Source organism: Phyllostomus hastatus, unplaced genomic scaffold (genome assembly GCF_019186645.2).
Source record: "Phyllostomus hastatus isolate PE091 unplaced genomic scaffold, TTU_PhHast_1.1 phas_contig_159, whole genome shotgun sequence".
NCBI lineage: Eukaryota > Metazoa > Chordata > Mammalia > Chiroptera > Phyllostomidae > Phyllostomus > Phyllostomus hastatus.
In genome coordinates this window covers 3,107,841-3,224,403 of record NW_025333640.1, presented here as the reverse complement: position 1 = coordinate 3,224,403, position 116,563 = coordinate 3,107,841, and the positions used below count along the sequence as shown (strand labels likewise).

At 54.5% G+C, this 116,563-nt stretch overlaps 5 protein-coding genes across 7 annotated transcripts in view; 4 read left to right on the top strand and 1 right to left on the bottom strand.

Moving 5' to 3' along the window:
• The window catches only part of TLE5 (TLE family member 5, transcriptional modulator), an 8,963-nt gene extending 4,220 nt beyond the window's left edge, over positions 1–4,743 (bottom strand). Inside the window, exons 1-3 of the mRNA XM_045830907.1 lie at positions 4,181–4,743; positions 2,985–3,082; positions 540–603 (exon numbers count right to left, since the gene is read on the bottom strand). Coding sequence (XP_045686863.1) covers positions 540–603; positions 2,985–3,082; positions 4,181–4,207 — 189 coding nt within the window. The 5' untranslated portion in view covers positions 4,208–4,743. The remainder of the gene's footprint in view (positions 1–539; positions 604–2,984; positions 3,083–4,180) is intronic.
• Positions 4,744–21,422: 16,679 nt separating this feature from the next.
• GNA11 (G protein subunit alpha 11) lies at positions 21,423–44,756 on the top strand. Its single transcript, XM_045831215.1, has 7 exons — positions 21,423–21,801; positions 35,292–35,476; positions 37,524–37,678; positions 38,307–38,435; positions 40,321–40,450; positions 40,559–40,712; positions 42,038–44,756. The coding sequence occupies exons 1-7, from the start codon at positions 21,666–21,668 to the stop codon at positions 42,226–42,228; spliced, it is 1,080 nt and encodes a 359-aa protein (XP_045687171.1). The 5' UTR covers positions 21,423–21,665; the 3' UTR covers positions 42,229–44,756.
• Positions 44,757–51,613: 6,857 nt separating this feature from the next.
• Positions 51,614–72,142, top strand: GNA15 (G protein subunit alpha 15). 2 transcript variants are annotated; one of them, XM_045831233.1, is made up of 7 exons: positions 51,614–52,168; positions 59,392–59,576; positions 63,369–63,523; positions 64,167–64,295; positions 66,602–66,731; positions 67,884–68,032; positions 71,242–71,460. In XM_045831233.1, the coding sequence occupies exons 1-7, from the start codon at positions 52,024–52,026 to the stop codon at positions 71,324–71,326; spliced, it is 978 nt and encodes a 325-aa protein (XP_045687189.1). In that variant the 5' UTR covers positions 51,614–52,023; the 3' UTR covers positions 71,327–71,460. The 2 variants fall into 2 exon arrangements, with proteins under 2 accessions (XP_045687189.1, XP_045687188.1); XM_045831232.1 differs by having other exon boundaries at positions 51,617–52,168; positions 67,879–68,032; positions 71,242–72,142.
• Positions 72,143–77,022: 4,880 nt separating this feature from the next.
• Positions 77,023–80,366, top strand: S1PR4 (sphingosine-1-phosphate receptor 4). Its single transcript, XM_045831020.1, has one exon. It carries the CDS (start codon positions 78,824–78,826, stop codon positions 79,976–79,978), a length of 1,155 nt encoding a protein of 384 aa, XP_045686976.1. The 5' UTR covers positions 77,023–78,823; the 3' UTR covers positions 79,979–80,366.
• A 4,551-nt stretch (positions 80,367–84,917) lies between these two features.
• On the top strand, positions 84,918–104,173 carry NCLN (nicalin). 2 transcript variants are annotated; one of them, XM_045831019.1, is made up of 15 exons: positions 84,918–85,300; positions 90,885–91,075; positions 91,933–92,077; positions 93,666–93,760; positions 95,188–95,268; positions 97,091–97,194; positions 97,989–98,077; positions 98,194–98,333; positions 98,787–98,965; positions 100,730–100,817; positions 100,915–100,953; positions 101,037–101,197; positions 102,147–102,200; positions 102,323–102,401; positions 102,562–104,173. In XM_045831019.1, the coding sequence occupies exons 1-15, from the start codon at positions 85,117–85,119 to the stop codon at positions 102,619–102,621; spliced, it is 1,689 nt and encodes a 562-aa protein (XP_045686975.1). In that variant the 5' UTR covers positions 84,918–85,116; the 3' UTR covers positions 102,622–104,173. The 2 variants fall into 2 exon arrangements, with proteins under 2 accessions (XP_045686975.1, XP_045686974.1); XM_045831018.1 differs by having other exon boundaries at positions 84,919–85,300; positions 101,034–101,197.
• Positions 104,174–116,563: the final 12,390 nt, after the last annotated feature.

Below are 116,563 nucleotides of genomic sequence, written 5' to 3'. Positions count from 1 at the left end.
GCAAGAATTTTTGATGCAGAAATTGCCACCTGGTGGGTATGAAACAGCAAGTGATTCTGGCAGTGTGGATGGGCAGGGTCTCAAATGTCAGTCCGAAGAATGCCTTGTTACCCCTCCCTCCCACCAACCTCAAAGGTGTCAGCCTCCCGGAAGGTGGTGTGTATGTGTGGGCGCGCGCGCGCGCGTGTGGAAAGTCTAGGAGTCCTCTTCCCAAAGCTTGGGAGAGGAGGGGTTAAGCACTAGGATGCCTGGATCTTGGGGGCGGGGATCCGGCTGCTCCCCCACGTCAGTTCCTGGCTTCCACAGCCACTGCCTCTTCTGCTGGCTGCCAAGGACAACCAGGGGACCTGGCAGGCCCAGACTGCAACCCGGTGGTTTGGCACCTCCACCACCGCCTGGGCCAGCAGCCAGGCCAGCAAGGTGGACCCTGAATCCCCACACTTCCCAGAGGAGGCGGCTCGGGTTTGGGCAGGAGCTGCTGGTGGTGGAGGAGAGGCTGGGGCCCCCACATTCCCGCCCACTCGCCTCGGCTTGCTCACCATCACATAATGACGCTGCATCTCCGACTTCTCGCTGGCCAGTTTGTCACATTCGAGCTTCAGGCTGAAGAAGAACATGGGAAGAGGGGGTGGGGGCTGGGCTGAGCCCCAAACTTTGACAGGGGACAAACACTCTGTGAGGATGGGGCTGGGGGTAGCCTCAAGTACCCTAACTGTAAAATGGGCATTAGGAAATCAGCTTTACAGATCCAGTGGTGGAGAAAACAATGATAATAATAAAAAATAACAAGTCAGAGCAAACGCTGTGACTCTAGGTCAGCCAGAGTCAAACAACCTTTTACCCATCCCCAAACCTGAAGGAGATCAGGAGGTCAGTACCGTGAACATCACTCATCGTACAGATGATGCAGTAGATGCCCAGAGAGCTTGAGTAACTGGCTCAAGGTCACACAGCCAGGAAGTTGGCTTCAGAGCCACACTCTCAACCACTGGGAAAAACTCTCCAACAAGGGGCAGGGACAAATAGAAACTGTGAAGGAGCCCAGGAGAGGGCCAGGGGCTGGCTGGCAGTGCTCTGGGTTGAACTCATCAAGAAATCTCCAATAGGACCCAGCCACTCTTAGGGGCCTTGATTTTACTAGGGGTTAAAGTTCCACTGTTGGTTAATAAGAAATGGTGACATCCCTGGCCTCTCTCAGGCTTCCCAGCAAGGAGGAGCTGTGGGCATTTCTCAAAGCCCCTCTATTAGGGCGTCAGGTAGAGAGATTGATGTAAAGTTAATCTTGCTAGACTGGGTTCAAAGTTCAGCCCCACAACTTGGATGCTGTGTGACTCTGGGCGGACCCTTCTACCTCTCTGGGCCTCAGTCTCTGTACCTCTTGAAGTATCAACTTCCCTGGGTGGGGTGATGAGGATGAAATGGATTAAGACTAGAAATGTTCTTAGAACAATGCCTGGCACCGAGTAAGCATCCACTGAATACTTGTTGATCTCCATCACCCCAGGAACCTGGTGTGTCACTCTGCCAGACTGACCGTAACTGTCCACCCCAGTCCAGAGACCAGCCACAGCTGGGGTTGTTGTGGCCCCTTTGTTTTCTCCAATTTTTAAAAAGTGATCATTTGTTGCCAACATTTAAAAACAAGCAGACAATTTCATCCCAAATTCTGGGTTTCTGGCCCCTCGTGAGGGCCTAGCAGGTCCGAGAGCCAACATGGTAGGATCCCTCACAAACAGTGTGAAGGCCAGGCCTAGGGAATGGTGTCCCCAAAGCTCAGGGAGGGGTCTGGCTTATGGAAGGACACGTGGCACCATGGCAGCACTGTGACCCCCGGGTCTCAGAGACTGGCAGTCCTGGTGCTCACTGTGAGGTGGGCATGGACCAGAGGGGTGGCGGGAGGACCCCCTGCAGGGGCTCAGAAAGGCCAGACCTGCCGGGCAAAGACCCTGAAACGTCTGTGCCATGGGACCAAGACAAAGCTCCTGGGCGTGTGCCCTTCTGCCCTTCGACCAGCACTGTCTCAGTGTCCTCATCTTTGAAGTCGGCACAGTAATAGAACAGCAAGGAAGATTAAACACAAGGATGTGTATTCAGTAGTTAACACTTGGGGAGCATGGGAAGTACCCCAAGAGGGTGGATGTTAAAAAAAAAAGAAAGAAATATATGTATCACCACTCCCCACTTCTTTTCGGAGAAAACCCAGGATCCTTTCTCGAGGGTAAATCGAAGTCCAGAGGGGGCCCAAGACCTCGCTGAAATCAGTGGCTGGGGACCCCTTCTGGTTCCTAGACAAACCTCTCCTCTGCCGCACATAGGTGGAAAATTTGCATTCTGGTGGAGAATTTGCATTCTTCGAACCAGACACTGGGTGCGAATGTCAGTTCTGCCACTTTCTAGCTGTGCTTCCCCTAGAAATCCCTAAGCTTTCCGTGCTTGGTTTCTCTCCGTGTAAGGTGCAAACAGTAATAGCTCCTTCCCCTCAAGTCCTAGCACGTGGCAAATGTTAGAGATTAAATTCTGGGGGGAGAATAAAAATCTCTTGGATGCCAGGAACCCTTTCCCCCTAAACCGGGCAGAGAGATAACAGGTTGCATAATTTTTTTTGGGGGGGTGGTTTCATTACTTTTTCTTTTGGGAGGTGGGAGTCCACACCAATTCCAGTTGTTGGGAGGTTTTCAGTTCAGTGGGGATTGGGGTCGGGGTGGGAGAAGGGTTCTGAAGCCATACAGCTGAGTGTGAGTAAATCATTTAATTTTGTGCTTCTGTTTTCTCATCTGTGAAATGGGCTGCTCTGAAGACTAAATGAGTTTAATACTGGTCAAGTGCCCAGGACAGCGCCTGCCATACAATATGACACTCTACACTTATATTTTTTCAAGTATTTGTATACAGCAGGGCCCACAATCTCCGCTCCGGGCCTCCTTCTTGCCATCTGCGTTGGGGGCTTCACCTGTTCCCGGGCAGGGACCCGAGCTCCGGCTCACCTGTGGTACTGCGCCTGCAGAAGCTGAAACTCGTCTTTGATGCGGTCGCAGGAGTCGGAGGTGGTGAATTTGAGTTGCTGGGGTAAGTGCGACGAGCCCTGTGGGTAGGGGACGGCCCGGGTCAGGGCCAGGCGGGTCGGGCGGCCGCTCACTTCCCTCCCGGGCGCCCCAAGGCAGCAGCAGGCGCAGCTGCAGCGCCGCACCCCCGCCCCCAGCTCTGCCCCACTTCCCCGGCCGGTGTTTACTGCCCCTGGCGCGCCGCGTCCCCGCCTTCGCTTCCTGCCCCCGCCTCTCCCGGGGAAGCCGCCGGGGTGGGTGCGCCCCGGAGCGTCTATGTCCCTCGCCACCCCCAGGCTGTGGAGGTGCTCTTCAACGCCCGCCCTTGGTGGGGGGCAGGGTGCGCCCTCTACTGCTGCTCCAAAGCGCCGGGAGGGGGGTGCACATCCGAGAGCCCCAACTGCCTCCGGAAGGGGGGAGAACGCGTAGTAGGGAATTCCCCCTCCCCAAGACGGGGAGAGAGGCCTCCCCGCAAAGTCCCATTCGGGGAGGGCCCTCTCTCAGCACCCGAAATTCAACTGGGGGCCCCCACCCCAGATTCTCTGCACCCTTCCTCCACGCCGCACTCTTCCGGGAGGGGTGCGTCTCGAATCTCCTCCCGCTCCCAGGCCCCGAATGCAGGCCCAGTGTTAGAGGTGCCTAGTGGGGCTACCAGTGCGCTGGAGGCCAAGGCCGCCCAGGCCCTTCTTGGCTCAGCGGGGGGGCGGGCCGCAGGGCTTAGGGGCTGGGGTGGGGTCCGGAAGGAGAGCTGGAGAGGACCCCGCCTGGGAGCTGGGGGGACTCCGGGCCGGGAAGCTGGGAGGGGGATAAGGAGCTACAGTGGGGGAGAAAGTCTGGGGAGCTGGGGGTGGGGTAGAGTATCGCTGGGCCCGGACCTGGAGGGGACCCGGCCATGGAGTTGGGGGGAGTCGCTGAGCAAGGAGCTGGGGGAGGGAAGGCGCAGGGCTCGGATCTAGAGGGGGATGGTACGGCGGGGAACTGGGGGGCGCAGGGCCGGGACCTGGAGGGGGTGTGCCAAGGGAGGACCTGGGGGGCCCACAGGGCCGGGAGAGGGGAGAGGGGGGATGGACCGCCGGGAGCTGGGGGGTGCGCAGGGCCCGAATCTGGGGGGAGGGCGCCAGGCCACGGGCCCCGCTTACCGAATGCCTGCTTTGTGGAAACATCATGTCAGTCGCTGTGGGGGGGCGCGGGCTGCGCCCCGGCTGTGCGCCCCGGCTCCGGCGCCTCGGGGCGCCGGGCGGCCGCGCCTTTGTCCCGGCGCCGATCAGTAGCTCCCGGGGCCGCCGCCGCAGCCTCCTGCGCCCGGCCTCGACCGCTTCCTGCGCCCCCTCCCCGTGCGCCCGGCCCCGGCGCGCCCCGGGCCCCGCTTCCTGCGCGCCCGGCGCCCCTCCCGCCGCCCGCCTCCTCGCACGCCGGGCCGCGGCTCCTATTGTCTAATGGCGGCGACGTCGGCAGTGGCCGCGGCCTCGGCTGCGCGGAGGCTCCGACTCCACCTGCTGCTGCCGCCCGGGCCCCGTGCGCGCCGCCGAGGGGGGGGCGCGCGCCCGGGGAGGCCTGTGGATCCCCACCCAGCCCGCCTCTCGGGCCGCCAGTGCGGTGACCTTGGGCCTGGCTCAGCCTCGGCCCCCAGCCCCCTGCACTGCGCTGTCGCCCCTCCGGGCTAGGTGGCCCTGGCAGCCGCCTCGGCCTCGGTTTCTCTGTCAAAAAAGAGGCCCAGTGGCCCCCATCGAAACCACCCGCGCTGTCGGGGAGATCTGGACGCGTGCCAGAGACATGCTCTGTAACCTTGGCTTCCTGGCTGTTCTCTCTGAACCTCATTTTCCTCTATTGTAGAAAGGCAGGAGTCATACCTGCAACACACATGTATTGAGCACCTACTGTGTGCCAAGCCCTGCTCCAGGACGTGGGGTGGGGGTGGGGGGCGTGTAAAGTTCCAACCCTGGTGGAGATGACAGATGAGACAAATATTTGAGCCCAAACCTCGGCAGGTCAGATGGTGGTAGCAGCTATGGAGAAAATAAACCAGGGGTGAGGGCCAAGAGGGTGCAATTTTAAACCTGGGCAAGTCAGTGATGGCTTTCTTTCCTAAAAAAAAAAAAAAAGGACCTGAAGGTGACAGAGGCAGCCAATAGGGGTATCCGGTATGGTGGCTTATTCAAGGAGACAGTAACAGCAAGTGCAAAGGCCCAAAGACAGCCCTGTTTTTGGTGCAGGGGACCCTGGCAGGAAATGAGAGCAGGAAGGCAGGGCTAGCAGCTTCCAGCATCGGAACAAGGGGCCTTCCCCCAGAATGGCCTACACTTGGGTTCATGATTTGCTGTTCCGGTCTGGAAATTCCTAATTATTTTGAACAAGGGGCTTTGAAGTTTCATTTTGCATTGACCCTGCAAATTCTGTAGGTGGTGATGCATTATTGATACAGGGCCTTGTGGGCCACAGGAAGGACTTGAGATTTTACTCTGGGGGGAGTGGGATCCACAGAAGGCTGTGGGCAGATGAGGGGTGGGGCCTGGCTTGGGTTTTGATAGAATGTCTCTCCCTGCCATGTGGAAATTGGGCCTCAAAGAAGTGGTTGAAATGATGCATGTTACAGCCCTAGCAAGTGTTTGATGCAGTCTTTTAATTCTCATATCATCTTCAACTATGCAGCTTGCCCTCTACAAATGAATAACTTTTTTGATCCTTGGGTTTTCTCATCTGTAAAATGGAAAGTTAGGACCTCATCACTTTTCCTGGGCAGATGAGGGCCTAAGATGAGGGTGAAATGAATAAGCAAAATGTAAAGCCTGTGCCCCCCAACCAAAAAAAATCCTTCAAGATAAATAATACTTTAATGCAATACTTTTAAAAATAAAAATTGATGCCAAAAAATGACAGTGACGGAAGGACTCTAGACTTGAGGTGGTGAGCACACAGTGAAATATACAAAGGTTGGATTATAATGTACAACCTGCAATTTATGTAATATTAACCAGTGTTACTCCAATAAATGTAATAAAAATAGATAAAAATGCATGATGAGCAAAATGTCAACCTATTTTAAAAAGACAGGATCCAGCCCTTGCTGGGGTGGCTCTGTGAACCAAAGGGTTGGTAGTTCGATTCCCAGTCAGGGCACATGCCTGGGTTGAAGGCCAGGTCCCCAGAAAGGAGTGTGCAAGAGCAACCACACACTGATGTTTCTCGCCCTTTCTCCTTTTCCCTCTCTCTAAAAATAAATGAGTAAATAAAATATTAAAAAAAAAACAAACCCACAGGATCCAGCCCTGGCCGTTGTGGCTCAGTTAGTTGGAGCGTCCTCCTGTAACCGAAAGGTTGCGGGTTCAATTTCCAGTCTGGGCATGCACAGGAAGCAGCCAGTTGATGTTTCGCTTTCTCCTTTCCTCTCTCTCTCTAAAGCAAACGTTTGGAAAGTTCTTCAGTGTTCCCCTCGGGTTCTGGAGACATAGACCCCACAAATCATATGAGAGTCCCTGACTGGGACAAGCTACAGAATTTTGGGGGCCCAGGGAAAAATGAAAATATATGGCCCCTTGTTCAAAGTGATTAGGAGTTTGGAGATGCACGGTCCTTCGCTGGAGAGGACAGTCCTGTCTGAGTGCCTGAGCTACCTGCCCACGAAGCTGGCCGTGCCCCCAGCGCACACTCCTGCACACGTCGTGGGGACCAGATGCCCGTTCTCCTGGGAGGCCGCCTGCACCTGACCCTCACCTGGGCAGGCCCTTCCCAGTATGACGGCGCTCTGCAACCAGACACTCCCATTTTAACAGGCTCCAGAGCTGGTCGCAGACACTCCCAGCCCAGTGGGGTCAGGACTGGGCCACAGGAAGGGGCTCGGGGCTTTGCCTTTGAAGGAGAGTAATTATAAAAAAGTCATTTTCAGAAAAAAGGGCCTTTAGGCACATAGCAAAGCCCAGAAATGTGACCCAAACTATGAATAATAATAAACTAAGCCACCTGCACGTGTTTTTACTACCACACCAGTCTCTGCCTTAAGCACATTAAGTCTAGGTACCGCCATTATGACATTTGAACGAAGGGGAAATGAAGGCACTGAGAGGTTAAGTGACTGCCCAAATCACACAGCCAGGAGGTGGCAGAGCCAGGATGTGAACCCAGGTACTTAGCCTCTTGACTCTGGGTTACTGCCCTTCCAGATGGGGCATGAAGCAGGGCATGGTGGGATACTGGCTGGGGAGGGCCAGGGCCAGAGCCGCGTGGACCTGCCTTCTGCACTGAGGAGATGGGACTTGACCTGGAGGGCACTGCAGAGCCGTGGGGGGTTTCAGAGCAGGGATTGTCCTCACTGTTGACATTCTGGCCCCGATTGTTCTCTGTGGGGGACTCTGGGCACAGTGGGGTGTTGAGCATCATCCCTGGTCTTACCACTCTCCCAGGAGCACCTCCCTGTCCAGGAGCAGAAAGGTATGTAGACATTGCCCATGGGGGTGGCAGTGGGGGGCAAAGTCATCCCCAGCTAAGGAGCCCTGGCCTAGAGAAATGGAGAGAGATCGCCAGTGCTGAGGGATAGAAGGTTTTGCTGGTAGTGGGAATGGGGGAAGGCAAGGAAAGAGGCCACTAGATGGGGGGGGGGCTCCCAAACCGAGGTTCAGGAGAGGGGCAGGCTGGGCTGGAGCTCTTTGGAGGTAGAAAGAACAGCACACAGCAGGGGAAGAAAAGGCAGGGTGGGACGCTGCAACCAAGAGGGGACAGTTTTGATAATGCAACTAATTTGGGGAGAATCAGGGCTTTCGAAGATCCTACTGTCTGGGCAACTACCATTCCACCCCCCTTAGTCCCTACTCAGCCACAGCCCCTTGGGTCCGCAGCCTGGTCTTTTCTCTCCCTGGGGTTCTCAGGACCACATCTGGGACCAGATTGGAGCGGGGATCTGTCTCACGTCACCAACCATCTGAGACGAGCCTGGCTGCCTGCTTACAAATGAGTGCTGGGCCCCATGGCCTCCCGGGCAGAGCCAGGCGCTAGCTGGCAAGTGATGGATGGGGCTGCGTGGCCATTAATCACAGGCAGGGGAAGGAACAGGTGGCCACCATTAGGGCACGGGGACTCCCTCTGCTAGGTCTGGCGGAGCTGGGGCCTCAGCTGTCCAGCTCTGCACTCAGGCCATGGCCTGCCGTAACCTGGCGGGGTGACCTGGGGCCATGTGATTTTACTGCTCTTGGTCTCCCCCACACACAAAGGAGCTATTATTCACCTACTCTCTCAGCACATATCTATTGTACCTACTGTGTGTCAAGCAGGATTCTAAGTGGAGGCTGACAGCAGTGACCAGGGTGAACCAAAATTCCTCCCCTTGCAGAGCTGACAGGCTTCCAAAACTTGACTCAGATCCCATCCCTCCTCTGCCCACAGCCCTCCAGGGCTCCCGCTCTCCTTGTGGCAAAAGGCCAGGTCTTCCCTTTGGCCCAAGTGACCCCAGACAACCTACCCCTCACCCTGCCCCCTCCCTGCCCTCACCTCCTCTCTCTCTCCCCCTTGTCACTCTGCTCCAGCCTCACAGGCCTCCTTCCTGTTCCTCTAACACGCCAGGCCTATCCTGCCTCAGGGCCTTTGCACAGGCCGTGCTCTTTGCTTTGCAGGATCCTCCTCTAGATATCACCACACTTCCTCCAGGTTTCAGCTCAGATATCAGTTCCTCAGACAGGATGTTGTGCACCTCCTTAAAATTTCCTGACACCACTCACTAGCCCTTCTATATTTTTAAAAAAGATTTTATTTATTTTTAGAGAGGGAGAGAGAAAGAGAGGGAGAGAAACATACGACATGTGAGAGAGACATCCATTAGTTATCTCTCACATACCCCCAACTGGGGGCCTGGCCTGCAACCCAGGCGTGTGCCCTGACTGGCAATCGATCCAGCAACCTTTAGGTTTGCAGGCCAGCAATCAATCCACTAATCGGCACCAGCCAGGGCCTTTCTATATTTTTCTTAATAATAATGGCTCTGCCTTTATATTTCCGTTTATATGCTTATTGCCCCCACAAGACCTGAGTGTCAGCAAGGCTTGGATTTAGTCTTTTTCATTCCCCGCATGACACTTGCCACCCAGTAGGTGCTCAGTGAATCTCAGCTGATATGAAACGTATCTCTGTCAGGACTGGGCTGCCCAGTCAAAGCAGAATGCAGCTGCGTGAGCTTAGGCTGCCATAACCAAACACCACAGACCTGGTGGCTTCTAAATAATAAACATTTATTTCCCACAGTCCTGGAGGCTGGGAAGCCCAAGATCAAGGGGCTAGCTATTCTCTTTCTGGTGAGAACTCTCTTCCTGGCCTGCACACGGCCCCCTTCTTGCTGTCCTCCTGTGGCCTCTCTTGGGTGAACACTGTGGAGAGATCTCTCTCTTCCCCTGTTTTTAGAAGCACCAGTGCTGTCCGATCAGGGCCCCACCCTGACAACCTCATTTAACCTTACCTCCTGAAAGCCCCATCTCCGGATGCAATCGTATTAGGGGTTGGGGCTTCAACACAGACATTGGGGGTGGGGTACAAAATTCAGTCCCTAGCACAGCTCTACCGAGATCTGCTCTTCCAGCCTCATGCAGCCCAGTCCCTGGGACTGACTAGTGCCGTCCGTTCTGCCTGGAGCGTGTGCCTTGGAGCCTCAGGAAGGAAGGATGGGCTCCCGCTCCACCTGATGCAAGCGTAGCTGGGGAGGCAGGCATTTATCTGCCACTCTAATGTGGTTTCCCAACCAGGGGTGGTTCTGCCCCCAGGAGACACTTCACAGTATCTGGGAACATCTGTGCTTGTCACACTGAGGCAGTGCTCCTGACGTCCAGTGGGTGGGGGCCGGTGATGCTGCTTGACACCCCACAGTGCCCAGGACGGTCCACCACAGGGAGTGACCTGACCCCGATGTCGCCATTGCAAGGAGGGAGGGACCTTGGTGCCTTAATAAGAGCCAAGTGACAAATTAGAAGAGGGTGGAGAGTTCCTTCCCAGGAGAGTTTGTGACAATGAACCTGACCTTTGCTGGAGGCCCGAGGTTTGTCCTGTAAGGGTTCCCCTAAAATGAATGATGTGGAGGTTACCTAGTTGACAGCTGACTTGGTTGGAGAAGCCTGCGCGTGCCAAAGCCCAGAGGAAGGGACCAAGCTGCTGAGACTGGGAGTCACGGGGGACGCTGGAGGGGAGTGGGAAGGGGAGAGGAGAGAGGAGATGGGGAGCGTGATGGGGCGGACCAGCAGGGCCTTGGACTCTGCATTCATTCAGAGGGTGCTGGGGAGCCACGGAAGGTCTGTCAGTACCAGAGGAGGACAATGTGATCTTATTTGGCTTCCGAAGCCTCCCTCTGGCTGCTTCTGGGAGAGCAAGAGGCAGGGCGGCCTTGTGATTTTCATGGGTCCCTTCCTCTGCAAAAAATATTAAGATATTTTACCATAGCGTTGGTACACAGACAGGTATTATCTAGGCTAGATGTATGATGATATACTTGTGATTATTATCATCACTGTTTTCTCCTGATTTTAAAGGAAATTAAAACATGTTACAAGCCCCTAAAAGCACGATGGGGCCTCGGCAATGTGCCCAGTGGGCACCTGAGTCCTGGTGGGAAAAACCTCAGGGAACAGAGAGGAAAACGGGCAGGTGGAGATGGGAGGGAGGCCAGATGGGGGTGGGGGCCGGGCAGGGCGGGAAGGGGCTGGATACAAGCCAGATTCAGCAGGGTGGCGGTTAGCATTGGCCGGCTGACCAAACGGAGGGGTGGCAGGGATGGCGCGTAGAGCCATCGTGAGAGGGAGCTGGCCAGAGAGACCCTGTCTGGGTGGTTTGCTAGTTCCATGTTGGACAAACTGAGTTTGAAAACCTTGTGAAAGGCCCACAGAAATATCAAGGAGGGGAAAAGGAGATACGTTGGACTTCACAGAAATTAAGAACACGAGTGAAGGACATCATGAAAATGAAACTACAACTCCAAATGGGAGCAAATAGTGGCAAATCTTGTATCTGAGCAGGGTGCATTTTCTGGAATATATAAAGACTTCTACACCTTGCCCTGGCTGATGTGGCTCAGTGGATCGAGTGCCGGCCTGCAAACCAAAGGGTCGCCGGTTCGATTCCCAGTCAGGGCACATGCCTGGGTTGTGGGCCTGGTCTCTGGTTGGGGGTATGGGAGAGGCAGCCACACATTGATGTTTCTCTCCCTCTCTTTCTCCCTCCCTTCCCCTCTGTCTAAAAATAAATAAAATCTTTAAAAAATGAATTAAAAAAAAAGACTCCTACACCTCAACAACAATAAACCACCCAAGACAAGAATGGGCAAAGGACTTGGATAGACAGTTTTCCAAAAATGCACACATAAGGCCAAGAAGCACATCAAAAGATGCTCAACGTCACTAATTACTAGGGAGGTGCAAATCAAAGCCACAATGAAATGCAACCTCACATGCGCGAGGATGGTTAATATTAGAAAATGGAAAATACCATTTTTCCTGGAGAAATCGGAGCCCTCGTGCACGGCTGGTGGGACCGGAGAGTGAGGCCGTGCTGCGGGAAATGGAATGGCAGCTCTCCGAAACGTTGAGCGTGGAATTACCATACGACCCAGCAATTCCACTCTGAGGTGTATACTGCAAAGAATTAAAAGCAGGAACTCAAACGTATTTGTATGCCAATGTTGGTGGTGGTGTTATTCACAACAGCTGAAAGTGGAAACAAGTGTGTATCAACGGATGGTAGTTAACTACAATTTACTGTCTTAACCATTTCTCGGTGCACAGCTCAGTGGCATTCAGCACACTCACACTGTTGTACAGCCATCCCCACCATCGGTCTCCATGACCTTCTCACCTTCCCACACTGACTTGCTGTCCCCATTAAACACTAACTCCCCTCCCCCAGCCCCTAGCTCCCACCCTCTACTTCCTGTCTCTCTGGATTTAACTCTTCTAGGGACCTCCTGTGAGTGGAGTCACACAGTGTCTGTGACCAGCTCATTTCATTCATTCAGAACTCCAAAGAAGAAGCCCCGTTCCCACCCCTCTCCCCAGCTCCCGGCAATCACAAATCCACTTTCTGTCTGGATGTGCCTGTCCTGGACATGTCACATACATGGAATCACACACTGTGTTGCCTTTTGCGTCTGTCACTGAGCATCACATGTCCAAAGTTTGTTCATGTTGCAGTGAGTGCCAGTGCTTCACTCCTTTTCCTCGCCGCATAATATTCCATTTTAGATATTTATCCATATCACATTTTATTTATCCTTAAGCTGATGGATATTTGGATTGTTTCCACATTTTGCCTATATGAATGAAGCTGCTATGAATATTTATGTACAAGTTTTCCTGTGAACATAGGTTTTCATTTCTCTTGAGTGGACACCTAGGAGTGAAATGGCTAGGTCAGGTGAAAACTGAATGTTTCACCTTTTGAGGAACCTCCAGCCTGTTTTCCGCAGCGGCTGCACCATTTTTCATTCCTACCAGCGGTGCCTGCAGGTTCCACTTTCTCCACATCCTCTCCGATGCTCGTTATTAGCCCCTCAAACCTGGAACCCAGGTAAACATCTCCCTTGTCTCCCCCGAGTCCAGCCCTGCAGTGGAGAGAGCAGCTCCCTCGTTCCCACAGCCCTCAGGTGTTTTTTCTACAGCTCATGAAATCCAGGAAAGATAAATGAACAAACAGCAATAATGACGAGGCTGATGGCAGGGGCCTCGTATGTGCCGGGAGCTGTTTTTCTTCATGTATTCTTTCATTTACTAGTAACCCATTGTGCAGATAAGCTCAATAGAGGCTCAGAGAGAATGTGGCCTGGCTGGAGGCTCCCCAGTCTAGAAGGGGCTGGGCACCCAAGTCTTTGTCCCTTCCTCCCAGGGTCAAGCTTGACGACGAACATGGTTTGTTTTTGTATTTCTTCTTCTCCCTGGAGCTTCTGGCTGCACCTTTGGGAACCTGGCATTGGCAGGGCCAGGAGCTGCTGTTGGGGTGTTTAAAGGCCATTAAGAGGTGTTCCCAGCATTTCCTTGGCACTGTGAAATAATTAGGCATAGTGATTAGGGGGCCACCTTCAGCAGGCATGTCACTGGGAGTACCTGGGGACATTTGGGGACTGCAGGGATTGGGAGGTGTGGCTGCCCACCTGGCTTGCCTTCCAGAGGCCCTTGCTGCCTCTCCTGAGACATCCAAGGGCCAAGTGCCTGCAGCAGCTTTGCATCTGGTGGGCCATGTGGCTCTGCACTCGTGTCTGTAGGTCTCTGGGCCTCTGCTGGGTGGGCTTAGTGCCCCTGTAAGCAGAGAAAGAGACCAGAGCTCTCTCTACTATGTGAGGGCACAACAAGAAGGCAACCATCTGCAGGCCAGGAAGACAGCCCTTATCAGGCACCGACCCTGATGGCACCTTGGTCTTAGACTTGCAGTCTCCCCAGCTGTGAGAAAATAAATCTCAGTTGTTTAAGCCACCCAGTGTATGGCATTTAGTTACAGCAGCTTGAGCAGACTAAAACAAGGAATTATGTAATTTAATTCCCTGAATGGCCCCAGGAGGAAGTTGCTATCACCAAGGAGACCCAGGGGCCCAGAGAGGGCAAGACACTCCCCTAAGATCACACAGCCAGGAATTGACAGACGTGAGATTCAGACTCAAGTCTGGCTAGTTCCCAGCCCTGCACATATCTCCCCAATCTTCCCCAGGCCCTCTCCCCTGCAAACCACTCCGGGGAGGCAGTTTGGGTTCATGGTTAATGGAGAGATGTGGGTTCGAATTCTTGCTCTGGCATACTGCTCACTGAGTGACAGCGACCAGGGAGCATCCTCTGTTTGAGCCCATTTCCTCATCTGCAAATGGGAGTCCTAACAGTTCCAGAAAGTTGTGAGGGTAGGGAAAAATCAGGCATGATGGTCATTTAGCTGGGGTTTATTTTGATTTTTTTTTTAATTCTGAGAATATGTTTATTAAAGCTGAGGACAGTGAAACAAGGAAGGGCCTAGGACAGAAGAAGCAACAGGAGAGCCCAGGCGGGGCTGCTGGGATGCCAGAGAAAAGGGGCTGTGGAGACAGCTGAGGGGTTAGCCCTGGGTGAGCTGCTGCTGCCCATCACTCCCCTGGTTGCAAGTCTCATGGGGACCCTTGTGTTTAGGAGATGCACATCCGTGGGGGACGGAGAGTGGGAAGGGAAAGTCATGTGGGTGTGCCCCTTAGCTGGGGTTTAGCATGGAGTAAGAAAACTTGGGCAGCTGTCGTCTCTGACCTCAGTTTTTCTTCTATAACATGAGCAGAGCCCTGGCTGATGTGGCTCAGTGGGTTGCATGCCAGCCTGCAAACCAAAGGGTTGCCAGTTGGATTTCCAGTGGGGGCGCACAGCTGGGTGTCAGGCAAGGTCTCCAGTAGGGGGTGTGCCAGAGGAAACCACACAGTGATGTTTCTCTCCCTCTCTTTCTCCTTCCCTTCCCCTTTCTAGAAAAACAAAATAAATATAATCTTTAAAAAATAAAATGAATATAAAGTTGGTATCTACTTGTTTAAAGTGCTTGAGTCAAAGACTGGAGTGGATGGGAGTAAAGAGCTCAGAACAGGGTCTGAAGTTAGTAAGCATTGGATATATACATTAGTTTTTAAAATGTTCACAAAAACAAACATGCCCACCAACCCAGAGACACACACACCAGCCCTCCAACCCCCTGTTTTCTCTACAAACTGAGCTATCCAGCCTGGTCATGGAGGGGCACACCTGGCTATTTGCATTTAAATGTAGAGTAATTGAAATGAAAAAAATTTTATTCGTTGTTCTGGCACACACAGCGGAAGGGCTGTGACCACAAGCAGCTGGCATGTTGACAGCCCCAAGCTACAATAGTGCCGACTTCGTAGAAAGTGCTGGCGGGCAGCGCTGCGTGGAGACCCTCCCCTAGGTCAGGCGGTGCAGGCAGCGTGGTCCCCGGCCCACGGGCGCGGTTCCACAACTGTCCACACGGGGGCAGCATGTCCCAGGATCCTGCGACTTGGGCACAAGCTGAGCTAAGGGCACTACGTCCCTCAGCTTGCACGTCCTTGGGAAGCACCCACCGTGGGCCAGGCTCTGTGCTGGATACTGCACAGCACCCCAGACAGTCTAGTTCAGGGTCCCCCACTCTGCACTTGGACATCGGGGTGGGGTCACTTTTTGTGGGGCCACATTCTGGGTACTGTGGGGTGTTGAGCAGCATCCCTGGCACCCACTCACTCGGTTCCAAGAGCACCCCAAGTATGACAATCAGAAATGTCACCAACATTACTGTTTTTGGTAGGGCATAATCACCTTCAGGTGAGAATCACCGTTCACAGCTGCCTCACTGGAAAAATAAACTATAATGATAATTGTTATTATTATAGCAAAAAACAACACTCAGACTGTTTACTGTGCACTAAACATTGTTTTAAGCATTTGGCATGAATTAAAACCTCTGAGGTAGGTAAATGTTGCACAGTATCTGTTTTACAAAAATGGAAATGGAGGAAGGTTGAATCACTGCTTCAAGGTCACAGGTCAATGTCATGGCGTTGGGACTTGAACCCAGAAATTGTGGGATCAGAGTCTGGGTTATTATCGACTAGCCCACTTCTCACCATTCCCACAGTGTCCACTGTGGTCCAGCCCCCATCATCTACTGTGTAGACCAGCACGGTTGGTCCCCTTGGCCCTGGTCTTGGAGCTGGAATCCTCGGCCCCTAACACAGCCTGTCCTCCCAGAAGCAGCCATCAGGGGGCGCTTGCGAGCCCCAAAGTTAGGTCTCTGCCTATTGCACTACTGCCAGAACTCCCATCTCACTTAAGGTAAGAGCCCAACAAGGCCCTGCACCACCTGCCTCCCCTTTCCCCAACCCCCTTCCTGTTCCCTCCATGCCCTCACCTCCTTCTCTCCCCCTCAGTCACTGTGCTCCAGTCATATGTGTTCCTCCAACATGCCGGGTCCTGTCCTGCCCCATGAACTTTGCATGAGTTGTCTCCTCTGCTTGGATTGCTCTTCTTGCAGATATACTGATGCCTTGCTCAGAGAGGGACAACTGTTTCCTGAAAGTCACACAGCTTGAGGGAGGGGCAAGTGTGTGTGGGATAAGAAAGACCCAGACAGTCTACTAGCTGCTCAAAATGAGACTGCCCTGAGCATCTGTGTGCAAATCTTTGTGTGGATGTGTGTTTTCACTTATGTAGGGGAAATATCTAGGAATGAAATGGCTAGATCTGATGTAGGTATGTGCTTAACCTTTTGAAAACCTGCCATGCCATTTTGCTTTCCCATCAGCTGGGGATAAGGGTTCTAGTTGCCTCTATTTTTTAATAAAAGATTTTTATTTATTTATTTTAGAGAGAAAAGAAGGGAAGGAGAAAGAGAGGGAGAGAAACACCAGTGTGTGGTTGTCTCTCACATGCCCACTACTGGGGCTCACAACCCAGGTGTGTGCCCTGACCAAGAATTGAACCAGCAACCCTTTGGTTTGCAGGCTGGCACTCAATCCACTGAGCCACACCAGCCAGGACTAATTGCCCCTATTTTTATTGGCACTTAGAAAGGTCAGATTATTTTATGTTAGTCATTCTGGTCTAACTGTAACTTACTGTATTTTTTAATTGATTTTTCCTAAGTGCTTCTTGGACATCTGTATGCCAAGTTTTGGTAAAGAGTAAGAGCTAATCTAATGGAGCTGTGCCAAAAACATTCATGAGCACCTACTGTGGTTCAGGCCAAGAGTTGGGTGCTAAGAACAAAACCATGACCCAGACCCCCTAAGTCTTCTTGGCTCATACTATCTTTGAGAAACTAAAATTAAGTGGAAACAGCCCTGGCTGGTGTGGTTCAGTGGATTGAGTGCCGGCTTGCGAACCAGAGGGTGGCTAGTTTGATTCCCAGTCAGGGTTCATGACTGGGTTGTAGGCCAGGTCCCCAGTAGGGGGCATATGAAAGGCAACTACACATTGATGTTTCTCTCCTTCTCTTCTTCTCTTCTCCTCTCTCTAACATAAATAAAATCTCAAAAAATATAAAAGGAGACAAACAAATATCTTCTCTGCCTGCAGTTTGGTGACAGTGCTGGGTGGGGGCATAAGGCAGGATCTGGGTGTGAGCCACCTTTCCAGTTCTTCTGAAGCTGTGTCCACTAGGTAGTGCCAATTTTCTTTACAGGGGGAGGTAGTGAGCGCTGTTTTCAGCCATGAGGGGTGTAGAAGGGTAAGGACTTGAGTTCTGTGGAATCTGCCACCCGACTCCAGAGCTGGCATTTTGACCCTAGATGCCCCTCTGCCTTGCCCGCCTCCTGCCCTGGGCCCCACTCACCTTTGCTCTCAGCTCTGTGCCAGGAAAACGGCTCTGTGCCCTGGCTCCTGGGCCCCCTCATAAAATCAAACTCCTCAAGGCATGGAGTCCAACGTCCTTGGGGAGGAGACGAGGAGGCCCAGTGAGCCAGGAGGGCAGGCCCCTCCAGCCATCAAGGTGTGGCAGTGGTGGGTGGACTTTGTTGTCTGGGCCTGTGGATATGGGGAAGGCAGAGTCAGCGTTTAGCACTGGCTGGGCCCCGGGGCTAGTTCACCATCTCCCTGTGGGACTCGGTTCCCCATCTTCTTCACTGGGGGTCTTCCCAGCACCCGCCCAGCTCTGGGCTCATTGCTGGCACTTAGTGGATGGATGAGAACGGAAGACGCCCCGTGGTGGTCTGCTCCCTGCTACTCCCCACTCTTCCCCCCTTGATGCCAGGGCAGAGCTGCTGCCGGGAGGGGGTGTGACAGATGACATTTAATGAATAAATACTCAGAGGAATAAATGAACTCACCAATTCTTCTCCCATCTGATTTGTTTTTCTGCCCTTAACTGCAGGCCCCACACTGCCTGCCCCTGTTTAGTGTCCTTTTTAACATTTAAGCATTTATTAAGCACCTATTATATGCTTTACAAGTACCACCTCTTGGAACATTTATTATTTTTTTACAGCTTTATTAAGGTTTCAATGACACATCAAACTGCACATGTTTAAAATGTACAACTTGATGAGGTTGGTCATATGCCCCCCCACCCCCCGAGCAACCGTGGGCAGAATCACAGTGGTGAACTGACATTTCCATCATCCCCAAAAGTTCCCTTTAGCCCCCCCTGCCCCTACTCCATCCGCAGGCAGTCAGCAATCCACTTTTAGTCACACTGGACTTCCATAGCTGACATTTTCCAGAATTTTATATGAGTGGAATCAGACAGGACATCCTCTTTGTGACTGGCTTCTCTCACTCAGCATAAAGCACATATGATCCCTTCGTGTTGGCACAGGGCAGGAGGGCTTTTCCTGTTCACGGCTGAATAATATTCCAGTGCCTGGGTTGACCAGTTCGTTTGTTCCACTCACCCGTTGGTGGACATTTATTTCGGTCGTTCCCAGTTTGGAGATGTTATCTATAAAGCTGCTGTGAACATTTGAGTACAGGTCTTGTGTGGATATGTGCTTTTATTTCTCTTGGGTGCATTTATATTAGAGATCAATTTCTGTGTGACAAATCATCCCTAAACATGGTGCCTTAAAACAAGAAAAACTTCGTTATCTTACACAGTTTCTCAGGGTCAGGAATCTGGCTGTGACTCAGCTGGATGGGCCTGGATTGGGTTCTCTCATGAGACTGCAGGCTAGCAGAGACTGTGTGGCCAGAGTGGCCTCATCGGAAGGTCCGATCTGTGGCTGGAGGAGCCGCTTCCAAAATGGCTCCCTCACATGGCTGTTGGTGGGAGGCCTCAATTCTGCCAGGCATGACTCTGCAGGAGGGTGGCCTCATCTTCTGTAAAGACTGGTACAAGAGGAAGCCAGAAGGAGCCCAAGACGTACACCAAAAACATTTCATAATTGAGTCGCATCTCTGAAGTCACATCTGCCATATCCTATCTGTTAGAAGTGTAACAGTAAATTCAACCTCCCGCCTGAACAGGAGAATTGCACAAGGCCATGAGTGCCAGGCCGGGGTGGGGCTCGCTGGGCCCACCCTGGAGGTTATCAGTCACTGTCCCCTAGTATTTAAATATGTATTTAAGCAAACATTTCTACTGTACACTTCACAAGAATTGTCTCCTTGGCTATTTACAACAGCTCTCTTAAGAAGAAAAGAAAAAGAAAGAAAAAAGAAAACCACAAGTAATATTATGCTTACCTTACAGATGGGGAAACAAGCCTAGGGAAGTTAAGTCACTGGCCTACTGCCCACAACAGAGTAAACAGCAAAAATAAGATTCAATCTTGAGCTTTGTAAGTTCTGTATGAGGCAGAGGCTGACAGCAGCAAAGAGCAAGAGCAGAAAAGGGAAGAAGGGAAGAAAGTGCAATTATTATTATATTCTACTCCAGAGAAAAGAGAAGCACCCAGGAGAGCTGGGTTCCTTCCTCAATTTCACAAACTTTCATCAAGCACCTGATCTATGCCAGGTGGTGTTTCAGGCCCTGGGAATGCCACAGAGAACGAGATGAATCAAGTTTCCTCGACACGTGGAACTCACACATGGGTGACTAATTTCACTCATCAATATCCAGTCTAGCATCCAGCATGCAGACGTACTGCTAGAGGAAAGGAGAGGCTGGAGTCTCTGTGCTGGACATGGGGGCCCTGTGGTGACCCTGATGCACGTGGTTACTGCCTACGTGGAGCTCACAGTCTCGTGGTGGATATGGATAGCAGACCATGTTAGCAAACAGTAAGCGACTCAACCATTCTTTCCTTCAATATTTATTGAGCACCTATTGTGTACCCAGCTGGGTTCTAGATATAACAGTGATCAAGCCAGACACAGATATGCTATATTATGGAGGAGAGGATAAATGAGTAAAGAGATAAATAAAAAGGATTATTTGGCGCCATGAAAGGGCTGGGTGGTCAAATACCACAGGGCGGTGACTGGGGTAGGGGTGGTGTTAGGGAACCCTGCCTAACCTCCACCCCTGGACAGCATTCTTCTTGTTTCCCTGGTTGTAAGTTCTTTGTTCAAATGGAACTTGTGTCTGTTTGCAAAAGGCAACTGGCTGAGGTGGAGGTGGAAGCCCTCAAGACAAGAATTTTGAAGAGCTAATCTTCCCACCCTCCCAATCAACTAATAAATGGAGACTTTGACCCTCCTCTCACTCCTTATCTGAAGACAAGAGAGTACACCGTGTCAAGGTGCAGCTTCGAAGGTGTATGATGGGATCTGGGCAGTGCCAGGTGGGGAGGGGAGGTGGGGGATCCAGGCAGGTCTGGGCTGGGAGAGGTGCCATAGTCAGGGACCTGCTTGTCTGTGAAATGGGTTCCCAGTACCATGAACACTTTGGGCTTTTATTCTTTTTTCATTGTTCAGAACACATTGATTGAGCACCTTCTGTGCGTTTGGGCCTCATTCTAGGTCTCTTCCTGTAAAAGGTCAGAGAGTAAATATCTTAGGACTGTTGCCACACCACAACTCAAGTCTGCTAGAACAGGGTGAAAGCAGCCAGAATTCTATATGTAAATGAAGGGATGTGGTTGCATCCCAAAAATATCAACAGGATAGTAGGGTTGGTTTAAGGGGCATAAAGCAATGCTTGGTATACCGTAGGCACTTCATTAATGCTTGTTTGCTGCCTGGAATGTAGCAGGAACTGCACTAATGCCTAGTTTACAGTAGGCACTCCATAATGTTTTTGCCCTCCCTGGTATATAGCAGGAATTGCATTAATGCTTTTGCCCTCTCTGGTATATAGCAGGCATTACATTAATGCTTGTTCATGCCTAGTTAGATAACAGGTGCTGCACTCACGTCTGGCCCATACCTGGTATATAGCAGGTGCTACATTAATGCCTGGTCTGTGCCTGGTAGATAGCAGGTGCTGCATTAGTGCTTGATCCATGTGTGCTATACAGTAGTCATTCCATTAAAGCTTGCTGCACACGTGGCATATAGCGGGTGCTAAGTAAAGGGGGCCCCCCCCCAGGCACAGTATACAAGAAGTGTTCCATTAATACTTGCTCCAAGAATGGATGAGTGGAAGGTTCTTTCCCGTTAGATAATACCAAGGCTCTTTCCAGGAGACCACGAAGGCTGGAACCCCAATGTCTCGCGTGGGGCTGGGGTCTCCCAGCCCTGTGACCGCATTGGCGGGGTCCAAGCCTCCAGCTCTCCAGCACAGCGGGGCCGACCCGGGCCGAGTTGAGCCGAGCGCCACACAGCCAGCCTGCTGAGTCCGCCACATTCCCACAATCCCGGGCGGCCCTGCCTGGCTCCGGGCTGAGCGTCCCCCTTCCCAGGTTTGCGCAACCAAACTGCGGGCGCGCCCGCCTCGCCCCGCCCCACCCCGCCCACCCTGGCCGTTAGTCCCGCCCTCGCGGCGGGCGCGCTGGCCGCCGCCGCCTCCCATTGGTTTTGCCGCCCGCCCGTCGGCTCTGTGTCCTGGAGTGTTAGGTTGTACCGCGCTGTCGCTCGGTCGCGGCGGCTGCGGTTGGCGGCGGCGGTAGTGGCGGTGGCGCGGACGCGGGGTGGCTAGGCTGGAGTGCGCGGCCGAGCGGGACCGGCGTTCTCAAGCAGCCGAGTGGACCCGCCGGCCCGGGGGCTATCGCTGAGGGCCAGGCGGGCGTGGACAGGGCGGCTCCAGGCAAGGGCCGGGCCGGGGGGCAGCAGCGGGGGCGGCCGGCGGGCGGCCGGGGCCGGGACGATGACTCTGGAGTCCATGATGGCGTGTTGCCTCAGCGATGAGGTGAAGGAGTCCAAGCGGATCAACGCCGAGATCGAGAAGCAGCTGAGGCGGGATAAGCGCGACGCTCGGCGCGAGCTCAAGCTGCTGCTGCTCGGTGAGTTAGTCCGGGCCTGCTGGGGTCCGCAGCCGACGGTTCTCGTGCTATCGGGCGGGGCCGACACTGTCGGTGCTGTCCACGCCAGAGACAGGGGCCTGGGGGTCAGTCCCTGTCGGTGCTGTCCACGCCTGGGGTCTGGGGCCTTGGGGTCAGCCCCTGCCTCTGCTGTGTATAGATCCCCAGTTTGCGGGGTCTATCCCTGCCTGCACTGCCCACTGTGGGGCCAGCCCCTGCCCGTACTGTGCACACGAGGTCTCAGGTTTCTTCAGAGCCAGTCGTTGTCACTATTATCCTTGTCGAGATTATGGAACCCTGTGGGTAAGCCCCTACCTCTGCTGTTCACATCCGTATCCTGGATCCTCAGGTTCAGCCTGTGCCGTCCATGGGAGATCCCTGATCCTTACTGGGTCAGCCCTACCTCTGTTCATGTCGGGCCCCCAGAACCCTGGAGGGTCTGCCCTCTGCCCCTTCTCACGAGATGAGCCCCCACCCTGCATAGGGCTGGCCCTCCCACTGTTTCTACCGAACTGAATATTCCCCCTCGTTTCCCCCAGCATCTGTTCAGGCCCAGACCTTTGGGTTGTAATCCGCAGACGCGCCCCTCACCTCCCAGGATCCCATCTCTGCTCTTCCCACCAGGTGGAGCCCTGTTCCCTACACGCAGGGCCTATCCCCCCCCGCCCCCCCATTCCCTCAAGCTCTCTGTGTCTCCTTAGCTCCCCGTCTCCCCCCCCCCCCCAGCTCCCTGATCCTCCCTTTCTCACTGCGGGGGAAAGAACTTTTTCCCTCCTGAAAAGGGAACACACTTTTGGGGAAAGACAGACTTTCTTCTCTTCTGGACGTTTCTGTTTTAGCTGGAGGTTGGGAGCAGGTGGGGTCCTAAGTCTTTGCAGGTTTTCAGAACTGGCCAACTCATCAACCTTCCCCAAGTCTTTTCGTTTGCCTTTGTGGGAGCTGATTCTCCTGGGTCCTCCTCCTCCTCCTTCCGGGAAGATTCCTGTTGGAGTTCCTAACCCCTCAGGGCACACCTGTTGCAGGGAGTGAGTTGGCCTAGCTGTCAGCAAAGTGTTGTCACCCCAAATAAGGGCTGTTGAAGGACTTACCTATGCTGTCAAAGGCAAGAAGGTCATTTACAAAACAGAAACCTGGGCCCTGCCCTTTATGAGTCCTGTTTCATTTTCATTCCTGGACTGTGGGGAAAGTTGGAAATGCTGGCAAGCTGCTGGGAGGTAGCTTTGATGGGCCTGGAGCAGGAGGTCGGGGAGTGTTTAGAGGCCTTGCGGAGCTCCTGATAGTGGATAGTGGCATTGGGAGGCAGCAAGTCTTGACTGAAATGCATTGCTTCTCCCACCTGCAGGATCCTCCTTTTGGTGAAATACTTCCCCTATTTTATTTTCCAAGTATATGTATTTTGATTTACCTAAAGACTATGAAAAGGCCATCTTTACAGAAGAGACAGGTAGAGAGTAATCTTAAAGTTTGGAGGAAACGTGCAGTGGTATTCGAGTGGCACTTAGAAGGACCTTGTGGTAGATGGCTTTTGCATTGGGCAGTAGAGTTTATCGTGGAAGGGCGTTGGAAATTACCACCAGCCGGCCTCCATCAGGGGCTGTGTGAGCCTCCAGGCACCCCCGCAGTCTGTCCATAGCATGTCTAGGCTTCAAGACTGATGTGAGGGTCAGGGCCACAAGTCAGCAGCCTGTACTTCTGTAGCCTTGGTGTGCCTCCGCATTCTCCCTGGGCCCAGAAGCCCCCCAGGAACCTGGCAGCTGATCTAGAAGCAACCAGTGTCTGCCTGAGGGCATGGAGAGTCAGCCACAGGGGCACCTGTGTCTGCATTTCCACTCTTCCTCTCCTGTGCAACTCTGGGGGCCCCTAGCTCACTGCTGCCTGCACAGTGGGGGCTCGGGCATCTGTCTCTTGAGGTTACATTCGAGGCATGGGGAGCAGATAAGACAGGGAGGGTGATGTGAGCTCACAGGTCCATGGTGAAGGGTTCTGACATGAGGATAGCTGTCAGTGCTGGGCGGAAGTCCAGGGGACGTGTGGGGATGGGGGCTGACCCTGAGGTGCTCCTTACCAGTGATCCTGCAGGCTTTGGGCCTGGGACTTTGGGAACCCTGGTGACCTTTATGTGTCCTGTCCTGAGTATATCAGGCAGCCTGTCCTGCCAGACTGAGGACACCTTTCTGGGAAGACTTTGATGACCAGAGGATGGGGTAGGGTGTGAGGATGCAAGGGAGGGCATCCTTACTGAGTACCCTCTGCCTGGTGCCAACCTGCTTATGGGACTCATTTCAGCCTCTCCCCTCCAGCAAGCCAGCCACTGGCCAAGGACTGTCCCCATTTTGCAGGGAGAAAATTGAGGGGCAGACCGAGCTTTCCAGCTGCAGTCTAGGCTGAAGGGGGCTTGTTTCTGTGAGGTTCTGGTGGTGTCTGCCTTGGCACCTGGGCTTGAAACCAGGGGGAGCAAGTCATCATCACTGGAGGAGCCCTTGCCTACTTCACCACGTCGGTCTGATGTCTCCCTGGGCCTGTGTGCACATGACCGGTGGGGTACTCAGCCTGGTGGGAGTTTTTAAGATTTTATTTATTTATTTTTAGAGAGGGGAAAGGAAGGAGAAAAAGAGAGAGAGAAATATCACTGTATGGTTGCCTCTCACATGGCCCCCACTGGGCCCTGGCCTAACAACCCAGGCATGTGCCCTCACTGGGATTCGAACCTGCGATGCTTTGGTTCGAAGCCCACGCTCAATCCACTGAGCTATGCCAGCCAGGTGATGGGAGTTTTAATGTCCCATCCCGGTGGCGAGGGTGACCAGCCTGTGGAGCTCTTGGAGCTATACTCTGGCCCCACAGACTGGGGGAACTTACAGGCTCTGTCTCCAGTGCCTCCCCCATGGTTTCTTTTTAAGATGGATGTTCATCACCTCAGAAAGGCATCTCTTTTCCATACAGCAGGGTCTCCCCCTCAGCACTGGGGACTTTGGGGCCAGATCAGCCTCCGTGGGGCACTGTGGGGAGTTGAGCAGTATCCCTGGCTCTACCCACCCCATGGGGGTGATGCCAGGTCTTCAGTGTCACAGCTCCGGTGTTTCTGGCTGTGCCCTTATTAACGCTGTGTCTGTGGTTGGGAGTGGGATGGCCAGTATGTCTGTGCTGCAGTCCCCACAGCGTGCATCACTCTCCCGTCCTGTGAACCAGAGCCCCAAGGCCCAGTTGGGAGCTCTGGGGCGGGGGTCCCAGGCAGGCGAGGCACTCTGCCTCTGGCATGGCCCTTTGCCATGGCTTTCTGCCTTTGGTAGAAACCACCAAGAGGGATCCCTTGTCTGTTCCTCCAGGCAGGTTTCCCATTTGAAACTCAGGGCCTTCCATGGGAGCCCGTTCTAGAGGCACAGAGGCCCAGCGTCCTGACCAGGCTGAGCCCAGTGGCTCCAGGGATTTCTAAATAAAGCAGGGCGGTCAGTTCCGCAGGCTTCCTGTCAGCCAGCTCTGGGCCCCACAGGGCGGTGAAAAGGCCTGGAATCTGGCCTGGGGTGTGGTGGCTCCGGAGGGAAGGGCGCGCCTCCCAGTGCTTTGAGGTGCAGAGTGGAGTGTGGCCCCCAGCTTCTGGCAGAGTGCCTTGGCCACATCCCCTGCAGACTGAGAGCAGAGAGCACCCTTGGGTGGCCTCTCGTTCGCCCCGATTCCCCTGGGGCTGTGAAAGGACCTCAACTCACCCCAGGAGTCTTCATGTACTTTAAATTAAATTCAATTAAATATTTGTGGCTGAAAAGGTCTGCTTTCCCTGGTGCAGTCCCTGGAAGTGCCTCAGGAGCCCAGACTGCCCTGGGGCCCAGCTCTCTGTTTTCCTGTGAGGCCCAGGAGGATGCCCAGTGCCTGACAAGGCTCTGGCCCCTTCCCTTGGGCCTGCAGGGCCAAGCCACTGGGACAGCTCCCCACAAAGGACAGTTAGTGTTGCAGGCGCTCAGAGCGTGGCCTCATCAGGTGTGTCACCGAGCTCTGGGGCCAAGGCTGGCGCTGCACTTCATCTGCACAGACACCCGTGCTTCCGGGCCTGGTTCTGTGTGTGCTGAGCTGTGCCGGTCACTGCGGTGAGACTGGAGGAAGTGCTCGGCCTCAGACATTTAACCACAGAAGGTTTCACTTTCTGCTTCTTATGGTGGAGCTCTCCTAGGTGCAGCCCCACACACCACTGCAGTCATCACTGCCTGTGGCCCTGGACATTCGGAGTGGCTCGAGGGAGACCACATATAGCTTAGATGAGGACCCCTGGCAGAGGGGTGCATTTCTCTCTTCTCAATCCAGGCCCTGGGCTAGGTGCGTCTGGTCCCGACCTGTGAGCCATGCAGGGTGGACAGAGCTGGATAGTAGTGGGGGGCAACGGTCCTATTTCTGGTCCCCCAAAGGGTGTTCCTTTTCTAGCTAGCAGCTGTGCCCTGTTCAGTGGGGACTGTTAGCCTAGGTAGCCCTGCGGCCTGGTGTTTGTGAGTGGTGGATGGGATTTGTTGGTGGAACTCAGGATGCTCACAGAACCAGGACCCCAGACCTCAGCTGATTGGCTTGTGGACAGTTGTTCATAGTCCCTGTGCCCTAGGCCTGTGGTCTCCCTGTGCCTCTCAGCCTTAGGGCCCTGGCCAGCTGTGGGCATGTCACCCTGCCCGGGCAATGCCTCCTCTTTCGATACCCCTTACCCCTGCCCCACCTCCAGGTCCTCACCACCCCACCACCATGTGTCACAGAGCCTCTCGGGCTTCAGAAATGTGTTCTGAGTGACTGATTTGTGATTGAATTCATTCCCCCCAGGCGGGCGGAATGGGAGTCACCTAGCACCCCCTGATGCCCCAACTTGCCTGCACGTGAGGCTCCCTGCTCAGGCAGCCCCATTACCACCTGCCTGTGGTCCTGTGCTCTGCCAGGTAGGCGCACAGGGATCCCGGGGCACAGCTCATATGTGCCTGTCTCTGAGGTCCCCCGAAGGGGACTCAGCTCAACCACCCCGAGACCTTCTCCATGGACCCCAGCCAGGGTGGGCAGCAGGGGAAGTGCTTGCTCCAGGGTGAGACCATGGTCACTCAGCCGTGTTTCCCAGGCTGGGCTCCTCATCTGTTGGATGGGAATGGTGCCCCTGCCTCTATGGTGGTATGAAATGGCATGCAGTGAAAGCTTTGCATAAGTTCCTTTTAATTTTTTTTTTTAGATTTTATTTATTTATTTTTAGAGAGAGGAAGGGGGGAGAGAAAATCAATGCGTGGCTGCCTCTCACGAGCCCCTCACCAGGGACCTTGCCTGCAGCCCAGGCGTGTGCCCAGACTGGGAATCAAACCGGTGACCCCTTGATTCACAGGCTGGCACCCAGTCCACTGAGACACACCAGCCAGGGTACAGAAGTTCCTTTTAAAAAGCTGCAGGAACTGGTGGTGGCTCAGTGGGTTGGGTGTTGTCCTGCAAACCAAAGGGTCACCAGTTCGATTCCAGTCAGGGCACAGGCCTAGGTTGCGGGCCAGGCTCCCAGTTGGGGGTGTGCAAGAGGCACCCGATTGATGTTTCTCTCGCACATGGATATTTTTCTTCCTCTCTCTCTCTCCCTTCCTTCCCTTCTCTCTAAACAAACAAACAAACAAACAAACAAATAAAATCTTAAAAAAATAAAGCTGCAGGAGTAGCCCTGGGAGGTGCGTGTCTATGCCAGGACTGAGGTGGGAAGTGCTAGAAGGTGCCGGAATGCGGTTTCTGTCCACATGTGACTCCTGAGTCTTGGTTTTCTCTTATATGAACTGACAGCAGTTTAGGATTATTTCAAGGATAAGGTGCTCTGGTGATGGGTTTTAAGCTGGGGAGCATTGTTGTTTTATTCACACTGTCCACACTGGCCAGCAGGTCCCTTGGCCAGTCCCAAGACAGGGAGCAGGCTTCCCTGACTTGCAGCGGGGTCCCCAGAGCTTGGCCGGCAGGGTTGGCCACCTTGGGACCTTTCCCGATCCCCAGCGCCTAGGTGGTGCTGTGGGAGGTGGGTGCACAATAAGCACCTTTCACGGTGCGGCTCCAGCTGAAACGGGCAGAAGCTCCCTGTCCTGTTATGATGTCTGTCTGCTCGTGGACCTTGATGGGGGGCGTAGAGCTGGAGGGACAGGAGTTGGCAGGTCAGACTCCACTGGGAGACCCCCGGGGGGTGGGAGTACAACCTGGGGGTGGGTCCTGTGTTTCTGCCCCATAATTCCTCTCATCTGAGTCGATGGTGATGGCAGCAGGCTGGGCTGGGCATCAGGGTCCATCCCCACCTCTGTCTCCTGGCCCTGGGCCCTGCCCACCCACCTGCAGCTGGGCTAAAAGCTGGGTGCAGAGTGGGTGGGACTGGTGGCTTGTGCTGTTCCCAGTCAGGGCCCAATCGATGTTTCTCCCCCTTCCTCCCTTCCCCTCTCTCTAAAAATAAATAAAGTCTTTCTTAAAAAAACACAGCATTTGGGGATAAAAATGGGGGCTCAGAAGACACCCACTGAATTGGTGGGCAGAGCCAGCGCCACCTTTGGGCTATTGCACAGTGGCCTCAGCTATAGCAGGTGGAGTGTCCTGACTGAGGAGTGTCGCACCTTGGAGGCCCCTGGGCAGGAGAGGTCAGCCCCCCACCCCCCACTCTGCCCTGGGTGGAGATAAGGCGTGATGAGTCCATAGGTTCGTATTTCTGTCCTACTTCCTGTCTCTTATCAGTGTAGGTGGCCGCTGGGGTGTTCTCTCTCTGGTGGCCCTGTGGCTGCTGGCCAAGGAGCACTTCCCCCAGTGCGCTTACGTCTTCTCACTTCCCTGCGGCAGCGGTTGTGGAACGGGAGAGATGGGAGTCCTGGGGGTGCGGGGAGACACTGTGGTTGTGAAGCCAGAAGAACCTAGTCTTTTGAGGTCCTATAGTTCTGGCTCTGTGACCTCAGCAAAGCCGCTTAACGTCTCTGTGCCTTGGTTCCCTCACCTGTCCAGCGGGAGGCGGGGTGATAGTTGCACCTCAGAGTGAACGAAGGAATGGATGAGTGGGGCTGAAAGGCGCCTGTAGCAGCTCTCCCCAGCAGCATGAGGGTTTTGTATTTTCTGCATCTCCCTGCATGAGGCCGGCACCCCTTTCTGGTCTCGGATCTGTTGACACAGCTCAAGTGAGGTCCGTGCTGCAGTCCCAGGCTGTGCTTGCAGGAGCCCAGTGCCTGGCAGTGCTGTGGCCTGGGCCTTCCTGTGGCCCCGGGGGTTCCTGGTTTCACCACCCACACCCCAGAGTGGTGGGCAGCCTGGTGACTGCCCCAAACTCCAGTTTCTGACAACGACATTCAGCGTTTACTGCCAGACCAAGGCCGTCTACTCACGGGGTGCGGACATGATGGCCGTGCACCTGAGTCTGTCAGTGGCATCCTTCCTGCGCTCCAGGTTGCAGCTGGCACTGGGCCGAACCCCCTTTGTCTCCCACATTTGGGAGCATTCGCCAGGGCTTGGAGCTCAGACTCACTTCCTTTAATCCAGTCCGAGATCTCTACCAGTTAGTGAAGGTGGGTCGGCGGCCCCCTCGCTGCACAGAGGGGCTTGTTTTCCTCCTCCTTCTCCAGTCGGTCTCAGTGGGGGCAGCACTCGCACTGCCCTCCTGGTGGCGGCAGGACTGGGTGAACTAGGGGGTGTCCTGCTGGCCTCAGCCCTGAGCTGTCCCCCAGCCCACTAGGCCCCATGGACGGGCAAGCAGGCGCTGTCGCCACCTTCCAGGAGCTCAGCTGGGTGGGGGGGAGACCTTCGACCCCTGAGCTGTACCCCTAGGCCTGCCCCAACGCCTGTTCTCAGAGTAACCAGAGGTCAAGTCCAGCCTGCCTTAGCTCAGAGGACCTGGGGGCCTGTGGGAGTGCATGACGAAGCCAGCACTGTGGATTGGGTCAGACTTAATCGGGGGACACTTTGTGCAGGCCCTTCGGTGACCTGTGCTAGGGGCTGGGGCAGGAGGCTGCAGGCAGACCCTTAGTTTTGGGGAGCTTGCCCCCAGTGTGCTGAAAATGAGAATTGCAGACCTCACAGACACAGAGTAAATGGCCGGGGTGGCCTTTGGAAAGAACGGCTGAGGTGTCGGGGTGCTGGACGTTTCTTGGAAACCATGAATTTGCGCTTCCAGTGCCAGGAGCTCTGTAGGGTTGGAGGGGAATGGCGCATGGGGGTGGTTTGTATTTAACAGGGGTGGGAGCGCTGGCACCCAGCTGCAGGTGCCCACAGACGTCCTCGCAAAATGCTAAGCTTGTCGTGTTACCAAGAAACCTTGGGGAGGCAGGGCTGGGGGTCCCATGGACATGAATTTGAGGTCTGACTGTAGCCAGGACCTGCTTGGCTTCCTTATGGGGAGGTGGCGATAGTGTCACTTCCCCGCAGTATCGCCACCTGAGCAGGCACCTGGACCCACAACCACTGTCAGGGCCCTGAGCATTGCCAGCACAGGAGGGACGCTTATGTCCCCCTCCCTATCCTGTTGCCCCTTCCAAGCACCCACCTACTCACCCTCCCTCTCTATAGCTGTCTCATCTCAGAAGTGCTCTGTAAACTGGACCGGAAGGCATATAGCCTCCTGGGGTTGAGTTGTTTCCCTCTTGGCACAATTCTGTGGCACATCAGCCATCGGGTGTGTCAACGGGGCTTCGTTGTCATCGCTGAGTAGTGTCCATGGTGTGGGTGGGCTACAGTTTGTGACTGTCTGCCCGATGAAGGACGTGGGGCCAATGCCACTTTTTGACCACTATAAATAAAGCTGCCTGGAATGCCACCTGTGGGTCCAGACAGCTGCCCTGTGCATGGTTGGGGCTCAGTGGGTGCTGTGGACCAGCAAGCATACTTGGGCAGAATGAGACCCATCTTGGGCGTCTTGCAGATTTTTGCTTGAGGAGGGGGCTTGCTTTTCTCAAAGTGGGGACAGCTGTGGAAGGGTGTGTGTGACAAGATCTCCTAGGAGGCGCAGGACCGAGTGCTGGGCAGGATATGTTGGAGGCAGGAGGGCACAGCTAGCTGACCAGGGCCCTGGAGAGTCTGCAGTGGACTGGGAGGGTGGCCATGGGGTCCAGGCAGGCTTCACACCCAGAGACTTCTCTGGGTAGGTGGACGTTGGTCAGGTGCATGGAGGATCCCGGGGCCAGAGATTCTGTCATGGGTGACACGTACTGACAAGATGTAGCAGTGGCTGAGTTGACCAGGAGACAGAGCAGCCAGCTCAAAACGAAGCCAGATCATCTGAAACAGGTAACGTGGGCCAGCATTGTGTGGCCCAGAGCCTGTCTCTCCCTTCCCCCTTGCCACAGTGGTGGCTGAGCACCTCTCTGGCCAGCCGGGCTTGTCCTGTTCCAGGGCAGAGGACCCTGCTGGCTCCTGCTGCCCATGCCACTGCTCCTGGCTTGGAGGTTCACGCTTGGAGCTGGCCCTGGCGTCTCCTCACTCCATCTCTGTTGGCCCAGAACACGGGTGACGCGTGGCGCCCTCTCCAGCAGACCTCCCCCTCTGTGGCTGCCACCTCCACGCCCTCCTTTCTCTGACCTTCCTCAAAAAGTGATGGCTGCCCATTCCACATCCCAGGCCACATCGCCCCTGGGGTGTCCCCCTGCCCAGCTTTACTGCCTCAGCTTTACTGAGACACCATTGACGTGGGGCATGTAGTAAGTTTAAGGCATATAACACGACGATTTGATGCAGATATGTATTGCAAAATGACTGTCACAGTTAGATGAATTAACACCTGCACCGCCCTGTGTGCTTGAGCTTTTTTTGTGCCCTTTGCCTCCTCTGGAGGTTGGTCATGGCTGCTGTTGTTGCAGTGTGGGGGGACTTGCAGACTGATGGCTGAGGGTTTGGAGGGACCTCCGTGACCTTGGCCACTTGTCTCCTGACCCCTGGCATCTCCAGGGGCTGGCAGCTTCTCATCAATCATGAGGTGGTGTTCAGGACCCCTTGACAGACAGGCCCCTGCACTTCCCGCCCTGTCCTGGGGCCCAAGCAGTGTCTCATACTGGTTGACGTGGGCTGCACGCATGTGTGCATGTATGTGTATGTGTGTAGATGTGTGTGCACACATGTGATGCACACCCCTCAGTGTGCCTGCACTGCCTCTGGAGAGCTCCATGGGGGGCTCTCATGATCACTTTTGTCCCCACTTTAAAACGCTGACACGAGCCCATGCCTTCCTCGTTCGGGCAGCAGTCGTGTGTCCAGCCTCCTTACTTGTCCCCACGGCGCCCTCACGTGAAAGCCGAGGCTGCCTTTCCTTCTCTGTAGTTGGGGCAGCGGCAACACTGGGGCCTTGGGGACCGAGGGTGTGACATGCCCAGCCTGGCCTCATCTGGGTGTGTGGCTTTCATTCTTGTACCTGTTCGCTGTGGCCAGTGAGAGACCCTTCCAGAAAGACCAGCAGGGCGGTTACCTTTGTGTAATAGCGTTTTGTTAGCATGGGGCTGAGCCTGTCCCTAACCCTGACCCTATGGAACATTGGGTGGTATCTGGGGCATCTGTGGTGGTCATGACAGGGGTGCTCCTGGCATCGAGTGGGTAGGGGCCAGGGATGCTGCTCAACACCGCACAGTGCCGGGGGTGACCCCCTGCCCCCAGGATGACTGTCAGCAGTGCCGGGGGCAGAGGCCCTGGTCAGGAGGAAAATACACACCAAGTGACCCTGCTAGTGCACCGCCCACCCCTCCCTGCAGCGCAGTCCCTCTGGGGAGACCTGGGGTCACGTGTGCGGACCCGCTGCCCTCTGCTGCCCCTGGAGCTCGGTGGGTTTGGAGCAGGTGGGTGTTTGGCGTCTCGTACATTTTGGTGGAGGAGATTGTCTGAGGTAGGATGGTGTGGAGGTAATTACCACTTGATGACAGAACCAAAGCCGTATTTATTTATTGCAGAAAGGGCCTGAGGTAGTTGATAAAGTAGCAGAAAGTGGCAGTTACGGCCAAGGTCCCTGCTTTGTGCTGTGTATCATTTGTGACTTGGGTCTCCCTAGTGAGCTCAGGCACCTGTGGTCAGTCACTCAGACGCTGGCCGGGGGGGCCCTGGCTGCAGGGTGGTGTGGTCACTGTGGGGCCCATGGGGTTGGCCTCTTCTCCAGGAATTTCTACTCAGAGGTTGGTGACAGACCCCTGCAGAGAGACTGCCCACACAGGCGGCGGCGGTGGTTCCCAGTGTCCAGGGCCAGGAGCTGCCTGCCTGGGGCAGAGGTTGTGAGCAGATGGCACCATGGACAGAGGTACAGCTCTGGCAGCTGCATGGAGGTGGGCAGACACAGGGTGACTCACAGAGGGTGCTGAAGATGAGCCTGGTGGGGTGGGTCCTGGCAAGTTTAGGGTGTTCTGAATCCCTAAAAGGGGGTAAGGGGCTCAGTCTGTGAGAGGGGACCTTTGTTGTGTTATTGAGTACGGTCTGAGACATTCTTGGAATTGAAAGGTTTTCTCTTGCTCTGTAATCAGATCACCCCAGAACTTAGTAGTTGAAGAGCCCGAGGGCAGGAATCTGCATGGCCCTGCCCGGGAGTCTCTCCTGAGGCTGCGGTCAGGCTGCTGGCTCTGGCCGTCATCTGAAAGCTCCCAGGCCTGGAGGAGCCCCTTCCACCATGGTTTCCTCACGTGGCTGTTGGTGGGAGGCCTCAGCTCCTCAGAGATTTGTGGACACATCAGAACCACTGCAGTCGCTGTCCCTGGGAGTGGGGGTGCACGAAAGTGGGGTGACCAGGGTGGTGAGAAGCGGAAGCAGAGAGGGCCCGGGCTGAACTGGTGCTGGAGTGGGGCTGGAGGGCTCGGAGGTGTGCGGGTCTCCCGGTCGAACGGCCTGCACTTGGGGGAGGGCCTCCTCTCCAGGTAGGGGCGGACGCAGCTGGCCCGGGGGCCCTTTTTGTGTGGCTTCCCTGACTTGGGTCTTGTGAGGCGGCAGAACCTCAGTGTGCCCCTCTCTGAGGTGGGGGGGCGGGCAGAGTGCTCACCCTAGAAGAGCTTGGTAGGCTGGCCCCTTGTGCTTTTTGAGGAAGAGATGAGACACAAAGGGGTTCGGTGAGGTGCCGATCAGCACGGTGGAACAGAGATAAGAGAGCGGATGTGGTGGTGGGAGGGCAGTGGGTGACACCCTCTGGGTGGACATGGGACACAGTGCTGTGGTCGCACTGGATAGAGCCATGGGGCACCTTGGGATGTCTTCATGCTGGGTTGCATTACAGGTTTGGGGCTAATGAGAAAGGAGCTTCTGGGAACCTTGGGGCGATGACCCTGTGCCCTGCGACTTGATTTGGCCCTCACTGCCGCTGCCTTGGATGCAGATACCAAACTCCTACCCTAAAGGAGACTGTTCTGCAGTTGGGGGTGCGGTGGGGGTGTCGACAGACATTGTCAGATTAGACTGGGATCCAGGGTAGGCTTGGGAAGGGGCTGAGTGAACACCGAGGGAGACGTGGCTGGTCTTCCTGACTAGGTAAGGAGATGGCGGCATCTGGTGGAGGGACATGTAACTTCTGGGGGCCTTCACGCCCTCATCTGCAGCCCTGTTAGTTCCGACCTGTGCTGAGCCGGACCCAGTGTGGTGGCTGCTCGCCTCCCGTCACTGTGGCCCAGCGGGCACTGCAGGGGACAGACCTGCCTTCGTGTGCCCAGGTGCTAGACGTCCTCCTTTCTCATTCCCTTTTTATTTTAAAGATCCTGTTTACCCTAAGATTGCGTTTTGCTGTGTATAATGTACACTTTTTTGTACATATTTTTGAGGGAAAAATAAGGATGTGTATTATGCATGTTACACATGGGGAATACCTGAAATACCTTCTATCTGTTCTTGTGTCTTGTAATTATTTGTTACATAAAATTTTTTGTATCCTAATATGTTCAAAAATAAGTGCTAAAATTCCTTTATAATACCAAAAAAAGTATTTAAATAAAAATAAATAAATAATTGAATTAAAAATAAATGAAGACTTTTTTCCTGAAAGTTTGGGCCAAAAACGTGGGGGCACATTAAACTCGGCAAAATACGGTATTTGCTTTTAGAGAAAGGGGAAGTGGGGGAGGAGAGGGAGAGAAACATCGATGTGCGATGTGCAAGAGAAACAGCTACCAGCTGCATGCCTCTTGCACGCCCCCAGCTGGAGACCTGGCTCGCAGCCCGGCATGTGCCCTGACTGGGCATCAAACTGGTGACCTTTCGCTTTGTGGGGTGATGCCCAGTCCTCTGAGCCACACCGGTCAGGACTGTCTTCCCTTTCTCTGATCCTTAGCGTCCTCTTGTGTAGGATGGTACAGGTGGGAGGATGACTGAGGTGGATCTCAGGGAGGTGCCTCAAAGAGTGGTCGCCTGTTGGTCAGGTGTGTCCTGTGTCCCATCTGAAGGCCAAGGCCCCTGCGGCCAGGAGCACGTGTCCCAGAGGCTCGTCTCCTGGACCACTGGGTGGAGACGTGGTGGGGACATGGCGAGCTTGCGAGCTGTCAGCATGTTGTCCACTGTGCTTTCTCACTGGGCCGTGTTGCATGTTGCAGGCACGGGCGAGAGTGGGAAGAGCACGTTCATCAAGCAGATGCGCATCATCCATGGGGCAGGCTACTCCGAGGAGGACAAGCGGGGCTTCACCAAACTGGTCTACCAGAACATCTTCACTGCCATGCAGGCCATGATCCGGGCCATGGAGACTCTGAAGATCCTGTACAAGTACGAGCAGAATAAGGTGAGGCTCTAGGCTGTTGGGAGGCACCACCTGGGCAGCACACGGGCTGCAGGAAGCGGTGGGGAAGTGCTGGGCCTGCACTTCCTGGTGGAACCCCAGCCTTCCCTACCAGGTAGTAGCGCCCCCATTCTGTGGGCTGGAAGCCGTTCAGTGGGTTAGTTGCCTTGGGGTGGGCTGTGTGAACTCCTGATTCCTGGCCCCTCAGACCCCTGTCCTACCAGGTGCTTTACACACCATATCTGACCCTCCTGGTGACCCCATGGAGGTGGCACTTCCCTTTTTTTTGTCTTAAAGATTTTTAAAATTTATTTTTAGACAGAGAGGAAGGGAGGGGCTAAAAGAGGGAGAGAAACATCAGTGTGTGGTTGCCTCTCATGCGCCCCCTACAGGGGACCTGGCCTGCAACCCAGGCATGTGCCCTGACTGAGAATCGAACCTGTGACCCTTTGGTTTGCAGGCCCACACTCAATCCACTGAGCCACACCAGCAGGGGCTTTTTTTTTTTTAAGTAACAGCTCTGTTGAGATGGAATTTACATACCATACAAGTTACCTTTTAAAGTGCACAACTTGTTTTTAACATAGCCACAGAGAGTCATGCACCATCACCTTTATTCAATTCCAGAACATTTCCATCTCCCCAAAAAGAAACCCTGTTCTCATCAGCAGTCACTTCCCATCTTCCTCCGCAGCCCCTGGCCACCATGACCCCACTTCCCATCTCTGTGGATGTGCCCATTCTGGACATTTCATGGAATTTGAATCACACCATGTGGCCTTTTGTGCCTGGCCCCTCTTACGAGCATCATGTATCCGAGGTCCACCCACATTGTGACGAGGGTCAGAGCTTCGCTCCTTTTCAGGACTGAGTGATGTTCCATTGTGTGGATGGACCACATTCGCCCATCAGTAGACATTTGGTTGTCCCCACTTTTTGGCCTTTGTGAATTCTAGTGCTATGACATTTGTAAACAGGTTGTTGTTTATCCCATGTCCATTGTCCATGTTCTCCATGTCCATTAATTTTAGAGAGGGAGGAGTGGGGAGAGAGTGTGAGAGAAACATTGACGTGAGGAAGAAACATTGATCGGTTGCCTCTTGTACGTGCCCCCACCAGGGACTGCACCTGCAACCCAGGCATGTGCCCTGACCTGGAATCGAACCCTCGACCTTAGAGGGTGATGCTCTAATCAGCTGAGCCACACTGGCCACAGTCGTGAACAAGTTTTTCTTTGCACACCTTTCCTCATTTGTCTTAGGCGTGTACCCAGTGACGGTTTGCTCTCCCCAGGGGCTGTTCCAGCATCTGGTAGTCATAGCTCTCGCTGGTGACCTCCCTCAGCTTTACTTTTGTAGATCTGTTTTGGGGGCTTCTCACACACCCAGCAGTTTTCCCTGGGTGAATGCATGGCCCGGAGTCCATATCTGTTCAAAGGAGGCTTAAGTCAGTCCATTTACTTTTAGGTCTGAGAAGGTCAGTCAGGTTTCTGATGTGTCTCTATGGGTGTGTTCTTACCTTTACCCCAATCACAGGTTTTCAGGGACCCCCACCAGTCCTGCCACCCTGGCTGTGAGGTCACGTGTATGGGGCCACTTTGAGCCTGTGGCCCGCTGGGTCTTGGTTGGCATGATCTCTTCCGGCTGAGGCTCATCAGAGTTGGTTCTCATTTGGACCACAGATGACCCTCAGCATCTAGGACAGAATGGGGCAGACTGCAGCCTGTTTCTGTAAATGCAGCCTTACTGGCACACACCTCCCTCACCTGCAGAAGCCCCCTCCAACACATGGGGACGTGGGGGCTGGGCAGCCCCTGTTCCGAGATGCCTCAGTCTCAATCTCGGGTTTGCTTGAGGACCTACCCCTGAAGGACAGCTGTGGCCATCATTCTTGTTTCTTTCTCTCTCGTGTTCATGCAAAACTGGAGTTGGTGGCTCCAGCTCTGGTCAGTTGGGTGCTTAGTGTCCAGCCATGTCCTGGAACGAGGGGTGCTCCCTGTGTGTCCAGGCCCGTGGAGAGCCCATGGCCTTTCTCTCTCCTGCCCTCGTAGGCCAATGCGCTCCTGATCCGGGAAGTGGACGTGGAAAAGGTGACGACCTTTGAGCACCGGTACGTCAACGCCATCAAGACCCTGTGGAACGACCCCGGCATCCAGGAGTGCTATGACCGGCGGCGGGAGTACCAGCTCTCCGACTCTGCCAAGTAGTGAGTGGGGTGCTGCCCGCCTGCCCTGCGGGAGAGTGGGCTGAAGGTCACATGGGTCCTGGTCGGGGGTCTGGGAAAGAGAAAGGACTGTGGGGAAACTGCGGCAACCTGGAAGAAAGGCGGACTCGGTCAATGACCCTGAGAATGCTGACTGATTAGCGTGATGGGTGGGCTAGACTAACAGAAGACTTTCATGGTGGGGAGACTGGGTGTGTGCTGGGTGTTCCTGTTGAGTCTCTACAACTTTTCTATGGATCTAAGACAACCCTAAAATAGTAAGTTCGTTTCTGGAAAGTCACCCCTCTAGCACAGCAGCCTCTCTTGGAAACCCTGGCGCTGGTCCCCTTTCTCCCAGAGCAGCTGTCCTGGGGCAGCCGTAATTGGAGAGGGCCTCCCTGGTCGGCATCATTTCTGTCCCATGAGACCCAGCAAATGACCTCCTCCATACTGTCCGGATCAGGGTTGGGGGGGCCTTGTCCCATCTTGTCCTGAATATTCCAGGCTGCTTCCGCCCCTGCTGGAGAGACTCTCGCAGGCCCCTCCCGGCTGCTTTGAGGGCCGGTGGTGGCTGGGATGTCCCCTCCTCTCATGGCCTGGCCTGAGCAGCCCTGTCCCTGTTCTCCTGCAGCTACCTGACGGACGTGGACCGCATCGCCACCTCAGGCTACCTGCCCACCCAGCAGGACGTGCTTCGGGTCCGTGTGCCCACCACTGGCATCATCGAATACCCTTTCGACTTGGAGAACATCATCTTCAGGTGCCCATGTCCTGGCTTCCCGAGGGCAGTGGTGTCCTGGAGAGCCCTGGGGCTGCTCTGAGGGCTCTTTGTTCCCAGACTCTGAGCCCCATGGTGGGCAGCAAAACATGCATTGGACCTGGTCTTCGCCCCCAGGGAGCTTCTGATCCAGAATGGGAGATGAGGTCTATAAATAAGTAACTGTCCCCAAGTGCCAGAGTGAGCCAGGCCCCAGTGGCTGTTGGAGGCTGGCCAGAGGCGACCTGCGGGAGATGGCCTTCTGGTGGGGTCTTCAGGACGGGCTGTGCATGAGGGAGGGTGCTGAGCAGTGCGCAGGAGTGGGAAGTGGTCTGGAGTTCCTACCAGCACAGGGGTGCTGTGGGGAGTTGAGGGGTCCTGAAGGCCTCTTGTCCAGCTGTATGTCATCCAGCTGTGCCCTTGTCCAGCTATGCACTGGTCTGGTTGTGTGATCACGAAAGACAGGCCAGGGCCCTGGCACCGACCTCATGGCCCGGCCCCAGTCGGCGCTCTGATGTCCTCGAAGGATGGCCTGAGTGCTCCAGTGTACTAGAGGAGCCTGGTCCCAAGGGGGCTACCTCTTGTGGGCCTGGCCCCTGGGGGCCTGGGTTTCAGCTCAGCTCTACCGGGGAGGCTCATGCGCCGGAGAGGCTATAGCCCCAACACCATTGTCCCCGATGGCATTCCCAGACTGGCTGCAGCTGCCAGTGTGTGCTTGGCATCCAAGCACAGGGCTCTTGGTCTGTCACCACTCTCTCTCCTTTCACAGTCACCCTGGCACGTCTGCCCTCCACCTGTGCTTGCTGGAGTCTCCTCTCAGAAATCCCTGCCAGGTGGACTCGCCTCTGTCGGCCTTGGAGGGCCGCCTGTGCTTCAGCCCTGTCTTCCACTTGGGGTGTGGGGGGGATAGTTGTGGGGATCTCCACCTTCTCCAGCTCAGGTTGGGGGGCTTGAGGGCTGTTCTCCTTACAGCCTTTGTCTTCCTTTTTAAAAATAGTCTCTTTGCTCGTTATTGGAAACCCAGGGAACTCACCAGCAGGAAGGAGAAAGCCCTTGTAACACACTGACTCTCAGACGCCATCCTGAGTGCCCCCCCCCCGCCCCCCGCACCTACCCTTTTGTTTCTGGACCCATTGTTTCTTGCTTGCTTCTCACGTTGGACAGGGAACTCCGCAGCCTGCTCTGTTCACCCGGTGACGGGACGCCCAGCTCCGCTCTGTGCAGCCCGCTCTGCGCAGCTGTTCATTTCCTAGCAGTGACTGACGCGTGTCCGTCAGCGAATGCCCCTTGGTCTCTCTGGGTGTCCCTGTTGGGGAGGTCGAGACTGGGGCTAGTGTTTTACAGAGGATGCTGCGTGGTGACCAAGGAGGGGAGGGGTTTCCTCACGAAGGGGGATGTGGGGTTGGAGGGTGGGCACATCGCAGGTCCCACTGGCTCCACGCCTCACACCCAGCACACGTGCCTGTCCTCGCACTTTAGACCAGGGCCTCCTGTCAGGACAAGAATCCATGGCTCTTGGAGCCAGGTGTCAGGCCTGTGCTGTTTTCTCCTCATTCCCACAAATACGGGGGCCTCTGCTGGCTCCCACAGATAACAGGGGTCCTCATGGCTCTCACATTTATTGGGGATGCTCGGCTCTCACAGGTATTAGGGGGCTGTTGGAAATCAGACTGGTATTGAGGGGCCCTTGAGGCTCTGACGTGTATTGGAAGACCCTCAGGGCTCCAATGGGTACTGGGGAGCCCCTGTGGCTCTGGCAGGTGTCGGGGGCCCTCAAGGCTCCACCAGACACGGCCGTGCTGGCGAGAGGGGCCTGCTGGCAGAAGTGGCAGTAGTTCCGTCTGCAGAGCCCAGCACTGAGTCCCTGCGGCACTCCCGTCCCCTGCAGGATGGTGGATGTGGGGGGACAGAGGTCCGAGCGGAGAAAGTGGATCCACTGCTTTGAGAATGTGACGTCCATCATGTTCCTCGTGGCCCTCAGTGAATACGACCAAGTCCTGGTGGAGTCGGACAACGAGGTGAGGCACCCCTCCTGGTGCTCGGCCTGTGGGGAGAGGGAGGCCGTGGGCAGAGGGGAGGGCTCCCCCACACCGGGCCTTGTCAATCCTGGAGCCTTCCCTCTGTAGAACCGCATGGAGGAGAGCAAAGCCCTGTTCCGGACCATCATCACCTACCCCTGGTTCCAGAACTCGTCGGTCATCCTCTTCCTCAACAAGAAGGACCTGCTGGAGGACAAGATCCTGTACTCCCACCTGGTGGACTACTTCCCCGAGTTTGATGGTGAGCGCCAGGCTGTCCTCGCCTCTCTGGGCCTGGGGCTTCCTGCGTGGCCCCCGCAGAACAGGAGGCATTCTGGAGACCCAGGCCCACTGGGTCTATTGGGCAGGCAATCTGGGTGCCTCCAGAGCACCCCCTTTGCCCCTTCAGGCCTTGATGTCCTCATCTGACAGCCAGGAGGGCGGTTCCCTCGGGCCAGTGCGTGGTTGGGGCCGGCCAGGACTTCCCGGGCCTGGAGCTGTGTTCTCACGGTGTCGTCCAGGGCTCTCCCAACACCTGATGGGCAGAAAGGCCTTGTGTCCCCAGGGAGCACTGACTGCGGGAGGGGCACCCCACAGTCAGGGCATAGCAATAGGAGGGATGTGCTAGGGTTCACGGTTCCCAGTCCCCCATCCAGGGGCCTGGCCCTGGTTGCCCATGCTGAGCGAGTTATTCTTGTGGACTCAGTGGCCTGGCCATGGGGAGGAGCGTGGTGCTGGGAATGAAGAGTGACCCAGGACCACCGTCCCAGCACCTCCCTGGATCAGCTGAGCTAGTAGTGGAGGGCAGACAACTCGTGTGGACCATCCTACCTGCCTTTCGGCACCATGCTTGGTCATGCATGAGCTGTAGCTGTTCATGCCCCAGCGTGCTCAGCCACTCCCTCCTCCCAGGACAGGTGGTGCTGCCTATGCTGGGAGCCTCATAACCTGGGCTACTGGCTCCTGCCCTGTAGACCTGAGTGAGGCCTGGCAGTGGTTAGGGTGCTGGGCTCTGAGCTCAGCCCTCTGAGCCCCTTGGGTGGGGCGGCACAGACAGGGAGTCCCTCTGGTTGGGGGTTTGCTGGGAGGGAACAGTGAGGATCATGGGACCAGCATTTCAGGGTGAGTGCAGACCGTGGACTAGGCAGGAGGGACATCACAGGCAGGGAGGGGCCTCTGGGCAAGGATGTGGACATCTGGGGGGACAGCCAGCACGGCCGTGAGAGGTAGTGGCTGGGGTGGCAGCTGTTTGTGTGTGCACATGGGTGTGTGTTTGTGCATATAGGTCTGGGCATGTGTGCACGTGCCGGTCCACCTTTGGATGTGGGGGTGTGTGTGGTGCGGTGTGAATGGGATGGAATGAAGTGAGGCTGGGAAGGAAGGTTGGCCCCAGTTTGGAGCAGTGGTGGGACCGGCTTTGGGGGCCAAGGGCCGGTGCAGACCCCTACACACGCCTGCACACACAGCTGCCTCCTTGAAGCCACATCTTGGCCCAGGAGCCCACGGCGTACGCTGCCCCGTGTGGCTGGCATGCCAGTGCCTGTCCCCTGCACGGCAGGCCTGACTTACCCGCCTCACCTCCCTTAGGGCCGCAGCGGGACGCACAGGCCGCCCGGGAGTTCATCCTGAAGATGTTCGTGGACCTGAACCCTGACAGTGACAAGATCATCTACTCGCACTTCACTTGTGCCACCGACACGGAGAACATCCGCTTTGTCTTTGCGGCCGTCAAGGACACCATCCTGCAGCTCAACCTGAAGGAGTACAACCTGGTGTGACCCTGGGGGGCCCCCGGGACAGGCCCTCCTGTGTGACGGCGTGACCGCGGCTCTGCGCGCGGAGGAGTTGTTTTTTTGTTTTTTTTTTTTCATATTTTTAACAAATGGTTTTTATTTCACAGTTATCAGGGGATGTACCTCTTTCTTTCTATATACTCCGTGCACCTTCTCACCTTTGTCAGCAGCACAGGCTGCCTTTTTCTGGCCTTGACTGTGGCTCGCCTTTTTTCTAGAAAAAAGTAGAAAAAAGAAAAAAAAATGAGACAAGCAGAGATGAGACACGCGAGCGCCCTGCCTCCCGCGCCTCCAGGCCTCCCTCAGTTTCCCCCACCCCAACCAGGGCCACACCTTTGGGCCACCGTGGGACAGAGCCGCCCGTGGCCCTGGTCCCTTGGCGTGGAGATGTGGAGACTGTGACTGACTGTTCTTTCTTCCTTTTTTTAAGTTATTGCCATCCTCACAACTTTGCTGTGTTCTTGCTCACTGGACTCCAAGAAGTGGGGGTGGGTGGCACCCCCGTTGCCCACCCTGGGAAGTGCCTAATCATTTTTTTAAGGGAAAACAAAAAGTGTACGGGCTCCTCTGCGGTGAAGGAGACGTCGGCCGACCCTGTCTCAGCCTCAGGTGGCTGCCTGGTCCCCACCACCCTCTGAGAGCCCTGGGGCTTCGGAGGGGTGCTGGGCGGTGTCTCCAGGGCCATCTGGTCTGCTTGAAGCTCCCCCTGGCCTGGTCCCTGTGCACCCGACGGCCACGTGCTCACCACCCAGGCTGGGGACCGCCCTCGGGAGTCCGCAGGGCCTGGGCTGGGAGGGGGCGCCCTCGGACGGGCCTCCCTCTCGCTCTCATTCCATGTTGTAGTCAGTTTGGAAACAGTGATGACAGTGGGCTGGGGACTTTTTCAGAATATTCTCAGGTCTGTCCCCACAAGGCAGAGAGAAGTTGAGGGAGAGTCCTGTGGTGGTTCCCAGGCACGGTGGCCTTCGTCACACACACTTGCTGACCCCTACTCCCTGAGCCGCTGGGAATCAAGTAGGCAGCGGGGGCACTTTGCCCAGAACTGTCGAGGGTTGCCTAGGAGCCAGCAGCTGGCACCTTGGCCCCTGGGCGGCCTCCAGGCCGTGGCCACTCACTGAGCCAGAGCCACAGGCTGCCTGGCCTGGTGGCCCCTCCCAGAGGAGCTTGGAGGGAGGACACAAGCAAAGGGCTGGTCTTTTGTGGGGTGGAGGTGGCATTTCACACGATGTAGACTGAACACTACAGTGTTTGCTTTTTGCACACATGGGAGGGGAATGAACCGCCAGCCACGTGGGCCCTACTCATGCGCCTGCACCGGACGGTAGCGGGCTGCGTGGCCTCGCCATTTGGCACCATTAACAAACACAAAGGAAACAATGCAAAAATGCAGCCCTCCTAGACAGCCAGTTGCTTTCCCTCTCCCGGTCCCACCAGCAGGACAAAGCCAGGAGGGCCTCGGGGCAGTGGGGAGGGGAAGGCAGGCAGCAGTGGGGGCGGCTGCATTCCTGGTGATGAGCCCCATCCAGGGGCAGAATGGCCCCGCCATTCCAGCTTCTCAGTCAGTTTTCCAAGAAGGGTCCTTTTTGTGCCATGTATCTATTTGAGGGGGTTGAACATAATCCCCCATTCTCACCCTCAGTCGGGGGAAGCAGGTGGTGCTGTTGGCAGTGGGCCTCTCAAAGGTCCAGATCACAGAAGGGGACCTGGATTGGGCTTGATGGGTGGTGTGAGCATGTCAGGGAGCACCCAAAGAACCAACTCCTCTTAGAGAGGGGGTAGTGTGCCAAGCCTCCCACAGCCCAAGGCTGGCTGGAGCGCCAGACCACCCCCACCTGGGTCTTCTGGAACCCCGTGGGCCCCACCCCACCCCAGGAGCTGAGGGCAGGGCTGCCCTCTGTCCCAGGGGAATCCAAGACCAGTTCTGTGCCAGTGTCAGTGCCATCCAGGACAGGAGGACTTGGTCCCTCTCTGGTCCCGTGCCAGGTTGGATGATGTCTTTGATTTTTTATCCTGATGAACTGATGCTCTCTCTCGTGCCAACCTCCCTGCACCTCCCACTGTGTCAGGTCACAGTACAGCTAATGCCCCCCCACCTCCCCGCACCCAACTCCCTGAGAGAGATGTCCTAGTGCCAATGCCCCCTAGTGGCAGTGCGGGAACTTGCGGCCAGTGGGGTGAACACTGTCTGGTTATACTTGTATATTACAATCCTGATTTCAGACGATTTAAACCTTAACCTATTTAAAAAAAAGAATATTATATAAAAATGCTGTTTTTAAACTTTTGTCATTTGAAATGCATGTATTGTCGCGCGTGCTGGGGGATGGGCACAGTTAGCTCCATGCCAGCCTGTGGCAGACAAAGGCTGGCCCGTCCAGACTGCGGGACAGCAGGCTCTGCTCAGTGTGTTGGGGCCCTGACCCCTTAATCCAGAGATAACTGATGGAAATTGACTTTTCATATCTTTCTCCTGAAATGAATTGTTTTAAATTGGAATAAATCTCGTTCCTAAATGCTGCGGCCCCTCTGGCTTATTTCCTGTTGCTGGCCACAGGCATAGATGGGGGGCAGCGGAGGGGCCCTGAAGGTCCCCAGGATGTCGCCTGGTCCCCTGTGGGTAACCTGGATCCTGGCGCCTTCCGGCGGGAGTCTGAGCTCACCGGAGCCATAGCTGCAGCTGCCTCAGGGAGGCCTTCCACCCTGGGCTGGGACTGGGGCACCAGGGGCCCTGCTCTGAGGTCCTCTTACTTTGCTCTTCAAGTTCACTCGCCTTAAGGGCTGGAGCATCCTGTGAGAGAGGCACCTCCTTTGTGGGGGGCAGGGACCAACACGCCACTCACAGTCAGAGATACTGGGAAGACCAAGCCGCCCACCTTTCTGTAAACTGAAGATGGATGGCAGGCTGTCTGCTGTCTTTTTTTAGTTTTTTTTTTTTCCTAAAGGTTTTAATCATGATAAATAGACATAACATAAAACTGACCATCAACCATCTTGAAGTGCACGGTTCAGTGGCATTAGATTCACAGTGTGGTGCTGCCGTCCCCACCATCTAGTCCGTCTCCAGAACTTCCTGGTCTTCCCAAACTGGAACTCTGTCCCCATTAAACACTAATCCCCGGGCACCCCCATCTGCTTTCTGTCTATGAATCTGATGTCCTCTAGAGACCTCGTGTGATTGGAATTATATGGTATTTGTCCTTCTGGGTCTAACTGATTTCATTCAGCATACTGTCCTCCAGGTTCATCCGTGCTGTAGCAGGTGACAGAATGTCCTTCCTTTTTAAGGCTGAACAGTATTCCCTTGTCTGGCCGGACTACCGTCCATTCATCCGTCGGTGGCACTTGGGTTGTTTCCCCCTTTTGGCCATATGGATAATGCTGCTGTGAACAGGGGCGTACAAATCTGAGTTTCTGCTTTTACTTCTATTGGGTAAATGCTCAGAAGTGGGATTTCTGGGTCGTAGGGAAACTGGGACTTGGAGGAGCCGCTGTCCTTTTTTCACGGCAGCTGCCCCACTTCACATCCCCACCAGCTGTGTGCAAGAACTCCAGCTTTTCCCCACCCTCCTCCTCCATCAACAGCACACCCTTGAAGGCTCCCTGTGTGCCAGGCACCGTCCTAGGTGCTGCAGGTACAGCGGGGGTCGGGGGGAGCAGTATTTGTCACCATGACTTCATCGATGGAGAAAAAGCAGAGCAGGGAAGTGGGATGAGCAACAGTGGCCACTTCAGACAGGTTGTCAGGAAAGGCCTTTCCGAGAAGGCAGCACATGAGCAGGACCCTGCAAGACACGCAGGGAAGGAGCCGTGCTGTGACCTGAGGGAAGAGCTTTCCAAGCAGAGGAAGCAGCCCGTGCAACGGCCACGGGGCAGGCCTGTGCCTGGCATGTTGAAGGAACAGCAGAGAGCTGACTCAGGTGCTTACGGGTGCCCCTGTGGCTGGCACAGAGGAAAGGAGAAGAGGGAGGAGGTGAGGACAGGGAGGGGACAGGGGCAGGTCCTGCAGGAACTTGTGAGTGACAGGACTTGGGGTTTTCTTCTGAGTGAGGTAGGTGCCCTGGAGGGCTGTAGGCAGAAGAAGGAAGGACAGGACCCAAGTTGGGTCCTCGCAGGAGCTAGCCCTTTGGTGCCTGCTGTGGGGAGGATGGACAGGAAGTGGGATGCAGGGCCTGACTTGGGTGCTCACAGGGTGCCCTCTGGTGGCTGACATGGGAAGGACAGACTGGGGGGCAAGGATGGGAGCCTGGGACCAGGTTGGAGGGGGACTGAGCTGTTGCAGGTGGGAGTTGATGGGAGCTGGGCTAAGTGAAGCCTCAGGAGATAAGCTGGACTTGGGAGGTCGGTTTGGGAAGGGATCCTGGTTGAGGCTGCCGGTGCATGTGGACGTCACCTAGACTTCATGCCCTCTGTGCCCAGTGGGGGCCGGTTCCACTTACCTGCTGGCTCTATCCAGCATCCACGCAGAGGAGGTCCTGTCGTCGCCCCGGTTCCACACGGGAAACCAAGGCAGGGAGAAGTCAGCCCCTTGCCCTGACGGCAGGCCAGTGCTCCCCTGGTCTCAGCACCAGCTGCAGCCTGTCCTGGTTGAAAAGGCAAAAAGGAAACATGTAGTCCTCGTTACAGAATCAGGAGTGTTTCAAAACCGAAAGCCTTTAGAGCCAGGGTCCTACTTTCAGGAAGCTGCCCGGCCGGCCAGAGACAGGCACTCAGCGCCCATGCCGTGGCTGTGTGGCCGCGGTGCCGTGAGCAAGGACGTCTCAGTGCCTGTCCGAGGCCCCAATCTCTCTTCTTTCCTACGCACACCTGGGGCGGGGAGGGCTGGGCGGTGACTTGTCTCATCCAGATAAACAGCTCATCAGTCAATAAAACAAGGGGTGTAGACTTTCGTGCCCCAGCCTTGGGCCACCCTTACTTGGGGGGGGGGCATGGCCTTGAGTGAGGCCAAGGGCAGGGTCCAGGGAGGGAAGCAGCTGTGACCCTCAGTGGCAAATAATCCCATCAGCTGAGGGGTGGGAGACACTTTGAAAAAACTGTAAATATCCTATTCTTCGTTAAACAAAAGGGACACTTTTAAGAACAGAGAAGCTGCAAGGACTGCATCTTTTCTGAATAAAGGAGAATCTTTGTGTTGGAATAAATTTAGCTCTATGAAATCTCCCCAGAGCTAGTGGGGGTGTAAATCAGTGTGTGCACTTTGGCAAAAAATAGCTAATATCTGGGAAATACCTTATAACCCAGCAGTTCCACAACTGAGTATTTTTCTCACAGAAAGTCACATATGGTCACCAAAAGGCACAGGCCAGATGCTCACAGCTGCTCTGCTCACTCCAGCCACAAAGTGCCATTCCCCCAAGCCCCTCAGCAGCAGGATGGAGGTCTAGTCCAGCAGGGCCCCTGCATCGCACATCTGAAAGTTGCAAAGAGAGTAGATCTTAAAACCTCATCACAAGAAAAAAATTGTAGCTGTGTGGCTATGGATGCTAACTACACTTATTCTGGTGTTCATTTCACAGTACATATAAATACTGAATCATTGTATTGTACACTTGAAACTAGTATGTATCCATTATATCTGATTTTTAAAAATAAATAAACAATATTGATGAGAATAAGGAAACAGATGAATATGTGACTTATATCTGGGTTTAGCAATTAAGTAGAAAATACTGATAAGGTAATGAGAATCCATAAACTACAGCCACGTGCACCTGTGGGGATTTACTGAGCAGCTCTAACAGGAGATCGACAGAACCAGACATGCCAGAAGTCATCTTGTGCAGTTCCATTTACAAGTTCAAAAGTGGCAGGAATTAAATGTGAATTTTAGGGTTACTTAATTTGGTCGTATATGTATAAAGAAAAGCAAGGAAGTAAAGAGGCGTTATATAAGGGAACCAGCTCACCAAGAGGACATAGTGATCTGCAATGTGTACACACAGAATATATGAAGCAAAATACAATAGAACTGAAAGGAGAAATAGGCAAATCCGTCATTGTTTTCCAACACTCCTCCCTGCAGTAAATAGAATGAGCAGATAGAATATGAGCAAGAATATGGAAGATCTGAGCAAAACCATCAAATGCACCAATACAGATTTTTGGCAAAATGCAATGGAGAAGGGACAGTCTCTTCAATAAAGGGTGCTGGGACAATGGATATCTACGAGCAAAAAGGAGGGAAGGAAGGTAGAAAGAAAGAAAGAAACTCAACTATATAAAAATTTAATTCGAAATGGATCACAGATCTAAATGTAAAATACAAAACAACAGAAATCCTAGAAGAAAACATCGTAGTGGCCTTGGGTTTGGCAAAGAGTTCTTACAGATAGCACCAAAAGTATAACCCAAAAAGGAAAAAAAAATGATAAATTGAACATCATCAAAATGAAAAACTTTTGCTCCACAGTGAACATGGTTGAGAGGATGAAAAGCCAAACCACAGAGTGGGAGAGAATATTTGCAAACCACACACCCAGTAAAGGACTTGTGTCTGGGATATATAAAGAATTCTCAAAAAACAGTAAGAGAAAAACAACCTACTGAAAGAAACGGTAAAGTTTGAATAGACAGTCTGCCAAAGAAGATGTGGATGGTGCGTGAGCACATGAAAAGATCTTCAACATCATCAGTCGCTTGGGGAGATGCAGATCAAATTCACAATTGGCTGAAATAAAATAAAAATACAAACAACACCAGATGCTGGTGAGGATGCAGGAAACCGGAACTCTCAGACATCACTGGTGGGGATGCAAAGTGGTACAGTCACTTTCAGAAAGTGTCCAGCCGCTTCTTACTGGGTTAGACTTACAGGTATGCTAGGACCCAACATTCCCACTCGTAGGAATTTATGCAAGAGAAGCGAATGCTGCTCGTTCATACGAGACCTGCACATGTGTGTTCACAGCGGCAGCGGTCACGACGGTCCCAAACGGGAGGCAGCCAAACGTCATTTTGAGGGTGAACGGTGACGCACACACAGAGCGGGAAAACTACTCTGCAGTCGGAACGGACGGGTCCCCATACGCCCACTGCACAGCCAAGTTCCAAATGCTCAGTGACGGGAGCCAGTCTCAAGGGCCGCATCATGTATGATCCCATTTATACGGCATTCTCAAAAAGGTTTTTTAAATCCTCACCCAATGAGATGCGTATCAACTCTAGAGAGAAAGAGAGGGAGGGAGGGAGAGAGAGAAGCATAGGTTGGTCGCCTCCATCAGCTGCCTCCCACATGCGCTCAACCGGGGACTGAATCTACCAGCCTTTGGTGTAGGGGACGATGCTTCAGTCAGCTGAGCCACCTGACCAGAGCTCAAAAAGGTTTTTAGAATTGTGGCGACAAAGAGCAGACAGACAGTCCCGGGCTGGGTCGGGGCGAGAGTCGGACAGTACCAAGGACGGAGTTTACCCGGGGGAGGGCATTGTGCTCTATCAACTCTCACTGAAAACCTTCATGACTCTACACGTGTTAAAACTCATAGAACCAAACACCAAAGAAAGCAGAGACAACACCATGTACGTCTGAAAAATAAAAAATGAAATAAATGTTGCTGCCAAAAAGCACCCCCCAGACCTAAAAATGCTGTAGAAGTCAGAGAGGTGGTGACCATGGGGCAGAGGGTGGGGGAGGGGCAGGAGGCGGCTCCTGTTGGAAAAGGTGTCTGGGGACCTCCATGGGGTTGACGATGACTTAGTCCTGGCCTGGCTGAGGGCTGCGTGGCTGCTGGGTTCCCAAGGACTAGCTAGGTTATACATGCACATGTTATGCACTTTCTCTGTGTGGGTTTCATATGTGCACACAAGCTCCCTTGGTACTCCCAATGAACTAACAGGTGACAAATGTCCCCACAGGTGCCTGGCATGTGGAAAGGAACCAGTCTGCCTTTTTGCCTTTTTGGGGAACTGGAAGGGAGATTTGCTTTGAAACTGGAGAAATTCACAGATGCCGGGTCCTGTTGGGGGTCAAGGGAGCCTTGTCTTCTAAGGAGGTCAAGTGGGAAGCACCGAAGGTGTTAGACCAGGGTCTGACCACTGGTCCTGTAGCGACATGCTGGGACCTGGGTGAACCTTGGAATGGGCAGCAGGGAGATGCCCGGAGAGGGTGGCCCCCGAGTTCCTGGGCCTCTCTGCACTTCCGTCCGCCCTCCGGCCTGTGACTCAGCCTGGCCTCCTGGTTTTGCCAAGCTGGTTGTTTCTGTTCTGAGCTGTCCTCCCGGCGCTGCGCAGCCCAGACTGATTTCTGCTTTTCTTCGCCTGCCTGGCAGTGGGAAGTCACCCTGAGCTCCTCTGGGCCTGGATGGCTGGGGGTGGGTGGGTGCTAGGGCAGCGCCTGCCTGCCCCAGTGACCTGACTGGGGTTGGGGGGCCTTATCACACTTCCCATCCGCCATTCATTATGATTCAACAACAAAGAACACTGCCCCTTCCCCGGTGGCTGGGCTTCACCGAGGGGTGACGGTTGCTGCTGTGTGACCCCAGGCACGTACTCACCCTTTCTGAGCCTTGATAGTACCATCTGTGAGGATTCCAGAGGCCCCTGAATTATGTATATCTCTTTGGGAGAGCAGTGTTCCAGAACTTTCTAGAGCTTTCAAGAACCTCTCAAAGGGGATTCTGCACCCAGAAATGGCAACTTGCAATCCCTCCTATGGCTGCGAGAGTCAGGAAGCAGCTATATGTTCCCCTCCACATGCTTGTACTACTTTGAGGGTCCTGAGGGCTAAGGGGGTCCAGGGCAGGGGGCCTTGACCAGCCAGTTTAACTCACAAGTTCTCCTACGCCCAGGCTGCCAGTTCAATGTCTCCTCCTGGTGCCAAATGCCATCTGGTCAGTGTGACTTGCCTTGACTCCTGCGTGAAGCTGCAACCCCACCCCCCAACACCTCCCAGCCCCTCCTCCACTCCACTTTTTGCTCAGAACGCATTGCCATCCAACAGGCTCAGATATTTTTAAAACTACCTTTCCTGACTTGTCCTGACTGGAATGTTAGGCAGAGGGGTCAGGGATTTCGTCTTTCTGCAGCGCCTAGGATGCCTGGCACATAGTAGGTGCTCAGTCAGTGTTTGCTGGAAGAATAAATGGCCATCCTATAGCTGCCTGGTTATAATGGGTCTAGACCCAGGGGCAGCATGGGTCTGTGCCTCAGTTTACTCATCTGTACATGGGAGGAGATAGATAACAGTAACTCTGAGGGGATGGGCACGTGAAACGAGCCCGCACAGGCAAGGACTTCAGACAGTAGGTGCCACCCCGCCTTCCTTGTGGGTGTTCTGAAGATCGCTCCTAATTGGCTCCGAACAGGCTCTCAGGGGTGGGCCTGGTGACAGGGGCGGGGTCAGGGGCCCTCGCAGGATGGAGTCCACCCCTTCTTCAGAATGAGGAAGGAGGGCCCAGTCAGCCGCCGGGACCCAGACGGTGCGGGGGCCCTTCCTTGAGGTGCCCCACCCTCCCCAGGGGCACCCACCTCTCCTTGCTGCCCCAGTCAACCTGTTGGGCCGGGCCGGGCAGGTCTGGAGATGGGCGGGGAGCCCTGAGCCTCTGCACCCCTTCTCCTGCTCCTCCTGCTTTTCCCCCAACGCCTAGTGCCTGGCGCTCAGGCCTCTCTGAGCTGGGCTGCCTGGGTGCCAGAGGCCAGGAAGTTGGGGGTTCCAGGGGGTGACCCCCAAGAAGAGGGCGGCCCCTTCACGCTTGGCTGCCGGGAGCCCTCCCTGGAGCCCACGGGGTGGGGGTGCCCTCCCCAGAGGGCCGGGGCCATGCTGCCTTGCGCCTTCTGAGGCCCCGAGTCATGGCCCGGTCGCTGACCTGGCGCTGTTGCCCTTGGTGCCTGACGGAGGATGAGAAGACAGCCGCCCGGATTGACCAGGAGATCAACAAGATCCTCCTGGAACAGAAGAGGCGGGACCGAGGCGAGCTGAAACTGCTGCTTCTGGGTGAGTCCGGGGCCTGGTGGGGTGGCGGAAGGAAGAAGGCTGGAGGGGAGGGTCCTTGCCCCAACTGGGGCCACAGAACCTGGGAACCCACTTGCCGGATGAGAAGACTGAGGTGCCAAGAGGCCCAGTTCTTCGTCCAGACACAGGCCCAGCCACCCTGCAGAGCATCTGCAGGAATGGAGGTGGCCTGGTGGGGTGGCCCGGTGGGGCGGCTCCAGCCTGGCAGGCCCAGCACACCCTACCGGCTCTGTGTCGGATCTGTGTCGTGGGAGGGTAACCATGAACTCAGGTCTGTCTGTGCCTGCCCAGGCCAGGAAGGCCTAGCCTGTCCCTCCATGTCCACAGGGCCCCCCAGTTCCTCTCTCTCTACCACACCAGCTAGCCAGGCGAGGGTGTGGGGCTTCACCTGGGTTCTGGAGGTTTGTTAGTGTGAGTTTTGTGGGCAGAGTGTTGCCATCTGGTTCTGATGGACTGATTGGTTCATTCATACATTCAAAATGTATTGAGCAACTCCTGGGGACACAGCGGTGAAGGAGATGGAAGTTGTCCCTGCCTCCAGGGACCCCATCTCCTGGTGAGGGAGACAGACGTTAAGCCCGTAAACTGAAACGATTTCCGGCAGCTAGAAGATCGAGGGGGAAAATGAACGCAGGTGAGGAAGTCGGGGTGACTCAAAGGGCAGCAGACTGTGACCTCTGAAACTTCAAGTCCTGCCACCCACATGCGTTCACCCCCCCTAAGCGCTGTGCCCGTGTGTGGCCCCAGAGCTGTGGGCCTTGGAGGGGCTCCCAGGACCCCCTGAGCTCCGGGTGGGTGCTGGGCAGGCCTCGGGTGTCCTGAAGTCACACCTGCCGGAGAGAGGCCCAGGTCAGAGAGGCTGGCCATCTGTCTGTACAGTTGCCTCTCTCTTTCCTTGCTCAGGGGGAAGTGTCGGGGAGTGGAAAGAGAGTGGGAGCACTGGACCCCGAAATTGCACCCTAATTGAGGGACCCTCCAACTTCTAACATTGCTCCCTCTTGCTGAACTAGCGAAAAGAGTGCCCCTACCCCTTTATTTCTCCAAGAAGATCTGGCGTAAAATTCAAACTCTGGCCCGTGGTTCTGGCGTAAAATTCAAACTCTGGCCCGTTTGGCTTCTCGGACCCCATCTCCGCCTGCTGGCCATAGCATTTCGGCAGCAGCTGCCTGGTTTCTTCGCTCTCTGTTGAGTATTTTACGTTTTCCTTAAACATTTGGTAAAATCATGAATGAGCCTGCAAAATTTTTAATTAAGAATTTAATTGCTTTACTATCTATGTCTATATTTTATTTCTTTAATAGATAGGGTATTATATTAATAATATATGTGATATATTAACATATTATTTACTATTTTTAAGAGATTTTATTTATTTATTTTTAGAGAGGGAAGGGAGGGAGAAAGAGAGAGAGAGAGAGAGAGAGAAACACCAATGTCTGGTTGCTGGGGGCCGTGGCCTGCAACCCAGGCATGTGCCCTGACTGGGAGTCGAACCTGCAATGCCTGGTTCGCCGCCCACACTCAATCCACTGAGCTATGCCAGCCAGGGCTTATTTACTATTTTTAATCAGTGGGGCTATTTAAGCTATCTGTTCATGAGTGAGCTTTGGTTATGGGTGTCTTTCAAACAATTTGTCCATTTCTTCCAAATCATTAAATTTATGGGCATACCATTTTTCAAACATTCTCTCAACATCCTTTCCGTGTGTGTAGGGTCCGTAGCTATGTCTCTCTTTAATTATGTCTCCAGTCCTTTTCCTTCGACAGTCAGACTAGGGGTTATCAATGTTAGTGATCTTTCCATGCACATTTCGAGTTCATTTACCTGGACCTGAGGGCCTTTGCACTTGGTGATCTCACTGCCAAGAGCTCTCAGGGTCACGGCTGGCACTGTTGCTCAGGGGAGGTCTCAGCTGGACTGTCACCTGCTCAGAGACGTTTTCTCTGAACCCCACGGCTGCACAGAGAGCCCCTGGTTCTCCGTCCTCTGCTTGACTTTCCTTCATAGCTCTCATTCACAGACGCTCTGAGGCGTTTGCCTGCTTACCGCCTGCCTCTGCGGTTGTAGAGCAAACAGCACAAGGCGGGGATCACATCTGTCTTATTCCCTCCCGTGCCCCCGGCGCCTGGCCCAGCAGGACAATGAGCCTGACATTTAGTAGGTGCCTAGTACATGCTTTATAAAGGACTGAATGGATGAATGAATGAATGAATCAGTCTTGATTCAGGGGAGATTTTCTCCAGAGCCTTACCATATCTTCCTGGAGCTGGGAAGGACCCTGGCCCGCCTGCCCACTGTCCAGCCAGCCCCGACTCAGGGGGCCCCTTCTGCTGTGCGGAGAAGGGGGTGGGGAGGAGATTGTTTGTGTGTCTGAGTGCCAATGGTCACCCCTCGGACAGCCATGTGGACTGGTTTCAACCACCCCCATCCTTTCCCTGAGGGCCACCTCCACACCTCCCTCCCTTCTTAAAAACAGGAATTAAATCCAAAAGTAATTTTTTCTAGATGTTTGTTGATCCATTCGAGAATGAGGACCTAGTATGTGTGTGGGGAGGGGTTGTCTGTCCCTGACAGGAAGTGATCACAATGTTGGGAGGGGTGGAGTCAGAATGAAGCTATAGCCCCAGATGGGGAAACAAAGGCCCAGAGAGGTGAAGCGATTTGCCCAAGGTCACACAGCCAGTGTCAGAACCTAGAATTCCAGCTCCAAGTCTGTGTGTCTGACTGCCCTGTGAACATGCCTCAGGAAAGAAAAGCCACAGAACCCCAGTGACAGATGGGGAAACTGAGGTCCGGGGAGGTGGCAGCACCGGTCTGAGTCAGCAGCCAGTCTGCACCAGAGCCGAGCCAGAGCCGAGTGAGCTGCCTGCCCTCCGGCCCCTGCTGCCCAGCCTGGCGCCTGTACGCCAGGGTCAGCGGGGGCTGGGGCTGCCATCCCCTCCACGGGAGCCACATGCTGTCTCGTGATGCCTGGGTCTTGGCCCAGCTCCTCCAGGCGTCTGCTGGGTTCCACTTCCTCATCCATCCCAGGAGGAAGTGTCGCTTCCTGTCTGGGCTGCAAGACCCCGCCAGGTGGATTCAGCTGCCCCCACCCACAGCTCCCAGCGCCACGTGGGGGGTTTCCTGAGACAGCCAGGAGCCAGGGGTTTTAGAGGTTCCAGGTCCCTCAGTGGCTTCAGGACAGGCATGGGCCACACACAGGGGTTTCCGCCTGTGGAATTTTTCAGAATTCATGCTGTGGTCCATTTGTGAGTCACAAAATCCACGTTGTGGGTGGAGACCAGAATTTTTTTTCTTTAATAAAGCAGAAGAGAAGAGAAAAAAAATTAGCGCATCGCAACCTAGTTAAGTGTTGCTTCCTGAGACCTTTGTCTCTGCACTTCTGGAGGGGCCTGAGATCCGAGAGCTGGAAGGCCACCGAGAGGTCGAAGGGTGACGTCCTCTGCTGTCGGTCTCGGTGCCGTCTCAGGCAGCACCCACAGGGACCGTCCAGGTTCTGAGTGTCTGTAGAAATGTCACATTAACTGGTATCTTGATGACGCCTGACTCGCCCAGCTGGCCATGTCCCATTCTGGAGGTGAAGGACGCACAAAGGCTCCGACTCCAGTCCCCTGCTTCTCCACCAGCTGTGTGACCCCGGGAAGGGTGCTGCACCTTCCTGAGCCCGTGTCTCCTCCGTAAACGGGAAAACAGCAGGAATCCCATGAGGACTGACCAAGGACAGGCACCGAGTGCCTTGGCTCCTGTCCTGGCAGATGCCAAGAGTTAAATCATGCTCACCGTGATGATGATAGTGATGCCAATTGTTATTATTATTAATGTTGCTATTATATAGGCAGCACATGGGACCTTCCTGTATGATCATTAAAAGGCCCACGAGGCTCTGACTGGTGTGGCTCAGTGCGCTGGGCATCGTCCGCAACCAGAGGCTCGTGCAGCTTCCGTTCTCTGTCAGGCACGTGCCTGGGCTGTGGGCCAGGCCCCGGCTGGGGACATGTGAGAGGCCACGATCTCTGTTTCTCTCGCACATGGATGCTTTGTTCCCTCTCTTCCTCCCTCCCTTCCCCTCTCTCTAGACATAAATCAATACAATCTTAAAAAATAAAAAGCCCACAACCTCTGGACTCAGGAAGAACTGAGTTTGAGTCTCAGCTTGGCCACTCACCAGCTGTGCGACCCAAGGTGGTCCCCTCAACAGCTCTGGGACTTGGTTTTCCCACCTGAAAAGTGGGGCCAAGAGCCGTCCCTCCTGCTGTGAGGCCCAGGTGCGATGGTGCTTCCTGCTGGTGGCTCTCCGCGCTCCGCCACTTCTGCCTCCCGCTAATCGCCAAGCTTCTGAAGACTGGAGGTCTCCCCAGGTTTCTGATTAGGAAGCCAGGCTGTGATATTCAGGTGTTTCAATTCTGGAATACTTAGTGAACTTGATGAACTAAAATCCAAGAAGTTCCAGAATCCAAGACACATGTGGCCCCACACTGGAGAGATTACAGACCTGGGGGACCCGCCAGCGTTTTTTTTGTTTGTTTGTTTGTTTTTTGTTTTAAGGAAACTTTTTACTTGGGGAAATTTTAGATGTATGGACAAGTTGTGCAGGGAGCACACAGAGTTACCCTGTACTCCAGAGCAGCTTCCCCTGCCACTCACGTCTCACGGAACCGCAGCACTGCTGTCACAGCTGAGGAGTCGACAGGGGGCCCTTGCTGTCACAGCGCTGTTAACTGAACCCCAGACGGTGCATTGGGCCATTTGACTGCCTTTTCCACAAAGGCCCTTTTTTGGTTCCAGGACCCAATCCAGCATTTCATGTTGCATTTAGAGTTGTTTTTTTTTTCTCTCCCTTAACTTATTTGAAATGCATCCAGACTTATAAAAAAAGTTGCGCCTGGATTCTTCTGCAAATGTTAACATTTTACCACATTTCCTTTATCCTTCTCCCCCCAAATATATACACACATGTATGTGCTACATGTAAGTGTATATATACACAGATTTGTAGTTTATTTAATGCATAATTATAGCTATAGTTTATTTACTATACATGTGCATATTTAATACATATGTTTTCATCTTTTCTGAACCATTTGTAAGTTGCAGACCTGATGCCTTTTTACCCCTAAATACTTCAGTGGGCTTGAGTCCCACTACAAAGCAGAGCCCCCCAGGACCACGACACACGTTGGCCATGAGCCCAGTGCGGTGCTGTCAGCCACGTGTCCCCCACCCCCGCCCCGACTCTCACCAGCCTGCTTCCCCAGTCTCCCCACGAATGTCCTTTACGGCAACACAAACATGTCTCTCTCTCTCATTTTTTAATCTCCGCCCAAGGATATTTTTATTAATGATTTTTTTTAAAGAGAGAGAAAAGGATGGAGAAGGAGGGACAGAGGGAGAGAGAGATGTGAGAGAGAATAGATTGGTTGTCTCCTGTACGTGCCCCAAGCGGGGATCAAACCTGCAACCTAGGCATGTGTCCTGACTGGAGGAGATCTGTTTGGTGTACAGGAAGATGCTCCAACCAACTGAGCCACCCGAGGGCAAAAGTGGCTCTTTTTCTCAGACTGCAATTCTAGTGGATTTATAACACCCAGTGCTACCTCAGACCTGCCCTCCCTACCCTCAGACGTGCAGGGGGTAGACGGGGGATAAGACGGCCCTGGGGGGTGATGCAAGGCAGCACCTTCCTTCTCTCTGCCTCCCACACTCCCCACCCTCCTTTCTGCTCACCTCCCTCTGCTTTCGTTTCCTCTTTCTGGGCTCCAGCCAGACCACCCCTTCCCTTTTTGCTGCTTTTCCAGTTCCTTCTGCACAGGCCCCACTCAGGCCCCTGGAAAACCCCTGCACCCGTGTCCCCCAGAACCAGGCAGGGTGATCGGATGTTGGAGGAGCCTCCCAGCCTTGCGCCTCCTGTCTGGCTACCACACCCATTTTACAGACAGAAAACAGAGGCGCTGAGAGGGAGGGAGGGAAGGGGGTTCTGGAGCTCAGACAGCAGGGTGCTGAGACTTGGTCTTTGAGCTTCTACGCTCCTGGGCTCTTGAAGATTACAGAATTGATATCACAGAGGGCTGCACCCTCTGTCAGAAGGGTCCTGTGGTTTCATCTTGCACTTGGCCTTGTAGCTGGCCCTGCGAGGGCCTCTCTTTCCACTTTGGTTCATCAAGAAAGCCCTGTTTATTCTGTCTCCCAAATATCTCGCGAATATGACCCCTTCTCACCAGTTCCCAGGGCCACACCATCATCTCCTACCTCTAGGGCCCAGTGCCTCTGCTCTGGTACCCCACAGCCTGTCCTCCCCAGAAGCAGCCACCAGAGGGCGCATGTGAGCACTCGGGTCTGTTCCTCCTCCAATCACAGCCCTCCAGGACGCCCGCCTCCCTGGGGGAAAAGCCCAAGTCCTCCCACGGAGACCTGCGTGACCTGCCCAGTCCCCTTCCTGCCATCACCTGCTCGCTCTCGTTCCCTCCGGCCACCTAACACTCTTTATCCTATTTTATTTCCTTCATAAAAGTTTCTCTACGTGAGATTATTATAGCAAAAAATATGAATTATAATTATGATAAACACTGATACTAATAATAATAGTGAACACTAATGTAGCTCCTCCTGTATATAAGCATGCTGTAAGCCATGGCCCACAGTTTTTTGGTAGGAGACAGAGAGTACACATTTTCGGTTTGGCGGACCAGAGGGTGTCTGTCCGACTGCTCAGCTCCGTCACTGTAGGGAGAAAACAGCCACAGACAGTTCAAACCCCGGTGGGTGTGGTCATGCGCCAGTAAAACTTTACTGATAGACACTGAAACCTGAATTTCATTTATTTTCACGTGATACGAAACAATTTTCTTTTGAGTCCTTTCAACCATTTAAAATATAAAAACTGGGACCGTGGGAAGTATCAGAAACAGAAAAATCATACAGACTGTGAAAACGCCCTGGCTGTGCGAAAACAGGCTGTGGCTGGATTCTGCCTGAGCGCCACAGTTTGCCGACCCCGCCCTGGAGCCCCCCTCCCATGGCCTCATTCCGCCCTCACACGGTCGGAGCAGGCAGGGCCTATCCCGACCCGTGGTTTATAGGTAGGGAGACTGAGGCACAGGGTGATGAAGATGCTCCCCAGGGTCCCTGAGCGCGGCCTCGGCCCAGGGGATTTGAACCCCGGGAGGTCGGGGTTGAGGCCGAGCGCTGGCTGCCCCCCCCCACGCAGGCCCCGGCGAGAGCGGGAAGAGCACGTTCATCAAGCAGATGCGCATCATCCACGGGGCTGGCTACTCGGAGGAGGACCGCAAGGGCTTCCGGCGGCTCGTTTACCAGAACATCTTCGTGTCCATGCGGGCCATGATCGAGGCCATGGACCAGCTGCAGATCCCCTTCAGCAGGCCGGAGAGTCAGGTGAGCGTCCTGGGGCTGCCACACGGGCGCCACGCTAGGCGGCGGGTCGCTTAGAGCCCCCCAGGTCCTTGTTAAGAACACCACTCCTGGGGTTTCTTGGGATCCTGCCGTGCGTTCCAGGCAGCTCCACACCAGCATGCTCCTCCCTTCCTTGTGTCCTGTGCACCCCCAGCGCTCCACCCTTGGACCCCATGATTCGAGTGGGAGTTCGGAGTTAGCGCCTGTGCCCTGGTGGCAATATTAACACAATGGACTGATTACTGCGGGGAGGGGCTGCTATTCAGTTCATGCATCGCATCATCTTTAAAAAATTATTTTGTTGTGATCAGAATATTCAACATGAGATCTACCCTCTCAAATTTTAAGTGCACAGTACAGTATCAGCTGGAGAAAGGTTGTTGTGTAGCACAGCTCAACCCCGAAAGTCACTGAAACTGCCCATTGAATAGCACATCCGCATGCCCACCCCCTCTGCCCCGCCCCGGAGCCCATTCTGCTCTGGTCCCTTGAGTCTGCCTATTGCCTCGTGTAAGTGGGGTCATGCAGTATTTGCCCTTCTGTGACTGGCTTATGTCACTTAATATGATGTCCTTAAGGTTTATCCACATTGTGGCCTATTGTAGAAGTTCCTTCCTTTTAGTTTGTTTTTTAACTTTATTTTTTAATTAAAAATGTCCATTTATTGATTTTGAGAGAGAGAGAGAGAGAGACATCAATTTTGTTGTTTCTTGTAGTGATGCACTCATTGGTTGATGCGTGCACGTGCCCTGACTGGGGTTCACCTGCAGCCTTGGCGCATCGGGTCGGTGCTCTGACCAGTGGAGCCACCCGGCCAGGGCTTAATTTTTATTTTTCAGTCACAGTTGACATTTAGTTATTTCTGTTAGTTTTAGGTGTACAGCATAGTGGTTAGGGAGTCATAAACTTTACAAGAATTTCCTTCTTTTTAAAGGCGGAATACTGTCCCCTCTGTGGACGGGCCCCGTCGTCTTCACCTGCCGTCTGCCCACGGGCGCGGGGCTTCTCTGCACCTTGGCTGTGCACAGCAGTGCCCCTGTGCACACAGGCGCGCTCGTGTCCTTCCAAGATGTGATTTCATGTTGTTTTTGGATAAACATCCAGAAGTTGAGTTGCTGGGTTATGTCGAGATTCTATTTTTGATTTTGGGGGGAGCCTCCATACTGTTTTCCAAAGTGGCTACCCCGTTTTGCATTCCTGCCAATCGTGCAGTTTCTGGTTTTTCCACATCCTCACCAACACCTACCTGATGGTTTTCTGCTGTTTGTTTGTTTGTTTGTTTGACGGTGGTCACCCTAAGAGGTGTGAGGTCACAGTGCCTCTCTAAAATCTGAAAGCATCTCACTTGTAAATCTGGGATGGCCCAAGGACTTTGGAAGAGCAGCTGGGTGGGCCAGCGGCCCCTCCCTCACAGGGCTGGTGTGAGGGTGTGTCGAATGGAAAGCACTGGAAGTGCTCAGCACAGCCCCGGCTGCCGTGTGGGATCCGTGAGCATTCTCGGGTGAGATGATTCTTTAATCCTCACAGTGACCCATCTCTGCTAGTACCCCACTTCACGGCTGAAACGGAGGCTCCCCCGAAGGACAGCCACTGTACCATCTTCCATCACCGTGCATTTTCTTAGTTCCCAAGTTCCCTGGAATGATCTTTCATGTCTGGCTTCTGGTGCTGTGCAGTGTATCTGTGACCCATCCATCTCTTGGTGGCATAGTTGGGGTTTATTTTTACCGTAACTGCATGCCATGGTTTGTTTATTTGTCCATTTTAATGTTGTTGGCATTTGGGTCATCTGCCTATTTTGGCTGGGTATCTACCTAGAGGAGACATGCAAGAGACACCAAAATGTTTTTTAAGTAACTGTAGAAATTCATATTCCCACCAGCAGTGTATGCAGGGTTCTGGTTGCTCCTTGTCCTAGTCAACACTTGATATTGTCTGTCACTTCATTTAAGCCATTCTGGTGGGTGTTTGATGGCATTTCATTGTGGTTTTGATTTTCATGGTTTTGACTAATAATGAGCTTGTGTACTTTTTCGTGTATTTTCTTGGACACTTGGACATTCTGTTTTGTGAAGCAACTGTGCAATCTTTTTGTCCCATTTTTTAATTTTGTTTTTTTCACTTAAAAAAGTATACTTTCTCAGTTTTTAAAAAAAAATCTTCAACTGAGGAAATGTTTATTGATTTTAAAGACAGAGGAAGGGAAAGAGAGAGAGAGATGTGAGAGAAAAACATTGATCAGTTGACTCCCGTACACCCCCTGACCGGGGATTGAACCCACAGCCTAGGCATGTGCCCTGACCAGGACTCGAACCAGTGACCTTTTTGGTGTACCAGACAATACTCCAACCAACTGAACCACCTGGCCAGGGCCCTCAGTGTTTTCTTTACTGATTTGTAGCAAATTCTTTGTATATTCTAGATATAAACCCTTTGTTTCACATGTGTGGTTAGATTTATTCCTAGGTATTTGCTACCTTTTGATACTGCTGTAAATGGGATTTAAATCTTAAAAAATTTCCACTAGTTAGTGGATAGTATGTAGACACACATTTGATTTTTGTTTATTGATCTTGCATTTGTGGCCCCTGTTAAGTTCTCTGGGTTATTTTAATAGTTTGTCTGTAGACTATTTTGGATTTTCTACATGTAGTCATGTCATCCCTGAATGACCACAGTGTGATTTGTTTCTTTCCAAACCCGACCTTTCGTTCCTTCACCCTGGCGGGCCCGCAGTGCAGCGCTCACTGGAAACGGTGTGAGCGGACGCCCTTGCCTCCTGTCCCGCCCGCCATCTGTCAGAGTGATGGACCCTGTTCACTTCATTCAAAGCACATCAAGCTCCACTCGGGACCTTCACGGAATATAATTTTTACGAGGATTTTTTTCTTAATATTTGCTTTTACAATTATTTTTCATTTTTACTATGTTTTTAAAAACTTTGGATTTCACCTATTTTCAGGCTGTGCATTATTTTGCTCAGGCTGCCATGACCCGGTGGTGCCCACCGGGGAGCCTGCACAGCTGAAACGCATTTGTTCATGGTCTGAGATCATGGCGTCAGTGGGCTGGCTTCTCGGGGCTTCTCCCCTCGGCTGGCAAGTGGCCGTCTTCTCCCTGTGTCCTCACGTGGCCACCCTGTTCTTTTGTGTAAGGCCACCAGTCGTGTATGAGATCAGGGCCCACCCTCATTTTAACTCAGTCACCTCCGTAAAGACCCCACCTCCAAATACAGTCACATCCGCAGGTCCTCAGGGTTGGGACTTACATATAGGAATTTGCCAAGAATGAGGTGGTGGACAAAATCCAAGCTGTTTGTAACAGGCTGCGAGTAGTCTGATTGATTCTACACAGGGGTTATTCACAGATGCCCAGGCCTCACCCGTTTCCTTCCCCGGGGGCTGTCCTGTGCTCTCCTGCAGTGTGGGGCCTGGGCACGTTCCTCTCGTGCCTCAGGAGCCTAACCTGTAACATGGGGACACCTGTAGGGATTGTCCCCTAGAAGTCAGGACCCAGTGCTTGTAAAGAGCAGGAGGGGTGTGCCACGCGTAGGAGGCCACCAGTGCACACGCCACGGTCTTCGCCCGCATTGCTCTCGGCAGCGCGTTTCTCTCCTGCCCCTGGTGCCGGCCCCACTCTCCCCGCGCTCCCTCTCGTCAGAGGAGACAGGGAGGTGAGAACATGCAGGGGGTTCCCAGGCTAGGAAGGAGAAGCGGCCGAGAAAGGAGGGGAAGAGGGCTTGCTGGCTCTGACCTGCCTCGTCCGTCCCGCCAGCACCACGCCAGCCTGGTCATGAGCCAGGACCCCTACAAAGTGACCACTTTTGAGAAGCGCTATGCGGTGGCCATGCAGGAGCTGTGGAGGGACGCGGGCATCCGGGCCTGCTACGAGCGCCGGCGGGAGTTCCACCTGCTCGACTCAGCAGTGTAGTGAGTCTGGGGTCAGGGTGGTGGGAGCGGGGTGCAGGGGGCGGGGGCTTTGGGTGAGGTAGTCACTGGGCACAGCTACAGGCTGAGATGCAGCCGGCGGAGACCGCGTCCCAGGACTGCACCTGGACAGAGGGGGTCCCAGGGGCCAGCTCCCACCCTAGGGACCTGCTGTGGGGCACGCTCTGGCTGTGGGATGGTTGTGCCTCAGGGTAACATCATCCCTGGGGTGACATTGTCCCTGGGGTGATCCTGTTTTGGGGGTGATGTTATTCCTGGGGTGAGGCTGCCCGAGGTAACACCATTTCTGGGGTGATGCACATGGTGATCTGTCCTGGGCATGATCTGGGCGCCTTGGGTGATTTGCTCCCAGGCCATCACTATTCTGGGGGCAATGCCACTCTTGGTGACAGCCCTCCAAGGTGACACCCCTCTGCAGTGTTGCTGGTCTATGGTCACGCCGCTCCCAGCCGCTCCTCCCAGTGCTCCCAGGGCCTCTGGGTGGTGTTCCTGGGCCCCAGACCCCAGAGATCCTGGCCCCTCCTGGGGGGGTCTCCCCCAGCAGGGTCCTCACTGGGCCCTGGGTGGTGGTTCTGAGAAGCCAAGGGAGGCTGCAGGGCTGGGCTCAGGACTCGTTGCTCCCCAGCTACCTGTCGGACCTGGAGCGCATCGCCGAGGAGGGCTACATCCCCACAGCCCAGGACGTGCTTCGCAGCCGTATGCCCACCACCGGCATCAACGAGTACTGCTTCTCTGTGCAGAAAACCAACCTCCGGTGAGTGCAGCTGGCAAAGTGGGGAGCGCTTCCTGGAGGAGGGGCAAAGCAGCTGGGGCCCTGTGGGATGAGTAGGAGTTTCCTAGGACCAGCCGTCTATGGGCTTCTAGCCTAAAGGAGGCAGAGCTGGACATGGACACCTCCAGCCTCCCATATAGTCAGGACTAGAACCTGGAAGAGCCCAGAGTGAGGCACCAGAGCTCTGGGAGGGAAAGTCTTCCTGGAGGAGGGAACATTAGTATTAGGGTATCAAAGGATTAGTAGGAGTTCACTAGTGCCAGCTCTTGGGAGGTTGTTGTGCAGGAGAAGCAGAGGCTGTGTGATCAGAGCTATGGCCAGAGGGATGGATTTGCGGCTGGGGAAGCTCAGAGGGTGGTCCCTCTAGTGGTCCATAAGGGATCCATAAGTGGTCCATAAGGACTGGGGGTCTGGGGAGTTAGGAGGCAGGAGGCACGGTCCAGACGGGAAGGGTTGGTAAGGGCCAGGGAGGTGGCCTTGGGGATGGAGGTGAGGGGATGGTGCAAGACATGTTTCTGACGTAGAATGGGCAGGACTAGATAAGCTTGAGACCTACCGCAGGGAGTTGGAAATGACTCCCAGTTTTCCCAGGAAGGTGACCGGGTGGAAGGTGCAGTCACCGCGGCAGCAGTGGCGTGGGGGTGTTAGACAGGACAACCGGGTCTGAGGGGTCTGGGGCGCTGGGGAGGCGTCTGGGTACGCGCAGGCCTGAGCTGGCAGACAGAGCTGAGGTGGCCGGTGCCGCACGGTGGCGTGCAGGTAGGGTGCTGGCCAGAGTCAAAGTCCAAGGAAAGGTCAGGAAGACCACAGCGGGAGAAGAGACTTCTGGGATGGGCAGTTAGAGGGTCGTCAGTGACCCGAACAAGCTCCGTGTCTGCCGGCTGGTGGCAAGGAGCTGTGGCGAATGCAGGTGGTGTCTGGGCACAGGGTTTGTGATCGGCCCTCCCCCCCCTGCAGAGTGTCTCACGTCCCCGAGCTGCCTCCACCCAACCCACACACGCTGCTCTGGCCTCTGCGATAGTCCTTTCCAGGGAGGGTCATCATTTAGCTGTTTTCCGTGGGTCCCCTTCACTAGGTGGAGAGTCCCACAGCATTGGGGGCTGAGTTTCAGCCTTCCGCTTCATAGTGATGATCAGAACGAGGTCAGAGTGGAAGTCTGCAAATGCGGCAGGATGGCCGGAAAGATGGGAGGAGGAGCGTGTGGGTGGATGGACGGATGGATGATGGATGGATGCATGGGTGAGCGGATGGACGGGCAGACAAATGGATAGATCGATGAATGGACAGGTGTGTGGGTGGAGGATGGGTGGGTGGGTGGGTGGATGGATGGGTAATAGTTCTGGAGTGAGGGTAAAGGCTGGGGACATTCACAAGGGAGGCTGGGCTGGGGGAGGGGATTTTTAGGCGGGAGACGAGTATGTTCTAAGGCTGAGGAGAGAGGGCAGTCGGTGGAGCGAGGGTGCAGAGACGACAAACTCTGAGATGGGGGGCTGGCACACAGTGGACCCCACCTCTGTCTCAGTCTCCAGAGCCCCACTCTCACCCATGGCACCCACATTCTCCTCTGGATATGGGGGTTTGAGGGAGTCTAACGCATGAGAGGGGTGGGTTTCTGGGATCAGGAGCCACAGACACCAGCTCCTTTCCCCTCCCACCCTGGGGCAAGTCCCTTCTTGCTCTGAGGTTTCTGGCATTTCCTGTTGGCTGCCTGAGTACCAGTCGCGTCCTGGGGAAATGACGCAGGGCTTGTTATCTGCGACCCGCATTTCTTAGAAGGTGGCACAGGAAGGCAGGAGGGCCCGGGCTTCTGTTGTGGTGAGTGAGGGTGGAGGCGCTGCTCTCACCTTGGGCCACGCACAGAGAGGGTGGTGTTCGCCACTGGACAGTCTCCTGGCCAGCCAGATCACAGCACCCCATTTCACTAATACGGAAACTGAGTAGTGCAGGTGGTCTGTGGTTTCCCCCGGGTCAGCCAGTCAGAACCAGGACAGATTCCGTATCTGTCCTCCACCATGAGGGTAGGAATCAGGCAACCCAGTGCACTAGAAGCTTGGGGAAGTCCCCTCTCCTTCCTGTACCTCAGTTTCCTCATCTGTATAATGGGTGCAATAGTGATCCCACTGAGGGGTGAAATGCAGTAACACACAAGTGCTGTGGGCCCAGCGGCTGGCCCTGTTGTTCTTGCTGACTGTCACGTTGATCTTGGCATGTCCCAGATGTAACTGGGGTCTGGGTGCCCCATTGTGGGGTTCCGATTAAGCCTGAGCTCTGTAAGGGCTCTTTGGTAGGATTGTCGATGTCGGGGGCCAGAGGTCGGAGCGCAAGAAGTGGATCCATTGCTTTGAGAACGTCATCGCCCTCATCTACCTGGCCTCGCTGAGCGAGTACGACCAGTGCCTGGAGGAGAACAACGAAGAGGTGAGGGGCCCCCCTGAGAGGCTCTTCTCCCCCCGGGGCCCAGGGACCCCTGGCCGGGTGGGGGGCCTCGGTGCCACTCTCCAGCAGCCTGAGGGTGTCTGCTGAGGCTCGGAACCTCACGTTCCCTTCTTTCACGATTGGATGAGCCCCAAAACTCTGATCCACAAGCATTTGTGTTGTCAGCGACATGCACAAGTGGCATGTGTGCACCCCCCATATACACACAGGGACAGTCACGTGCTGAGGCACCCCCCTCCCCACGCCAGCACAGTGCAAACTGTCCTGGAAATACTGTCACACGGAAGGGACAGAGTCACACCTTGAATCGGAAACGCTGTGAGGATCACTTTGTGTGACGTCTTCTAGTTCACACCCAGCATGGAGGTCCGGCACGCTGTCACCTCTGACACACGCATGTTGAGTGGCTGAAGTGTCACATGGGCAATTTGTGCATTTGAGAGGGAGATGTTACAATTCTGACCGTCAGCCTAAATGAGACAGAACGCATCTGAGGTTGTTCGGACAGAGCTCTTGCTCGAGTCCAGAGACAGGAGATGTCCTAGGTCGCTCAGGCGGCTGTAACAGGGGACCACAGATGGCAGGCAGCGTAGGGCTGAGACGACAGAAAAGAACTCCCTTCCGGTTCTGGAGACTGGAGTCTGAGACCCAGGCGTCAGCAGGCTGGTTCCTCCTGCGTCCCCGGGGACTATGATCTGTCGTCCCATGCTCCCCCGATGGCTGGTGACTCTGGCAGTCCTCGGTGTCCCCTGACTCGTGGGTGCATTGCCCTGCCACTGCCTCCATCGTCACGTGGCTTCCTCCCTGTGCGCGCCTGTGTCCTAATTTCCCCTTTTTATAAAGACACCACTCCTTGGAGTCAGGGCCAGCTACCCAATTTCAGTATGACCTCTTCTTAACAAATTACATCTTTAAAGGCCCTGCTTCCCAATAAGGTCATGTTCGGAAATTCCAGGTGGACATGAGTTTGGGGGGACACTAGTCAAATCAGGTGAGGCACAAAACTATGTCGGGCACACAGAGGCGGTTAGCTGCACGCCCTCAGACCCATCTCCATGTTGCGGGGAGGGCTCCTGTTCGGCCACGCTGGCCGGCCTGAGCCATGAGCCGCCTCCGCCCCCCAACCCAGAACAGGATGAAGGAGAGTCTGGCCCTCTTCGGCACGATCCTGGAGCTGCCCTGGTTCAAAAACACATCCGTCATCCTCTTCCTCAACAAAACCGACATACTGGAGGAGAAGATCGCCACCTCCCACCTGGCTACCTACTTCCCCAGTTTCCAGGGTGAGTGTTCTAGAACTTCCAGTACCTGCCTCCCACAAGCAGCTCCCAAGAATGATGCCCATCCAGGCCTTACCCCAGTCTGGAGTCAGCGGAGTTTCAAATATGATTGGATGGGCCTGAGTTCCAGACCCAGGTCTTTTCACTGCCTGGCCCGTCTCTGTCATCAGTTTTCCCATCTGTAGAATGGGGATACATAACAGATACCTTCAAGCTCGATGTGATTGCTTCAAGTGGAGGATTCTCCAAGATGTATATTATAGATCTTGTGCGGGCGGGTCCGCTGGACAGAGTTCATTGTCATAAAGCATACCCAGAAGGCGTCGCAACTATTTCCAGAATCTGCTTAGATTTTTGACACTTTTCTTTTTCTAACTTTCATTGTTGGCTCATTTGTACTTAATTGTATAGTGATTTTATATATTTTTTATTTTTAAAGATTTTATTTATTTATTTTTAGAGAGAGGGGAAGGGAGGGAGAAAAAGGGAGAGAATCATCAATGTGTGGTTGCCTCTTGCATGCCCCCAACTGGGAACCTGGCCTGCAACCCAGGCATGTGCCCTGACCGGGAATCAAACCAGAGACCCTTTGGTTCGCATGCCAGTGCTCAGTCCACTGAGCCACACCAGCCAGGGCGCAATTTTATGTTTATATCTTTGACATCTGAACCAGTCTTTCCAAAGCACACGGCCCAGTTTTCAGTGATGCAGCAATCCTCTTTTCATGCTGTGCTTGTAGCTAATAAATTTGTGTAGTGTCTCGTTAAGTGTGCATTAACCAGGAAGAATACAGCAGGTTTGGGGACAAACCTTGGGTGCGCCCCGAGGCACAAAGCTGAAGGGTCCAGGCTAACTAGAGCGGAGCACAGCGAGTGCTGGGCACCATGCAGTGTGTCTTCCAGAGGAGACCTGGGCTTCGGTGAGTCCAGGGCAGGACGTGCCAGCTAGTGCTTTCCCCAGAGTACCTCTGTGAAGGTGAAGGGAGCTGCTAGAAGTGTCGCCGCTGAGTCACAGACACCCCACAAAGTTAGGGGCTTAAACCAGCCATTTCACTTTCCTTACGATTGTGGGGGGTCAGGAATCTGGGGAAATTTGAGGCTGGGAAGTTCACCTGTGGCATCAGTTGGGGTGGCTGGGACTGGAGATGCACTTCGGAGACTCTGTGCTCCTCCCCCTCCCTCCCCCTCCTCCGTTTACTGCCCCCCTCTCTCTCTTTCTCTCTCTTTCTTTCTCTTTCTTTCCCTCTCTCTCCCTCTATCCGGTGTCTGCTAATCCAGGGTTAGTTCACAGCATGGCTGTCTCAGGATGGTCAGACTTTGGCCCAGGTGGAATCCTCTGCCCCTGACCTTGCCTCAGAAGTCCCAGACGGTTACTTCTGCTTTATTCCATTGGTCAGGAACATCAGTCAGGTCAGCCCAGACTCGGATGGAAGCAAACAGAGTCTACGTGATGGTAGCCAAATGGCATGCGCCTACGGGGGGAAGAAGGAGGCAATGGCGGCCGCCTTGGAGACCAGCTATCTTTGTTTTCCTGGGCTGCTGTGACCCATGGCCTTGGAACAGGGGCCTGGAAACAACAGACGTTTGTTCCCTCACAGCCCAGGAGGCTGGAAGTGTGAAACCAAAGTGCTGGCCAGTGAGTGGCCAGGCAGGGCCGGTTTCTCTGGGGGCTCTGAGGAGGCTCTGGCCCAGGCCGCTCTTCTGGCGTCTGGTGGCTGCCTGCCATCCTTAGCTTCCTTTGACTTGTAGACGCATCACCCCAGTCTCTTCCCCTTTCAGCACTTGGCCTTCTCTCTGTCTCTGGTTATCTCTTCTCTTTTTATAAGGACACAAGTCACAGAATGTGGGGCCCAACCTGAGTATGACCTCATTTCAACTGAACTCATTACATCTGCCCTACATCCAAATACGATCATATTCTGAGGTTCTCAGTGGACATGAATTTGGGTGAGGAGACACTGTTCACCCCAATATACAGTCAGACGTGGTAGATGAAGCCCTTAGGTCACGTGTACTAAGCTTTGGTGGCATCACCATGGTTGTGACCCTCTGACCTTGTCAGAGCCCAAGCAGCCAGTCTCAGCCAATCATACCCACAAAACTCAGGGTCTGGGTGACAGATGTCAACAACTTGTTCCAGGATGGTGGCCTGGACACCCCTCACCCCCATTCTCAGCTGAGCAGCACTTGGAGAGTTGGGGAACAGGGATAAAGTAGATAGTTTTGAGGATTATTTGTTTTCTTTAAGTTCAAAGGGAACCCCCACGACTCATCCATCTTTCCCAGCCAGAGGCTGGAGCACCCAGTATACTAACCTTCTGGCTCTTGGCCTTTCCCTCCTGTGTGCTAAATGATACTGGTGACAGTGACTAACCAGTAACAACTAGTGTCTGTAGCACCGATGGAAGCATCCTTACATATTGACTTAATCTTCATTAAAAAAAAAACAACAACCCTGTGAAGTAAAACTCATTCTTCTCACCACTCTAGAGATGGGGAAACTGAGGCATGGAGAGGTACAGTCACTTGCCAGAAATCATACAGCCAGTGATAGTCAGGATTCTAACCCAGGCCCTCCGGATCCAGAGATGGCAGTGCTATGCCTAGCTGCCTTTCTGAGAGAGTGGTGATAGCACCCACTCACGAAGCCTTCTGATCACTGAGCACGGAGCCTTGGAGATGACTGCTTTGAGTCCTCACAGCTCTGGGAGACCTGGGACTATTCTGATCCTGATTTTACACACGAGGAAACTGAGGCTCACAGAGGTTTCATGGGTTAAGACATGACCAAACTAGTACGTAGCAGAGCCAGGCACTGGGCCCTTAACTCACGTTGTGCTTTCACCATAAGGGCGTGTGCTGCCAGTGCTGCCATCCCTCCCCTTCTCTTGGCCTCAGTTTCCTGTCTGTACTGACATCTGTCTCTGCAGCTCTCAACCCAGCAAAGAGAGAGGGTCTCTCTATCACAAATTTCGACCGGAGTCCCAGAGCTCAGGCTCATTGGTACATCCCATGTCATGTGACCCACACAGCCGATGCTCCCATTGGCTGAGCTGGAGTCACGTGTCCCGCTAGATGGCGTCCTCCTGCTGGGACTGTAGTGGATGAGTGGTCTCTGGGGTCTCTGTCACCCTAAGTTGCCCATATTGGGAAGAGGGTCCCCATCTGCCTCAGAAGCCTTGTGCCCTGACTGTCCTCACCTCTGCTCTCTAGGCCCGAAGCAGGACGCAGAGGCAGCCAAGAAGTTCATCCTGGACATGTACACTCGCATGTATACCAGCTGCGTGCACGGTGCTGATGGAGGCAGGAAGGGTCCACGTTCCCGACGTCTCTTCAGCCACTACACTTGCGCCACCGACACCCAGAACATCCGCAAAGTCTTCAAGGACGTGCGGGACTCAGTCCTGGCCCGCTACCTCGACGAGATCAACCTGCTGTGACCTTGGCCCCGCCTTCCTGGTCGGATGAAAGTGTGGCAGGCAGGACATACAGGCGGGGCCAGAGCTCAGAAAGCCGAGACACCCCACTCGTCGCTCCTGGCCCAGGTGGTGGGAGGGCCACGAATGAGTTGGGGACGGAAAGCCAGTCGCTGCCTCTCCTCTGCCCCTCTCCAGGACAGCCTTTGGGCTACTCTCCAGACTCAGTTTACCTCCCCGGAAAAAGCACAATGGCCACTTGGGATGCCAGGGTGAAAGAAAAGGTGAACAGAGCAGGGGATGGAGGACTTGGGTGGGTGGGCTCTCTTAGGATCCCCACCTCTGGGTGTGTCCCCTCCTGGGCAGGAGTTTGGAATCCCCCATGGGTGATGCACACCCCTGGGGATGGGGCTGTGGTCCTTCAGGCCAGGGACCGGGCTCTGGCGCCCCCTAGCGGGCAGGAGGCGGTATCTCAACCTGAAGCCTGAGTACCTCAGGTACCTCCCAAAGGAAGGTGTACTTTCTAAGAGTCGTTATCCTGTTCAGGATTGCAGATGAGGGAAACTGAGGCCCACAGGCATTCCCCCTCCTTCCCAGGCTGGGGGCCGGGTGCACTGCATCTTAATACTTACTGTATTTATTCCCTCACCTGCAGGGCCCTTGGCAGGTTGAACATTAAAGAAATGATATTATGGAAATCTGTGATTTCTTAGGGGTGTCCTATGTATCCTCCCGCTGTCCTTTCTCAGATGTCCTGTCCAAGATGGGATGGAAACATGGAGAAGGAAGGGGGAAAGTTCTACTTGGTCACACACTGGTGCTGGGCAATTGACCCAGAGCTCTCAGGGAAGGTGTGCACTTTGAGCCCCGAGGTGGAACCCCACCCCCTCCCCTGGAGGGAGACATTTAAGCCCACCCCATGTTGCTGCTCACCCAAAACACAGCACAGCTCCCACCCATCTCTGAAGATGAAGATAATGGCTCCACTTATGCCAGGTCGTGGGGTCCCAGCATCCTCAAGGATTCTCTGTGTAGCACAACCCCTACTGTTCTCATTTTTCAAATGTCTTAAAATTTGATTTTAGAGAGATAGAGAAGGGGAGGAGAGAGGGAGATTTGTTTTTCCACTTATTGGTGCATCACTGGTTGACTCGTGTGTGTGTCCTGATCAGGGATGGAGCCTGCAACTTTGGTGTGTCCAAAGGACGCTCTAGCCAATGAGCTACCCGGCCAGAGCCCTCTCACTTCCGTTTCACAGATGAGGAAACTGAGGCACGGAACAATTTGCCTAGGGTCACGCACCTGGGAGATCACAGAGCCAAGATTCTATTCATTCAACAGGCTTTTTTTTTTACTTAAAAAATTTATGTTTAAAATAGTTAAATTTACAGAAAAATTGTGAGAATAGTACAGAGAGTTGCCTTATAAAAAAACCACCCAATTTCTCTACTATTAACCTCTTACATTAACATGGTACTTTTTGTATAATTAATGAATCAATATTGACACACTATTAACTAACATTTATACTCTATTCGGATTTTCTCGATTTTTCCATAATATCTTTTTTTGTGTCCCAGGACCCCACATGACATTTAGCCATCACAGCTTCTTAAGCTCCCCCTGGCTGTGATGTTTCCCAGACTTGCCCTGTTTTTGATGACCTCGACGGTTTCGAGGAGTGCTGGTATTTTTCTGGGCGCTGCTGTAACGAAGTACCACAGACCGCATGGCTTAGATAGACTGGGTGGCTTAAAATGACAGAAATGTGTTCTCCCAATTCTGGAGGCCAGAGTCTGGGATCCAGGTGCCAGCAGGGCTGCACTCCCTCTGTGGGCTCCAGGGCAGACTCCTTCCTCCCTCTTGCAGCCTCTGACTGTCCCAGGCATCCCTGGGCCAGTGGCCAGTCAAATGGCTCTGTTCCTCAGTCCCCTTGGCAGGACCCCGGGTGGCCTTAAGAGTTCGTGGTTCTGGTCCACGAGGTGCCCTTCGGCTTGTCCTGTACCTCCCTGGCGCCAGCTCCGCACTCGGCTCTTTCTCCAAGGAGCCCCGATTCCTTGTAATGAAACGTGTTCAGAGAGCATCCCCTGGCCACGAAGTTCGGAAATCCCTCTTTTCTTCATCGTCTTTTTATTTTGAAAATAATTTGAAGCTACAGAAGTTGCAAAACTATTGCAATGAACTCCCATCTACCCTTCATCTAGGTCAGGGTTCAGCAAACTATGTGCTCAATGCCTGTTTTTGTAAATAAAGTGTTATTAGCACACAACCACACCCGTTCATTTACATGCTGTGTCTGGCAGCATTTCCTAACTTTTGGTTTGTATTTCTCTATAAACATAATATAAAAGTGCGTTATATATTCCATAGAGAAGGTACCCATTCTTTTTCTTAACTTTCTAACTAATTTGAGAGTAAATTGGAGATAAAATTGTGCACCTTTACTCCAGAACACTATGTATTCTTATGAAAACAACCTTCTGCAGATGGTGGTGGTCAAATTCAGGAACTGCAGCATGCGTACAGTATTATCTAATACACGGCCCACATGAAAATGTCCTCACTGTTGTCTTTTACAGCAACTTTCCCCATTCCAGCCTCTCGTCGGGGACCACTCAGCGCATTTAGTTTGGTGTGTCTTGGGTCTCCTTTTATCCAAGGCAGGCTTAGCCATTTTTTTGTCTTTCATGACCTTCCCGACCTTGACTTTTCGAAGAGTACAGGCCAATTATTCGGTGGGACGTCCTGGGCGTGTGCCTGTCTGCTGCGTCTCTGTGATCCGATGTGGGCTGTGTCCTCTGACAGGGATGTCACGGAAGGGCTGCGTCCCCCTCAGTGTCCTATCAGGAGGCCGGGCATGCTCATTCGGTTCATTTCCGGGTACGTTTTAACTTGGATCTCTTGGTTAGGGTGACATTCACCAGGTTTCCCAAGTAGGCTATTTTTCTATTTGTAATTAATATGTACTCTGTAGGAAGATACTTCAATATTATGCAAATACCCTGCTCCCCAACAAAACTGCAGCCCAATAATTTCAGCAACAATTCTCGCCCAGATCAGGGATGGCTCTGACGGTCACATGAGTGGTTTTTCCGACTGTTATGGGACAGACACCTGAGAATGGAATTGCTGGGTCATATGGAAAGGTTTTTTCCCATTTTTTTTTATTGTGGTAAATTACCCATAATATAAAGCGACCATTTTAACCGTTTTAGGTGAATCGTTCAGTGGCATTAAGCACATGCACAGTGTCGTGCAGCTGTCACCGCCTCCCAGCTCCAGAACTTGTCATCTCGTAAAACTGAAACCGTCCCAGTCCAACCCTGGCTGCCCACCCCCTCCCCCAGGCCCTGGCCCCCACCATCTACTTCCTGTCTCTCTCATTTGGAGATCGTGCATTGCTGGTGCTCATGTAGCTGCACGTGGGGCCCGCAGCCCCAGAGGCTGGCTCTTGCGTCTCTGGGACAGGTCCCCATCCTTCTCGGAGCACTTTCTTGCTTTCTGACACACCAACATGTTCCAGGCTCATTTTGCACACTTCCTGCCTCCTTTTTTTTTTTTTTTTTTTGAAGGGGGTGATATTCAGAAGCCAAGATCTGGGTGTTTGATGCTTCCATTGCTGATGGGGAGTTTCGGTGGACAGCGTCAGGAAACAGATTTTTGTTTGAATCATGAGTTCACACTAGTGTGACGGGTACCGGCCAGCAGTATCCATCGCTGCTGCAGGTGCTCGAAACACGAGAAAACATACACATGGACGACGAGTCCTGTGGAGGAATAGGAACGGCATGGCCACTCTCTCTAGTGGAGAGCACCCCGAGTTGCCGCCTGAGTAGTTTGTGGATTACAGTCTGGCAGGGAAGATCAAAAGGAATAGGTGGTTTTCAAAGGGACTGGCAGAACTCCCGCTGGGATTCTGGGCAGAGAGTTGGGGGTTTTATCACTTAAAAAGACTACAGGACCTAAAAGGCCAGTTTCGTTTCCTGCCCATGCCTTCATATTCTAATTAAAGAGCATCCTCTGGCAAGCAGATCTCACAAGATCTTGCATATTCTATGTCCCGGGTCTGATTACCTCGGGGGTCCACCGACTCTGGTGTGGACTGCACCGCCCCTGTTATTTCCACAGGCCTGAGCTGGGCAGAGGAGACAGAGGCAGCCAGGAGACTTGGATTTCTCACAACTAAGAACAAGGACTCAGGCTTTGTCAAAGCCGAGGGGACAGGGGTCGATGTCGATCATCCCTTCATTTCCACAGTCCCCCAAGTCCTTCCCTGAGGCCTTCACGTGATCATGCCTGTCTTAGGTGATTCCCCCCTTGGGAAATCTTACCTGTCATTGGCTAACTGATCAAGTATTGGGGGCCAGGCAAGGAGTAGAAGCAGTGCTCCTGCCAGGGGCATAAGCTTGTCTCCTTAGTGGCTCCTGGTCCAGAGGTCTCTCACTCAGCCTTAGCCATGGGGGGTTACAACTTCCTGAGACCAGGCAGGGTGGACCCCAACACACCGGCACTTCCCATCCTGCTCTACTCCTGTGAGGTTCTTCTGTGTCCTCCCATGGCACATCTACACCCCACCCCCAGGGAGACCTGGCTTTTGCTGTCGATGCACTCGCTACTGCGCTCGGCCCCACAATGTGCAGGGCGGGAGTTTCAGAATCACTATCTCCTTTCCACTCTCGAAAGCAAATCTAAATGAAGTTCAAAAGCTCTTTGCAGTTCCTTTTGTCTTTAGAGCTAGTGCTGTGTCCAAAGTTTGTATGGGCTGGTTCTTTTCTATTTCTGGGTGATTATATTTTTCATGTGAAATGCAATTACTTTAATTTCTTTTCTACTTCCATCCCATCTTAAAGCTCTTTTTCTCCATCCTTGCTGATTTAATTTCATTGTGGACTCTAGGAAGCATTCACTGAGTTCAAAAACTATGCAAAGAGGGACACTCAGAGGGTGTCATTCCCTCTCTTCAATTTCAGTCCCATCCACTTCTTCCATAAGCAACCAGTCTCATTGGTTCCTGGTTTATCTTTCCTGAGTTTGTTTTTCACAAACAAATAAGTATGTGTATATTTTATCCCACTTCTTTATTACACAAAAGGTACCATACGACCTAAGCTCTTTTGTACTTCCCCCCCACTTAACAATATGGCCTGGAAATGACACCATTCCATTCACAGAGGTCGTCTGTGTCCTTTTTCACAGCTGTGTAGTGCTCCACTCTGGTGCAGCAGGATTTATCCATCTCACTTCTGTGTATAGGCATTTGGCGTGCTAAAGTTTTTCATTTACAGACAACAAGGGTGACCTTCTGCGTGCTAACCTGCATATTGTTGGAGCTGTGTCTTCAGGGCAGATTCTAGAAGGAGCTTGTGCTTCTGCTGCACAGAGATGACTGTGAGATTAAAAGAGATGTGATGTGTGTGTGGCCTCTCTCTGCGGTGAGTGGTTCAAGGGAGAGGTCACTGTTGGACAGTTCTGCCTCAGTAGTCACACCGCTGCCTCCCAGTGTTGTGCGTTGCTCCTGAACTTGCTCTCTGGGCCAGGGGTCAGGGGCTCAGCTGGGGCTGGGGTTTCATCGAGGTTAGGGCTCAACTGGAGTTGGGGCTCAGCTTGGGTTTAGGGCTCGGGGGTCTCACCCAAGGTCATGTATCAGGGTCATGGTCAGCTTATGGTCACAGGCTCATAGTTCAGCCTGGAATCAAAGTTCAGTCCATAATCAAGGCTCAGCCTGGGACCGGGCTCAGTCAAGGCCAGGATTCAGCTTGGGATCAGAGCTCAGCCCAAGATCAAGGCTCAGCCTGGGATTAGAATTCTGTCCAAGGTCCAGGCTCAGCCCGGAATCAGGACTCAATCCAGGATACAGGCTTAGCCTCAGAACACGCAGTGTGTCTCTGTTAATGCGCCCGAGTCAGGTGGCCCCTTGTGTAGCCAGCAATGAGGGTCAGCGGTCCCACTGCACAGGGTGGTGCCAGGAAAGACCTGGCTGAGCTTCCCGCCTTACCCCCGGCCTCAAACCCCAGCTGCGTGCACAGCTGCCTGGGTGGCTCCTCCCCCAAACCTCCCCTTTAGGACCGTTTTTTGCTTGTCACCTCCAGTGACAATATGCTACCACCTCCTAAGGCAGTGCCTTGCTCTGAACTTCCCTGTAACGGTCCTGCTGCCACAGCTGAACAGCGAACAAAGACAGGAGTGCTGGGCAGGGATCACGGTCACCTGGACTGCCCTCCCTGCCTTTCGTGTGGGCCTGGCAAGGGAGACTCCTCCCCCTGAGACCCCAGGGCAGGGCTGTGCTTCACCCCCTCGAGTCCCTCAGGACCACTCTACTCCCCCCAATTCATTTTTTATTTTAAAATTTTTTAGAGAGAGGGGAAGCGAGTGAAAAAGAGTAGCGGGGGAGAAGATTGATCGGTTGCCTCTCAGATGCTCCTGACTTGGGACTGAACCTGCAGCCCAGGCCTGTGCCCGGACCAGGAATTAAACCGGCGACCTTTCACTTAGTGGGACGATGCCCAATCGACCGAGCCACACCAGTCGGGGGTGCCTCTCCCACTTCTCACCCCCACTTACTGCCTGCACCTCAGTCCTCAGCCACTTCAGGCTCAGAAAGCTCGAGCTCGGTCAGACGGACATGGGTGGGGTGGGGCGGCCCCCGTTTTTCCTGTGAATTCCCCCTCCCAGAGGTGAGGGACTGCCCTGGGTGGGGGCTCCCAACTCTGCTCCTGGTAGGGCCTCGCTCAGGGGGCAGAAGAGACAGCCAAAAACTCTGGTAAGGAGGGTCTGGACCAAGAGATCCCTGTGTCTGTAGGTGGTCACCTCCCACTGTGTGACGGCTGGTGCCACCTCTTCAGGCCTCAGTTTCCTCTTCTGGGACAGGTGTACTGCAGGTCTGTTTTGGCCCTGTCATGAGGATAAAACGGGGTGCGCCTGAATCTCAACAAGGTGGCCGGCAGTGCTTATGTTCATGTGTGGGCAGTCACTTAACACACACTTATTAAGCACCTGCTATGTTCCAGGCAGTTGGAGCAGTTGGGGAGAGAGTGATCAAATCGCCCCATCCTGGAGGGAGTAGCCAGAAGGGGTGGCAAGTGCTTTTTGGGGCACATTTTCCCTCCCTCTGGGCCCCCACACCCCTGGGCTTTCGAGGAATGGGGGCGGGACAGAGGCTGGGGTCTTGCTGCAGGGGTGGCTACAGCGCCCTCCTGAGTCCCGGGGTTAGAGCAGACCGTTGGGATGCCCCTCCCCTCCTGGGCCTCACCCCCACCCTGGGGGTACCTCGAACATAACAGGAAATTTCAAATAACAGGAAACCAAGACCAGGCAAGGCAGCAGCTCCACCCTGCCCGGGGCCAGCCACCCCGGGCCTCAGTCTGCCCTGGGGGACTGCCATGAATGCCACAGGGTCCCCAGTGGAGGCCCATGAGGCCTGCCAGCAGCTGGCGGCCGGTGGGCACAGCCAGCTCATTATCCTGCACTACAACCACTCGGGCCGGCTGATGGGGCGGGCGGAGACCGCCGGGAGCCTGGGGGTCCTGCAGGGGCTCTTTGTGGCCGTGAGCTGTCTGGTGGTGCTGGAGAACCTTCTGGTGCTAGTGGCCATTGTGACTCGAATGCAGTCCCGGCGCTGGGTCTACTACTGCCTGGTCAACATCACGCTGAGCGACCTGCTCACCGGCTTGGCCTACCTGGTCAACGTCCTGCTGTCCGGGGCCCACACCTTCCACCTGGCGCCCGCCTCCTGGTTCCTGCGGGAGGGTGTCCTCTTCATGGCCTTGGCCGCATCCACCTTCAGCCTGCTTTTCACTGCCGGTGAGCGCTTCGCTACCATGGTTCGGCCCGTGGCCGAGAGCGGGGACACCAAGAGGGGCCGGGTCCTGGGCTTCATTGGGCTCTGCTGGCTGCTGGCCGCCCTGCTGGGCCTCCTGCCCCTGCTCGGCTGGAACTGCGTGTGCTCCTTCCAGAGCTGCTCCAGCCTGCTCCCGCTGTACTCCAAGGCCTACATCCTCTTCTGTGTGGTCATCTTTGCCTGCATCCTGGCCACCATCATGGTGCTCTATGGGGCCATCTTCCGGGTGGTGCGGGCCAATGGGCAGAAGGCCTCGCGCCCCCCGGTCCGCCGCAAGGCCCGCCGACTGCTCAACACGGTGCTCATGATCCTGGTGGCTTTCGTGGTCTGCTGGGGTCCGCTCTTCGGCCTGCTGCTGGCTGACATCTTTGGCTCCAACGTCTGGGCCCAGGAGTACCTGAGGGGCATGGACTGGATCCTGGCGCTGGCTGTGCTGAACTCAGCTGTCAACCCGATCATCTACTCTTTCCGCAGCCGGGAAGTCTGCCGGGCCGTGCTGGGCTTCCTGTGCAGTGGGTGTCTCAGGCTGGGCCTTCGAGGGCCTGGGGACTGCCTGGCCCGGGCTGCTGAGGCCCACTCTGGGGCTTCCACCACTGACAGCTCGCTGAGACCCAGGGACAGCTTCCGGGGCTCCCGGTCACTCAGCTTTCGGATGCGAGAGCCACTGACTAGTATCTCCAGTGTGAGGAGCGTCTGAGCCACAGCTGGGGAAGATGGTCCAGCTGCCAGTGCCTGCCCCCAGAGGCCCTCCTCCTGGCCTGGAGGAGGCCCACGATGGGGGGCCGGGAGCCTGGGAGCGCGCGCGCAGAGAGGCGGCAGGCAGGCCCAGACGGAGAGGATGGAGCAGGAAACCAGCCGGGGGCCCCAAGGCCCTGTGTTCCTCCTCACAGCCCCAGGTCTGCTGGTGTTTCACGGTCTTGGAGAAGGAGGTGACTGCTCGCTGGAACAGAGAGCGCCCTGGCGTGGAGACAGTTGGGGTTACTATGTCTGCCCCAGCTCCTCTCTGGATTTCAGTGGGACTCCCAGGCAATGAGGGGTAGGCTGTGGGGTCGGTGCCCTAGCAACATGGAAATTCAATGATGGTATGAGATGTCTCAGCCTTCCTCTTATTCACGTTTTTGCAGAGGGACGATCGCATGAGGGCTGCAGGTCTGCTGGGAGCCTGCATCCTTGGATGCGGCCAGTGAAGGCCTTGGGTCTGTGTGCTCGGGGGAGCATGTGGTTGTGAGAGTGGGTGGTGTGTGTGTTTGAAAAAGGGAGAGGAGGGGGGCAGTGGTACATGGGCTGCACCTCTGTGCTCGCACAGACCCTTCCTGGTGCGGCAGGCCTCGGGCCTGGGGGGTGTGTGCGCACACCCCTGCGGGTGACTGGACCGCTTTGCTGAAGTGTTTGAGCGTTACGAGGCTAGCAGGGTGGAGGTCAGCAAGAGTTGACACCCGCCCCTTCTCGCTCACTCACTTCCCCTTTCCTGCCCCATCTGTCATCTTGGTCCCCCCCGCAGCCTCCTTCCTCCACCCCTGGGCTCCGCCTGGCTTGGGAACCCAGCCTGCAGGCCAGCAGAGGGGCAGCAGCCTGGCTCGGCTGACCTCAGGAAACGGGCTCACTCTCTAGAGTTCCCTTCAGCACTAACAGCCTCATCCTCATCCTCGCCCTTCCCCATCTAAAGTGGGCTGCTAACAGGCAGAACCCACGGCCTGAGATTGTTGTTACTTGCTTGGCGTTCGCCACAGTAAGTGGCATCCATGCATTCGACAAAATGTCAGGTGATGGTGAAAGGTTCTCCATCTGTGTGGGCCGGTACAGGAGCCCCACGTGGCTATTGAGCACTCAGTAAGGGGCCAGTGCAACTGAAGAACTGAACTTGGAGTTAATTTGCATTTAAATGGCCCTTGGGACTTGTGGCAGCCATGTTGGACCGCACAGGTGCGTATCCCCCACACGTGGCCACCTTTGGCTGGGCGGATGTTCTTTTTCCGTCCTCCCCAGACCAAGCCAGTGCCTGCGGGTCTTCCCATCTCCCTGTCTTTCCAAGTTCTCGGGGCCGCCCCCCATCTCTGTTTTCCTCTGCACAATGTGGGGCGGGGGGCGGGGCACTGACTGGAAACCGTCTATTGCACTGTCCAATGTAGCAGCCACTAGCCACGCGCAGCTATTTATCATGAACTAAAATGAAAGGAAATTAAAAAATACAGTTTCTCGGTGTGTTGGTTCGCTGAGCTGCCATGTCAATGTTCCATAGACTAGAGGGCTTGAATAGCAGACGTTTATTCTCTCCTGGTTCTGGAGGCTGGAAGTCTGAGATCAAGATGCCAGAAGGGTTGGTTCCTTCTGAGGCCACGAGGGATTCTGGTGTCTGTTGGCAATCTTTGGTGTCCCTTGGCTTGTAGACACAGCATCCTCACCTCTGCCTTCACATTCACACAGCATTCTCCCTGTGTGTGTGTGTGTGTGTGTGTGTGTGTGTGTGTCCTAATTTCCCTGTTATTTTCATAAGGACATCAGTCATATTGGATTAGGGCCACCTTAACTCATGACATCTACAATGACCTTATTTTCCAAATAAGGTCACATTCAGGGGTCCTGGGGGTGAGGAATTCAACATATAAATTCAACCCATGGCAGTCACGCTACCGCATTTCAAGTACCCAGTGGTGACATGTGGCTCATAGCAACTGTTTCAGACTCTGTAGAGGCAGAACATTTTCATCATCACGGGAAGTTCTGTTGGGCACGGCTGGGGAGAGTCCTGGCATGTATCTGGGTGCACAATAAGCTGGTTACAGTTTCCTGATGTCTTTGTCAGATGTGTTTACCTGGGGCAGCAGTAGGCAGGAGGGGAGCTTTGTGGAATTTGAGGTGAGTGGAGTTTGGACCACCCCCAAAGCTCTCAGCCTGTGCTCTGAGCCCATGTTGAGCTGGCTGTTAGTTGCCCCATCTGCCCTGCCCATTTTTCGGGTTTTAGCTTTAGCACCACCTACTCCGGGAAGTCTCCTCTGATTACTTCCCCTTCCCTAGTCCTCCTCTGGACTTCCACAGCTGCTTGTGAGTCCCTTTGTAGCCCTGACCACCTCTGGTCATGTGTCCATCTCCTCCCCTGGACTGTGTGTGAGCTGAGTGGTGATGGGAGACTGTGGTAAAGTCCAGGTCACCACTATGTCCCTGGCACTCGGCACAGAGCTCAGCATACAGCAGGTACTCAGTGACTAGGAGCTTTGGAAACAGAAGAATCAGTAGCACTCCTTCTGCTGAGCCTTGAGAACCTCTTCCTCTGCCCCCCCCCATGCCTTTCCTTCCCCAGCCCTCCTCCCTGACAGTGGCGAAATCATTCCCAAGAATCCTTGTCTTCTGCTTGTTAAATGGCTCAGAGGTCTGTAACCTATCAGCATTTCTCAGCTCTGCTGAACACCATGGACCTAAGCTTCTTCATCTGTCAAATGAGGACACCGATAGCCCCTGCCCACCTGGATGTTGATAACCTGAGACATAAAGAGGTCCTGGAGCTATTATGCGTGTACTTGTAAAAGAATAATAATAACAACAATGCCTTATATATCAGTTGGTGCCTAGTGTGTAATCATCTTTGTATTAACTCATTTAATCCTCACAAAACCTCCCCATTAACTCCATTTTATAGATGTAGAAACTGAGGCCCAGAGATATTAGGTAACTTACTCAAGGTCACACAGCTGCGAAGTGGCAGAGCTGAGATTCGATCCCAGGCAGGTGGCTTCTTGATCCATGCATGTTACTGCCTCTTCAATGATTAAATGAATGGATGAATGAATGAATGAATACCAGTTCCTTTCCTCCTCAGAAAACTCAGAACCAATGTTAGATATCATTCTTTGGGCTGCCTATGGTTTCATCTCCACAGAGCAAGATTAGTTGACCCTCCACATTTAAGACAGAAAAACCAAGGCTCGGGAGAGGAGGCAGCATGGGCAGCTCTAGGGTTTAAGCCTCATTGTCTGAGCCATGTTCAGGCCCCTATCTTGGCCTGTCTCTGGGTATGTGTGTGTTTATCTTGTGTGTTCATAGCCTGGCCTGGGAGAATGGGAGGCAGATGGAAGAAGAAGGTAATAAACGTTTGTCGATGAAGAGCATGTGGGCCAGAATAACTTCCTGTCTCTTTCCCTGCATTGCCAGGGCATTTCCGACTCCTCGGGCCTAGAACCTCCCTGGAGAGGCCTGGGGTATGGCTGGAAGCAGGGGAGTAAGAAGAATGCCTAGGAAAGGGGACTGGTGTGTTGGAGCTTTCACTACTCCTTACTTAGTTCATTCACTCACTTATTCATTCGCTCAACGACTGTGTGTGGGGCTCTCTTCTGGGCACCGAAGTTCCAGCTATAAACAGCTGCTTTCTGCCCTTATAAAGGTTCCACTTTGGTGGGGGCAACAAACACTGAGCTAAGGAACTCCCAACAACATTTCAGTAAGGAGCTAGCCATGCAGAAAAGTGGGGGAGAGTGTTCTGCAGGCAGAGCAGATGCAGTAGTCCTGGGGCTGCACAAGTGGGTGCATTCTCATAATATCAACACTCATCGAGGGCTTTATGTGTGCCTTCCCCTTTCCGAGTTAGTTCATGTGGATTATTTGATTGAATTCTTAAACACCTCTCTGGGAATGGCTCTCTGGGAAGAGCCACTGAGTGTTTGATTATTTATCATATTTGGCAGTTGAGAAAAATGAGGCTCAGAGAGGTGAAGAGACTTGCCCAAGGTTACACATCTGGGAGGTGGAGCAGGTGGGACTTGAACCCAGTGCTGTTAATCAGCACAAATGCTACCATATTGGAGCCTGGGATGTCAACTCGCTGTGGGCCAGGTCTGTTGTATTGCTTACCCTGATTGTGACCTCAGTCTTCCCATCTGTACAAGAGGGTGTGAATTATTCATGCTTGTCAAGATCTCTGGCCCTGAAACAGGGGTGCTTAGGGCGGTCAGATTAGAAAATGCAAATTTGGGACACCCAGTTAAATTTCCATTTCTGATGAATAACAAATAATTTTTCATTATGAATATTACCCCAAAATGAATAAGCATAAGTATGTCACCAATCCCTGCACGAAGAGGCCCCAGACTACAAGTCCCATGATCTATTGTGTCAACCTTCCAAGAACCTTCTATAACGATTTGAACATTCATTCATCCCAAGATTGCATAGCCCACCCACTGTGTGCCAGGCCTTGTGTTAGGTTGAGGGGATATATCAATGCACAAAGCAGACCTAAGTCTTTGCTCTCTCGGAATTCAACATTTATAGTCCTTGAAAGTTTTAAGTGATTTTTCTCGGAGTTCTGTCAGGAAGACTACAGCTCCCATGATCCCCTGTGGTCGCTCAACGGGACTACAATTCCCAGGAGACCCAGCGCACCAAACAGGCCTCTCCCGCTGTCCCCAACAATTTTCCCGGTTGCAAGGTCAAGTTCTTCGTCCGCAGTCGCCTCCCTCTCTTCCTTCAACAAAGACAGGGTTTAAGTAAGCTCCACTGAAGTAGTTCTATTTTGAGTCTATTTTTTGACGTGGAGTTTATGTGAAACTTTAGCAGTTTTAGCCGAACTGCCGACTACAGCTTACACCGGGGAGTAATTGAGTGGGCAACTGGGGAGCACCCACGCCGTGAGAACTACACTTCCCAGGAGGCAGTGCGGCAAGCGGGGCGATCTGCAGCAATGCCTGTAGGACCCCAGGGCTGCCCGGCGCGGTGGCCGCAGGACCCCAGTGGCTACCCATGCCGAGGTGAGTCCGCAAGAGTCGCTGCTGTCGCTGTCCCTGTTCCCGTCCCATCCCGGTCCCATTCCTGCCGCCGCCCCGTGCGGCTCCCCCGCCGGCCAGGATGTTGGAGGAAGCGGGCGAGGTGCTGGAGAACATGCTGAAAGCGTCGTGTCTGCCACTCGGCTTCATCGTCTTCCTGCCTGCGGTGTTGCTGCTGGTGGCGCCGCCGCTGCCCGCTGCCGATGCGGCGCACGAGTTCACGGTCTACCGCATGCAGCAGTACGACCTGCAGGGGCAGCCCTACGGTGAGTGGATCCCGGCCCCCCTTTTGGGCCTCTCCTGGGCCCCCGCGTCCCTCAGCCTCCCACCCCACTCCTCGGTCCCTAGCCCAGCCGGCCTCCCCCGGGCCCAGCCTCCCCTAGGCGAAATGCTCCCTTCCCTCAGCGTGGTCTTTGCCGCTCTTTCCCGAGGACCCGCCACTCTAGCCTGTCCAGCCGGACTGCAGCGGCCAGACCCTCACCCAGGCCCGGTCAAGTCAGCCTGGATTCCTGAACCTTCGCTAGGCTCCCAACTCTCCACACAGTGCCCCCAGGAATTACCCCCCTTCCCGCCTCACTGGCTCCCACATTTTCTCGTCCCAGACAAGGGCTTCATGTCCCAGAACCCACAGCTCCGACTCTCAGGCCAAGCTCCCCCTGCCCCGGACCCCTGGGTTCCCTCTCCAGTTTACAGCCGGGTCAGAGTCGCGTTGCCCAGTCCTCCCCCCGCCTTGGGACACCACCCTGGTGCCCGTCCTCACTGGGTCATAGTCTACACCCAGAGCTTCAATCTCTGTTCTGGTTGATTTGGAGGTGAGCCTCCCTGCCCAGGGTCTGCCAGGTGAGCTGCCCAACGAGGTGCTCCAACCAGCCCCCGCTCTCCAAAGCCCCTGGGTACTGTGGTGCTCTTCCTGCCCTGTCCACGTTCTGTTCCCCTCAGGGCTCCAGAGCACACATTGCTAACCAAGCCCTGGCCCCATGTCAGGACCCATCTCTCTCCAGGCTCTCAACTCTCCTCGGTCCCAGCTCAGGAGCCAGATCCCTTGGAATTCCTTAGCCAGACTCCCCCCCCCCCCCACCCACACACACACTTCCCCTTGTTTAGTCCCTGAGACTTTAGGTTCCCGAGGACTTAATGGACCCGTGTCTTGTTCTCTCCTTTGGTGTGTGCCACCCTCAGCTTCCCTTCCTTATCCCCAGCTTCCTGGAACCCCACTTGCTCCCTCTTCCCAGGATTTCTGTATTGTATCTGACCTCGGGACTTGGCCCCTGCACAACTTCTTGCTCCCCACTCCCGCCTCTTCATCTTCCTGTGATGGTCTGACCCCAGTGCCCAAGTCATCTTAAATACCCTTGGATCTGTTGTTCCAGAATCTTCTGGCCTCTAGGTTTCTCTTCCAACCTGATGCTTAGGTTGCCCTCAAGTCAAAGCCTGATTTCCTCATAAAGGAGCCCCTGTCTCCAGTTCTCCAGGCCCCTTCATCCCCAAAGGGTCTGCCTCAGTTCTCTTGGTCTCCCCTCTCCTGTTAGACCATCTCATGCCCAACCTGAAACCCCTGATTCCCAAGCCACTGCCAGGCCTTTGAAGAGCCTTAGTCTCTGGAGACAAGTTCAGACGTCCCCTGAGGTCCTGCATCTCCACAAAGTTATGTTGTTTCTGTTCAGAGCAGTGTTTGTCAACCCACGGGTCACTGGGTGATGACTTTATGATTGTCACATTGGAGGTGCTCCTGGCTTCTAGTGGGGGGGGGCAGGGATGCTGTTTATCCCCTCACAGTGCCCAGGACAGCGCCTCCCAGAGAAGGCTGCAGCCCCAGTGATCTGGCCCCAGTGCTAGGGGAGAACCTTGGGATTACAGTGATGGTTCTGAATGAAAAGCTCTGGAGGGGCGGAGGTGGGGGGCCAGGAGCCCTCAGTGTTGTGGGCACGTTCCTGTGGGTCGACGTTCTCCTGGGGGAAGGGTCCGTGTTGTGCAGTGGAACTCGCTGCGACTGTCACTGGGTTTTGTATTTCCACTGATTCAGAAGCCACCAGCCACAGCTGGACACTGGGCACTTGAGATTGCGGTTCATGCCACAGATGAAGGGAATTTTTTGTGTTATTTAATTGTTGTAAAGTCAAATAGTCACGTGTGGCTGGTAGCTGCCGTCCTGGTCTAGAGTTTTTCTTGGTTTCCCAAAGGAATCCATAGTCCAAAAGGCCCAGATCCTAAAGCTCGGTATAACCACTTTTTCCAGATCCTGAGCCTCAGCTCCTTCATTCACCCCTGTCATTCAGTCCCATCTCAAACGGCTCACACTCAGGAGCCTTGCTAAGGGACTCCTGTCTTGCTCCTCCCAGCACACCCAGCTTCTCTCTCTGGCCCCTTTGGCAGCTGTCATCTACAGCCTGGTTGTCCCTGGCCTCCTCTGGACCTCTCGACACTGTCCTGCCTGCACCTGATGTGGCCTCTCTCGTCTCCAAACCCGCCCAGGAAATGGTGGCTGAATTTGAGGAGGAAGCAAGTGCCAGGTCACCATCTTTCTGAATGCAGAGCCACGTTCTCCGTCTCCCCCTTTGCAGGTCCTGGGGAACCTTCTCTCCCTGACCTCTTCTCTCCTTTCCCTGAGCTTTCTTTTCCTTCTTCCCTCTCTTCTCTGAGTCCTTTGCTCCTGATCCTGGGATTCCTTCCCATTCTTTTTTCTGACTTGGTGTCTCCCCCCACACTCCCTCCTTCCTGGCCCCCCATCTGTTGCTCCTAGTTAGACACTTAAACGCTGCCTGCCCTGCACGGGGCATTTATAGAGTCTGTGAGTTCCAGGGGTGATCAGAGAGGGCATGGTGGGGCGCCGACCCATCTCAGCCAAGTGCTTCTTGTCTGCAAAGCAGGGAAACAGAGGCCTGGCTTGAGAAACTTTGATGAGGCCCCACGAGTGAGGCTTGCATGTCCACACGGGTCACCCCTGGTGATATCCCCTGCATAGATGTGGGGTGGACCATTGCTGCCTGGGGAGAAGCTGGTGGGATAGTTGGTGCTGTGGAGGGGGAGTTGGTTGTTGGAGGGAAGGCCCCTCAGGAGTCTGAGGCACTGCTGCTTGTCCTCCAGCAGCAGAAAGACCCAGCGTGGCCGGAAGAAGCCCCAGGTCCCTCCCTGCCCGTGGTGCCTTTGAGAGCTGGTCTGCTAGGTCACTGCTGATTGCAGTCTCCACAGTGTCTTTGACACCCTCCTCTACAGTGCACGCCCCAGGCTCCCCACCTCTGGTGCAATTCTGGCTCCGGGTCTCTCGTTTCCCAACTTCCTGTTCACTCCTGTTGAGAAACTGGGCTGGGCAGCTGCCCAGGAAGGAAAGGTGTGTGCTCATTGTGCTGTGCTGTGAATTGTGTTGAGAGTAATATACTAGGTACAGGGCCGCAGATGTGGCTTCCCCATCCTACCAGGTGGACTCTGGCCTTCCTGAGGTGGCTGCTGCTTCAGCAGTGCTTGCTGGGTGCTCGTGTGCTGCGGGTAGCAGCCCACTCGTGCCCGTCTCAGTCTTGATACCATAGGTTCCATGAGGCCCGAGGAGGTAGGGGTGTTGGCACTCACACTTGCCAGGGCTTCTTCACCTGGGATTGCCCTTGCGCCATTGCTGTAAGTAAAGTTTTGTTGGCACACAGCCACACCTACTAGTTGATGTGCTAAGTAGCCGTGACAGAGCGGGTGTGGCCCGGTCAGGCCAGAGGATTGATCCTTTGGCCCCTAATAGGAAAGATTGCGGGCTCCACTCAGGTCTGGTCTTGCTGTGGGAACCTGCGACTTCTGTCTAGGTGTCCAGGGCCTCCCACCAAGCCTGAATCTCTGCTGGTGTAGAGCCGGGGTGAGGGGGTCACATCAGCAAAGACAGTCTCTGCTCTTGGGGCGCTCAGAGCCTGGGGCACAGTGCCTGGCTTTGCTCTTATCCCCCTCCTTCTCTGGCCTTGTTTCCTCCCTCTGGAGACCAGGGTCCCAACTCCTGCCCTGCGAGAGCTCCAGGCCCAGGGGGAAGTTGCGCACAGTTGGCTCCACAGGCTGCCCTCCATGGTTTCCCCACTGAGGTGGCGTCAGAGGCTGTGGGCCCCTGGGAGGCAGAGGCCTGAAACAGCTGGGGCCTGGAGGTGGGGCCTTCAGGTGTTCCAAGACCTAAAAGGGCGTCCTGAAGGTCTTTGTTGCCCTCTCCCTGCCTAAAGCAGAGGAAAGGTCCCTAGGGGATTGGGGGTGGAGTCAGGGTGCCGCCTGGCCCAGGGCATACAGCCCCCCTTCTCTTCTTGGTTGCAAGCCGCCTGCTCCAGAGATGGCCTCCCCTATTCCCACCTGGGACGCTGCTCCTGCTGTGTCCTTCCAGCCTCCTCTCCCCACCGTCCACTTAGGGCACTCCACTGGAAGCAGCTTTTCTTCCGTCTGCTCACTCTCCCGAGAGCTCATTCCTGGAAAGCAGAAGCAGGGATCTAGGCTCCTGGCCCTGAGCCTGAAGCTTAGCGTAGCCCAGCACAGGTCTGCATCTGTTAGTACACGGATGGTGCCTTCCCTGCGCTTCCACCTCCACGAAGGCTCGAGGCTGGCTCCCCTGGGGAAGCCCAAACGCTTCAACATGTCCTTCTCTGTGCTCACCGCCTGGGTCTCAAACTGGAGGCCCTGTGGGCCCCATGTAGTCCCCATGTGGCTGGGGTTTCCTTGCTTGCTGCAGCCTGGGCCAGCCTGCAGTGTGTGGAGTATTCTGGACTCCTCCCTTCCCGGTGCTGCTGCACTGGCCTCCATGGTCCAGGACTTAACCTCAGTAGGGCTTCTTCGGGACACCTTCCTCCAGCATAACTCTCTCAGGGTAGCAGTGTGCATCTGTTGTGTGCCCAGGGGACCCCTGCTGGTCTTAGAAAAGCTCTCTGTGACATTCTGGTTCTGACTCTGCCACTTTTGGTTGGGTGGGAGTGGGGGGATTCATTTGCCTGGGGGAGGCTTGTGAGTGGCCAGGTCCATGCCCGTTCTGAGCCTCAGGTTTTCCCTCCCGCTCCGAGCCTTTATCTTTCTTGAGCTCTTGAAAGAGAGGCGGAAGGTGGCACTTGGGCGTAGAGCAGGGAGAAGTTTGTACATGAGGTGACTGCCCCCAGGAGACCCTTGCCCATGTATAGAGACCTAGGTGGTTATTTAGGGACATCTGTGTTTGTCATTGCTGGAGGTGCTCTTGGCATCAGGTGGGTGGGGGCCAGGGATGCTGCTCAACCCCTGACAGTGCCCAGGACGGCCCCCTACAGAGAATGACTTGACCCTGGCCTTTCTGGAGCCTTCTCAGGGTCACTGGGGGACTTAGTGTTTGCTTATTTGTTCTTCTGGCTGGAGTCACCAAGAACCCGTGGGCCAGGGGTGGCTGTCAGTGCTAGTTTCACACTTCGGTGACCAAGGTCTCTGCCCTTAGAACCCTAGGCTCATTAGAGGGTTAGATAGTCATAAGCTTCCTAGTTGGTGCCGAGGCCCCAGGGAAACGACCAAGGTGACGTTAGAGGGGATGGGGCACCTGGCAGGAGGGGCCAGAGAGAGCAGGACAGGGCCGCCAGGTCCAGGTCAGCCCGGCCTGGAGTTTGGGTTTGCCCCAAGGTGCTCAGAACTTTAGAACAGCAGGCCTGTGGATTTGCACGGGAAAAGGGTCTCAGCCATCACTCGGGTCTCAAAAGGTGCTGCAGCTCTCCAGGGTTCAAGTGGCCACTGCATCCCTGGGCAGTGGGATGCTGGCTGTGGCAGACTCATGTTGGGCGTGTGGGCAGAGAGCCCATGGGACTCTGGGGGCTCCTGAGTCAGTGGTCTCTAGGCAGAGGCCTGGGATCCTGCTGAGCAAGTGGTTCCCCTTCTCCGTCCCTCCCACAGGCACACGGAACGCAGTGCTTAACACGGAGGCACGCACCATTGACGCGGACGTGCTGAGCCGCCGTTGCGTGCTCATGCGGCTGCTGGACTTCTCCTACGAGCAGTACCAGAAGGCCCTGCGGCAGTCGGCCGGTGCCGTAGTCATCATCCTGCCACGGGCCATGGCCGCCGTGCCCCAGGACGTCATCCGGGTGAGCCCCTGCCCCCACCTTCTGCCCAGGCCAGGGTCCAGAACATTCTGTGGAGAAAGGACTGCCTGGGTTTGGAGTCGGCTGTGTGGGAAGTCATTTTACCTCCCTGAGCCCTTGCCCTTCCAGAAGCGGACGGCGCCTGTTCCCCTTCATCACTGGTCTCCCTGGAGTGACTTTTGCAGGGGACACTGGGTGATGTCTGGGGACATCTGTCGTCACAACTGGAGGTGCTATTGGCATCAAGTGGGTGGGGCCAGGGATGCTGCTCAGCACCCCACAGTCTCTGGGACAGGTCCCACAGAGTGACCTGGCCCTGATGTCAGCAGTGCCCAGGGGTAGAGATCTGCTTTGAAGGAACAGGGTCTGATGGGATTGCCCCCAAACTCTGTGTCAAAGAAGCTTTTGCAGATGAGAAGGCGTTATGGGGGTTGGGTGGGGGAGCCCACACTTTCTGGAAGCCAGCTCTGCGCCGAGCAGGCAGTTCGTGCCCAGTGTCCATACGGGTCTCGGATATCAGCTTGGGAGGTCAGCACCCGTTGCCCACTTAGAGCTGAGGATGTGATAGCCAGTAAGGGCAGGCGGCCCACGGTGACGCCAAAGCTTACCCAGCCTGGCTGGCCCCAGTGCCTGTGCTCCCAGCCTACTCCCTCCCTGCTGCGGCCCCTGGGCATTGCCACACCTCACCTGTCCCTCCCCCTTCGTCTCACTCCCCGGTCCCCCTCCTGCCCCCTTCCTCTTCTGCACAGTCCTCGCTTCATTAGCTGCCTCAGAGGAGGCAGTCTTTCAGGCGCGGGCCTACCTGCCCTTCAGGGACAGCCGTTGGCTGTAAGTCACCTAAACATGTGTCTCTTCTACAGCAATTCATGGAGATTGAGCCCGAGATGCTGGCCATGGAGACCATCGTTCCTGTGTACTTTGCTGTGGAAGACGAGGCCCTGCTCTCCATCTACGAGCAGACTCAGGCTGCCTCCACCTCCCAGGGCTCTGCCTCTGCCGCCGAAGGTGGGCCAGGGGCTGCAGGACTGGAGTGGGTTCGTGGGGAGCCCTCCCTGTCGAGGGCCAGGTCACCCCGTGCCACTTCTGAGACCTTAAACATGTTACCCGTATTACAGCGCAGGCTACCAGGTCCTGCCCAGACCTGTGTGTCACAGTCTCGGTCTGCTGTCGGTCTTGCCTGCAGAACATGTCAGGGTCGGTCAGCAGCCTTCTCGGGGGAGGAGAAAACCCATTTCCTCCTTCCAGGGACTGGGGGTGCCGTGCGGAGCTGGGAGCAGGGGTGGGTTGCTGCAGGGAGAGGGACAGCACAGTTGCTCAAAGAACTGCAGCTGGTAGGAGCCACCCACTGCTCTGTTTCCACCTGTTGAAGTGGCGGGTGTCACAAGAACAGTCACTCAGAACTGACAGGAGTGGACGGATAGGCGGGCTGGTCCACGTGGGGAGACCCAGCCAGCTCCTTGGGGAAGTGGTCGGCACTGTGTGTTTAAGCTTTGGGCAGAGGTTCGTTCCTCCTGAGCAGGTGTCTGGCTGCGTGAGACGCTAGATCAGGGGTTAGCAAACTAGGGCCCTCAGCTGCCTGCCTGTGCAAATAAAGTTTTATTGTCACTCGGCTACGTCCATTCGTTTATGTGGTGTTACACGTGGTTTTCATGCCACAGCAGCCCAGCTGAGTGGCTGTGGCAGAGCAGAGCCGAAGAGTCTGCCTCTCTGGCCCTTTACAGAGAAAGTTCGTCAGCTCCTGGTCTAGATCAGAGTCTTGGCGGCAGCCATCTGCGTTGTGGCGGCGGGAGCGTGAAGTTTTGGAAAGACCTACATTTTCAGTTAGAACAGAATAGAGGAGGAATCTTCTGCTTAGTAGAATATTACGTAGTCATTAAAACTGACATCGGGTAAAGTGGTAGCAGCATGGAAAAATGTTTATTTTACATTGGTAGGTGGAAGAAATGGGAGATAAAAATCATCAATGTTGATCACAACTGTCTGTTTAGAAATGCATTAAGACTTAGAAGAAGTTGAGAACCTACCCCAGCGCCTGAGGTCACCCTTCTCCCGGGTACTCTGGGGTGACGTCTTACGTACCCGTACAGTGTGTGTGTGAGGACGTGAGTGGCAGCAGGTCCAAGGTGGGAATGCAGGGCTGATTGCAGCCCCTGGCCCGAAATGCAGAGGCAGGTGTTTCTAGTCAGGAGCGAGCGGGTCACGACCCTTTGGGAGCTCAGGCTGTGTGGGCTTTTGGCACAGGACTGGGGGGTCGTGTGCCGCCCGGTGGGAGACTCCTGTTTCCCCGTTACCTCTGACAGCTGTGTGGAGGCTGAGTCAGTCCTTGGGAGGCTGGGTCAGGGGGTGCACGTGCCTCTAAATTTGGAATGGAGGCCTTAGTGTCCTGCAGAGTGAGGGCGCTCCCCACCTGCCTGGGCTCAGGGAGACTTTCCCTAGCTCTTGTCCTGGCCACCCAGGCTCTTTCCCGTGTCCAGTCATCGCTTTGTGTTCTAGTTTGTGAGGTCGGTTCTGCATACTGCTTTGCATAGGCTGAACTCAGGGTCCAGGGTGTTGGGGAACTCTTGGGCTGACCCCTCCCTGCTCCTGTCCCCAGTGCTGCTCCACACTGCCACTGCCAATGGCTTCCAGATGGTCACCAGCGGGGTCCAGAGCAAGGCCGTGAGTGACTGGCTCATCACCAGTGTGGAGGTGAGTGCCTGCTCTGTTGCTGTGCCGAGACCCTGGGACGGTGCTGCACCGAGACCACTGTCCCGTCCTCAGAGTCCGTGCCGGTGCCCAGTGCCCAGTAGGCCACCAGCGAGCACTTGGAGCTGAGCGTGCTGGTCCCCTCAGCCCTCTGCTGGGGCCGGACTGCCTTTAGCACTGACGGGGCTTCCGTGGGCCCAGGTCTCCAGGGGTTCACTCCAGATGGTGCGAGGCTGCTCAGCACTGCCCCCCATGTCAGTGCGCAGACTCCGGTAAAAGCTGGGGTGCAGCCACATTGTCAGCCATCACGCCCCCTTCAGAACTAAGTGAGTTTCCCTCAGGGCTGCTTAGCACTCACAGTCGGTCGAGAATCCCATGCCTTTCCGTGAATAATTTTTGAGCTCCTACTGTATGCAGGGGGCAGTGGTGAGCAAGATGCCATCCTTCCCTAGAATTTCTCCTGCATTTTCTGAGATGCACTTGGGGACGTGTAGGCTGAGAGGCCTGGGGCCCGAGCGGCTGTGAGGGCAGGGCGGGGTCCTGGGTGGAGCGGGCTGCCCCACAGAGACCGGGGAGGAGAAGGCACAACGGCAGCCGGCAGCTGCCCGAGAGGCCGATTCAGGCTGATGGGGAGCTGCTGCAGCCTCTGAGCAACCGACACAGAATCAGACGGGTGCGTTTTTTGGAACCGTGTGAGATGCTGGTGGTTTGGGCGGAGGGAACGAGTGCTGGCAGGAGGCCTAGTTGTCAGACCCCAGAGGCCGGGTTCAGCCGCAGAGGGTCTGGTTCCCCGGGGGTCCCAGGGTGGGCCACTGAGGGTCTGGTGGGCCCCTCTCACCGTGTGGGGCTCTCTCCCAAGCTGCTAGCCTGGCTGCCGTGACCTTTGGCTCTGTGAGTGTCGTGCTGCCATGCGCCCTCTGCCGTCCCTGTTGCTCACCTGGGAAGCAGGGTCAGGGAGGATGTTGGGGTACTTGGACTCCCCCCGCTGTCCCCAGCTCATGCTAGGACCCTGACTTGCTTGGGGCTCTAGGGGCTCAATTCACAACTGCACTGTTTTTCCTCATCAGCAGAGCTCTGCCCCCCAAAACAGGGGCATGTAGCTCAGCCTCTGAAGGGTGGCCTTGGTTTCCAGGGGGAGAAGCATGGTGCAAGAGGAGTGAGCAGATTCTTGTCACTAGAGCCATGGTCAGCAAACTGCAGCCCTTGGCCAAGTTTGGCCCTGAGCCTGTTTCTATAAATGAAGTTTTATTGGCACCCAGCCATGTCCACTCGATCACATATCACCCACGACTGACTAGTCATGACATCCCATGGAGCCAGCAAAGCTAAAAATACTGCCCCCGCCCCACTCCCACTGGGTGGGGGAGCCTGGACTGTTGTGGTGATCAGGGCCTCTGCCGACTGGTGTTGCACAGACTGTCTTTCCACAGGGGCGGCTGACGGGCCTGGGTGGAGAGGACCTGCCCACCATCGTCATTGTGGCGCACTATGATGCCTTCGGAGTGGCCCCTGTATGTATACACTCGCCTTGGAGGAGGGGAGGGGGACCTGTCCTCCCACACTGCTCTAGCTGGGCTCAGGGGCAGAGGCGGCTGTCTGTGGGCAGCAGCGGCAGTCAGAGCAGCGGCACCGACTTGGAGGCCCTTTAGGCATTACATCAGCTCCCCATGAGGACTCCACAGAGTGGGTGGCATCGTGGAGCTGAGACAGAGGCTAAGCCAGGGTGGGTCTTGTGGCCAGGGTTCCACTGCAGATAGGTGATCAGGCCAGGAATAGAGTCCAGGGTGTCTGTGTGGCTCTTCAAGGTAATTTGCTGGGAGGACCCTGGACTCAGCAGGTGCTCGTCCTCATGGCCCTGCTTTGTGTAGGGGCAGGGCAGAGCAAAGGGAGCCAAGGGGAGAGTGCAGGCAGCCGTCGAGGTGGGGACCAGGTGTCTCATGGTGCCTCTCCAGGTGGAGTCCACAGGACGCACTTACTCCCGCAAAACAAGGTGTGACAATGCGTGTGAGGAGTGGTCCCCAGGGGTCTCATGGAGACCCAGTGCCCAGGGTTTTCACTGGGGGCCAGTCATGCGGGGCACTCTGCCTGGCGCGCACTGGATCCCGGGCTCCGGAAGGAGAACACGCATGTGATGCACCGCATGTTTGCACAGGTAGGGATCCCCCGGGTTCAGTTCCGGGATGTCACTGACAGGCATCAGTGGCGCACTCAGCCCCGCCCCCAGGCTGCAGGCCTCCGAGCCGGGCCCTGCTCTCAGGTTCCTCAACACAGTGAGATCTGGGTGCACGCCAGGTGTGACTCCACCTCTTTCGTCAAGAAAGTCTGGCTTTGAAAGAACAGTCAGTGAACCAAGCAGGGTGCTGACGGCGGGTGGATCTGCAGCCTGGTGCGAGCTCCTGACTGTGGCCGGGCCAGTGACACGCCACCTGGAAGGCCATGGCCAACCTTGAGAACACCTGGACCAGTGGGGCCCAGTGTCAGACCCTGAACAGTCAGCTGAGAACGCTTCTCAACTTGTTCACTATTCCTTTTTTAGACATTTTTGTCCTAATTTTTCACCGTCTGTGAAATTTAAAATTTTTTTGAAATACAGTTTCCATAATGTAAAATTCACCCTTTTAAAGCATACAATTCAGTGGTTTTTAGTATAGTCACAGGATTGTATAACCATCACCAATATCTAATTCCAGAATGTTCCATCATCCCTAAAAGAAGTTGCATCCCCATTAGCAGTCTGGGCATCTCACGTAAATGGAATCACACAGTATGTGGCCTTTGGTGTCTGGCTTTTCTCGCCGAACATCATGAATTGAATTATGTTGATACGACATATGTCGGTTTATGGACCGTGACCTTGGGAGGTTCCCAAGCTATTATGGCATCCCAAGATTTTTCCCCCCCAAGAACCAGTCATGGCCTCTTTGAAGTACTGCTTTCGATCACAGAACCCAGCTGATGGGGGTGGGGGGAGGCTCTCAAGGCCCAGGAGGCTGGTGGCCTGGCTGGAGGAAGCCGGTGCTGCCAACTGCCCCCACAGTGACCGGTGCGAGGGCCCGGGTGCACGTGCTGAGGCTGACAGAGGCTGCCCTGGTGGCACAGCCACCTGCCAGGCACAGACAGGTGCTGTGAGCAAGGGACTCAGAAGGGCCTCAAGTGTCCAGGGCTCCTCCCTGTGGACACCAGGGTGCTGGCAGCTCTCCCAGCTGTGCTCTGAATGTGGACGAGGGACAAGATCAGGGACAGAGTGGGCTGCAGGTGCTGTGGGAGGGGGGTGACGAGGTGCTGTGTGTGACTGTTGGGGGTGACTGCCAGCCTTGTCTTGCCCGCCCACAGTGGCTGTCGCATGGCGCAGACTCCAACGGGAGTGGCATCTCCGTGCTGCTGGAGCTTGCCCGCCTCTTCTCCAGGCTGTACACCTACAAGCGCACCCATGCGGCGTAAGTGATGGCCAGGTGGGCGGACTGGGGGCCAGGCGAGGCCCCACGCTGGTGGGGCCGCAGCGGGTGCATTGGAGCCCCAGGGCCCCTGTGCAGTTCCGGCCCCAGGAAGTGTGTGTGTGTGTGTGTGTGTGTGTGTGTGTGTGTGTTCACGCGCGGAGGGCTGCCATGGGCCAGGCCTCCCCCGGGCACTGCTCAGAGTCCCGCCCAGGAGGCTCAGCTGCTGTTAGTCCCGGGGAGTGTTGTGGATGCCTTCAGCTGCAAGTAATAGAAGCATTCAACAGAAAACAGTCACTTAAACTGGGTTCCTCATCCCAGCACTGTGGACACTGGGCCAGGGGGTTCTGTCTGTTTACCCGCACCGTCCTGCCCCGGAGCGGGAAGGGGCTCAGTGAGATTGTCAGTCCCCTGGAGCTGTGGTCACCACACACTGCACGTGGGGCCAGGGTCGCTGAGTAGCAGACATGTTCCCAGTTCCCTGGTCTTGGGAGCTCACAGAAGCCCCTGGAACAGTGATTCTCACCCCGAGGGGACACTGGTCCATGTCCGGGACATCGGTGGTTGTCAGAGCTGGGGGTGCTCCTGGCATCATGTGGGCAGGGGTTCGCAGTGCTGCTCAACACGCCGAGGACAGCCCCCCAGAGACGGCCCAGCCCTGATACCGGCGGTGGGCAGCAGGGAAGCCCTTGCCCTAAGGGCTGGTTAGGGTTTTGCACTCGGGGGAGACCACCTCCTCCTTGTTGAGGACCTGAATGGTCAGCTGCCAGAACTGACACCTCCGCTGTCCCCACCAGGTATAATCTCCTGTTCTTCGCCTCTGGAGGGGGCAAATTTAATTATCAGGGGACAAAGCGCTGGTTAGAAGACAACCTGGACCACACAGGTTAGTGGCCCCCAGCTGGTACAGGACAGGTCAGGGACCCTGGTTCTCCCCCTGCACTCCCTTACCCCCCAACCCCCGTCACCGCTAGTCAGCCCCTGCTGCTCCCGCTCCCACAGATTCCAGCCTGCTCCAGGACAACGTGGCTTTCGTCCTCTGCCTGGACACCCTGGGCCGGGGGAACAGCCTCCACCTGCATGTGTCCAAGCCGCCCAGGGAGGGGACACTGCAGCACGCCTTCCTGCGGGAACTGGAGATGGTAGGTGCCCCGGGAGCACGGGAGCCTTCCAGGCAGCAGCTTGACCCAGGGCCAGGCGTGTGCCCATTTCACAGAAAGGCCCCATGAGGTTCTGAGAAGGGTGGCAGCGTGTCACAGGGGACTCAGGCCAGGCTGGGTTATCTGCCCTACTGTTCCTCATTAGCTAGTGTTCACCATTGGCCAGGTATCAGAGCAGATGTTTTGTAGACCCTGGGGCTTTGCGTGAGCTTCAGTTGGATTCCTGGGGTGGGGGGGGGCAAGTGGGTTCCTCCCCATTTCCAACTGCAGGAGCTTTAGGGAGGGACGTGGGATGCTCCTGGCTCTCGGGCCCTGTGTGAACATTTGTGAAACAAGCTCAGTGCACGGGGTCCCTCTGCAGACTTGGTGGGATGTGGCCGGGACCCGGGGTGGGGTGGTGGGTGGACTGACTCCCCGACTGTGCTGCCCACACAGGTGGCCACTCACCAGTTCCCGGAGGTGCGCTTCTCCATGGTGCACAAGAAGATCAACCTGGCGGAGGACATCCTGGCCTGGGAGCACGAGCGCTTCGCCATCCGCCGGCTGCCTGCCTTCACCCTGTCGCACCTGGAGAGCCACCGGGACGGCCAGCGCAGCAGCATCATGGACGTGCGGTGAGTGGGGTCCCGAGCCTCCCGCTTTCTCGCAAAACCGTCTTCCTGCCATCTGGGTCCTAGGAACGAAGTTGTTTCTTTCAGAGTTGGGGGCGCTGGCGGTGGGTAGATGTGGGTGCCTGGGGGGAATGCACCACTGTGTGGATGGTGGGGAAGGGGCTGGCATTGGCCTGGCAGCTGAAGAAACAGGAGGGCGGTCCCCCTGCACTAACACAGCTGCTGGGGACAGGGAGGACATAGCGAATGGCCTGCCCCCACCCCTGGCCCCCGTGCATGCCTTTCGGGCCCTAAGCGCCTCAGTTCGCCCTGTGGCTTCTGCGCCCAGGCCTTTGCACGGTAGTGCTGTAGCCTGGAGAGCTTGCCCTGTCTCTGGACCCTCGTGCCTCCTTGGGGGCCCTCCCAACCAGCCCCTTCTTACTTCACCCTCTGGGACGATGGGTGTCTCTGGCTGCTGTCATTTTAGGACCTCGCATCCCCTTGGTTCCCCCTGCTGGCATGGCAGCCCTCAGTGGGGCCAGGGTTTCATGGTGGTGTTGGCTGCCAAACGCAATCCTGGGAGTGTCTGCCTCTGCCCTGTCATTGGCCACTGGTGGGCAGCGGCCTAGCTACTAGACGCGCGTCAGTGAGGGGGCGGGAAATGAAAAGGTAGCCTGGTGACGGGCCCAGAGAGAGAGAACAGGCACAACGGGAGTATTGTCAGGTCGTGGAGCTGGAGGGCTTCTTGGAGGAGGTGGCACTGAAACCAAGGGACATGAATCAGGAGAAGGGTGTTCCAAGGCAGAGGGTGCTGAGAGTGAAGGAGAAGTGGAGGGAAGGAGAAACAGAGACCAAGGAGTGAGCCAGGCCACCCCCTCCTTGCCCCTCCCAGTGAGAGCCCAGCATCTCACACCTTGGATCAGTGACATTTTGCCTCCAAAGTGCCTGTTTTTGGGTCTGTGTTGTCGGCAATCCTTGGTGTCTCTCGGCTTGGGACCATATCACCCAAATCTCTGCCATTGTTACAAATTTTCCTCTTATAAGGACACCAGCCATGGGATGTAGGGCCACCCACTTTAGTGTGACCTTAGCCTCACTCACCACATCTGCAGAAGTCCTGCCTCCCCATCAGGTCACATTCCCGGGTTTAGGTGGGTGTGGGTCTGGGGGGATAGTTTACCTACTACTGGGTGTTACATTGACTTTGCCCTCAACAAACCATGGAGGCAGGTGTCCTGACCACCCCATCCCGTGGTCCAGGTGAGGAAACAGGCTTCGAGGGGTCCAGTTATTTCGGGCAGTCACAAGGAGCCCGGCCTGCTTCTCTGCACCTGCAGATCACCCTTGAGGGTGCTGGACAGCCTTTTGAGGCAGACAGGGTGCCCCGTTTTCAAGTGGAATGTACCCCTGACTGGGTGGCTTAGTTGATTGGAGCATCATCCTACACACCAAAAGGTTGCAGGTTCGATCCCCAGTCAAGGCACAAACCTAGGTTGGGGGTTTGATCCCCAGTCAGGGTGCGTACAGGAGGCAACTGATGGATGTTTTTCTCTCTCCCCACCCCCCTTTCCTCTCTCTGTAAAATGAATAAACATATTCTTGGGTGAGGATTGAAAACAAACAAAAAACCCCAGAATCTGAGGTGTGAAGAGGTGCCCACCCTGCCTGAGGAGGCCGTGACTTTTCTTACTCCCATTGTCATTGGATGTGTGATTGTTTGCTTTTTGGTGGTTATCAGTGGTGCTGACTCTAAATGTTTATAGATTTGTTTCACACCTGCCCTTGAAGGTCCCGGGTTGACTCGAAAACCCTGACCCGCAACACGAGGCTCATCGCGGAGGCCCTGACGAGAGTCATCTACAACCTGACAGAGAAGGTGAGCCCCCAACTGGCGAGACCCCCCTGTGGCCTCGGGCCCTCCACAGGCCCTACGTGGGTCTGGACTGAGGGCCTGTCCCTTCCTCTCGTTGCAGGGGACCCCCCCGGACATGCCCGTCTTCGCAGAGCAGATGGTAACCAGTGGGCCGGGTGGGTGGGGACCCTGGGGCAGTGCTGTGCAGGGTTCCTGTGACCATGGCCGTGTCCTTCGTAGCAGATCCAGCAGGAGCAGCTGGACTCCGTGATGGACTGGCTCACCAACCAGCCCCGGGCCGCCCAGTTGGTGGACAAGGACGGCACGTTCCTCAGCACACTGGAGCACTACCTGAGCCGCTACCTGAAGGAGGTGAAGCAGCACCACATCAAAGCTGACAAACGGTGAGGCGCAGGCGGCCCCTGCCCCAGGCTCATCAGAGGCGCAGCTCCCAGTGAGCACGCTCCTTCGGAGTCTCTGCGCCTCCCTGCGCCAGAGCGAGCGAGCAAACGAAATGGGAGATAAGAGACTACAGGGTGCCGGTCAAACTTGAGTCCTAGACAAACAGCAGATTGTTTTTTAGTGTAAGTGTGTCCCACACAGCATGCTAAAGGCCGATTCTTCGTTTATCTCAGTCCACGGAGGACTGATGTCCTGCGTTGTATCTGGCAGCCCTGCACTCCCCCCCTCCCCGCCCCCCCGCCCCGGGGGCTGAAAGGACCGGAGATCCCCTTGCGCTCTGCATTAGGTGGCTTGTGCCCGGTCCAGTGTGCCCTTAGGGCGCTCCTCCCCCCTGCCAGCCCCTGGATTGTCTTTTTTCTGCTCAAGGCTCCCGAGCTCCTCAGTTGTGCTGAGCAGGCCCCTCAGGGTCTGCGGTAGAAGGGTCACCCAGGGGTGTCCATGGGCAGGAGACGTCCCCCAGAGTGTTTGTTGCCCTTGCTGGCCTCCGCCTTCCTCCCGGCTCGTGGCACTCTTGGGAGACAGAGCGCTTAGATGAGGCTGAAGTGGGTCCACGGCCGTGGAGCCAGGGTCTCTGATTCCCAAGCCACGGCCACCCGCCCTGTGGAGGAGCACTTTCCAGACCAGCACGGCGGCCGTGGTCATCGTCTTCCGCTGTTAGAGAGTGTACTTGAACACCCAGAAGAGCAGTAGGGAAGAAGGGGTTTTGGAATGGAAGGTAGCCTTGTCCCAGGATGGACAGCGGCAGCCTGGAGGAGGCACACACATGGGGTGCTCCCTGCCACACTGCAGGTGGGCGGGACTTCCAGGTGGTTTGGTATCAAGGCGGGGCGTGTGCTGCAGGACTCGGCCCGGCTCTCGGGGCGAGTCCACTGAGAATGCACTCTCCCCCAGGGACCCCGAGTTTGTCTTCTACGATCAGCTGAAGCAGGTGATGAATGCTTACAGGTGAGCTGCTCTGGACCAGGAGCCTATGTCCCCTGGGTTACCATCAGGGGACTGGTCCACAGGACAGCCAGTGGGTGGCGAGTCCCATACCCTCCCCTGACCCCTAACTCCCCTCTCTCCAGGGTCAAACCAGCCATTTTTGACCTCCTCCTGGCAGTCTGCATTGGCGCCTACCTCGGCATGGCCTACACGGCAGTCCAGGTGAGCTCGGGGGGCTCAGGTGGGAGGGTTGGACTGGCCAAGCGTGTCCTTGCCCCCATCCTGCCTGGAAGCAGGTGACTGCACAGGTGCCTGGGCCCTCCCTGGTGGGGTTTGTCCCCAGCCTCCCTCGTGACCACTTGTGCCCTCCTGCCTCCCTCAGCACTTTGACCTCCTGTACAAAACAGTTCAGAGACTGCTCCTGAAGGCCAAGACACAGTGACAAGCACCGCGGGCCCCCTGCCGCCATCCTCACCACCCTCGGTCTGCAGGGGCTTGCCAAGACCCCAAATTACAGAGCTTTTCTGTGTTGCTCTTGAAGATTTGGGGGATTCTTTCTCATTTTTGTCCTTCGAACTCCTTGGAGGAGCATTCACTGGAACTCTGGGGCCAAGCCACGGACTTGGGAACAAGTCGTGGCCGAGCCTGTGGCCCAGGAGGTGGCCCCACAGCCCACAGGGCGCTAAGCTACGCTGCAGCAGGAAAGTTGTCCGGCACAGCCTCGGGGCCGCTCCTGCGCGGGATGCTGGCCACAGCCAGCACTGGCCCTGCATCTGTCCTCCACGCTGTCTCCATCCCCCCGGTGACCTGGACACTCTCCTCATGCCTGTCTGAAGAGGGCGGCACCAGCCTCTGGGTCCCCAGGTTGTGGCTCCTCCCTGGGCCAGGGCTGAGGGACATGCCTCCCCTGAACCACACTGGTGCCCCAAAGACCCAGCGACGTGGCGCTGCCCCCACTCTGGCGCCGCCCTGTCCGGCCCTGCACCCATCCCCTCACTGGAGCTTCCAGCCTCTGCTCCCTCTCACTGTGCCCTGGGGAGAGTGGCATCTCCCCGGGCTGGCTTCTCTGTTGGAGCCTGGGCTCCCAAGCCCTGGCTCTCAAGGGGGACACGGGTGTCTGGGGAGGCCCCAGGGCCAGAGGCAGCCCTGGAGGAGAGGCCCCGGGCTGGAGACCCACTGGTTCTTCTGCTAACTCACTCTTTAGCACATCCCCAAGGAAGGTGTGTCCTGAGGAAGCAACACCCACGTGGGGGTGGCGCACCAGACAGTGCTGGCTGGAGACGATGCGACTGTGGGACCCAGAGGGGAAGGCGTGGGCTTCGTGGGAGCTTGTGCCCGAGCCCTCACTCCACAAACCAGGTGCCTCATGGGGCGGGAGCTGCTCTCGTGGTGGGGAGGAGGCCTCAGCACCAGGTGGACCTCAGGGAGGTGCAGGTGTACCGATTCATGAGCAATATAATCAATCAAGCGTTACGTGCTATAGGGAGGGTCAGGGCTGGGGAGAGGGGGCTCTGGGCACTCCAGGGAGGCCTGAAGTGGCCTAAAGGGGCTGGAGGCCTGGCCCTCCCACCCCTCCCCTGGCCTGCCGCTGCCCCTTCCCCACAGCCCGCCAGCAGGAGGGCCTGGGCTCCGCTGGGGACTTTTGTCTCTGCCCCTGACTCCGGCCCCCACCTTGGCCAGCCAGCCCTCCCCTCCCTGAGCATGAGCAGCCTTCCAGGCTCCGGGTGTTGGCTGAGCCTGGCCCATGGGAAGGCCAGCATGGGGGCCACAGGTTCTGCCTTGTCCAACCCCGTCTGGTGGGCCAACTTCCCCAGAGACTGGTGGCTGGATGCCCAGCCACCTCTGGGGGCTCATCCTTCCCCTTGTGACAGCGATGGGTGCACCATCTGGGGTTGCCTGACGGGGGTCCTCCTGCAGGGCAGCTGACTGTTCAGAGCTCAGGCCGGTTGTGGGATGCAGTCCGACGGTCAGAAAATAAAGCCATATCGAACAATCGTCCTCGAGTGTCCTTTCTGGGGGTGTGGTTGGGGCTGATTCCTGGGGCTGTGAGAGGGTCTGTCCTCGGCTTGTGGACGTATGGCCTTGTCTGCCTCCGTCTGTGTGGGATCTTCTGCGTGGGATCTGTGTGTGTTTGTGTCTGATGCGGACGCTGGTCGTGGGGGGCGGGGCCCACCCTGCTCCGGGCACACTCACCTCACCTAACAACACGTGAAGACCTACTTCTCAAATAGCGTTTCATTCTGAGGTTCTCAGGGGACACGAATTTGAGGGGGCACCATTCAACCCCATACAGGGTTGGGGGGCTCCAGGCTGTGTAGAGGCCCCTCCAACTGGCAGGCCCACCTCTCAGCCCCACACCAGGCTCTGGGGACGTCCTGGCTTGGGCGCAGCCTCCGGGATACTCTGGGTATGGGCAAAGGGTCACAGCTGTCTTCCCCCTGCCTTCCCCCCACTGAGGCTAAGTGGCTTTGGCCTCAGCATGGATGCGGGTAAAACTCCCCCCATTTCAGAAAAAAGGTCAGCCCGTCACCTCACATTAACAGGCACTCGTGTTTCCTTTACTCTTTTTACACAAGAAGTCCCACTGAGCACAGCCAGGGAAGCAGAACCACCACCAATCTGGCTGGCGAAGGTGGCTGCCGTCGGCACGTCCGTGTGCTTTCTCCTGCCTCCCGTGTGTGTGCGTGGGTGGGTGAGCACACGCAGTCTCACTGTCGCGTTCCCCCCTCTGCCGGGCACTCAGGAGGAGAGACCCTGTGGGGGCCTGCAGTCCCCTGGGGAGGATAGGTAACAAAAACGGGTGGGGCAGTGATGGCTCCCTGAGGCTGGGGCTTTTGAATGAAGTCAGTGACGGGAAGGGTCCAGCCGTGTGGACGCCCAGACCCGTGGTCCGGGCAGAGGGCACAGTCGTGCGCAGGCCTCGGGCAGGCAGAGGCTGGTGTGCTGGAGGAGTGGTGGGCAGGCCCGTGCTGCCGGAGGGGAGCCGGGCCGGAGGTGTCAGGCCACTCAGGAGGGTCTTGGTGGGGTGTTCGCATTTCACTCTTCAGTGTGATGGGGCCCGTGGGGAGGGGTGGCCGAGGAGAAGAGGGCCTGGCTTGCACCTGGGAAGGTCACTTGTGCCCCAGGGGCGACTGTGAAGATGAAACGAGGCCAGGCCGCCCATGCCAGGCCCGTTGGGGGTCGTCGCCTGGGCTCCCTCGGCACTGTGAGCATCGCCCTTCGTCCCGGTCACTTCCTGGGTGGCAGCAAGCAGTTTGGGCAAAGACGTCCTCCACCAGGACCCCAGAGGGGTCCCAACCAGCGACTCTGACCTCTTCCCTGGGGGTCTTTGTTTTGAGGCAGTAAAACATGAGTCAATGCCCCCGGAACCATTTCTGTCTCTCCCCCTTTTACCCAAAGGCGTGATCCACTGCCACACCCCTTCCGTTCTTGAAAACGTTTTTTACATACAGACTTACGAACACCCGAACAACAGTCAACATTTTTCTGTATGGCTTAAACATTTTATATAGGCAACAGCTTACTGGCCTTACCTTGTGTTGTCTGTTTTTGAAACCTCTGAAACAGCTTCACTGATCTCTAATCAGATACCATCATAACGATGAACAGAGTCCTCGCTCTCAAAGTTTTTTCTTGTTCTTTTGTCGTTTCTCCTTTGCCCCACCCCAGGCAACCACTGATCTGCGGTCGCTCCATGTTAGTCAGCCGGCATTTCTTAGATTTTTACCTGGACGGGGTCACGCCGCAGGCGACCTTCTTACCCGGCTGCTTTCACTCAGCGCGGTTATCCTGAGGCCGGCGCCCGCAGTTCATTCCTTTCTCATCCCGAGTCTGTCCCCTGGGCGGGCGCACAGCAGGCGCTCGGGTGACGTCACTCCGTTCGGTGTCGTGTCCTCGCAGCGTCGGGGTGCGGCCTGTGGTGACCGATCCCGTCGTGTGTCGTTTCGCTTACAGCCACAGAACTTTTCGATGGCGTTACATGAGGATTCAGGGTACCACGGTTTGTTGTCAGTTCACCCGTTGAGGGACATTTAGGTCGTTTCCCAGTTTTGGGTGTTACCCATCAGCTGCTACAGACATTTGTATACAATTGAATGCATGGACGTGTGCTTCCATTTCTCTTTGGTAAGTGCCCAGGAGTGGCATGGCTGGGTCTCATCATTGGCGTCTGAATTTTTTTGAAGATGACATTACCATTTCGTGTTCCCGCCACCAGTTCCTCCGTGTCCTTGCCAGTGCCCGGTGTGGCTGTCTTGTGCGTAGTGCTGTCGCCGCAGCTTTAGCTGGTGTCTTCCTGTTGACGGTCTGCACATCTGTATCTGTCTCCCACATCTCTGGTGTGTCTTCCTCTGGTGACATGCCTGTGACAGCTTTTGCCCATTTTCTGCAGATTTTCATTTATTGACTTGTGTGAATTCTTTATATATGCTTGATGCAACCTGCTTTTCAGCTATACATTTGTAAATATTTTCTTCCAGTCTGTGGCTTGTCTTTTCATTCACTTACGTATCTTTCAAAGAGCAAAAGTTCTTAATTTGTATCAAGTCCAGGGTGTCGGTTTGTTGTTTTATGAATTGTGCTCCGGTGTCAGTCACACCTAGGAACTGTTTCCCAAACTCAAGGTCACAAAGGTCTCTTTCTGTTTTCTTCTAAAAGTGTAATAATAGCTTTAGGTTTTACATTTAGATTTATGATCCTTATTGTGCTTTTTTTTTTAATTGTGCATTAGGTATTGAGGTTTTTAAACTTAGGAACTGATGTTTAAAAATTTAAGCCCTTAAATCCATACTTATTTTTACTTGGCACATTTGTTATTTAGCTACAAAAATGTCTGTTTTCTTTGATGATGATGAAAATAGCATGAAAATGAAAAGAAGCAGTGACATCGATGCCGTGAGGAAGACCGAGGGATGGAAGGGATCAGCCCCCACTTCAAAAATGTGTTGCAAAATACAGAGCAAGTTTAGATTTTTACGTACGAATATCCCATTGTCCCAGCACCATATGTTGAAAAGACTGTCCTTTGTACCTGTTTTTTAATTTATTTTCTAAATCAGTTGATGGCTGCGTGTGAATCAGTTTCCGGACCACATGCTGTTCCCCTGATCTGGCACCTCTTCTTTTGCCAACAACGCGCCGTTTTGGTTACCTTGGCTTCCTCGTAGGTCTTGAAGTTAGGTAGTGTGAATCCTTCCATTTTGGCCTTTTTCAAAGTTGTTTTGCCTATTCCAGTTTTTTTGCACTTCGATATGATTTTGGAATCAGCCTATCAATTGTTCTTTTTTTTTTAAGCCTTGGGTTTAACTGGGATTACAGTGAATCTATAAATCAGTTTGAAAAGAACTGTAGAACTGAGAAGTTACTAATTGCAGTGGTTAATTCTTTGTGTCAACTTGGCGAGGCCATGGTGCCCAGCTGTTTGGTCCAACATCAGTCTGGATGTTGCTGTGAAGGCATTTGGGGGCATGGTTAATATTTAAAACCCTGACTGAATAAACGTCACCCTCTGGAACACGGTGGGCCCTGTCCGGTCAGCCGGAGAGAAGGTCCCAGGAGGAGGAAGGAACCCAGCTCAGGGCGCCTTCGGAGGCAACACTGGCTCCTGCTGGGATTTCCGGGCTCCGGGCTTCCCCTGGGGGTTTCCGACAGCCCAGCCCGCACCCTCTCTCTACGCACATGTCCTCCTGTTCTGCTCCCCGGAGGCCCCCGACTAACACACTGGCACTGAGACTTGTGACCCGTGTTCGTGGCTGAGGAGAGAGGCCAGCCGGAGGGGAGGAGACGGCACCTTTTAGACCCAGGCCTCTAGGCCCTCATAAGTCACGTGTGCAGGGTGCCAAACTTCTGCCTGGCAGTGTGGGCCCCACTACCCTGGGCCACACAGTGCATCTATTCTCTGGGTGGGCCCAGCTCTTGCCTTTATGTATTTTGTTTACACACGTACACACACATTCCTTTTCATTGCTGTATCGTATTCCATGAGCAGTGCCTTGAGCTGTCCACCCAGTCCCATGCTGATGGGCACACTGCTTGTGCCCACCTTTGCACCACCATAACCTTTATAGGTGCCTCTTGGCACACCAGGAGGGAGTGTGTTTAACCAGATATCCGTAAACTGCACCCTCAGCCTAGTCTGGCCCTCTTCCTATTGTAAATAAAGTTTTATTGGCACAAGGCCCTGCCCACTCGGTTGTGTATCTTCTGGGGCTGCTTTCACATGCGAGGGTGGAGCTGGACAGTTGCAGCAGAAACTGTGGGGCCTGCCAAACCCAATGCTTAGCACCCGGATCTTTACAGGAAAATTCCAGACTCTAGTTTTCCTTCTCTTTTGTAGTGGATAAGTGTTGGCCACTACCAGGCAGCAAAACAGATTCATTTTGCAATGGACACACATTTTTGGCTTCTTTTGACATTTCAATCTCAGTTCTGAGAGTTACTAATGATTTTAATCACCACTTTAATGTACAGAAACATCCAGAGCAAATTGAACAGGGGTGCTGGGTGGGGCATGAAAGAAACATGATCCCAAGGGGCTGCACGAGCTTCTCCACCGCCAGCCCAAATTGCAAGGGCATCCTTAATCCATGCCTGGTGCCTGCCCTGGGGCCAGAGACTTCAGGGTCCAGGGAGGAGCAGGCAATAGGGATGCTTGCAGCTGGGGTTCGAGGCAGACGCCAGCCCGTGGCCGGGCAGCGGGATGGCTGGGCCACCGGCCGACTCCCCTCATGACCCTAATGGGAGAAATTGGGTACGTTGCCTGATGCTTCACAATATTTGTTTTCCTTCTGTTTTCTAACGTTTTATTTTGACATAATTTCAGATTTACAGAAATCGTACAAAGAGCTTTCTAAGCCCTTCCTATATCCTGAAAATGTTGACATTTTACCACCTTTGTCTTGTTCTTTTCTGTCTCTGCCTCCCCTCCCTCTGTATCTCCCTCTGCCCCTTCACTCCTAAATATGCCCAGGTGTGTTTCCTAGTACCCAAGGCATTCTCCTCCGGGCCCACAGAACGACCACCCAGATCAGAAAACTGGCACCAGTGCCACAGTGTCAACAAGTTGCAGGCTTTACCCACACGTCGGCCCTTGTCCCCCACAGTGTCCTTCACAGTAAAGAACATTCCAGATCGTGCACTGCATCCTGGGGGCCTGTCCTTCTAGCCATCGTTGCCCAGGAATGGTTCCCCATCCTTACGTCTCATGACCTTGACATTTGTGAGGAGTCCTGGCTGAGCTGTTGCAGGATGCCCCTCACTTTGGGTTTCCCGGTATTCCTGTAGGAATGGGTTCAGCTGATGCACTTTCTGGGGAGGGGCGGGCCTATCTCAGGATGAAGTAAAGTGGGGATGGAGTGTCTCCGCCAGGGCATCCCTGGGCTGTGAGCCCTAACTGTGTGGGTAATGGGCCATCTGCTGGCCCTCCGCTGGAGTCACCCTCTTCCCCCAGTGAGCAAGTTGTGGGGAGATACTTTCGGGTGGTGCAGACACCCTGTCGCTCCTCAAGCGTCGCCCTCTGGTTTTCAAAGCCACTGGTGATCCCTGCGAAGCCACGATCATGCTAGTGGCTGCCACGTGAGGATTTTTTCTCACTGTACCCTTTGTTGGAATTATTTAGTACATATCTACTTTTATTTCCAACTTACGAAAAGGGACGAAAGGGGCATGCAGACAGGTGAGCCATCTCGCCTTAAGGTCTCGTGGCAAAAAGGTGCAGCTTGCACTTGCACACAGTTGGGTTTTTTTAAACAGCTCTGTTAGAACATTCACTCACTGTAAAGCCAGCCATCCTAGGTGTACTGTCCAGTGGTTTCTAGTGCATTCACAGAGCGGTGCAACCATCTTCTCTGTCCAGTCGCAGGACATCCCATCACTTCAGAAAGAAGTTCCGTCCTCATCGGCAGTCACCCCCATCCCCACCCTGTCCCCCACAACCACCGACCCACACTTCCCGTCTCTGTGGTTGTGCCTGTTCTGGACATTTTACGTAAACGGAACCCTACAATACATGAACCCACGCAGTTTTGATAGCAAGTTACGGGAACACACTGGGACTGGCTTATGCAGAAATACTGTGTTCCTCTCTTTCTCATCCTAACATTGGAAAAAACCCAAGTTCAGTGTGGCACATGCTCAGCTCCAAGAATGGTGAGGCATCCGCTCCTCTTATTCCCAGGGAAAGACTCCATCGGCCCTGCAGGGCAGGTGTCCCCTCCTGGTCCCGTGGTCTGTGACCAGAGGGGTGGAGCCACATCGAAGGACTGATGAGGAGAAGGGACCAAATCCCCTGAGGAGGGAGTGTGGCCAGATCTTGACCCCTCTATCCCCCTCCCTCCCTTCCCTGTACCCCGACTGGCTTAGGGGTGGCCAAGCTGTGCCTCAGGCCTCATACAACCCCAACCCGTCCAGGGAGTGGGGTTTGTTGGGAGCGAGCACCAAGGGGTTGGCCCAGGGAGGAATTCTTTCCCTTCCCTGAAGCCAAGTGGTGGGGCCAGGGACCCGGGAGAAGCCAGGCAAAGACTGGGGTTCCTGCCGGAAGATGAATGGAGGGGAGGTGGTGGGGTTGGGGTCTGGCAACCAGAGAACTCTGTCTGCTTTGTGTCTGTCGATGTGTGAAGGTGGGAGGCATCTGGGGCGGGTGGGGACTGTGGGCTAGAGTTCCCAGGGGACACATCTCGAGCCCCTAGGTGTTGGTAGGGTGGGGGTGCTTCAACTCCTGGGAATGGGCTAGAAGAGCTGCAGGCAGCCTGGGCAAGCGACCTGGCGGCACAGAGAGGACGGGGCCAAAGGGCCTCCGGGCTGAGGGGTCAGGGCGAGGCCGCCCGTATCACTTGGGAAGACGGTCAGCGGGCTGTGCAGACCACTGAAGAGCAGGGGCCCCGGCCCAGGGCAGCTCCAGGCTGGGCTCCACCCGCTGCCCCTGCCCCTGCCCCCTCCACCCCCAGCCCCACAAGCAGAAAGCCAAGATGTTGGCAGAATGGGGAGAGGGCTGGGGGGACCCAGAAAGGACCAGAAACCATTTCTTGTTCCTCCCCTCAGGTCTCAGCCCTTTTTCACACCCACGACCCATGACGTAAGAACCTTGCTATGAAATGTCAGATCGGGAACATGGCAGGCATCTCCCCAGAGCTTTGCTGCCTGCCACCTGAAGGTTTGTTAGAAAATGCAGGCCCAGCCCCACCTCGGACCTGCCGGACCAGGCTCTGCATTCTGAGCAGGATGCCCAGGAGGGCACACGCACACCTGCAGGCGGACCCCAACCCCCCCCCCCCCCGAGGTCAGTGCCTTACCTGTCTGTGCCAGCAGGTCTTACTCAGGAGGTTCTGCCCCACGAGGGACACTGGAAGATGTCTGGGGACATCTGTGCTTGTCACATCTGGTGATGCTCCTGGCACCAAGTGGGTGGGACCAGAGATGCTGCTTAACCCCCCACCCAGGTGGGTCCCCCATAGAGAATATCCCAATGAACTCCGCTTTCCTTTAAGATAAATTTATTCAACTTTGTGTGTTTTGAGAAGCCCTGTTCTGGGCTTCCGGCTCAGCGACCAGGTTTCCTCTGGTAACAATACGTCAAAAAACTGGCCTCCTGGGCTCCGAATGCTTTCAGGCACACAGCCTGGGAAGTTTTCTCTGCCTTGACCTTGAGTTGTGTCAGCTGGGTCAGGGAATCAGCTCCGGAGACGAGTATCCTTCAGGAGGCGGAATGCTGAGGTTACATTCCTCGAGGCTACACTCAAGCCAGGCTGAGACCCTCCTCACCTGTCCCCCCAGTTTATTTTGGGTGTCAAGTAAGAGTCTGGGAAAATTCATCTTTGGCTCACAGGAGGGCTGGTGGGTTTTAATTTTTATTCTTTTTAACCACTGCTGGCACATCAGAGGCCCACAGGGCTTGGAGCATCCTGATTGGGCCTCCATGGAGACAGAGGCGGCCTCAGGCCCAGCTCCACCATCCCAGCCTGGGGCTGCACGCTGAGAGCCAGAGACCAGAGGCGGCTCTGCTCCTCACCTGACCCCGACATCCTGCTGCTGTCTGGGGCTGGGCAGGTGGCTGCCTGTAACAATCACGACGGCAGCCACGTACTGAGTGCTAAGGACATGCCAGGTGCTGTGCTAAGCCTCACCTATTAGCTCACCAAGCTCACCTAGTTTACCAATTCCACACCAAGGGCTCCATCCTGTCCACTCTCTAGTCTCACTTGGCAAACGAGGACGCTGAGGCTTGGCTGCCTGAAGCGTGGGAAAGGGGGTGTGAGCTGGTGGGAAGTGTGTGGGCTCCAGTGTGAGTGCTGGATTCAATCCCAGCACGCTCACTCTGTAACCTTGCAAAAGCGACTGGGGCCCCAGTGTGCCCCTCTGAAATATGGGTATAAGGACAGTACTGACCTCTTAATGGTTGCTGTGGTGAGTGGGCAGGGACCAGGGTGAGCACACCTGGGGAGCAAAGTTTAAGGGGGCACCAAAAAACTTCATCATCAAGATAAAGAATGTTTTAATACAATATTTTTAAAGATTTTATTTATTTATTTTTTTAGAGAGAGGGGAAGGGAAAGAGAAAGAGAGAGAAACATCAATGTGTGGTTGCCTCTCATGTGGCCCCCACTGGGGACTTGGCCCCCAACCCACGCATCTGCCTTGACTGGGAATTGAAACAGCAACCCTTTGGTTCACAGCCCGCGCTCAATCCACTGAGCTACACCAGCCAGGCTTAATGCAATATTTTAAACAAATTAAAATTAAATACCCCTCAAATTCATGATGAATAAAAGGTCAACATTCTAAATAGAATCAGTATAACTGAGTTTTCCTTCGGCTGCTCAGGCATTGTTACTGATCCTGTTTTTGTTTTAAAATAAAGAAAATAGTCCTGCCTGGTGTGTCTCAATGGACTGAGCACCAGCCTGAGAACCAAAGGGTTGCTGGTTCGATTCCCAGTCAGGGCACATGCCTGGGTTGTGGGCCAGGTCCCCAGTAGGGGGCGCGTGAGAGGCAACCACACATTGATGTTTCTCTCCCTAGCTTTCTACCTCCCTTCCCCTCTAATATAAATAAATAAATAAAAATTTTAAAAAATAAATTCAGAATCGATAGACTGCTTCCCAGTCACTCATGGAGTGCTCCACTCCCCCTGCTGCAGTCTCCTCGCTGCTCCTCCATCTGTCAGGATGCTTCCTGCCTCAAGGCCTTTGCACCTGCTGCCCCAGTCTCATCTCAGCTCTAAGTCACTCTCTGTTATCAATTTTCCCTGAATTGCCTTCCCACCACTCATCTAACTGTGTTTCCTTCACTGCATTTATCATAGTCTAAAAGTATCTTGTGTATTTATTTGTAACCATTTCAGGGTTTGTTGTGTGGATCAAATGAGTTTGTTCATGTCCAGAACTTAGCACAGCATATTAGAATTAAATTACATTAAAATAGGTATAAATATTATGGAGGGAAAAGAAAGCCTGAGAAAGGAGGTAATGGTGGCTGAACGATTTTAGATAGGATGGACAAAGTGTTGGGGATTGAGAGAGTAAGCCATGCACCGTGTGGGGGAGGGTATTCCAGGCAAAGGGCAGAGCTTGTGCAAAGGCCCTGGGGCATGACAGTGACTGGTGTGTTGGAGGAAAGGCCAGGAGGCCTGTGCGGCTGGAGCAGAGTGAGTAGGGGGAGAGAGGGAGGGGTGAGGGCAGGGAGGGGATGGTGCAGGTGTTGTAGGGCCTTGGGGACTGCACAAAGGACTCAGCTTTAATTTTAGTACATTTTTGGAGAGTTTTAAGCAGGGTGACATGATGTCCATAGAGTTCTTGCCCCAAATGCATCAATATCCTTTGAAATATTTTGAACACTGTGTGCACATTAGCAAGTGTGACCAAAAAATTGTTATTTCTCATTGCTGTTGATATAGCACGATAGCTATTTCTAAGTTTTAAACCTGAATGTGCTGAGCACAGTGCCTGGCACATGATGTTACCGAAAGTGTTCTTTCCCATTGCTATTATTATTGTCATTATTATTTTGTTAATGCCACTTTATTCAACCTTCCGTATTTCACAGCTGCCGTGAAATGTAACGTCAACAGCTATGCCATTTGTGGACAACTAACAAATGTCTCTCATAGACCCAAATATTTAGTCTGTACATTCCCTTCCCTCGTGTGCATTGGAAACCATCGATGAAAGATATATGATAGGCTTTAGATCTTTCTTTAAAACTCTTGGTTTACTATTTTTAGGGGGGATGAGATTACTCTTAATTTCAATAAAACAAATAAATGACTGACTTCAGTAGTGTTCTGTTAGAGGATGTATTTACAGTAGTTGAGAAAAGATTGAGTCAATCATTTCTCTCAAATGCATCACAAGGGAGCACTGTGGACCATGGCTTCATGGCTAGTTTATATGCTATGGCCGCTTTTTAAATTAAATTTGTTGGGGTGGCATTGGCTCATATGATCATATAAGTTTCAGGTGTACATGTTTTTAAAAGTTTTTATCTATTTATTTTTAGAGAGAGAGGAAGGGAGGGAGGAAGAAAAGGAGAGAAACATCAATGTGTTGTTGTCTCTTGTGCACCCCCTACAGGGGACCTGGCCGGAAACCTCTGACCAGGAATCGAACTGGTGACCCTTTGCTTCACAGTCTAGCGCTCAATCCGCTGAGCAACACCAGCCAGGGCAGTTGCCTTTGTATTTTGTTATCAGTTTCTTTTGCTGTGTAGGAAGCTTTTTAGTTTGGTACAGCTTCATTCATTTATTTTTGCCTTTACTTCCCTTGCTTTTGGGTCAAGTTCATGAAATGTTCTCAATGGCCAAGGTCTGTAAGTTTAGTACCTGTGTTTTCTTCTATGTACTTTATTATTTCAGATCTTACATTTAAGTCTGTGATCCATTTTGATTTAATTTTTGTACAGGGAGACAAATTGTAATCTAGTTTCATTCTTTTGCATGTGGCTTTCCAATTCTCCCAGCACAGTTTATTGAAGAGACTTCCGTTTCTCCATTTTTTAAGCTCTTTTGTCAAAAAATATTTGACCATATGCCTGTGTTTCTATTTCTGGGCTTTTAATTCTGTTCCATTGATCTGTGGCTATTTTTCTGCCAATACCATGCTGTTTTGATTATCATAGTTCTGTAATATAATTTGAAGCCAGGTAGTGAGATACCTCTGGCTTTTTTTTTTTTTCTAAGGATTGCTTTGTCTATTCAATGTCTTCTGTGGTTCCATACAAATCTGATTATTGTTTTGCTCTATTTCTTTAAAAAATGACATTGGGTCCTGACTGGTGTGGCTCAGTGGCTTGAGCACGGGTCTGTGAACTGAAAGATTGCTGGTTTGATTCCTAGTCAGGGCACATGCCTGGGTTGAGAATCAGGACCCCAGCTGGGGGGTGTGAGAGAGGCAACCAATTGATGTTTATCTGACACATCCTCTCCCTCTCATTTTCCCTCCCTTCTCCTCTCTCTAAAAATAAATAACTAAAATCTTGAAACAATGACATTGAAGTTTTGATGGGGATTGCATTAAATCTGTATATTGCTTTGAGTAATATGTCCATTTTAAACTGTGTTGTTTCCTCTGATCCATGAACACAGAGCATCTTTCCATTATATTGTGTCTCTTTCTATCTCTTTTAATAATCCATTGTGGTTTTCAGTATATAGGTCCTTCACATCCTTTGTTAAGTTTATTCCTAGGTATTTTATTATTTTGGTCGCAATTACAAAAAGAGTTGTGTTTTCCATTTCTTTTCCTGAAGTTTCATTGTTAGCACACAGGAAAGCAGTGGATTTTGTACACTGAGTTTGTGTCCTGCAACTTGACTGTGTTTGCCCACTGTTTCTAGTAGTTTTTGGTGGAGTCTTTAGGATTTTCCACATGCAAAATCATGTCATCTGCAAAAAGTGACACTCTTTCTTCCTTCCCAATTTGGATGTCTTTTACTTCTTTCTCTTGCCTGATGGCTCTAGCTAGGACTTCCAGAACTATGTTAAACACGAGTGGTGAGAGTGGGCGTCCTCATCTGGATCCGGATTTCAGAGGGAGAGCTCTCAGTGTCTCATCACGGAGTGCGGCGTGAGCTGTGGGTCTGTCATACATGGCCTTCAGTATGTGGAGGTATGTCCTTCTATATCCATTGTATTGAGTGTTAATCATACACTAATGCTGTATATTATTGAATGCTTATTCTGTATCTATCTATAAGAACATGTGATCTTTATCCTCTGTTAATGTGGTGTATTACATGATTGATTTGTGTATGTTGAAACATCCTGTGACCCTGGAATGAATCCCACTTGATCCTGGTGTATTCTTTTTTAAATATATTGTTGTATTCAATTTGCTAGGATTTCAATTTTGTTTAGGATTTTTGCATCCGTATTGATCAGAGATATTGCTCTATAG

What these genes read in the sequence shown, in the direction of transcription:
- GNA11 (XM_045831215.1), top strand. Translation starts at nt 21,666, where the DNA reads ATGACTCTGGAGTCCATGATGGCGTGTTGCCTCAGCGATGAGGTGAAG. An exon ending in ACAAGTACGAGCAGAATAAG is followed by an intron (nt 35,477 to 37,523) that starts GTGAGGCTCTAG and finishes CTGCCCTCGTAG; the next exon opens with GCCAATGCGCTCCTGATCCG. An exon ending in TGGTGGAGTCGGACAACGAG is followed by an intron (nt 40,451 to 40,558) that starts GTGAGGCACCCC and finishes TTCCCTCTGTAG; the next exon opens with AACCGCATGGAGGAGAGCAA.
- GNA15 (XM_045831232.1), top strand. Translation starts at nt 52,024, where the DNA reads ATGGCCCGGTCGCTGACCTGGCGCTGTTGCCCTTGGTGCCTGACGGAG. An exon ending in TCAGCAGGCCGGAGAGTCAG is followed by an intron (nt 59,577 to 63,368) that starts GTGAGCGTCCTG and finishes CCGTCCCGCCAG; the next exon opens with CACCACGCCAGCCTGGTCAT. An exon ending in CTGCTCGACTCAGCAGTGTA is followed by an intron (nt 63,524 to 64,166) that starts GTGAGTCTGGGG and finishes GTTGCTCCCCAG; the next exon opens with CTACCTGTCGGACCTGGAGC.
- S1PR4 (XM_045831020.1), top strand. Translation starts at nt 78,824, where the DNA reads ATGAATGCCACAGGGTCCCCAGTGGAGGCCCATGAGGCCTGCCAGCAG.
- NCLN (XM_045831018.1), top strand. Translation starts at nt 85,117, where the DNA reads ATGTTGGAGGAAGCGGGCGAGGTGCTGGAGAACATGCTGAAAGCGTCG. An exon ending in TGCCCCAGGACGTCATCCGG is followed by an intron (nt 91,076 to 91,932) that starts GTGAGCCCCTGC and finishes TCTCTTCTACAG; the next exon opens with CAATTCATGGAGATTGAGCC. An exon ending in GGCTCATCACCAGTGTGGAG is followed by an intron (nt 93,761 to 95,187) that starts GTGAGTGCCTGC and finishes GTCTTTCCACAG; the next exon opens with GGGCGGCTGACGGGCCTGGG.